Source organism: Danaus plexippus, chromosome 5 (genome assembly GCF_018135715.1).
Source record: "Danaus plexippus chromosome 5, MEX_DaPlex, whole genome shotgun sequence".
NCBI lineage: Eukaryota > Metazoa > Arthropoda > Insecta > Lepidoptera > Nymphalidae > Danaus > Danaus plexippus.
In genome coordinates this window covers 4637810-4781988 of record NC_083539.1, presented here as the reverse complement: position 1 = coordinate 4781988, position 144179 = coordinate 4637810, and the positions used below count along the sequence as shown (strand labels likewise).

The window sequence follows — 144179 nt, the reverse complement described above, 5'->3', positions numbered from 1 at the left end:
AGATCTGCAAGGATTACGTAGCAGACACTATTTTGCAATGGGATGTTTCATTACCAACACTGTGAACTGCATTGGCAGTAAATCGCAGCCCTGGTTTTCTTAATCCCGAGCAGGAGCGTAATGATTAAGAAAACATATATATTAAGGTTGAGTTGCGGTACTAGCTACGAAGAATCCAGAGGCATCGAACTTTTAAGCAATATAACGTCACCTCTAAGCCATATAAGAAGCAAATAATAAAAGCAAAAACTAGTCCGTCCACAAAAACAGACAGAGATTGGGTACTAAAATAAAAGTTTGTAATTTCATATGTAATAATATTAACGATTACACGCCTTGAAAAAATAAGTTTCTTACTTAAATAAAACCATGGTTTCCGATTGTTGTCTAAGATATCTTTTAATCTAGTATTTTGCTTGCATTTCTCTCAGAAATTGTTTTCACTGCACTTTGTGCAAAACGATCAGGTCTTTAATTAACAAGACAAACAGGCTATTTATAATAATTGTAAACATTAAGGTAAAGTAATAATGAATTACAGAACCTTACCTTACTAATAATAATATGTAACTATATGAACAAATTGACTAATATTATACAACGCTATTTAATTATTATTCTTAACTGGTTCTTTTCGCAACCTGACAGTGAAATTCGTATAGAAATGAAAAAATAAAAGAATCTCAAGAATTCGTTGCACTAAAGTCGTATAAGAGTCGAACAATAGCGGGACATTTCAATGAGATTTACATCAAAATGCAGGAAAAATAGTGGAATGGATTTTTGAAGCAGGTCTGAATGCACACTGTTCAAAAATCCTTTTTAACATCTATTGTTTCTGAAATAAAGTTATTTCTTCTATTAAAGGCATTAATATCACAAAGAATATAAAATGTAATATTTTTAATTGACTAGCTTTGTTATATAAATAAAAATAATATTCAACTACTAACTGTGACTATAATTTAACGCTATTGCAAATACTGTAAACAAGTATTGAATTTTAAAATCTTTAAACGGGTACACCAGAAGGAAACAAAAATAAACATTGTCGTGTCTTAAAAAGTTTCAACGTTACCCAGCAAAACCATATCAGGTAGATTGTAATTATATTATTAAAAACAAGTTTAATATAAAATAACAAATTGAAGTTAATAGGAAATTCATATCATTGCACAAGAATTCTTGTGAGTTATTTAATTTAATTATGTCGGATGAATGCAGGGTTGAATAGCCAATATTTTCTAACCATTACATTAGAATGTACGTATATTTTAAGAAAATCTTTAAGATTTCTCAATGAAAGAAGTTATGATATGATTCTTAATTATTTTATTGGACTGATGAAAATTGTAATGGTAAGGGTATAATTTTTTTTTAACTATGTTATAACTCCAATTTTGCCTTGAAATCGGTCAAATTGAAGTCGGAAATGCTTATTTCTTAACATAATATTTTGTAAAAGAGCTTCGGGAATCAAATCCGGATACATAGAATGATAAGGCTAATAACTATAAAATATAAATCAAAGTTCGTTTTTACATGCTTCAAATGTGCCACTAAAAATACTATCATATCTTTATTCCTGATAGTTTTTTTTTCGGAAATTAAAGTCGTAAGACAAATGTGCTATTTACCAATTTTACAATACCAAATTTTGCATCAATGATAATTGCGTCAAAATGTTAATTTGATGTCTATCGATCGACATAAACAGTATTTGCAAACCTCAAAATGTATGCGACTGCCGAAGGACAATTATTTCAGGTGAATTTTGACGGTTAATGAAAACCACCAAAAGTTTGCGCGTAAATAGACGACTGGCAAATGTAACCACTAATTGTGATTTTCAGTGATGTCATTTTGATTCTATTTTGCATGTAAAATTTTGAGAAGTATACTAGTAATTGTTTGCGCCGACGAACTTTGGAATTAGGATGAGAGATAAATTTATACAATGTTTTTAAACAATAGATATGTTAAACAGCCGACAGCGACACCAACAGTCTGCATCTCGTGAATTTATATACATTTCAGCTACTATGCCTTAACTCTGCGACATGAACATGGAATTTAAGTATTAATTATAGCTTATGTTTATAATATTGATAACTTGTATCGAAATTTTTTTTTTGGTGTCGGTTGTGAAAATCCTCATGGAGCCCCACCACTCTCGGGGAAGAGCGAAGGGGACTGTCAGACTCTTACTGACTAAAAACTAACCCGTGTTCCTCATGTATCCATGCGTTAGAGGGGTGGGTATCGCCGAAGCATTCGTCGCCGAGGGCCTTCAGCGCATGATGGCATCCACAGTAGAGGGCCCCTGGCGAAAACCATATTGGTTGTCCGCCAAATCCAGTACCACAACTTATACCGAAATCAGTTAAATAGTTTTAACGTGAATGAGCAATAAAGAGCCAAATATCGGTACATTCTCACAAACTTTCGCATATAAGTATTTTTGTAAGATTTTAATGGAACAATATAGACAAATATATTCTTTTTATAAAAAAACTGAATTTCTTTGGGTTGCGGGATAACTTTCTAGGGTAGGTAACAATGGCTTATTAAATTATGGACATTGCTAATAACTGTACGATTAATAGCATTACTTCTTATAAGTACTACAATCCTTTGATTTCGCATTCTTGCAAAACCTAGAAAGTCATAAAAAATAATAATTTTATAAGATCTTTATATGTATTATAGCGATAAAGATCATATACAAAAAGGTATGTATTGTTCTATAACAATATTGTTTTTAGGCAACCATAACAGCTAAGTAGGTAAAGAAAAAAATACTAGCTAAAAAAAGGTTTTAAAAAACAAGTTTTATGCAAACGCGTTAAGGCTATATATGTATATAGGTTTTATTATCTTTAATACTTTAAATATCATAATTAGATCTCAAGACAATCTTTTATATGTAACAAATTACGTTAAAAGTGTACCGTAAACATATTTAAACAAAAACATTCCTTTCTTCTTTTATTGCCTTGTAATGAAACATTACTTTTCAAAAAGATTTTTTATTATAATCTATTTCAGGTTTTTTATGTTCATTTATCACGTTTTTCGAAATATTTTTAACATTATCTTTCTTAAGACTAACTGCCATCTAAGATATGGCGTCACGTTTGATTAAGAATCACGTCACAAAATACCAATTCATTGTTATCAGAACTGAATGTTCTTACATAATTTCATCTCGACCGCTTTCATACGTCAAAATTGAGTTTCAAGCTTCAAATGTCCGATTGGATTCAGATTGACGTCGCGTTATCATTCGATTAACTCTTGGTAAGCCCTTTCATTTAAATCCCATATTGAAGGAGAACATTAAAAATAACTAGTCTTCTTATAATAATATTGGATTACTTGTACGGATGGTCTAAGAATTAAGTTAAAAAGTTAACTATCCATTGTCATCCAAACTGAACTTTAATGCAAAATGTCAGTTCAATCGATTATAAGAGACATCTGCTTCGAAATAGGGTTGCAAGATTTCACAGGAACAAATTATATATATTTTTAATTAATGAAAAGATTGTAAAATTAAAACTTGCTTCTTGTTAACAGTTTTTGCCGTATGGTGTATGTATAATGTATAATTCCGTATGTATAATTTCAAAAGAAAGTATAATTGTATATATTTTTTATATCACGTTTAAATTATCCTTATATTTATAGTTTCATTATAACAAAAAATGTTGTTTATTAATTAAATAACTAACATTAATCAAAATATTTTTACCAAACCTATTTGTATTCTAAAAAAGACACTTCAAACCTTTTAACAAAATAAAATCGATATTTCACTGCAATATCAATTACATAATTGGATATTTTATCATCCAAACTCTCAATACACGTCAACCGCGAATATCTACAAGCCAACAATGCCCATCAAAGTCTATCAAATGCTACGTTTAATAACTTTCTAAATTTCTGTTATATTTTACCAACTATGTTTTCACAAGAATAGAAGACGGGCATATTATTAATGACATTCATGAAATTTTAAGTATTCACTGAGTATATTAAAATCTACAAAACGTATTTCTTTTCCCCTTAATTAAAATTTGATATTAAAAATCTAACTTTTTTTTATTCTTACTAAAGGATATAAGCTTTTCTGTAAAGCGGCGTCAATATTAAATGAAGTTACTTGATGAAAATTTACTGAAACCGGACGTGCCAAGCCAAAGGAAAGGAAGAGATGAATCGATTTCAACCTTCCGATTTAAAACAGCTTTATAGACTTCACATCTTTTTTATAAGAAAATACTTCTTTCCTATGCTAAATTATTTATTTTATAAAAGTTTGTAGCTATAATATTTGATAGTGAAATACAGAGTCTAAAATACGTATTGTATTTTTCGAATTTGAAAAAAAAAAAACTTAACTTTAGATTTGATAAAAGTGTAAATAAATCGTTATTAAATCTGTAAAGATTTTTTTTATCGTATATTCTGTAGTTTACTATTTATCGTCATAGCTTCATTTATGACAGTACTTTCATAAAAATGAGTATCAATTGTTACAATCTTATACAACTAAAATATAAAGAAATGAAATACTTGAACAAACAGAATTACGTTTAAGTAAAAGTTCACAAAAAAGCGACCTAATAAAGAGCAGCCATATTCTTTAAAAAAATATTATTTTAACATACCATAATTGTAGTTTTTTTCTAGGTCTTATTTGCCCTGATAATATGTTGCTTTTAAGAAATTTATTTATCTATACTGAATATAAAGTGACACATAAAAAAGATATCAACTAAAAGGAGAATTTTGTCACAACATCTTGAAGTTTTGGCATTTAATACAGCTTAATCTCAACACTATTTAACGGTATAAGTTGCACTTTGTTTGTCTTGTTACTTTACTGTCCAAGTTGTCTAAGACAAATGGCAAACTGCACAACTTGGACAAGCATAAAGGGAAACTTCTATGACTACCTTAATTAAGGAGCCATAGGCTTTTAACTGTGTGTATGCTTTTATCTTTTACCATAACAATTTTTTTATCAAATTAAATCAAATTAATTTCTTTACATTTTTTAAATTTAGTTATTTTTAAAAACTTCAACTTGGAAATTTTTACTTTATTACAGAATTGGCAAGAAATTATGATAATTTATATTGGAAGTTTGGAAATTAGTGTTTTACAATTAAATGCTGTATCTTAAAATACTTTTATATATCGAATACAAAATTCTTTATATTTTGTTAAATAATATTGTTAATTTTTGAAGGTTACTGAATGAAAAGTTTTTGTTTGAAACGATAAATATATTTTTTAATAATAAAGTTAACTAAATTCCCTCAAAACCATTCACATTATGATTATTTTCAAGCCGACATGTGACGCCACAACTTTACTTATTTACAATATTTATATTCTCAACATTAGCACGAAAAAATTTACCGCATTATAAAGTAATTACGAATTTAAAATCATATAAAAAAGTATATGAGCATCCGTTTCATTTATATATACATACAAGTGTGTCTGAGTTTCTATCAGTCAATATAACTTCCTCCATTGACCTGTTCGTAAAACATTGTAAAAGCCATAGGGTCATTGACTAAGAGACCCTCATTACCACTATCAAATAAACTTAATCTATGAGGAGTTCCTAAGTTAACCTGTTATTCTTATACACATATTAAAACAGAAGAAATATATATGAGCTTAGAAACAACTTTTTTATTGTTGAAAATAGCACATTAAAGTATTTTTTAAACACATAAAGTGTATACCTAAAAAGCGACGACCGCAAACAATTACAAAATCATTTCCACGTCATTGAGTTATAATAACGAAATATATTTTAGTTAAATTTAGTGAAAATTAAAAGCCTGGCGACAAAACTGTTGATTGAAATATCATATATTTTTAAAAACTCTGAATGTATTTTATAAGTATAATAAGCTAATTTCGAGTATAACATAAGTTTTAGTTATAAATAAATACCGAAACGTTAAATGACGCCTTATTAACTGCCGAGAAACGATGAGACTCGTTCTTTTTAAAAATACCTTTTATTTAATACTTTCTTTTCTAGATTCTTTACTCAATAGCTTTATTTAAAATCATAATAATCATAATTATATCAGTTATTAAAGCTTTTAACATGAAGATTGAAGTTTAAAACTACTCTTTAAACTGGAAATTTTTGCTTCTTATGAACAAAAAACCAAAGATCACTATAAAGTTTACAATATTTTTGTAAGATTTTACTAATAATAGTGCCTCTTGCTTTGTGAGTCTCCTCTTAATTGCATGCTTGGACGACGAGTAAAGGATCAAATGAATTATTTATACAGAAGTGGTATTATATTGCATCTTGGGTTTATATAAAAACATTTCTAGTGACAATAAAGTCACGAATTACTATATTATGATTATCTATATACTATACCTATATACAAAGTATATTAACAATGCAAGTTTTGCACTTATCTCACATTAAGCGAGTCTTTGTTACACTAGCGTAACAAAAAAAATAGTGACTTGAGGCAGTACCTTTTCTGATATACAGTTTGAGTTTTTTTGCATTATAAACACCTACGTTTTAGTATCTAAAAATAATGTACAATAATGCTTCTCTATTTACGGAAACGGGTTGTCGAAGCATACAGGCTGCTACGATTGCTAACAAGGGTCTCAACCAAATAAAGATTTTTTTCTCACATATCTTCAATGTACAGACAGCGATCCATTACATTTTTATTGTACGTATAGATTAAATAAATGAAATATATTTAAGTATGATTTTCTTAAAATTTATTCTATCTATCATATTCGCTTGATTTAAATAATATTCCTGATACCACAAATACTTAAGTTAAATAGATTTTCATTGCGGTTGCACGGCAATACATGTTCAAGCACTTGTTATCAACAAAACTCCTCTTGCTATTTAGTTGGAAGCTCAAGTTAGGCAAGTTACTTTACTATCTCGGTTTTCCAAGATAAAAATAGCAACTTAGAGTCATACATGTTAATTCAATGTTTCCTAGGTGTTGACAAAGTATATCTCTAACCATACAATTTAAGGTTTAAAATTCATAGCCATGAATCTTATAGATAGAATTCTAAAGAATAAAAATTTGTAATATGATTTATCCGAAGTTTCTATGAAGTTCTTATATAGCTAATATTTTATTTCACGGATATTATTTATATCTATACAAAGGAGGATTTAAAAAAAAAAACATTTTTCGAGAATTTTTTTTTTATCAAAAGGTCATTAAATACTTGTTTTATATATTAATATTTATTATTATTTATATAACATTTGAATTACAAAATATTTCTAATGCAAACATACAATGGACATACAATATACAAACAACTACTACTACTTCTTCGTTCGATCTTGTAACGGAAAGTTGTAATTAGAATTAATTTTATTAGTAATAAATTAATTTTGAGTATTTTTTTTTTTTTGGAACCTCCAGTTATAGTCGACATAATAATCTAATATTGTCTTAGTAAATAACGATAAGATAAATTTATGATCCATTTTTAAAACTTTGTACCTTTCCATAAAGGCGATAAGACTATTCGTAGTGAGAGACTGGTATGACGTAAACATCTATTTTTGTTGTTGTCATTTATTGTTAGGGAGGATATATTTATGTGGTCACGGGCAAAATGTTAGGAATCATATATATCAAAAACTATCCAAGTAAACAAGTTTTGAAAAAAAGATGGCGTTGTTACTTCTATTACCAAGATAATCATTGAGTATTTTCTATACATAGGACATTATTTTGATCATATAAATTAAAATTGGTATTGTATTAAGTTTTGCTTTCATCTTATCAAGGTCTCTCGGGATGAGAGTCAGTGTGTAAAGTTAAGTATTTATTAGTATTTAATAGTAGAAATTTTTTGGGACTCAGACTACATGACACAAGATTTCAGATTTTTTTTGTTATTTTTGAAGTTTATGAATTAAGTGCAACATTAACGAGTGCTTCCTCATTTATGAAACTAATAAAATTTAATACTGTTTATCCTGGTTTAGAATTTTCTTGTACCGTATTATGGGCTCCAAGGTATGCCAATAATGCTGTGATCTACAACTTTTCTGTACATTGTTGTAGCTCCTATGACTTTTTAAGCACTGATTGTGTTAAGTAATAAGTAGGCACAAACTGTGAGAAACATTATTGTTCTAAATTTAAAATAAAAACTTCAAAGTTTAGAGCTAGGGAACATCTTCAATATAAATGTTAAAATGATCCTAGTAATTTTTTTTCAAGGTTTATCTAATGTTAATATTTTCCCGAAAATAGAAAATAATGATGATTCAACATACTATAAAATAAAGGGTTTATATTTCAAATGTAAGTAATGATTTTTACAGTACATATATTGATTTTTTTATTCTTTGCTCACACCTAATAATACTCACTTATCCCAAAAATCCTTATTGTGCATAAGTACTTCGCTAGTTAGCAAGTCACAAATTAAATTTACTCTTATACCCCGTAAAAGTTTCGTTGATCCGTACAATAGGTCAGTGCACTCAGGGGCGACTCCAAACTACATTTTAATAAGAACGAAGCAGGCTTTTGAAGCTTACTATATTACATTGTCTGTACATTTTGCTATCGTGAACATTAAATATAATACTTTGAGGCAGATGGCTGACAAAAGCTTTTGACCGTGGGTAACATTTATTATATTGTAAAAATATACAGTTACAACAAAAATCTGGCATACGTTTTCTATTATATAATATTTCAAAAATGATTTCATAAGCTATTTCTATTTATCAGGCTTTTTATACCTTGTAATTTCATTCACCACATTAAAATTACGGCTAATGATTTCTGTCACAATTATGAATCATTGACTAACACATCCTACTGTTTTTAGTCGTTTTAAGCCGAGATCCGGCCCTTTAATGACTCCTTTGAATCGGGCATTTCCCTAAGCTCTTTTAGACTTTATATAAAGGTTGATTATTCATCTAAAGCCAGATCACTACTCTCACTAGTGGTGCTATAAAAACCAATACGGCTAACAGGAGCGTTATATAAAGAAGTAAAATAAAATAATCTTGTATGAAGTTGCAGAAATTATTCAAACACAAACAAACTAATTACCCACTTAAGATTATACAAACCAAGCAACGTCCTTTATTTCACTATAACGGAGTCAGTTTGATAAAGAATCGCTGACTAGAGTAGTGTATATGATTAAACTGAGTACCACGGACATCATTGCAATAACTTCATAACTTTTCGTTACAGAACCATATTTGATAAGTTTGGAATTCAGTTTTTGATGTATTTTAAGTTTAATCCCATATTATCGATTTCATTAAACTTCTTTGCAATAATGAAGACAAGCTTTACCTTAACCGATAAAACCATTTTACACAGATGCCATATTTGGTTATGGGAAACACTGAAATACCCTTTTAATTTCTATCATGAGACTCATATTTAATTAGTATACCAGTACTTACTGTTTTGGATGCAACATTATAAGAAAGTTGTCCTTGTCGCTAAATTGAATAATACTCGCACATACCTACAAAATGGTTTCAATTTAATTAACCACAATGCGGGCTGGCACTGCAGCGGTTAATTATAAATTGTTCTAGCTTACAATTCATATAATATATTGATCTCTTCGATATTATATGAACTGAGGTTAGTTATTGAATTTGTTAAATAAACGTTTAGTTGAAAGTAAAATAAGTGAGTAGTGAAGAATTCCGGGGGAATCAAGGTGCTCCTCTCACTAGGCTTGAGAATTTATTTTGCATGCATAAGATTTGCTTCAATTGATCTGAAAATGGGAAAAGGGCTCGACATCAGTTTTTTTACTTTGAGAATCGAAAATGAGATTCAAACATTTTATTTATGCAAAAAAAAATTTTTTTCTTGTCTCCAAATGCAGTCGTTTGTCTTTAATCATAATCAATTACCTGTATACTTTATATATATATTATATACATAACATTAAATTGTTTTAGGTAACCAATGTCACGATTTGAATTCGAAATGATTATGCTCTGTGAACTGACCATTATTATGAAAGCTATTTTTATATCTATTATTTATATGAATTATAAACTAAATTGTTATATGGAAGATAGTTTTTTAAAAAAAGAAATGATAAATTCAACAATTTTGAAGCACTCGTAAGTATATTTTTGCGAAAGTACTTTTCTATATGCGTATTATCTACATATTAAATTAACATACAAGTCTTGCAATACATATTATAAAGTTTTAAAAAGATTTGAAAGAAATATTAAGTCTTACAAGTTACATTTACGTATTGTGCATTAAAAACTTTAATTTTAAAATAATAGTAACTCAGGTACACAAAAACAACTCACATTTTAACTCCGTGCGTTATGTAAATGTTATTTTACTTGTTAAATTATTAGATAAAATAAAATATTACGTATTTATTATCAATTTAACAATTATAATTATTCAAGTAATTCGAGATATTTTGCACAGAATTTTGATTATAAAAGTCATTTTTGTATAATATAGAACGTTTAAGCACGAACCCTCTTAATTTATATTTACTTCACTTCGTAAAAGAATGTTCGAAGGAAATGAGAAATAAATGTTGGCTTATCATCATACACTTCTCTTAACCTTATTATGTTTCTCATATGAAAAGCTTCTGGGTATTTTGTTACGCTTCCTTTGCAATTGGTTTATGCTATTCGTCGTCTTCTTCTTTTATTTTTAATGAATTGTGTATTTACTGATGTTTCATGAGTATGATACAATTTAAAATAGAAGGAATTTTGTTATTAATATCTATTTCTGAGTGCTAAAACATCGGAAAACACTAAATAACTCTTCAATAGTATAAGCTAGCTAACAAATTATATTTTTTGTACATGAGATAGCAACATACGTACATAATTACATTCTTATATAGAATAGTTTTGCCTAGTAATAATTGGGAAAGCATAAATACCGATACTGATTTAAATAAATAAAAATAAATACTAGAGCAGTGCCACACTTGCCTAAAAATTGCAAAAGTTACAAAATAAATAACTAATACGAGTAGTCATTTAAATGAAACTAATATTATTCGGATTATTTTCTTTTAAATCCTACACGTATTTTATTATTTTAAAGAATACATACTCCCGACGTTTAGGTTACTTTGCAATCTGGTTAGTACAATCCGAAAAATATTAGTTTCATTTAAACAAATTTATATCTTAAATAATATTGAACATAGATTTTTGCATTTTTTCTTAATTTTTTGGATTAAATATTAATTCCAAAACTAAAATATGTCAAAAACTAAATATTGACGGCCAAAATCGTACATATATATTTACAAAAAGTTATTTAGGTTTGGAATTTGAATTTAAAAAAAAAAAATCAATTTTTTTTTTTTTAGTTTATAATAATTTTATTTCGTATGTTTATGTTTTATTACCTGGTCATGACGTATGCATCTTACCCTTATGCCGGATTATCAAATGAATCTGCGCCGCAATATGCTCTCCTGCCGTGACAGTTCCACTGACTATGTTGTGTTTGGAAATTATCACCTGCTAAATATCAGGCCACCTATTATACAGTAGTTAGAACTTAAGTTTTTATACGTTTTATTTAACGTATTAAATGAATTTTAAAAAGTGACGATCACCATTAAATCACGTAAACAAATTATTCTAGACAGACATGTAATTGACATACAAGACATTGTAATTTAACAATAAACCGTCCTTACTATTGGATTTCCAAAACAATAAGCATTTGGAAATAGTTTGAAATTTATTTCATATTATTTAAATATTTTTGCTAAAAGAAATGGACTCAACACAACCACGGTAATATCTACATTTCACACTTAAATTATACAGTGAAACTTAAAATCCCATCGAGTTTCTAAGACGTGTCCAAGCATTAACGATACCAGTAAATCTGCACCCTTGCTGTTCGCCGAAATCCGCACTTTGTTTGATTAGATTGTTTGACAACTTTACCGTCCAAGTTGACTAAAATAATCATTAAACTGCCTTACTTGAAGTTACATTGCCAACTAGTGCTTTCTTAATTAATATTAAATGTTTTGTATGAGATATACCATTCCATTAGCTAATAAAAATTTAGTCTCCCATGTATGATAATAATAACACTGTGTTATTATTTTTATAGCGTACTTTTAATCAACATTGAAGGATTTATTTAGAAAAATAATTACGTATCTAAGAAGAAACAATATCTGCATCACTAGAAAGCTTTTCTACATTGCAGCTGAATGAGTGTTAATTGAAATGTTTGTAAGAAGTCTAATCGGTGTCACTGCAAGGCAATTAAGTCTTCAAAAATATTATTTACTAAGAAGTTTAAATGAATAATTTATAAGATCTTATTTCATAAAATTAAACTTATTATACTCGTTTAAAGACAAGAATTAAAAAAATGGTAAGGTTAGGTTAGATACATACATACATATTTATATATATTAGTATGGACAATCTTTTTTTTAAGTTTTATTATTGATATATTATTTTAAACAAATATTTTACACTTTTAACTTAGAACCATTGTTTTTTCTTTAACATCACTTAATTTACTCAAGCAACAGGAAAATATTGATAATTTAATTTTTATCATTGCAAAAATCATTTGATAAATTGTTATTTTGTTATATATATTTTCTCTGTAATACATTTCTGGCACAACAAAAGATGTCGAGTAAAAGCCACACATTGAATTAATAAATAAGAATCCTGAGATGGTCTTCGCAATATCCGTCCGATATGGGAAGCAAGGACACGTGAAATTAAGAATTAACTGGTTTTCTCTATGTAAGAGACGCTTTGATTTAGGTTTATCGGTCCGAGAGTTATTCCGGTTCATGTACGATTACTATCAGTATTGGCTATTGGATTGACGTAAAATTTCATCTTGCGAAACTTATTTAAAAGAATTATAGTTTCATGAAAAAGATACATCTGAGCTGAGTAACCTCCTTAATTATTTATTTCAGATGAACAAATGGCAGACTCATAGCTTAGAGCTTTATCTAATAGTTAACCTTAAACGGCATTGCACTGGTACATTATTAAATTAGCTAAACTAAATATTTAGCTTAATTAAAATATAACTCTAACCAGAAACCGAAAGCCTTCTACTCACATATATACCTACTAATAAATTTAAATATACACTGGTGTAAACATACATAATACCTAAGCATTTAATAATACTTAACTTCTGTTTAGCATGTATAAAAGTTTAAGCAACTGTTGAAGTTCTCTTGAAGGTGTTTGTTCGGATAACATCTGAATGTTCTGGTAAGCCATTCCAGAGCTGTAATGCGTGAATTGTGGAAAATTTGGGAGGCAATCAGTTCAATGCAAAGAAGTGAAAAGTGTGTCTTGCTGAAAAACGAAGAAGTAAATCTAGATTATTAACAAGAAAGAGAAATTCCACTGTCAAATACAGACGGGACAATGGATCGATAGAGAATAATGGGCACAAATACCTAGAAGATCTTTTTTCACGAATATTAAGTAATTTTAGCTGAGAATGATCTCTTGATTCATATATGCTCATATTTCTCAAGGCCAAAAATAAGACAAATATTATATTTAGAACAACAGAGGTGATGTCTTACTTAATGTTTAAAAAATTTCGCGCTGCCGGTGTCCCCAATCTATTCTGGTGTATTGTTTGGGTTTGTATCTGGAACCCTCTCCATACATGCCTCCAGTGCTGACTCCTCAACAGCTCCGTAGGGAACTGGACATCAATATACCACCTGTCACCGAAGCATAGGCAAATGATAATGCAACGGATCGCCTACAAGCTCCCAAAATACCTCCGGTAGTCCAGGTATTCCACAATATTCCAGAAAGGATGATTGGGATAAAACCGAGATACCGCAGTCAGTTGATAGAAATAGGGTCTAGGACCTGTTTGATTTCTGCCTGACTGCTATCTACCGGATGGTCCTGGCTCTTTGATACTTGATCAGCAATGCCTGGTGCAGAAGAACGCAATTAATATATTTCATAAAAAAATAAAAGTACATATAGAATAGGTCTACAAGGCTATAGTGATTGTTATATTTCCACGAAACAGAACTTAAGAACAGTACAGTGATTTTCTCGAATAATACTAATGATTTCTATATTTGTATTCAATTTTAAATTTGATTGTAACTAATTCTTCTATAACCACAAATACACTTCAATCCCAAGATTTCTATATTCGATGGTTATTTACCATGCCTTAGACCGTCTTTTTCTAAGGATTTATGAATTTTCTAAAATGTTATGAAATCCTTGTTTGCCTCAGCATTCATGAATGAATTAATAATTCATTAATTATATATATCTACAAATTTGCTTCCGAATACATTGTTTGTCTAATATTTTATAATCTAGTTTTTGTTTACCACATTTTCTTTGTTTTGGATATTATACCAGTATAAAAAACATTGGTTTTTATTTTGTCAACAAATATTCAAACGAAACGCAATCGCTATTACTTTCCCATATTTTTTTTTATGAATGTTTATTTAATGTTCAAATCAATCGTAATAAATATTAATTTATTATATAACAGCTTTATTGTTTTAGTTTGCAATAAATGGCAGTTTCTATTTAAGATTTTTAAAAAATCAGACTACGAATTAAATAATTATAACACTATAATACTATATTACTCATAGCTTTTTATCATATGAAAACCTGATAAATATATAATATATATATAGGATTTAATACAAATTCGTTGTTTTTAAAGAGAGACACGTGTGAATCGCTGACGTCACTAATGTCACTTCTTTCAGTAAGTTCCATGATATTTAGAAATGCAACTTCAATTCTTTTAAATGTTTTTGTATTTCTCGAAGGTTCTTCATAATCACATTCCTCAATAGTCCGCACTCACTGAACTCCCCTGTCGTGCGTCCAAGCATCGTATTTATACCAAAATTCAAACATAGTTCTATTGACCACCGCACGGTGCAGACGTGCGGCAAAGTGCTCCGATGCGAATATCGCACAATAGTGTTAAAGTGTCAGAAGAGGGTTCCAGAACAACGTGTCCGGCGTCGATCAGAAGATTCAGAAGTTGGTAGCAGCCACCGTCGCTTAAGTCGCCGTTGTCCTGCCATCAGGTACCACACAGTCGATAGGGAAGTTAGGTACACCCCTGCTACCTAAAAGCAGGGACATAGTATAGTTTACCAAAAATTCACCCACCTCCCTGTCAAGGCAGGAAGGACACCCGATTTTCCGTCGCCCACCATGGGCACTAAAATAGAAAAAATAATAGAGAGATTCGAGGTACTCATCAAGTACCTCTCTGAAACCGCCCCGTCAGTATTCAGGGACTTCAACGAGAAGTTCCCGATACAGCCTGTAACATTCGACACGGACAGCCCGGCTTCACCGGGATGCCCGCAGGATAGCAATCCATCCGATATGGATTGCTCGCCAATCGGCTCGGAGGCCGAGCAATCGTCAGAAGAGACGACGCCGCCGACTTCGGACGCCGAGGAGGATAGCGACGGGTTCAGGCCCGTCATATCCAAATCGGGAAAGAGGAAGGCGGCTAAGTCGCTGAAGGCGCCGCCGCCGAACAAAAAAGTTATTACGACAGCCGCAGCTGCCGGCGCAGCTGCGCGCGCACCTGTGTCAACACCTGCGGGCACATCTGTGTCCGTACCTGCGGGCACATCTGTGTCCGCACCTGCGGGCACATCTGTGTCCGCACCTGCGGGCGCAGCTGTGTCCGCGCCAGCGGGCGCGGCTGTGTCGGTACCTGCGGGGGTACCTGGGTCCGCACCCACAAAAACAAATAGCCCGCCGCCCCTATACGTCAGGACGAACAGGGACTGGAACGACATTTCCAGTCTCCTTAATAATAAAAATATCCGGTACATTTCAGCCCGCAACACGGCGGTAGGTATAAAAATATCTACTGCCTCCCCGTCCGACCACCGTGCTCTGTCATCGATATTGCGTAAAAACAATATCGAATACCATACCTACGCCCTCCCGGAGGAACGTAGGCTAACCGTAATTATCAAGGGTCTCCCCGCGGAGATACCTGTTAATATTATTAAAGAGGACCTTCAGTCCCAAAACCTGCCAGTGTTGGAAGTGCATCGCATGCACAGGCCAAATAAACGGCCGTTCGACATGGTGCTAGTGCACTTGTCCCTTACCCCGGAAGGTAAGGCGATTTATAATTTAAAATCCGTCTGCCGGTTATCCGGTCTACGTATCGAGCCGCCTCGAAACCGCGGAGCCCCGGGGCAATGTCACCGTTGCCAATTATACGGCCACTCCCAGAGGTTCTGTTACGCACGCCCGCGCTGCGTAAAGTGCCTAGGGGACCACGCAACGACCGACTGCAGCAGAGTATCGGCTACGGAGGAGCCGCCTAGCTGCGTCCTGTGCGGTCAGCGGGGTCATCCCGCGAGTTATCGCGGATGCCCCAAAGCCCCGCACTGGGCGAAAGTTGGGCGGCACCCCGGCAAAGCCAGGGAGCCGGCTCTCATCCCCGCTGCACCTCCGACAACAAACGCTTGGGTACGCCCAAGCGCCATAATAGGCCCGAAAGCCCCTCAGGCACCCCAGGCCCCTCTGGCACCTCAGGCCCCTCAGGCACCACAGGCCCCTCAGGCACCAAAAGCCCCTCAGGCACCAAAAGCCCCTCAGGCACCGAAGGCCCCTCAGGCACCGAAGGCCCCTAAGGCACCCCAGGCCCCCAAGGCACCGGCAGTAGGCCTAGCGGCTGACCTACAACTCGTCTGCGACTTCGCGAGTCTAATAGACCCCGCGGAGGTGCAGACCTTAGCAGCCAAGCTGAGGGCCTCCAACGGCAATCCTCAGGCGCGCATGCTGGCAATGTGCCAGCACGCGGGCATGTTGAGTGCCGTCGGGGCGTACCAAGCCAATGGCTGTTAACCGGACAAAACCACGCTCACTGACTGTCGCTACATACAACGCGAACGGCCTCTCTCCTCAGATAGAACTGGTGCGAGACTTCGTAGTTAAGCACCAGATAGATATACTTTTAGTGCAAGAGTCCTTCTTGAAACCGTGTAAAAGAAACCCACAGATTGGGAACTATAACATCATTAGGAACGACCGCCTCTCCGCCGGAGGAGGTACAGTTATATATTACAGAAGGGCTCTTCACTGCATACCCCTTGACCCTCCCCAGCTACAAAACATAGAAACATCAATCTGTCAGGTGAGTATGACGGGCCATCAGCCCATCATACTAGCATCCGTTTATCTTTCCCCATCAAAAACAATAGAGGATAACGACCTTCAGTCACTTCTCTCGTTAGGGAACTCGGTCATTCTGGCCGGGGACCTAAATAGTAAGCATCCTCGCTGGAACTCCCGACAATCAAATATTAGAGGACGGGACCTAGACAAGTTAGTAGACAAACTCAACATAGAGGTCACCGCTCCTCTACACCCGACGCGATACCCCTTCCATGACGGCTCACATGACAGACCTGACGTGCTCGACATAGCCCTCTTGAAGAACGTAACACTCCAGTTGCATTCGATAGAGGCGCTATCCGAGCTTGATTCAGACCACAGACCAGTACTAATCCAGCTAGGACCCCCCCAAACCGCGGCAATCCAAACAAAAAATATTACCGATTGGAAGCTGTTGGAACAGCGACTAAAATCAGACTCTTCGCAGCTATCCCAAATCCCTGACACCATAGACTCAGCAGAAGCTGCGAAGACCGCCATGTCCCTATTTACTAAACATATAACTCAAGCGTTAGACAATTCGACGAGACAGATCACGGTGTCCCACAGGGATCGTCGTGAACTGCCTCCCGAGATTAGGGATTTAATTAGAAGAAAAAATGCCGCCACTAGAGCCCATGACACAGCACCGACAGACGATAACCGTAGAACGCTACGTAATCTCCAAAGGCAAGTGAGAGAAGCACTCGCTTCCTTTCGAGAGGACGGCTGGGACAGGAAACTCTCGTCGCTCTCTCCAACGCACCAGGCATTCTGCTCGTTGCAGAGAGCAATGAAGAGCGACACTGTCTCGGTAATGCCTCCTTTGGTTAGACCAAACCGACCACCCGCTTTCGACGACAGAGAGAAGGCCGAATGTCTAGCAGACAGTTTTGAGAGTCAATGCTCCCCTAGCGACCAACCGAGTGACCCGAGTCACATAGATAAAGTCGAAGAGTACGTAGCTCAAAGACTTACGCAACCACCGGTAGACGCCGCGCTAAAAGAAACGTCACTTCCGGAAGTGACCGACATCATCCGCGCATTCCACGCTAAAAAAGCATCGGGGCCTGATCGCATCACGAATAAGGCCCTGAAAATCCTTCCGCCGCGACTAATTTACCTATTGGTCCTCATCTTCAACGCACTACTGAACGGATGCGCGTTCCCCGACCAATGGAAAGAGGCCATAGTAATAGGTATTCCGAAACCAGGGAAACCGAAAAACCTACCGAGCAGCTACCGGCCGATTAGTCTGCTCAACACTCTCGGAAAAGTCTCCGAAAGGATCGTCTTGAATCGGCTCAAACAGGAAGTGGAGAAATTAAAAATCCTCCCCAACGAACAGTTCGGCTTCAGAGCCAAGCACTCCAGCGTCCACCCGGTGCACCGCCTCACGGAGCACATCACCAAGGGTATTATAAGCAGACGTCCCCATAAAACGGGTGCAATCTTCTTCGATGTGGCGAAAGCATTCGACAAAGTCTGGCACAACGGCTTGATTTACAAGCTGTTCAAACTAAAGCTGTCAGACAGGCTCGTTCACATTATTCGAGCCTACTTGTCGAACCGCTCCTTCCGCTATCGAGTGGAGGGGACCCTATCCTCCCCCCGCCCAATAAGAGCAGGAGTCCCTCAGGGCTCCATCCTATCTCCAATTCTTTACTCGTTATACACGAGCGATATCCCGGTTCCAAAAGGACCAACACATCTCGCCCTCTTCGCGGATGACACCGCAGTTTATACCTCATCAAGGTCTCTAGATTACATCATCTCTCGACTCCAGAAAGCAGCCAAAACCTTAGGGAAATGGTTTCGCCAATGGAGAATCGAGATTAATCCAGACAAAAGCACTGCAATTATTTTTTCCAGAAATAATCGAGTAGGTATCCCCTCCCGAAAAATTTCCTTGTACGACAGCCCCATTCCTTGGCAGAAAAGGGCCAAATATCTAGGGGTCACTCTGGATAGTTATTTCACTTTCAGACCCCACATTCAGTCAGTTAGAAATAGGGCAGCCTACATCCTAGGTCGCCTATATCCCCTGATCTGCAGTAAAAGTAAACTGTCCCTTAGAAATAAGGTCACACTTTACAAGACCTGCATACTTCCAATCATGTCGTACGCGAGCGCGTGCTTCGCCCACGCCCGTCCCTCAGCCATCAACAAACTGCAAGTGCTGCAAAATAGATTCATGCGCAAAGCCACAGGCGCACCCTGGTACATCAGGAATTCCGACCTCCATAGGGACCTCCGACTTCCTACGGTAGCTGCACACTTCAAGACGATCTCAAAGAGATTTTTCGAGACCGCGACGGTTCATCCCAACCCACTAGTAGTCAAAGCGTGTGACTACTCCCCGTCACCCAACTCCCCGTTAGGCAAGAGGCGTCCAAAAGACGTTCTCCTAGACCCTGACGACATAACGACAACAGACAACACAGACGCAACGAGCCCCACGACACAAAATCACATTCACACACACCGTCTTCGCCGGCGAAGACGAGGTCCCGTTTCATACACGTCGCTCCGGCGTTCTGCCGTCGGGGGACGTCACGCAATCCAAAATCCAACTCCATCCTCCACAACAACGACGTCCTAAGCCGAGGTCCGGCCTCTTAGAGGCACCCTTGGGACGGGCGTATCCATCATTCGGGCCCTTCGGGCCCGAAGTAAACGGGTAGGTCGCATCGGGCCGCCCACCCCTCCCGGTGACGCTGTAAAAGCCAATAGGGCTAACAGCTTTTGTCAATTCGAAACTAGAGATAGTTCTATTCTCCTTTTAAACAGTCTTTTATTTCAATTCACTTTTAACAATAACTATGAATACCGATAAGTTTTTAAAATAATTGATGACATCCACAAGTTATTGTTATGTTGCATTCGTCATTGATGCTAATGGCGCCGATATGTATACAATGTATTTTATTCAATTGGCATAGATATTCATCCTTGTAAAAATATATTTTGAATCAGTAGCCTACTTGTTGGTATGTGAAACAATAGAATAGTTAATAGTTATTCTTAAGTAAAACACATAATGAATTTTCCACTCATGTTTCTTGCTAATATTAATATTTAGCTTAGTAATGTTAAGTTATGATACATTTATCTTTCTCGTTGTTTATTAAAAAAAACTACCCTTAATTGAATTTGAATATTTGATGGAAAACTCAATGGTACAGCGTTTTTCGTAATACAAATACTCATTTCATTTCATGCTTTATTTATAATGTAAATAATTACGAGTTTCTAAATATAAATATATGAATAATATTAGCTTTCGATTTCATTTTCCTACATAAAGTTTAATTGAAGTGAACAAATTGAACCTTAACAAAAGGGAGTGCCTTTTGTTAAAGTTTTGTTAATAAATGTGCAAATTAAACGTTTATTCATCAATCAATGAATGACCTTAGAATTAGTTTTCACCATTTACTTTAAAAACTGAAACTGTCTGTGCTATAAGTTATCTATATGAAGTTTTTAGGATACAGTAAATTTATTATTCTTAATCTTCTCATTGTAAATGAAATGAAATAATAATTTGAAAAAATATTGTTATTTTGGTTTAAAAAGAGAATGTTATATTTTCCTTTAATTATCTTCTTATTACGATGAATTTTACTTAAATGAAAAAATACTAATATCTTTTATTGTACATTATAGTTTAAAGTCATTTTATATATATTTTTTTTACAAAATAGCCTTTATTATTGTTTTAGAAATATGTTTTTCGCTAAAAGGAAAAAATTGTTTCAATCCATGAATCCCTTTGCACAATACACACAATATACATATATATTATATTTATACGATTTTATGATCTAAGAATTAAAAAATGGAAGAAGAAAACAAAAAACTTCAACTTTATTCTATATTTTTAATTTAGTTAAAAAATAAGCTTATAGAATACTAATAAAATAAAAATTAGAATACTAATACTTGAACTGACGTACTAAATATTTTATGCACGATTTTCTACTAAAAAAAAAAGAAAATTAAATATTTTAAATTTCGTGATTAAAACAAATCAATTCGTTTATAAAGTTAGAATTTAGTTAAAAATTAGCTTTTGCTCCCGACTTTGTTATCGCGGACTACGAAATCAGGTTCGAATGCCTGTCACGTGACTTAAAAAATTTGCTACTGTTAAGCCGTGATCCGCCGGGAACTTCAAGGATGATTTATCAATTGAATTTATGAAGGCCAGATAGCCTGTTCGTTATTCTTTTTAAAAACTATATCATATAAACATAATACATGAACGATATAAATATAAGTATATATGATTTAAGTTTTGTCATTTATTGAAACAAAAAAAGTAACATATTTTTTATTTATTTGTTTTTAATACTTGTACATTTAATATTCATTTGTTGATTTCACTTTTTAAATGAAAAGGTCTTTTATACAGATAAAAATGATATATCTTTGTTAAATTCTCTAATAAAAATAATATATATCGACTTTCCAATACCTACTGCAGATTCAAAATGTAGTTAATCCAATACAAAAGTAGAAAAATCTTGATTATTATTCTTTCATGGAAACAATATCCATGATCCATATATAAACGTAGAATATAAAACTCTTGTTTTCTTGTTTTATCTTTGGTAATAAACTTACATGTCACAATTAAAAAAAAACAAATAGCATTGGAATTAATAATTCCGTTTCATCTATTAATACCAAAACATGTTTACATCTCAATGTATGAATACAAATTGAAACGGCTTTAGGATGTGCTTTAATCACCGCCCGCATTCAAAACATACTGCAACCCAGATGGATATAGTTCTTTATTTGTCTCCTTTAGAAATTACTTTCAGAAATTGTACATTTTTATATGTACTTAGTGTACACTGGGAATAAAAACTAGTTAAATTTTTACATACATCCAAGCCCAATGCTAACTTGTTTTCTGGTTCGCAGCTCATAATACATTCCTCGTTCTATTTTAACAAAATAGAGACATTACCGAATTATATACCGTATTATTGCCTTATATAACTAGTCTACAGGCTATATATAGGGTTCTCCAATAAGAATTTATGAGCCCTTTTTATTTTCCATGTTATATTTACCCTTTTTTATGACATGTATAATGTCATAAAAAAGCGTAAATGTAACATACATATACGAGACAACACTAAATATTTTTGGCAATAGGGTTTTATGAAAATGTAAATGAAATAATGAATCAATGCAAAGTGCTGACCAAAAAACATTGTAGCTGTATATTTCATATACTCGTATGTAGGATATACGCTGTCGTTACTAACCCTTTTAAATCGCAAGAAGGCTGTGTAGGCTATATTATTTCTTAAATAAACAAAAAATAATTATTTACCTTCTGTATTAATAGCCTCGACTGCATACCAAGAAACTAAAGGTCTACCATATAGAAAAAAAATATATGAAAATCAAAAATGTTTATGTTCTAATGTTAACAAATGTTCATTCACAACTTTTCAAACATTTCAGGGAATTTTCGGATATTAAAAATACCTTATATAATATGATTCATGTAAAAAACTAAAAGATTGCTAATAGCGACATGAATCAAAAGTATAACGACCCTAAGTTTCATCAGAAAGACGGAAAAAACAACCTCATCATTATTTTAAGGGACCTGCTAGTCACGGTTACTTATTCTGCCAAAAAGAGATCAATCATCCTCAAAAAATATATTAAATATTGGTCTTCTTAAATTGATTTCGAAAATAATGGGTTAACAGGACAAAAAAAAATGTGTTATATTATAATATACTATAATTTTGTATATTGTATTTATTTTTCATCTCGGATTTTACATTTTTGGAAGTAAAATACCTAAATGGTACAGTGAAATTAATATAATTTTAATATCGGTAAATCTGGTTTTAATTATCGTCAGGATAAGCCGCACTTTGTTTGACAAGGTGGTTTGCCGTCCAAGTTATCTAAAACCAAAACCAATATATACAACTCTGACTTGCCTGCGTAGAACTCTCTCCTTCACTTAATTGAGGCGTCTGCTTGCTATTTACTTATTGTTGTATTGGAAAAGATACTACTAAACTGATTTTATGATTGGTATATTTTAACAATACAGAATTATTGAGAAATTATAGCTTTAAATAAGGATTTTATTACCTTTATATCATATTGGATACAATTTCTATAAGTTAAAATACTACGCACCATAATATTTCGGACGTTAAAGTTCTAGATTCTTTCTAGAAGATAAACTGTGAACTAGAATTTAAAAATGATATATACGAATGAATTTCTATGTATTATTTATATTTACATTGTCCCTATCGATTCTATTATTTTATGATCTTCACTTATCACAATAAACAAATTTCATATTAACTATTCTTGTGTTGATAGAAAACAAGACTCAATAAAGTATATTGCCTTAAGATTAATTGAACATCGTCATAATTATATTTTATGAAAGTTAGAAAAAAAATTTAAAAGTAATTTGGGTCGAGGAAGGGTAAACAGCGTTGTGAACGGAAATGTTAGCAGCGTACCGGTCGTTAGCTCATACGGTAACGCGAACGGAAGGGTATAGGATAGTGTAGGTAACATCACGAGCGATGCTATGAACGTATCCGGAGAAACAAGCAACAAAAAATACGAGTATAAATTCCCATCTAGTTTGTAATTATTAAGTATTTTAGTTAAAATATGTAATACAAAATATTTGACCTTAAAATTCAATAGAAAATATAAAATTAGAATATGTCATTAATTAAAACTCGTTCGGGTATATATAAATAGAGTTCTTTTGTTTTTCAAGGCAAAATATAAATGATTTCTTATTTTATTTTTACTTTTAAATCGATATATTTTAAAAGGTAAATAATAATCAGACAAAACAATTTGATTCCGCTTAAGTCGCATTGCAGTGTTGTGGCAAGACATTGCAATATCGACGCTTGTCGCAAGCCTTCCATTGAAATTCAATCGATATTACACTGCAATATCAATATCCCGAATGAAAGTTCTATCAGCTGAAGTTTCATTTGATCGGAAGTTCAAAGCACCATTATAACTTTCAGACTCCATTATTTAAATAAAAGTTAATATTAGAAAAAAAAACCTACTTATTGCAGCCTAAATTATATTTATTAAAAAGGTTTGTGAAATGTAAAAAAAAATAATATTATTCGAACAAAAATTATGTTTCTATAATTAATTTATAATACCACCTATAATACCAAAACTATTGTACACATGTAACAACTATTGTACATTAAACTTGGATAATATTCATCATCGTATGATCATATATTTGGGACCCCAAGCCACGTATATTTTTACTATTTTTTAGACTCCCACTTATTATTATTGCTCTGAAAATGAAAACAATATATTTTAAATTTTGCTTTAAACATTAATTAATACTTAAAATAAATTTTTTATTGCAATATTATACTACAATATCATATTATAAAAAACACCTACATAGGCAGGATTCGAATCGGTAACTTAACGAATATCGATTTATAGTTGCTTCACAAATGCTGCATTTACTGTATAAATAATAAATTGATCATCAATAATATATACCAAAGCCTTAACAACCTCTTACATGAAAAGTGCAATGTACAATTTATTTCTTACTGTTCATCAGTCATTGATTTTTGAAGTTATGGTTATCCAATACCTAGTTTAAGTTTATAGAAATTATTATAAGACTTAATTGAAAAGAGAATTTACATTACCTCTAGTCAATATTTCTGGTTAATACGATTGTTTGATACATTTATTGACATAAGTTTTGACACAGTCCAGAACTTTCAAAAAATACAAGAATATCTCCAAGAATTAAAGTTTTATCACCAAGAACTATGGACCGTACTAAAGTTAGTGACTTCAGCAATGCTGACGTTACACTGTTTAGAAACAATAAAATGGTCTCCACTCCGTTTTAACAAGTAGAATTGATATACAATAAGCTCCAATACAATACACTTTCTCGACTACCTTTGAACCTGAAAACCAGTTTTATTTGTGAGAATAGTATTGTATTTGGATTAATTCTTAAAAACCCTGAAAAATACGTCAAACCAATCCCTTACTCCCTCAGTTCAGTCAAAAGAGAAAAAGTGAGCTGTCTTGTTATGAAACTACTAGAATACGAATTCATACGATATAGTTGGTAAGCCACCACATCCAAGCCCTGTAATCCCCGTGAAAAAAAAGACAAACAATTCAAAACAAAATTCAAAATGAAATACAACTACTAACAAGCAATCAAATCAAAAAATCAAAACGGAATAGAACTTCTATTTATAATGTCTACGTCTGTCGTTTTAGAAACAGAAAACAATTGTTTGGCGTAGATATAAATTTTTAGGATTCCAGCGCATGTTACTTGGTAATTTTGTTATGTTTATTTTATTTAGTACCGTCAAATCAACTTACTGTTTGATTTTTATACTAACTTTAGTCTTTAATAAATCTTGACTATCAACCAAAACCATAAAATTTAGGAAACCTAAACTCCTTTTTAAAAAATCATGAAATGAAATTAATAAAATCTTAGTCGGTTTACACACTCATTAGGTTCTAGATTGTTTAAGGTCCTTAAGGTAAAATATCAAGACTGATTTAGTATCTTATGCTTTATAAGATAAGATTCATATTCGAACAATATACGTTGTAAATAGTTGGCATGTGTCTTCAGGTATTATTTATAACGCCACAAGTTCTAACTGCGCTCGTTAGGGACAATATGCTTACGGTACAGACCATGCAGTCCTTTATTCGCCTTAATTGCTGGCTTTATAATAAATAATATTAGAATAGAGAATCCAGAATACCGTATAATTTAATATGACTTACCTGTGACTATAAAACAATATCTTCGTATCACCTTTGTGGATCATAGTCATTATAAATTCATTAAGATCGTAATTTATTATTTATTTCAGAACAAATGTAATTCAGCGCTGAAGTATCAATAAAATAGATTCAACAGCACATATATAATCTGATTTCCGCAAAAAAAAATTCAAGGTAGTCTTTAAAAAATATAAAAATCTAAAGATCCATCATCATCATGGGCCATTAAATGTAAGATATACATCTACCAAAATTATTCGAAGACTTGTGAGGAAACCTTTAATAATAATAAAACGAAAATTTGTTTAAGTAATAAAAATAGTACTAGGTGTATGACAATAAGTATTTTAGTAAAATAACCGATAAATAATGCAAGAATTAAACATTAATCAAAAAGCTAACCAATCAGAGAGAAGAACTCAACTAGGCCGTTAGAAACTGTAATTCGCATATCGATGCAGGACACTGTTTTACTTAATTTTCTAAACAAAAATATATTTTTGTTTACTTTCCTACCTATGAATTTCCTTTCCTTTTGATTTTCCTTTCTGTAAAATTTATTGATACTTATTTAAAGCGACAAACATGAAATTAACAGAGTATTGATCGAATGACTTAGAAGTCTTATCATATTACTGCACCAAACGGTAGCGTATTAATATATGTACTCGTATATTTATTAATAATATTAGCTTCTTTTACTTAAGGGGTAAGAAACCTTAAAAAGTAATTAATGTTTTTAAAATTTTTAAACATCTTACATAAAAATAATTAAACTTTTTTATGAATAACTATTTTAACATACAATAAAGTAGGTCAATATTTTTTTTTTAAATTACTCACTTTATAAAACTATGAACTGTCCCATAAACATATTTGGTCAAAAAGTTTTTGTAATATTAATGGATGTTGATGAAGTTACCTGTGGCTATAATTAATTTACAGCCACATTAATGAGAAGTAAATATTGGCTTATGATATAGTCCTGTAAACACTATTATCATACCTGAGCAAAATGCTTCTGGTGATTCCACTTCGCATAATTTACAATTTCTTTGTCATTACGCTACCTTTTGAAACACAAATTTAAATTACGCTTATTTTACACTTCAAAAGTTTCGTTGATTGTATAGGGTAAATAATTAATCTTAAATATTGTTGTTAAGTCGCGATTAAAAACTCATTAATTTATATGGAATGAATGATTTGAATAAACAAATAATTTATAATATTCCTTGTCATTCGTTAACAAGCTGCGACTTTTTGTATCAACAAGATTTAATATTTCACAAAGATAAAAATATATAAAATGTAATATAAAATCATGCAATGTGTTTATTACTATTTTAAGCTTTAACTTAAAAAAAAAATTAAGAAGAAATAAAAATCTATCAAAATATACTCCTAACACTCGTAAAGTAAACTTTTATCATATTATTTAAATTACATAAATCCTGTTTAAATGAGAAATCAAACTCGTTGTAGGTTAGAAAATAGGCCGACTTTTTTTATAAAGTCCATAACTTTAAACTAGTTCCCTTAAAAACACAGCTGTGTTATTTATTAGGCAAAATAAAATGTGAAATTATGAGACGATATAAAACTGTTTTACGAAGGCTAGTTGGACAATATTAAATATAGTAATCGATTACAAACAAGCAATCTTATTAATATATATTTTTTTACTTTGATAATATACTTTTCAACCGAATCTTTTCATGTACTTTAAGAATTGAATTAATTTTTATATGTTGGCGACCTAGATTGTTTAGATTCATAAATAAGACCAGCAGAAGGCGCTGAGTCGGTATCTAGATTATTTAAAATAAAAAGGTTGCAACGTAGGTTCTTCTTCTTCTTCCTGGCAATTATCCCAGCATTAGCCAGGGTCTGCCTTCCTGCTCAAACTCCTCCACTTTGCACGGTCTTTAGCAAACGTAGGTTATGTGTATTCTTTAAACACACTTTATAAATGTCTGAATAAAGATTTTTGCGGGGATGGAGCCGAATGAAATCTAAATTAAATATAAATACTTAAATTTAACAATGCTAGATAGTTGAAAATGAATGTGAAAATCAATACTAAATAAAGTAAGGGTCACTTAAATCGAAAAGTAAAACAGTGCTATTTAATACTGTTTTATCTTCATACATTGACTAATGATGTTTTCACACTAGTTCCATTTTACGTTTTGCAAAGAATCGTCAAAAAATACTTTTAAACCTTAACATAATTAATCCTAACAATCAGTAGCTCATTATAATTAAGTACATATAATTTAAATAATACTTGTTTAAAATAAAGGAAGGTAAATTGCCAGTCATCAAGATAATATTTTTTAAGAACACTTGAAACAATTTTCGAAGAAAAACAAGAGACTTTGAACGGCTTCTTTTTACTTGACCCTTGCAACGTTTTAAAGAATAAGATAAAGAGGTAACTTAGTGTTTGAAGCTTCGACCCTTTTTTCTTTTATCTTGTTAGAAGATCTTAAGACCAGTCCTTAGAATGATATAATGACGGATAAAGGTGTCTATGAAAGATAATAGATACTAACTGTAAGGTGACCGTTTGCTCTTTACTACGCTCACAACCTATATTGCATACTCATGCATACATACATACAACAAATTACCACATTAGAACTACCATAAAATCAAATATTTTGTTCATCTTTTGGCAATGTGTTCTTCTATACAAATGTCTTATTTATGATTTAAGCTTGTTGTATTTTTAATCGAAACAACAAATTTGGCAATGAAACTGTGTTTCTATTTTGAATTAACCAAACCTTTTTATTTCAACCTTGTCTTGATAAACTTATTAAAAAAACTATACTAGTGTTCTGAATCCACTATTTTCTTAGGGGACATGTATGATTTGTATTTTTTTTAATTTTATTCTACTTGTTATGCAGTTTTATATGATAAGTATATTGTTTTATATGATAAGTATATTGAGAAAGGGATAAAAAATACGTAATGTACCAATTCGCAGCCATCTTACATTTGCAGTGTTACAAAATTTATTAACACATCATAATAAATCTTAGCAAAATGAACTATGTTACTTATTTCTTAGTAATTGTGATGTTTAAATTGAAAGACATGGTGATTTGTGCTGCGGAAACCGAGTTCCCGGTATATGTCAGACCAACTGAATTACTAGCATTTGATTCTAAACAAGCTCTAAGGAATGTTAATTAGCAGTCGTGTAAGTGATAACGTACTAGGTAAGTAATATCTGTATCTTGAGACATAAAATTTAACAATAAATGCGATTTTTCTTAAATATTTACAACAGAATTGTATTCTTGTTTACGTTGCACTTTTTTAATATGAACTGTTTAACTGTTTTATTAAAAATTAAACGTCACTTAAAAAATTCACTTAAAATTTAAATGGCATAAGTTTCCGTTTATAAAGGCCAGCAAAGAACAGTTCCATTATGAATGGCTACCGGAAAATTGAAAAAGCAGTCTTCATCTGTGTAATATTAACTTCGCTATTTAAATTAATCACTCTTATTTTCCTCCTTGCAATTTATCTTAGTATGAAATAAGAATTACTTGAATAAATTAATTTATAATAAATGTCTAAAAATAAAATGTTTACAACATATCTTATATATTACAGTTACAAATATTACAGCAGTATTTTTATAGAATTATTTTCTTATATCCATAATTAAATTTTCGATTAATCTTTTAAATATTCAGATAATCTTAAGGAAAATATGTAAATAAATACCATCTTCCTTATCGAAATTGGTTATTGGTATCCTTTGTTCTTAACAACGGAAGAGATAAAAACGCTCTACTGAAGAAATTTAAGTTTTAATTACGTTAAATCTCTTAATTTTTTTCCTTTTAATTGAATGAAAGTATTGCAAAAGCGTATTTTTATAATTTAGAGTAAAAAATCCAGTAGGTTGTCCTAGGCTTAATTGACAGGTTTAACAATTTGGTGGGAATCCAACACGTAATCATTCTGTCCAGTGTTTAAATATTTACGTGGATTTGTGTTTTTGTTCCGTAAAAACTTTTTATCCTCGTTTTTTTATTTATTATTTAACCGTTTCCCACACATCGATGTATTTTTAGCTCACTATATGAATTTTATTCATATACATTTGTATGTTGTAACTATGCAGTTATTTGCACATTCGTTTCTTATTATTAATAAAACTATGAAATCCATGTTACTTAACACATGTCTTATTCAATCTCATTTTAGTATAAACTTAAATGTTTTTGAAGGGTTTCTACTGCTGTTAGTAAAGTTTTAGTTGATTTTTTATTTTAATGTCGGAGACTGCACCTAGGAATATAAAATAGTGCTCTTAAAATGATGAGAACACTTAGCACCCTACTTCCAGTTTTTCTAACCGAAAATTTAAAACCTTTTCAGAAATATAAAATCATTTAGTGTTGTATTATGATAGTGACGGAATTTAATATTTAAATATGTTATACCTCGAGTTATGTAATCAAAATATATTTTAAAATAAATTAGTTTACTGAAAAAACAATCGACAACTCTGAAAGTAAATTTAAAGAGACTATGTCAAATTCTGTCCCAATTAGTTAAATAAATCGTGAAAGACGGTATTTGTTAACATCGAAAACTAAGGACGTATGATAAAAAATAAAAACTTAAAGTTTAATTTACTTTTTTGGAGTATAAATATCATTTATTAAAATTTACAATGTTTGGACTAAAATGTAAGTATGGACCATGATTTATATTTAAATCTCATTTGTTATATTCTGTATTTTACATGTAACAAAAATTGTTATAGTTTTGGCATTGATATTTAGTTATATTTTAAGATATATTAAGTTTTTAAGGTAAATTCGGTTTTATCTCTATTTAATTTTTAATTTATTATTCTCTTATTTTTATTTAATTTATTATTCTCTTAAAAAAATATAGATTTATAAAACGTTTTCTGTTTGAAATGATGCTTAACTTGGTCCATTGTATCTTACGACTGTTTGCTTTTAATAATGACAATAAAATAGAACCTGATGTATACCGTTCTACTATTATTACTATTATATTAGCCCCAACTTTGTATAGCGAAAGTTATATTACATACACCATTCAGAATGTTATTCAAGAATTTTCTATCTAAAGCTCCCTTCAAAGTGAAGTTTTTAATTAAAAGAAGTATTCATATAGCATTCAATCGTTTGTATGATCTCGATGTTCTATAGAAAAACTAAACGTGGTATTTCATATTTATACCCTACTTGGATATAAAAATAAAATTCTATAATCAAGAAGCCTTTATAACAAGGTAGGAAGAATTGTCTTAAAATATAAGCGAGATCGCTTAACTGGCATAACAAAAACAATTATTATTCACATATAAATATAAAAAGATATTGTTTAAGGATATTATTAATATTATTTTAAATATAGTCACATTATAAAATGTTTCACTAAGTATACGACAAAGGGTATTGTAATAATTGAAATAAATTTTAGAGACTTTGTTCAACAAAAGCGGAACAGTTTTCTAATAGTGTTGTTTTACGGAGGAGACAAGTCGAACTACACGGCTTCACGTTCCTAAGGGACAACCTGCTGCGTACTTAATTGAAACATACGATACACTTTAAAACTACTTAAGGAAGTTAAGAAAAACGGTAAAAAAGTTATGTGAGGATGTTCTCAGTAAGTAAAACAATTTTATTGATCTTTGTTGCAGGCAAGATATCAGCAGCCTCTGTTGGCGAAGTTTACTTCACCGGGATTCTTTTAAACGATTAGCTATAATATATTTGTATAGACCTCTGTTACGGTAATATAGTTTGAGAAGTTGTTGATATTTTTTTACTGTGTTTATGGAACATTTTTTAAAGTAAAATATTTTAATTTTTAATCATTTAAGATTCCTTATGTATGGCTCATTTTCAAACGAAAACAAATAAACAGAAAAATTATTTAAGTGCAAAACGTTGTCAGAAGCTGCAGGCTATATGGCATAGAGATTTTTATGCGACGAGTAACTTGAACAGCAGACTCCAGATCAATGCTATAATTTACATAATTCAATTGATTCAAACCTGCCCAAATATTTTATATCCGCTAAATGATATTCAATATCCTAAATACAAGATCAGCTAAGCACAATACCAGCAAGTAGTTTACATGCTTTTTATATAGACATAAACAATGTTTTTAATGTACACCAAAATCACAAACTTGCTGCATAATTTCCGAATTCACAAGGAATAAAATGTAATTCCAATTAAAATTATACATAACTTGATTCAACAATGATACGGTCAGGGATATTTCGGTTTTATTAATTCATAAATTTCATATTTCATAAGGTCGTTCTAGCCTTTGATAATATATAAGATATAATGCCAAAAAAGTCGAACCCTTTTTAACTTGGACCGGCGCCTTGATTGTAAGTCAGTTAAATTGTATAAGCAACAAAAAAATAAACAAGCTCTCATCCTAAACTTCCTAAACATAAAAATCCTAATTCTCAAAATTAAGTACCTAAACCTTGAACAGATATTTAATAATGTGAAATAAAAAAGATAAAATTTTTAAAAGGCAAACTTAATAATATAAAATTCGACTCTTGCGATTTCTATGCAACAGCAAGATGAAATTTGTGTAGCTATTCTGTTAAACCAATAAAGGCTACGTCAGAAAGAGAAACCTTGTTTAGATTGGAATTTACTTTTATTTTGAATATCATCACATTCATCCATCCACATACATCGTTACACAATCCAGTTTTTGAACAAAGGCTCCTAAACAAAGCCGTTAGAATCCTACATTTATACAAAATATTAGGTTTATCAGTTGATATTTTTTACCTTTTTTGAGAATTTTTTTTTAAACGTTAGTTATAATAAATTATTGTTTAAAAGATGCTGGTTGGGTAAATCAAGTTAATAAAATTTTTTTAAATTTAAATCTTATTCAGATAAATTAAGAGTTAAAGCAGTCAATCAGTAATTTAGTAAACTGGAAAAACTCAATATAAAATATTACAATTTAATTACATAAGATAAAATTTTCCATCCTTTCAATCAAAGGGTGTAAGGAAGAGTTTGTTGAAACTTTTATCACGTTACTTAACAAACAATACATATGACCTATACTAATAATTCCTATTCAAATTATCATAATTAAATTATAGGAAACCCTGGTATTTTGACCTAGTAATATATTTAAATGGAATATGACAGGCGAGACTTTCCTCTTCGCAATATATGCGGCTTGAAGAATTGAAACGTAAAATTGAATTTGAATATTTGATGGCGAAGCTCTGTGGGGAAAGTGTTTTTTATTCGGTGGCAATCCGCTTGCATTAGTTCTTTTTAATAAATTTCGTCTTATATATTACATTAACCCTAAGGCTGACAACAATTAAATTTATTAATAATAGCACAATAATAATTAATCCGATAAAGAAATTATATTTTCTTAAATAGTCCTGAATGAAAATAAAATACGGACTATATCTATTACTAGAATAAAATTTATAAAAATAATATACATTTAACCTTTGAAATTTAAATATTGCTTAATAAATTTCTCAAAAATTATCACGGTAAAACCGTATCATGAATTTAAGCCATATACGACATATTTTAAAAATTAATAGGTTAAACCAATTTACAAGAACTTAATACTGTAAAAGTTCATACTTTATATTCTACAAATACTGTTAATGCTCATTTTTGTGCATTGCTAAGATGTGTCTGTGTTGATAAATAGATTTCTGATATGTTTACTCAAAAACTTTGTATTTTTATAATAACTTACAGTTTAAAAAAAGCCAAAACACATATAAATATAAAATCACTTTATCATACATATACTTTGTATGGATTATATTAAAATAGCAAATATGGAATTAAAAATTATCGCCAAAAGCAGGATCCAAATCAGGAACCTCCGGACTATCGTCATCTAGTTGCCTTCGACGAAATTTTCATTCTTCATTTTTTATTTGAATTTCTCTTAATGTGTTATATTGTTTTAATGTTAAACACATTATTAATCTAACATAAGAGTTTCAGAACTGTGTGACAGATCAATAAGTGACCTGTGTCAATGTTTGCATAAAAAGTCTCGTTTATTTAAATTTGTTGTTTTAAACCAAAATTATTGAAACAAAACTTATGTACATTTTGCATAAACTCTACAGCTACAAGTTCTCAAATTACAAGAATCTTTAGCAAATATTAATTGGAGAGGTAGTACTACCAGCTCTGCCCCCATTCGAAGACAAATACTTAAGACTTAGTTTGCAAGTGGTGTTATGGAAACTATACAATGAATGTTTAAGTTTCTTCATACTTAGGAAAGTGTTACCTGTTACTCAGAGTACATACGTGCAAGATATTGCAATATGATAATAGCGAGACAATAATGTAGCACCAGTTTTCATTTTAAAGCAATATATAATTACTACTTTGTAAAGTAACTTTGTTATGTTTAAAAAGTTATAAAAAGTTGTCAATATTTAATGTAATTCTCATAATTGGTATCTTATTTTATCGTAACTTCTAATAATAAATAATAATTTGAGCTCTAATATATGTATAAAAGAAAATTTTAATAATAATTTGTACTATAATTAACACCTTTCCTTTTTATAATTTCAAGTTGATTTATGACCTAAACATTTTATTTTCTATCAAAAGTAGAAATAGTTGAAATATTTTGTCAGTCATTAATGATCCACAGTTTAATTTGACAAGAAAATATTTTTTAATTTATAAATACTCGTAATAATTCATTCTAAGCGAAATCGAATTCGAATAATTAATAATAAGCGAATCGAAAGCGAGTTGACTTCTCATGACGTATGACAGTACAAAATAATAGATATCAATGTGGCTAATTGATAAATAAACGAATATCGCTCACGCGTTCGCTAATATTTACACGAATTAATCATTTGCTAACTTATAATATACATAAATGTTATTAGCAATTGAAAAACCAAGAAGTAGCAATCCATTTTCAATTTTCAGTGACGAACTTTTCTTAGAGCAATAAAAGTATTTACTGGAAATTTTCAAGCGGGTGTGCAATCAAGAAGTCTTGGATGGTAGAGGTTCAAGTTTTCTTCGAGTCAATCCCTTTTTCTGTGAAGAGTCCTTTTTCATTTATTCGCTGTTCGGACGCTAGAGAAATTTCTAAACTTTCAAAATTGATTTTACATTTTAATAAATATTTTCATAAACTTCGATTTTCAATTACAACAAGCCTGTCTCCATTTTCCACTATGGATCCGTTTGTTATGGTCAAATCAAAATTTTTAAATATTTTAGTAACTACTATTAAAATTATAACTTAAGGTACTTTTATGTAATGTTTTTGAAAATTTTGTAATCATTTCTCTCTACTCTAGGCTTATACAACATTTTTAAGCTTCATAATAGTACACCGTTTAATAATGTTATATAAGTAAAAAATCCTTTACGTTTTCATTAATCTAAATTGGTTATGATATACATATGATAACTTTCAAAAATAAAAAGATTCAATACAAGTCCATTATGCATGATGGTGGTTTCTAGACAATTCACAGGTGCATTGAGTAACACAATTGGGTTCGTTATCCAGACATATTGTTCACTAGTCTTACTGCCGATCCCAATCACACCTGATTTATAGTCTCGAGAATATTCGATTGCTTTAAAGATTTTCAATTTGTACATGTCTGAACGAAAGGCATTTAGAGTTTCACGAATATGCTTTGAATAAAAAATATACTATTACGTTTTGTGATCTTAATTATATTGCCGTTATGTGGAATTATTTTATTTTATTAACTTAAGTACCCGAATTCATGATTTAGGACACGCAAACATACTGTTTTATTTCTAGGACGCTAAAATCATGTTTGTTCTTATACTTGGTTTAATGTGAGGCAATTCCATAAATTTTAAAATCGCTGCTCAGACAGGAAGCCAGATCGCAATCGCAGCAGTCTGGAGGAAATTGCTCATTCTCACGCGAACGACCTCTCCAGGGAATGCGGTCTAATGGAAAAAGTTAAAAAAATATACAAAACTTTTTTATTACAATCCCGACGGTTTCGTCGTGGATATAGTGTAACTATTCTGTTCCAACGAGTTTCCATTTTTTTGAACCTAATAACTTCTGTATTTTTCTCTTCCTGTTTTATTCTGGAACATCACAAAGCACTTTTTGTGATATACAGAATGCGAAAATACTACCTGAATGTATAAAAAAACAAGTTCCGTAACGAATAGCATCAGAAATGACCACAGTTTGAGTAGGAAATAATATTTAATTGTACTTAATATATAATATAATAAATAAATATAATATAATAAATGAATAGTTTCTTTACATTAAATTAGGATAATCGTCTGAAAAAAAATATTTATTGTAATTTAACATTAATGTTCCATTCTACTAAAAACACAATATTTTACAGGCATTAGATATTTCTGACCTCGTTCGCATATAAAGACAATTCCAGTAAATTTTATAGCATTCATACTTTTGCATAGCACTTTAAACTTCAGTAAGACAAATATTACAAAAGTTGGATACGATATTACTGGAGGATATTCATGTGTTATAGTTTATAAAGTTAAATGAGAAACTATTTAGAAATTGCCCCATTTTTAATTTAATTCATCTTATCATTCTCATTCCGTTCTAGTTCCTAATTCTAATCAAAGCATTATCACGATAATACGAATCAATATGCTTGATTACTTAAATGCAGCACTAAGAAATAATTATATTTGTAATAAACGGATATTTTAAGGTACTTTTAAGTGAGTAATAATGACGTGATTTTGTTTATACATATTTTAAAAGCATTTGTGCGTTTTATAAAAATCGATAACATCTTATCTTATCTACCTGAATCTATTATTTTAAAAAGCGCGCCAAACCTTTTAGTCACTCTCAGTTGTTATAAGTCGGTGCACGTGACATAGCAGTAATAATGTGGTGAGTTTGTGGAATTATTTACTGTTTTGTTCTATTCTTAAATCATGATGAAGAAATAAGGGGCGTGTATGTTGAATAATGTTATGCATAGTTAATATCAAAGCCATGTACTTTATGTGTTGCATTTATTTACAATATGTTGTAACACAATGATGGAAAAACAAAATGGTTGAAGGAGAAATCTGGTACAAGCCAGACGATCTTGCATCTCTTTCGTTTTGTGGTAATAGTTGTATAGCTGTTAGTTTGGTACGTGCCCCTTCCGTGTGGCAGAGCGTTTTGTGTTCTCGTTGTTTATTATTGTGTTCACTATTAAGACAATTTAATTAAGTATCCGAAATACATCTCAATGTATATTTTGTTACACAAAGTTATTTTCTAATAAGGATGAGATTATTATTTCCTATCTAGTAACCATTTTGGCTTAGAACAATAAATATTGATTTATAAAATCAGTAATATTTTGCCTTTTTTTGTTAACTCTATCTTTAAAAGTTTTTTTTTGTGTGATAGTATGAGAGGAAGAGTAAAAAATGTTGTTCAATCTATACTAATACATAACAAGTCTTTGGTTTATTTTTGGTAAAATAGTACTTTTGAGCTAAAAGATAAAAATTCGCTATCGAAAATTTCAAAGAAAATAAAAACTACGTTTATCTGGTACACATCAATCAATATTCTACTATCAGATAAAGTGTCCTTAGCATACCGACCTACCCACCAACATTATTTGCAACAAATCTGTTTGTCAATTTGATCGTTCGGTTATTTTTAAATATCAAAACTCATCATATTTTTACTCAGCTTATAAAGCAAACGTTAAAATTCTTTTCAAACGATTAAGGTTCTATTGAAATATGTTCTTTGTGTCTTATCTGAACAAGGTTGGAAATATCATTCAGTTCAATGATATTCTCATTGTACAAAATTGTAATAAAAATCTTCTGATCTTATATCACTTTTTTCCTATGTTTAAGATTTATTTAAATTAGAAATAATATGTACTAATAAGCTGCAGAGTTTGTTTGTTTGTTTAAACGCTCTCATCTCAAGAACAATTTGTCTGATTTGAATATTTTTTTCAGTGTTAGACAGAAAATTTATCGAGAAGGGCAATAGCCCTTCAATAATAGCCCTCAAATTTTTGAAAATTAAATATAGCTAATAAGCTATATTTAATTTTCAAAAATTTAGCTAATAAGCTATATTTAATTTTCAAAAATTTGAGATCCGTAAGTAAGTTGCTACTTAGTGACCCAAGCTGTAAAATCGAAAACCTATTTATGCGTGCACTGCAAAAACTATTGACAATATAACAAAATAATGTACTACGGGTTTGTAGGTCCTATTAAGATATAGAAAAATGTCGTGGAAAGTTAATATCTAACTATCATAGTGTTGTCATATCCAATTTTACTGTTCAAAAAAATTTATTAAATTGTCTGAAGCAAGACACTACGTTAAATTTTTATCAAAATATTAATCCTTACCCTAATGAAACATTATGTTTTTAAGGGCATTTATGTAGAAGTACAATTCTTGTTGTTTCATCCCAATCAGGCATTTCATTTAGAAGTTAACAGGAGTATAAGACGCTTGGAATTGATACATCATAATGTACCTAATATTAATCTTAAGGTCTTAGAATAGTACCTCTTCTTATATTATAATAGCGAAAGTAACTCTGTCTGTCTGTCTATTACGTGTTCACGGCTAAACCGCTGAACTGATTTGTGAATTTTAGTATATAGATAGATGGAGCTCTGGAGAAAAACGTATCTTACCATTTAACCCTATCCCAAATCTCGAATCAAAATCCCTATCCTGAAACCACAAGGGAAGAACCATGAATTGCAGTTTGGATTCAGTGGCCGTAGTGGCCGAAAACAAGTCTGATTTTCACGCGGACGGAGTCACGGGCAAAAGCTAGTTTATTATATTTTATTTTAATGTCCAAATGATTGTTAATTTTTATCATAATCAGACATATTAATTATACAAGTAAATTTTAATTAAATTTATTTCATAATAGGTCTTATTGTATCGTAGTAATACCTAGATAAGTAATTTAGCAATTAAACAAATGAAGTGCTTGAACTTAGTGTTACTTTTGAATCAGAGAAAATCTGAGGACAGCTGCCAAAATAAAATTTCTCAAGCTATGTGGGTCACAGATTGCAACTAAAGAATTTCCATACATAGATACAATACACTCGAAAAATTGATATCTCTTTGGTAATCATACCAAAAACGACGATACATAAAACAGATTTACTTCATAAAATATACTGATAAGGCTCATGACATTGAAGTAAATTAAATTATATTAATTATTGATTCACAGAAATCAGAACAGGAAATATTTCCACAGCGTTTTCTTTATTATATTTAAAGTTGTAAACTTATTAAAGATCTATTCTATCCAACTAGGTCATATAAAACAAATTCTGACATATTCAAGCGAAGCAATTATATTTTTAAAATGTTTGTATATAATATGTACGCGTACAGTATAAAGTAGCTTAAATATTTCCCGAAGTTTATTCCCAAGTCTTTTAAATTTGTATTTATGGAATGAAAGATACAAGATAAGGTACCTACATTGAAAATCAAAAAAATCAATTATTACCTTCGAGATTACATTTGCTTTGGTCACGTTTTGAATCATTCCATGTTAAAAGATAATAAATATTGATAAGATAAATTAAAATCAGTGTGATAATGCGAGCGAGTCATAAAATTCGACTGCTTAGTTCTTATAACCCAGCCCAAATTTTAAAGATTACACTTTTTTTTTACAATTTATAGGCAATTTACAAACAGCTTTTTCGAGACACAATGCAAAAGATATCTTTATATTTAAACTAATACAGGTTAATAATTTATATACATGAATATTTGTATTAGAATAAAAATTCAGATTTTAAGCAATTTATTTTTATAACTTTAAAGTATAGTTCACATATTATTAGTATATATTGTAGTATATTTTGTCTGTTAAAGAATGACAACCAAAACAGTGCTTAACTATTTTTTTTCGACGTAACTTATATGCATATTAACATTTAAAAACGCCTTCCTTATTAAATCTGTTTTTTTATATTTTTATTCCAGTTTGAGTTGTGTGTGCAGTTTGCTGTGTAAGCTTATTAGCTTCTTCCTATCCCTGATTATCATCGTGGGAATCATCTTGATAATTTTGTGGCAAACTGGCGTTATCTTCAAAGAGGTAATGAATAATGGTTTTATGTTCAATGTTCCTCCATTGCAGATGATATAGAATTGAAGCCATTTTTAAAACATATTTTATGCAATTTTATAATAATAAAATATATATGTTTTGTATATATTTAATTAAAATTAGATATCTTTTAACTTGTCCAGTTTTTGTAAATATAACAAATTTATTAAATTAGGAAGATTTTATATATAATACTACTATTTCTAAATCTGACTACTACTATTTCTACTATTACTACTATTTCTAGATTTTGACTGTAAAATAGTCATCTAGATAATCACTGTTATTTATGTTATACATTTAGAGTAAAGAAGATGTAGAGATTAGTTTAATCAATTACTACATTATCATTTTTAATGAACTATTTTATTTTATAGGACGGTGGCAATAACAATACGCTGAATAGTTTGTTGTCGGGGACGGCGGGTCACTGACACCTGAATCACGATTTAATAATAATTAAGTTAGATTAATTGTGCCTTTGCATTATATACAGTCCATTAAACCAGGTGAAGTCGCCGTTATGTCAACACCAAAAAACATCTTTATAAGAGAGTTAATTTATTAAAGAAGATGTGGGTATGACGAGTTAATAATGGTTTTTTCAAATTAAAAATTATTAAACTCGTTAAACATGCTTTACATACATAGATTTATGCATTACATGTATAGCTTTAAGGTGATCAAATGCATTTTCTTATAAAAAACCTATTCAACAAAATTATCTCTGATAATAATTAGTACCTTACCAGGAGGAAGTATGCATATAATACTACTTATGAACTATTTATTTAAATGTAGCTAATAATAGATATATTTATGATATCTATTTTTATTATATTTATATGAATAGTAGGCTCTTTATATTCAAATATGATTTGTTATGTTCTACTTAATTCTCAAGTAATCTTACTATTTTTTCTTAATTTATCTTTGCTACCAATGTATTAGTCCTCTTTAGATTTTTCTTTTTATGATGTAAAGAAAGCACCGTAATTTTGGTTATATCTAAAATTTTATGGTCGCATTTTAACGATAAGTATTGTTGAAGGCATAACAAAAATGCAAGATGTATAATTGAGCATTAACTGAGAGCATTTTTATTATAAAGGGATGGTACTAGCACAAGGTTGTTATGAGTTCTTGCGCTGTGTTAACCTGTGATACATTATGAAGTGACGTCATTCATAGTCTATTGTTTGTATTTTCTCATGCCTAAATTATATTTTAAGTTTATAAATATGTATATTATTGCGTAAAAAAAATGCAAGATTATGTGCATTACACTTCAATCTTTTTACGAACATTCCTGAAATACCCATTACAAGAATTTTTGTATAACAAGTTTAGCAATGTATAAAACGAGATATAAGACAAAATATTCATTGTAAACCGATATTCTGAATGGTTCACATAATCTTAATGAAAAAGTTATTGTGTGAACTAAATTATTTTTTTTAATCTTTTGCAGCATTTTATCGTTATTAAATAGTCTATATATCATTGAGCTTCATTTTAATCACACTATAATATACCAGAAAGATTTTAAACAACCTTATTATTTTCTTCTTTTCTTGATGGTAACAATTGATTTTATTTTATAAAATTAAGTATTATTAATTTGTAACTTCTCAAAAGTAAACCACATAAAACCTTTACAAATATACATAATAAATCTTTAAAGGTGTCACTATTTTCATTCTGACATTTGGAGAAAGCTAATATTTATTAAACTATTCCGTAAATTAACTTGCAAGTTTTTGTTTCTTTGGATTCGATTTAAAACTGAGACTCAAATCAGAGGGTGAGTATTACAATATATCTTCATTTTCTTCGAGATTAAAGTACCTTTGTCTCGCCTGCCTGTAAACACGGTTGCTGCAAAGAAACCAAATTGTTGGGATTATTTAATAAAAACGAGTAGGTAGTATTATCCGAAAAACTTAGTTTCATTTAAATGACTACTCACGAAAATCTTAGCACTTTACCAGCTTTGAGCACAAATATTGTATTATTAGCCACTCGGTATTTTATTAGATCCACTTTGGAGATCAGATCGAAGAACGAGAACCACGGATTGCCTCCCCACTTTATTTGTAGGCCTGCCTCGCAACTGGACTAAGCGTTATTCTACTACCTTCTTTATGTATACAGTAAAGGATTGAAACAGATTGTCTGCGTCTATGTTTCATTCCACTTACAATTTGGGTTCCTTCAAGATAAAAATGAAAAGAAGCAACTTCATAACTGGAGTAGTGCGTTTACTACCCAAGGCTTCATGTCCGCCTACTATCAGGACGATTGCTAGTCACGTGCTATCCAGTTAGTGTAATAAATGAACACTGAGATGCCAGAGGGAAATTGACTAATGAAAGAATCAAAACATTTTTATCCCTCGTAAATATTTAGAATTGTTTCCTACCTGTCCTGTAAACTATGAACTACCAGGCTATAAAATATTAATAGCAAATTTAAAGCAATAAAAGTTATTCAGGGTCCAAATGAATTAGATCCAAAGATATGAATTCGTTATGGTGACTTTGTTTTCTTTTGTACGCGGATTACTATATTATATTATTATATTAGATTACAAATAAACTCTGTATAATAACGAACAAACTAAGGCATGGCATGGCAATGAATTAACTGAAACTTTCCCTTCTAACCTAGTAGCACTTGTGTAATTTCAATTTCAAGACTCAATTTATATTTTTATTTATTTACAGTTGGATATCTTGGGAATATAAAAGATATTCAACGTCAGAACTAAATAGTTGAAAAATATGTGGTAAGTGTACAGTCCCACAAATCGGAAACTGTTTTTTGGCAAGTGTTAATCTCTTTTACCAGTTTAAATACGATAATCCTTTGTAAATACACAGTCCTCTTTGGACTTTTAAAATTCATCATTTTAACTTTCAATGTAATATAGATAATAATAGCTTGTAACAGACCTCTATATTTTCAGTTGCATTTTTAATTTTTGTTTCCAAACTGTTCAAGCTGCGATATATGTCGCTATTTTAGCCGGAGCTGGATATTTTGTTTATAAATACACTAATGATTTGATGGGTAAGCAAAATTTATACATATTTCTTATTCCACACAATTTAATACTATTTATACCTAACAGAGAGCAACTTAGAGATCACATGGTGATAATTATAAAATTAATTGAATTTATTTTAGCTGTTTACAAGGTGATGTAGGACCCAATAAATGCGACATTCTGATATTCATAAATGACTTACGAAGTAAACGAAAGAAGAAACTTTTATTACAATGTCTTGCAGATAGAATACGATACCTACTGCGAGCAAAATATGGAACGTAAAGAATGTAAGAGAAATTCATTTTCTTTGTTTCATAAATGGCTTATTTGAAATTTAGCGATCTCGGGAATTTTTATTAAGTAGCTTGGTATAAAGGTTTCTTTAAGTATTTTGGTGACTGAAATTATTTCTCTTTGATTTTTTTCATTAATTCTATGATATCATTGACAAAAAAGTATTCCAAATTTCAAAGGGATTATTAAAGAATTATTTATTTCAACTTTTTGTAGTGTTGAAATGTTGTTTACGTTTTATTATTTCAAACTACTAAACTAAATTGAAATGACCTTCCAGTCCATGACAACCTTATAAATGAAATTACAAAAAATTCTCCTTATTCTAACCATGCTGTCTTCAATAGTATTTAGCTAAAAAAATAATTCTATCACAAATTTCATAACAATTACATGAAGATCTTTGTTGTCCTCTTTATTTATGTCCTATTATGACACTGAAAAGACATAACTTAAATTTGCATGTAAAATGATGCAACGAATAAATATTAAGAATCCTTAATTCATCCTCTTAACTTAGGTCATATTATATTCATTATCTTAATAATGTGAAACTTTTATACTATATACATAATATATTGTGGTTTTAATTCAAATATTAAGCTCAATATTATTATTGAAAGCTAATTGATACATTATTTAATTTCAATAATAACAAAAATAATGTGCAAGTGCAACACCTGCAAATGTTTAATGTACAAGAAAACCGGGCTTCTATTCATATTTTTATTCGAGTTAATATTACCAATAACGAATCCAAAACATACCATAAATTTGATTTCATATTTAATTATTCATTATTTATTATGAAAAAAAGACTAAATATTTATTATTAATATAAATTTAACCAAAAGCTGTAAAACTTATATTCATTCACTTCATGGCGTAAATAAAAAAATTACAACGAAATTGTCTGAGCAATTCTAAAACAAATATTTTGGTGTATGGTAAGAATAATAATAGGGGAAGCATTAGTATTTAATTTAAAAATAAGTTTCAATACATTTTGTTGTCAAATTCTATCATCTTGATTATGACATTAAAGGACATCGTTTTTACATATATACTTCAAATTTCATTTTGAAAGCATAAATTGTTTTATATCTTTGATAATATAGTCGTAACTAATAGTTGTGAATTATTGATATCGAATTGTGTTATGCTAAAAAAGCCATTTCTATATTCAAGTACCTATTGAACACCGTCAATGATCTCTTAATTTTGTGAGACCTTGGTATCGTCTACTCGGGAATACCTGAGAAATGTGGTTCGTATTTTATATGTATGCACATTGAATGAAAATAACAATATAATTACACCTTAAAATCATACAAATGTCTTTACGTTTGTTTTTAAATATAAATATATAGTAGACGTATGGAATCCCATGAGCAATTTTTTTATATCCAGCTTGTGTTATTTCAGTTGCATTTGTAACTTGCTTTGTCAATTTATAAGCATTCTGATAGCAGCCGGTCTTCTCTTGATATTATTAATAATAATAATGGGTAGTTTCCATTTCGTAAGCGGTAAGTATAGCACTGTTTCATTTTAAACCTTAAGAGGTTTTCTGTGCCTATTTGAAACTAATATAAATAGTATAAATTGTTATGGCTATTTGGCATGTATTTTTATTGTAGTAATAATACATTAATTAACATATAAGTAAAATTAAAAACATGTGCTTAATAATGAATCAGCCTATCTGTATTTTTATCAAATTGCTGATATGTTGATATTTATTTAACTTACTGTTGTTTTTGTTGTTGGTATTGTTCCAATTAAATAGAAACCAATTTAATTTGCCCTCGGACTTCGGTTAATTAACGCGAATTTTGTATTTATTCTCCAATGACCGCCTATTGCAGCATTTTTATATGTAAACTAACAGTTTATAAAAATATTACTATCATCTAGTGGTCAATTGTAGAATCCAATTTAATTTACCCAGAGTTCCTTAATGTCTCATAGAAACATAATATCCTAGTTGAGATACTGATCTCGTAGACTAGGTAATGAATGACGTTATGTATTTTATGACAGTTAAATAAATTATTAAAAAACTATAATACACACATCTTCAATAGACGATTTAAAAAATATATATATATTTTAATCTGAGAAAATCCGGAATTTTCGACATAATTTGAAGATGAAAAGTATTGCGAGGTTGCACCACACTAAATTATAAATAATGCACAATCGTAATTGTTACGGAACAATGAAAACATATTTAAAGATAAAATGAATAACTCACACCGCAAGATTTTGACTTTATCTGATAATAATTTAATATTTAAAATTCATCTTTTTTTAACGTAAACAAATGTATCACCGCATACCATATATGAATACCACCCAGACAGGCGCGATGACTGGGATAGTTTAGGTGGATTCCTGACAACCATGCAAGTGGGTATGTGCTTTCCCCCCTTTGTGCCGATTTACCCACTACAACAACTAACGATTACCCTACGGTTACGAAATGTGGCAACTGCGACCCAACACTACTCACTGCTAGTCTGCACTCTGTACGTTAGCAGGCCCATGAAGGGTTTTCCTCCAGGGTATGACGCGAAATGTCCATCGGTTTGTCACAGTGGTAGCAGGCGGGGGTCACCTCCTTTCTAGTGATCTTGTGCAGATACCAGCTGAAGTATCTATGCCCTATTAGTGCCTGCACAAGACGGAACATGAGTGCTCAGTGGTGTTGGATGATTTACCGATCGAAGTGGGGGTGAATCGCCCCTATCAGCCCGTTTTCCGGGAAACGCAGTTTCCTCTACTGCTGGCCCGAACATCCGCCTGATATCGGTATACCCCGGCGAATATCTCCTCCTGTAGAGGGTCTTCAGCCTATACACGAATGATCACTTTTATATACAATTTTTATGACATGAATGCCAACTACGCACTTAAGCACTACCCTTACTGGATTCAATGATGGAAAAATTTTTCAAATAAAAAAAACGATGTATTATAAAAATCTACACAAATAAACGACTATTACCCACCTATCAATTCGTTACCAGCATGGGTACAACCTAATAAATTAGCTAAAATTAAGCGGATTGCTTTTTCAGTGTTACCTTGTGTTATTATTATAATTACCAAGGTATCTGACGGCACAGTGTTCAAATGCATAACATAAGAAAGTCAACTAATTTATTATAATTAATTTATATTCATTATTTAATATTCGTAGAAAAATTTAAGACCTGTCAAGAAATCAATTTTTAAAACTTTTTTTAGTGGACTTAGTGAAGACATTCAAGATTAAAGACAAAAATTTTCTATCGGTGTACTGGAAGTTAACTAATATAACCAGTACAAGATTGAATTTACTACACAAAAAGCCATAAGGTATTCCATTATTTTCTAATATTCTATTGATGTATTCTTTTTTATCTATATTTACTTGTTAAGTAATTAACACACAGTATTAATAATAGTCATCAAATAACACATATAATCATACTTGAATAAAAAAATCATCACCACTTTTTTTTTAATCAATTAAAAAAAAATACCAATCCTCAGCTATGGCTTATTCTATTCCAAGACTTCAAAGAAAATACAATAAAAAAATGTTGTACGAAAGAGACTTTATTATAAAATCGGATAATCATTTACCTAATTTAAATAGTAGTAGCATTTTTACCGTTACACTTAACAAAACTGATAGGAAGATACCAAAATATCCCTCTTTGTCAAAAGCTTTTAAGCCTCTTTCTTATTTTTCATCATTAGTAGCAATGAATGCTATTAGATATACGAAAAGTGGCATAAGTAAGGTCAATATTTGGAGCAGGTTATATTGTATATTGATTATAACCATTTTTCTAACAGCCATTATTATTATAAGACAAAGAGTAACTTGGAGAGAGACAAAAACTGATCTTCCTTTGACAATTATAGCTAAAACTTTTACTGCTCTACAATGTACAGAACTGATATACGATATTTTCGTTACATCCTTTTGCAACAGCGGGGACTTTATAAAAATTTTCAAAAAGATGGATGAAGTTGATGGCCATTTCAATCAATCCAAGAAACTGTTTATCAAGCGGAGGATCCTTTCAATTTGTCTTGTTGTAATCGTTATAATTGTTGTATGTTGCACGTGGCTCATAAGTTTCAATTTAATAAGTACAATAACTTACTTCACGTTTTTAATCGTTCTCTTACAAGGCGTCAACTGTGTGTCGTATGCAATTATTATTTATGTACAATTCTTAAATTTCAACAAGGTTCTTTTGAGAAAAGTCGGGAGAATGTCACCTTCAAAAGAAATCGTCTTCAGCGATGATCTCACAACATGTATAATAAAGGTAAGCAGAATTTTTCCACTTATTAATAGAATTTTAATACAAATATTCATTCTCAATGCTTTCAAAATATTCGATATTTAATGTTGTTCCAGAAATTGTTCAGCGATTCGTGCTACGCAAAATTTAACAACGGCTATTGTTGGTTTCAACTCATGCAAATATATGATAAAATTTGCGATTGTATCCATCTATTCAACAATATCTATGCAAAGCAGGTATTATTATAAGAACAATTTGATTTTAATATTTTCTATGTATGAAAAACTTTACATTTATTTCTTTCATAGATATTATTTATGTTCAACTGTTGGCTTTTATCGACTCTCCTTGCAATATGTAGATTGATAAGTCCATCATTAAAGGTATGTTGTGATTGCAAATATTTTTAAAGGAAAAAATTATCAATTGTATGATAAACTTTTATTTTTTTAGAACAATGATACGAAAAATACTGACATATATTATTACATTTTTATAAACCTTCGACCATTGTTCATAGCCACATTCAGCGATTTGTTTATTGAAGGAAGGCGAAAAACATTACATATTCTAATGCACTGTTTGGTTCATCATGAATTGGGTAAAAATAATTAATCGGATCTTTTTCCTAACTTTCAACTAATGTTTCAATTTAAATGAGTTGTGCCATTTTTTTTAACGATATCTATTAACAGTAATATTTCTAAAAAAAATTAAAAATATTGTCGAGTTTATTTTGTTTTTGACATCTGTAAGTTTATAAATAGGTAATTAATTCTGAAAATCTAATTCTACTTTATAACTTACACTCTCGTACGTTACGCAACCTAAATAAATAATATATTAAATTTTAGTATACGTATCGTACCTTTTTTTACTAATTATAATTAATTTTTGAATACAACAAAAATTATAATAAAAAGTATACTTGGTAAATCAGAAGTAAGGTTGATTGACGTAATAATAATTAATGCGCTTATAGATCCAGAACAAAGGAGTCAAATATCAATTATGTTGGCGCTGGTTAAAGCGAGGCGTCTCGAATTATCCGCGCAAGTGTGTCCTGTCACATTAAAAATTATGATCGACTTTGCAGGACGAGTCATCTCCTACACAATCCTAATTATACAACATTTTTATAATAACTTATGAATACATTTATACATATATTTATTTCGTTATATTGGACTATTATTAGTATAGTTTTATTGAAATAAATATTTATTTTAGTGTGTTCAATTTTTTTTCTAACTGGAAGTGAGATGACTTCAATATTTTACCCCAAATTTTGTCTACAGCTCTGCCAATACTGAGACCGGTTATCGAGTTATTAATAACATTGACAAATGTACCAAACTTTTTTCTATTATAATCTGTGTTACTCTAATTATACACTTATATTCATATGAAGTTTATTAAAAACTTTATGTATTAAAGTATAACAAACATCCATGGATCCTCAAAAACCTTTTTACGTTATAATACTTATTTCTAGGTAGTTTTTTTTATCTAGATCTGATAAAAGTTTACAGCGCCCAAATTCTCTCATTTCAATAGTAAATAAAATGTACATATATATATATATACATATATATATATATATATATATATATATATATATATATATATATATATATATATATATATACATATAATGAATCAAATAGAATAAGTTTTTGTAACCCAGAATATATGTTCAAATAGAGAAATTTTATTTGACTCTACTTCATTAACAATTTAAATAAAGTCATCAAGGACAAAGATAAAAGGAATATCCTTAAATTTACAATTTAACATCCGTTTGCTTGTCGGGCTTGCAAATAGAGCTCCCGCGAAACCGCTCCATCCCGGGGCAATGCCACCGATATCAGTTATATGGCCATTCGCAAAGGCTCCCATCCCTGCTGCCCCCTCCCCTGCAACTAACGCCTGGCAAAAGCCTAGCGTTACAAGCGAACCGACAGCCCCTCAGGCAACCCAGGCCCCTAAGGCACCTCAGGCCCCTGAGGCCACACAGGACCCACAGGCACCCATGCAAACACCGGCAATCGGCCTTGCCTGCAGGTAGTCTGCGACATCGCGAGTCTCATAGACCCCGCGGAGGTGCAGAGATTCGCTGCCAAGCTGAGGGCCTCCGACGGCAATGTGCCAGCACGCGGACATGTTGAGTGCCGTGGGAGCGATTAAAGCTAATGGCTACTAGTAGTTTATATTAGGCGTCCCAGACACCCCTCCTGGACCCTGACAATAAACATATGACCGACAGTACAGACATAAATGTCCTCAAGACACACCAAGACAACATTTACACTAACACACCGCCTTCGCCAGCGAAAACGAGGTCCCGTTTCTTACACGTCGTTCGGGCCATCTGCCGTCGAGGGGCGTCACGCAATTCCATCTTCCGATGCCATCCTCCACTTCAACGACGTTCTAAGCCGAGGTCCGGCCTCTTAGAGGCACCCTTGGCACAGGCGCACACCTGTCGGGTACTTCGGGCCCGAATTAAACGGGTTGGTCACATCGGGCCACCCACCTCTCCCGGTGACGCTGTAACAGCCAATAGAGCTAACAGCAATAGACAAAACGAAACTAAAAAAAAGATTACAGAGAGTCTCGCACAAGCCGTAGCAGGCTACGGACCTCTTCGAAGTAAGGGATTCATCAAACCTTCTATGGGGTTACCTTAAATACCTCGGAGCCTGATGACTGTCAAGAATAAAGTCATCGATGACGTCAGTTATACGTCACTCTTTTAAGAAACGACAAAGTGCTTCCTACTTCGACATATATCTTTGTCAAGTATTATTAAGAGATATATTACCTAACCAAATTTATAAGCTGGAAAACAACTTTGTATGTACCTCGAAAACAAATAAAAAGCTGTAGATAATATATAAAATAGGGGTTTGTTGCTGTTAATGAACTTTTTATTAGTAAATTTAATGACTGCAGTTCCTGGAAATCAACATAATCTTAACACACTATAGTTATGAGAAACGCTGTCACTCCTTTCAGATCGTAAAGACCACTGACAGCAAAACCTGCATAAGTACAATTACTTTACTTTAAAAATTGATGAGTACTTTATATTATTCCATTTTCGCTTATAAAGTGGTTCTTAAGTATCTATTTCGTCGTCACGTCGCACGTTCATAATGTAAAAATCAATATGCTTTAAGACCCTTTCATGTTTTATGTAGGTTAGCTGAAAAGAAAGTATATTAATGGAATATACATTTTTAAGAAATATAATAATAATATTAAACCTAAGTATGTGTAAAGTTTTAGAATAGAAATAATTTATGTAATATTGAAGTTCGAAACTATGTAAACCGTATTTAAGCACCCTTCATTTGTTATTTCTCACCTGCCTTAAAATTATTTTTTAAAGATCGTCGGACGGCAACGATCTTTAAACAGTGTAACAGCTTGCGTTTTTCGTTAATTAAATTGTGCCAGACGTTTTAAGCAACGTTAGAATTTTGCATTTCACTTGTTCGGGAGAAAAGAGGGCATTATAAAAGTATTGGTACTGATATAATATTAATCTAATAACTTTTTATATAATTATTTATCGGCAGAATATTTCTTGACTATTATTGCACCTAATAAGCAGTGGAAATGAAGCCGTAGATTTTAGAACACACACGCAGACTAACTGTTCCAATCCTTATCTGTGGAGGAGAAATGAACATTGCTTCGCTTGGATACAAAAAAGATGTACAAAGAAAGCATGGAGGTTCGAAATGCGTTTAATTGTCTGTTGCGCGGAGAAATTTTATCAGAGAAATATTGCGTGCACTTTTCATAGTGTATAAAACAACGAGACTAGAATTTTTTAGAAGACTGACCAGTTTGCTTTTAAACAATTCTTAGTTACCAATAAGTTGAAAACCGAGAGAAAGAGGAGCCAAGGAATCAAATCAATGCATATTCCATACAAAAAAGATGTACAAAGAAAGCATGGACGTTCGAAATGCGTTTAATTGTCTGTTGCGCGGAGAAATTCTATCAGAGAAATATTGCGTGCACTTTTCATAGTGTATAAAACAACGAGACTAGAATTTTTTAGAAGACTGACCAGTTTGCTTTTATACAATTCTTAGTTACCAATAAGTTGAAAACCGAGAGAAAGAGGAGCCAAGAAATCAAATCAATGCATATTCCATACAAAAAAGATGTACAAAGAAAGCATGGAGGTTCGAAATGCGTTTAATTGTCTGTTGCGCGGAGAAATTATATCAGAGAAATATTGCGTGCACTTTTCATAGTGTATAAAACAACGAGACTAGAATTTTTTAAAAGACTGACCAGTTTGCTTTTAAACAATTCTTAGTTACCAATAAGTTGAAAACCGAGAGAAAGAAGAGCCAAGGAATCAAATCAATGTATATTCCATACCAAGAAATCTTATTGTTCTGAAACTTGAGTTCCAAGTCCTATCTTAGGCTTTCAAGATCTTGATGTTTTTGATGTCATAAGTTATCAAGTATAAGGTAAATTCTACATAAAATACAATAATATAACAGTTATTTTGAAATATATACAAACACGATATGAAAAAGGAAAAACTATCATAATCAAAGTAATTTGATAGTAACTATTTAAATAAAAAAAAATTTTTTTCTGATCAAATATTATTTCCGTCTTATAGTTCTTATAGTCACAAGTATCACATAAAAAAAATATATTTTTATGTAAATTATTACTCGAATTTTCTTAAATATCCCATAAAAAGCTAAAAACATAACGCGACCGTATATTATAGAATGTTGTGTACCTACTATATGAATATATATGTTCGCAGTAAAAATGTGAAAGCGCCAGTTATATTAGTAGGTACGCTTACCATAAATTTGCTTAGTCTCACTGCTTAGACAGCTTCGTATGTAATGTGACGATTCTTAATTGTGTAAGTGTGTAAGTACCATTTTAAAACGTTTTTCCTGGTCTTGATTTAGTTAAGATTCTATAAATTAATGAGAACATAGTGATACATTAATGATTTATAATAATTAAATAAATTAACAGTGATTTGACATAATTTACCAATTGTCTAATTCAAGGCTTTATTCTCAACATATTTGTCTACATACATAATATGGGCACTTAAACAACACCGAAAAAGAGTTAACGAACTCCAAAAATTCAGTTTAATTTTAACAAATATCTTAATAAGAATAAAAATACTTGGAAATTGTCCATTTCCTTAAGTCTATGGGAACGAAGTCCCTAAAAAGTTATCATAATATTGCCAGTTAGTTATTAGGAAATTAAAAATAATATTTCGGGAACTAAGTATAAATATGACTTTACATAAATATCCATTAGATCTAAAAATAATATAGCTGTGCACGGTCACATTCTTATACAAGAGAATAGTAACAGTAGTGGTAAGTCAATTTTCCTTCATTTCTTATTATAGAACTTGTTTATTGCTAGGAACCAGAAACCATCTCGCTATATCTAAATTTAGAAAAGTTTGTAAGAAGGTTTGGAGCCGATGATATAAACCCCAAGAAAATTTTATGAACAAGATTTTATGGAAAAAGTGGGGTCAATAAAAAAAATACATAATAAATTCAAATATGCTAGTTCACTTGTACGAATGATTTAGAAAATAAATTTTACACGAGCTGTTGAAACAAATTATTGTCACTATCGTATTGGCCTTGGCTATTAAGCCGGGCGGCTTTCCTTTTAGTCTTACTCTGCGGCGGGAGGTAACGAGACATTTAATATAGTGATAAAAAAAAATTAAATTACTACCATATACTTTTATAAATTGTTTTCTAAAGTCCTAGACAAGTACCAGTAGTAATTTAAAGATCACCTTATTATGCTTCATAATATTTGCATTTTAATAGCGAAGTTTTCTTACTATCGATCTTTATAAATTTGAAAACATCGGATTAGTAAATAGTAAATTCTATTTTTCAGTTCTAGTTTGCTTTTCTATCAATTTTTTTTTTTTTATTTCGTTAATAACTATTTCAATCCAATCGTAACTTAAATTATCTGTGAAACATTTAAAATAGTTTAATATAGGAAAGTGTGCAATATGCATGAAAACAAAAAGAAAAGGATATCACACTAAAATTATATTCATGTTATGATTGTTTTGATATCATTGATTATGCAACAAAATATAAAGTGCAATAACAAATATCTTTTTTTTATTTTTAGCCTGTCCCAACTTTGACGTATGAATGACGGAGAAATATTTTTGACGGAAAAGAACATTGTTGAAATATATACCGTTCAGTGTTGTGTTTGTACTTTCTTCCATTATATTGGTAGAATTGACTGCATAAAAGTTTAGTAGCTGTCTCTCTTATACTGACAATATTAAGAGCAACGTCCACGAAAGTGGAGAAAGAGTAGTGAATTAACTACGTTTAACCTATATAAGCATTAAAAGTTAGATTTTCTTATTAGCTCTTTCGTAACTTCGGTTTTCAACTTTCAACTATGTCTGGATGTAAGTAAACCTTTTCAATAATGTGTGCTACATAAATGTTTCGATTTACTCATTAATCTCAGATAGTGAATCAGTTAACTGTATAGTCACCACATTATCCGACACAAGGCATTACTTTGTTACACCATATTTGTATTGGATTTCACTTATTTAATAATTTTAATCACTATAGATAAATGCATTCCATATTACTTATCTAATTAAGAATAACATGTCATTATTATAATTTCATCTATTAGTAGGCTCAAAATGTTATTAATTTTTCAGTTAATACTAGATTATATTATAAACATATAGGCAACTGAAGTTATATATTTCTCAAACAATATTAAGTATAAATTTAGAACTACTGTTTCTTAAGTTTCACTGATAAAATGTTTTTGACATAATTATTCAAGTCAATTTGTTTTTATGTATCAAATTTTATATTTGAAACTGTTTTCATTACAAATAGTCAATAAAGATGGCTTAATAAACACTGTAATCAATGTTTTAGATATTCCTAATTAATATACTTAACTCTTATAAGTTTATTATTCTCAAAAAATCAGTAAATTCTTAAATTTATTTAAAGATTATCACCTTCCTTATCATACAATTTCAGATCCATATGGGGGTAACCCACCTCAATATCCTCCACCTCAAAATCAAATCTACCCTCAAATTTACAACCCAACAAATGCCTCACCTGTCCAGGCGATCCCTGGATATCCAAGTGGGCAAAATCCCCAATTTCCATACCAGCCTGGCTTTGTAGTCTATCCTACACAACCTCTGCCAGGCCAGTTGCCGCCTGCAGCGATGTCCTATCCAGGAGCACCAGCAGCACCTCCAAATTATGGTTACCAAGGATTCCCTAATGTTGCTCCTCAACCATCATATGAGCGTAAGTTATTCTCACTGTAAAGTGATATATGTATCCTTTTAATAAACAGATTACCTTACATGATATAGTCCAGAACTATTAAATAAACATTCCTATAATTTCAATAGACAAACAATAATTTTAAATAAGGTGTTTTCAAGTTTTATATGTGAATTTACAATTTTTGTTTCAATTAATTCTCTATTATGGTAGATAATGAGTTTGGTATGTAATGATTATTTGATGATGTCCACAATTAGTAGTTGATAAGCAGGGTTCCAATACTCAAGATATTATTCCAATAAAACAAAACAAGTTACATTTTTATCATTTAAAATACATAATTACTTATCTTGATGACATCACTCATTTATTGAGTATTTATTTGTATTGATAATATTTATATGGACAAAAGCATTTTACCTCTTCAAGGGTTTATAGTCGGTCATATATTTTATTATCTTGAAAAAAATGTATCAATATCCGCAATATAATGATTATAACAATTTTTACTATCCAGCTGTAGTGGAATGGATTCCAACAACTCCAAATGAGGCCCATATGTTTGGTAACCGAGCAGTTGTTGCTGGCTATGAAGGATATGACCATAGTCCTTTATGGGTCATAAGGGCCAGATTTGAAGGTGATCTTATACCTGGTAAACTTGCCATTCAGCACAAGGCCGCTTATGTGCCCTGGGGTGGTGCTGAAAATGCAGTTCATAATATTGAGGTATTTAATCAATAAAATATACTTTAGTTTTGTCCAATTTTGTTGTTGTTTTTGATGTTAGAACCAAGACTTTAAAATCAGAAGATGAAATCGTGTTAAATACAATCAAAATCAAACACAAACGCTCTTTATTTTATTTTTATATATTGAATTGTAAAATAAAATTCTGAGAGTTTACAATTATTAATAAAAAAATTCTACATATGTCAATATTAGAATAACATTTTTGTGCTTTTTAATCACCAGTGTGAACACAAGCAACAAATTATTAATGATTTCCTACATTCTTTTCTTTGAAATCTGTATTGAATATTCCAAAACTACTTTATTGATATTTAATTCTACTGTTATTTATGTATGTTTGTTGGTATTTGCAGGTGTTATGTGCTCGTCCAGAATGTATCCGTTGGGTTGATTGCTGTGAAAGTTCAATACCCCCAAATGCTATAGTTGCTGGTAATACTTCTGAAGGTGAACCCTTGTATGTGGGAAGAGCCAGAGAACAGGGATCACTCACACCAGGAAAGGTAAGACAATTTATACTATATTTAATAAAATAAATTTTACTAATATTATATTCTTGCACCCTTACAATTTGTTTATGTATGTACAAATTTAACATTAAATACATTATTATTCAATATGGCAACATTAACATTAGTAATAAACAAATGGGTAGGAATGCATGTATATGACTTGGTCTATGTAGTTTATTGTACTAAAAAGTTGTCATATGTTCAAGAAAATAAGTCTTTTTTTTTAAGTTTATAATAAACAAAAATATCATAATATGAATATACTTCACTAGTATCTAGTAATTTTTTCAGATATGTGCATGACTGCAGATCTCTATAATTTTATTTAGACAGAAATAAACTTTATTATTTTACTTTACTTATACAAATTTATTATTAACATATACTTATTTTTTATTTATTTATTTACAAACTATTGAATATCTAACAATTTACTACAGTTATCATTTTATTTTATAAGGCAGTAATGTTAAAATTATGTATACAGTGCTGCACTCGTCTTATAATAAAGACAAAGAGAAGTAGTGATAAAGGAGTGTTGGCATTTAATTGAATCACAAGAGCGAGTCATTTTGAAGTGACAGATGACTAAATTTCATATATTTCATATCATTAATTCCATAATCAATTTCAAAATTATTTTTTTTTCATATTTCTGATACACATTAAGTTGTATTAACTGATTTGGATTTTAATATTCATATTTCACAGGTCCACCCGAGCCACAGAGCTATGTATGTTTCATTCGCCGGAAAAGAGATTTCTCATAAGACATACGAAATACTATGCACCGTTTAGTTATTTAAAAAGAATTTATTATTTATCTGAATTTTGCTATTGTTTTAAAGTATTATTTCTTTTAATATGCGGTTTGTAAAGTACTGAGACACTGTAATAGTCTCGTTTATTCCTATTGTTAATCTTAGGATAAGCAAAAGATGTTATTTTGTAATTTTTCTACGATTTAAAACATTGTTGCATTTTAAATAAACTGTTTATTTTGTATTAAAGTGTTTTTATGGAGAATTGTGTTTTGATTGCAAGATTGATAATTGAAAGATATGTTCATGAAAAATGAACAAGCATACAAGTTTACACTTAGTTGTAGTCACTGTTTAGACAAGTAAATGCAGCTATACTTAACTTTATTGTATATATGTCTTTTAAACTTATTTATTTTGACTCTATTCACTTTATGTAAGAAAACCTTGAGGGTAATAATGAAATTAGAAAAACTGAACCCAAATATCCCAAAATGAAGTGTGAATGAAGATTCCATCAGTCCACACTAGAAGAGGACTCGCATAGCAGTCCAAATGTAACAACGAAATCAAGTAAAAAAAACATATTAAAAAAACATTAGCATGTAAGAAAAAACAACAGAAAAATGAAACTAGATATGTGATTAATTAAAAAGGCAATTATCATGGCTAAACAATACGTTAATGTATAAGACAAACCACAACAAAAAAATTGTAGGTACCTACCTGGTAATTACGTAAATAATAAATGAATGTGTTTTTTTTTGTTTTTCTCTTATGAAGGTCACAAATAAAGAAGTGAACTTTTTCTAAGCACTAAGTAAATACCGTAGTCATTAGAAATAAGAACCTCCACACTTTGAAATGTTAAATTTTATTCGTTCGCCGCCAATTCCATCATTTACAGTTGAACCAATCATAGCGCAAGACGTAAAAATTAACCGAACGTTTTTTTTTAAACTGACGTTTTTTTTTTGAATGACTCGTGTCGATCATTTTGATGACATAGTGTTAATTTAAAAGTAAATTTTCCAATAAAAACATTGTTTTCAATCGAAAAATGTGTTCGGTTTAGGTTGCTTTAAATATGGTCTTCATACATGCACGGCAGAGACGTGCACAGTATATTCTGCTAGTGTCGTGTAAAATGGAGGAGACACGATCCAGGATTACTGATGTCACAATTAGGAACTTTGTTAGTAGACCTAACAACCACAACATAAAATTTTGTTGGGCGTTAATAAATGGGCACCTCCGTAATTCTTTGAAATAATCATAATTTGTTATTAATATTCTTTAAAAAATAAAATAATTACATTTAGGTCAATTAATGATTGTAGGGTCCTAATTATTTAACAATACCAAATAACTGAAAGTTCTGCCGTATTTTTTTTCTATGAATTTGGCGTGCTGGGGCCATGTGAGAGATCAAAAATGCAATGTAACAAGGAAACATTATTTTATTTTTCACTTAAGTTCATACGCCTAACTATAAATAAGTACATATATTGTCAGTTGTATATATAATATAGAATTACAATTTTTGCCGAAAACACATTTTTGATTGCTCATTATAAATTATTAAATTAGTATAAATTATTGTTATTAAAACTATGTATGATAAAAAAGTAGCCTATTAACATAACTAAACAAAATTTAAATATTAATCCAATTATTTTAAGGACAAATGTTAAATAATATGAAATTTTAAGTACCAAGAAATATCAAAGAATTTTATGTATATGTATAGTTATAATATAATTTATTTATACAAAATCACAGTGGAATAGCCTTAAAACTGCTGAAATGACACAATGGAATTTGAAAACAAATATGACAATAATATTCAATATACATATATCACAAATATCACAGCATACCATTACAATAGACTTTTTTTTCTAGAAAAATTCTTTATTTTTTTTTAAGTAGATGATAAATATAATTAAAATTGTAAATATAAATTATTTAATGATATATTTTAAATTCGTTTTAATGTCATATTACAAATTAATTTACTTACGTCAGAATTGACAGTTTACATGAGCCGTCAACAAATGAAAGGCCGTAATTTATCCTATTTCAACTAAATACATCACAGTTTACTTGTACACAGCATGCTTTCTGTAAATCCCATTTCTATTTGCGATTGATTTATGCTTTCCATGCCTTGATTAGTTTCCGTTTTTGTTTTATTTTTTTCTTCCTCAAAAGCTTTATTATCTATACCATTTTTCTCTTCCTCTTTACCTGTTTCGTTTTCCTTTGTAGGTTGTTGAGGACCACGCTTTTTATAATCCAAGTACAGCCATCTTTAAAATTTTAAATAATTTTAGATCAAATTAAATAAATTGGTTGCTATTTCACAATACCAATTAAATAGTTTGTTAAGTTCAAGAAGAAACTTAGTTAAATAAGAAATAAAGCAAACTAAACAACATTTGCCTTCAAAAGGATTACGATATAAATGGTAAATGATGACATTCTAAAATATACTTACAAAAATATAAGTACAGCGGGTACAGTAAGACCTCCTCCTAACAAGAAGAAGGCACCTGGGAAGGTTTTTATAGTAGCTGTATATACAGTTGTATACATAGGTGCGTACACCAAAGGCATCATCGCTTCAGCTACACCGAAGAATGAATTCGTTTTGCCTATAAAAAACATATAAAATTTTGCACGAACGTGTTAATTGTTAAATAAAAATGAATTCGTTTTCCTATATTATTAGATTAGCGTGTTCATATTTATTAGAAACTTACCCAGCTCGTCTTTTTCGACAAGCTTAGAAACCATCGACCTCATAGCGATGAACGATGTACCGTTGAATATCTCAATTAACGGTGCTGAAACAATTTAAATAAATAATAACCACGTTCTTTCTTTACATCGTGCATAAAAAAGTATATGACATAGGAACTTTACTTTTCTTGATATTCAAACATTTCAAGTAACTAAATCAACTTTCAGTTTACTTTTTAAATTTGAATAAGACATTATGTAAAGTTTCTATTTATTGTTTTTATTATTCGTCCAATATTGTAAGCGTCTATTTAGTTTTTAGTGAAATATAATATGTTTTTGTCTGAAGCTTCCATTACATATTTGTAAACTTAATGATTTATTACTTTGGATGTGGGTATGAAAAACTATTTAAAAGTCAAGATCGCGACCCGTTTTCTTCGGGTTGTGAAGTGATTGTATTTTTTTTTGTTTATATGCATAAGAAGCAAAGGAAGTCATAGATGATGACTACATGCTTTGCATTCATTTAATTGTCTGGACAAAGCAAATACAAAATTCCCGTTACTAAAATGTAAAATGTTGGATTACCAACCGATATAAATTTGCCATGTCGTCGTAGAGAAAGCATACATGAAACCAGACAAAATTTTGCTAGTGCATGATATTATTCCAATGACTGCATCATCAAATTTCAACAAGTGACTGAACACGCCCACGGAGAAAAGTGTACCTGAATGAGAAATCTAAAGTTAACAGACAATATAACAAAATAATAAATATAAATGACGAGTACATACGACTACTTGAGAAAAACATTGTTTTTGCGGTTTGAGTTACAAAAGTTTTGCCAATTTACTCGTACTATAATTAAATTATTTGTATTAGTAAAACTATAAAATGTTAAAGGACGAGCAACAACACAGATTGTTATAAATAAGCACAAGGAAAAATCTTTGTAAAATATCAGAATGTCAATTTAGATCTTAATTCTAAATCACTACTTTGAAAACCTACAAACCAAATCTGTTTAAACCTTATTATCAAGTGGTAGTAATGAATTGTAAAGAAAATAGTATTTGTGCGGGTAATGACATTCATACATACCAACTAGAGAAGTGCACATTGCATAAGTAGAAAACATACTAAAATCCACTTCATTCCAGTTGAACCGGTATCTCGTAAACAAGTACATGACAGACATCTCGCCTAAAAATAATAATAACACATAATTATACATTACCATAGTAATAATTAGTATCGCTGTCTTCAAACGTTGACGATATAACGACTCCAGTTTAAAGAGGACTATCCGAATGTAAAATTAAAAAAATAAACACAATTATAATTCATAAAATAGTTCTTTTCGGAATCCTAAAATTATGTTAAAAAATATTACTTCAGACGACCTTACAATTCGTATTGTTGGAGACAATCTCGCCCGAGAATTAGGTGTTTGATTTTAGCAATTGGCATTTTAATATAATCTTGAAATTATTTGAACTAAACAATATTCGAAACAAAATACATTTTATTCGAATAGGGACGAATAAAATTAAACCGTCGAAATACACACGAATGTAACAGCAAATATTTAGTTTAGAAGAGGTTAGGGACCTGTTTCAGTTAATAAAATATCCAATATTGAAGATATTCCACATATAAATAAATAAAACTATTTCTCTTTTGAATTGTGCTGACCTACAAAATGCCTATTTTATGAAACCATTCTATCCTATTTGTTTCTATATAAAAGTATAACGATTTTGATCACTTTGTAAAGACGAAAATATAGATTTCTATCCATGTTTATCAAGTTTATATACATATATATCTGACTGATATAAAGTTGCCATAAGCACATAAATCATGTATAAACAGCTTAAGAACATTGACTTCTTTAAAAACTACTCTTAACAAGTATCATTTAATATATATAAACCTGTATTTTTTTTCCGCTCATTCAACGACACTTTCCTAAGAGCATATCTGTCGATATAATATTAAGGCCCTTACAATATTCTTATGTTAAACATTTTTTTTCTAAATTATTTTTAAATTTTATAATTCTTAAATGTATCTGCAATTGTGTAGCTGAAGATAATTGACTGAAAATCTTTGAAACGTGGCCAAAACGAACTTGATGTATTTATGACATAAAATACAAATCGATCGATGGCAATCTTTAGTGCAATGAGGACAAATGTCACTCATCATTAGCCAATAGAAAGCGTGTTGTGTGTTTTAGATAAGGTTTAATAGCTAGATGACTATAAATTTTCCTCCGAAAAAAGAATAAAAAGGCAAATTTTGTAATCACGTGGCCATTAGCGTAAACCAATTACAACGTGATTATGAAGAAAAAATTCAATCAAATATTTTATAAAGTACACTGGATGATTAATTAGTGTATTTCTATATATACACTAAACCATAAGCAATTGTTTTTAAAAATTACGTAAACTTCCACCGGCATAGGTAAATATCGTAACTCTATTAAACTCATATTTTGTTCTAGCTGGGAGTTTTTTGTTTCTATTTTTCTGACTTCGTTTGAATCATATATTTTATATGGGACATGAATATTAAGTGTCAATAAAAAGAACAATTATACTCACCATAAATAGGACCAATAACAACACAAAGAACAATGACCAACATGATAACTCTCAATCGACGGTTGTTTGGTCCGCGTTTAAACGCTACCATCATTGTATCTTTGACGTAACGCATGTCAAAGAAATCACGAAGCCATTCACAACAGTTATTGCTTGGTTTCTGTAAATATACAAATTATTTAAGCATTCAAAATTAAACCTACAATTTCAAGGAACATAAAAATCAGCCAAACTTTTATAATTTTAATCAACATGCGAGTCATAAACATATACAAAACGAATTATTATAAAAGTTATAAAATTAAAATTAAGCAACATAATAAGTGAGGATATAATCTCATTGTAATAATCAAATAAACATATGAAAGAAAATCAATAACGTGGCTCTTCTACCTTATGTGGTAAATATATATGGAGTACCTAATATTTTAAATACGAACCGTTAATTTTCACTGCTTCATTTAAATTGTTAAAAAGTTCTCTTTACTAATTTTCGAAGTTTTTCCAATTTTTATGAAAAAACTATAATTATTTATAAAATAAATAAATCATTTATATTAAATCTAAGAAAAAAACTATTGCTGATTTATTAAAGTTATGTCCTTGTAATAATAATTAATTTTAATGTGTGTTAAATGGTTAAAAAATTCATCACATTATATTTGTTTCGGTATTTAATTTAATTCTATTCCATATAATTTAATTATAAAATTTTTAATATTTTAATCTTTAACCCTGGTATAAATGTAACAACCTATTAAAACAGCGTAAAATTAGATAAAACTATTTTAATTTGCAAGCACTTTTTTGTTTAATTGTCAGTAGCAGTTTTTTTTTGTATCATCATTAATAAAATATGTTTTTTTTTCAAAGCTATATTACATAACTTGAACGAGAGAAACTAACGCTCACTTCATATTATTCCTAAACGTTTTCAAAGATTGCGATATAATTTAATCACTGTTATTTTAGCATTGATTTCAAACCCTGCATATACGACGTCGAATTGTAGTGATGTAAAATATTATCATAAAAAAATTGCGAAATAATTTGAAACTTTTATGTTATGGGCTATTTAAACTTTTTGTAATATCTGAATATATTAATAACATTGTCTTAATAATACTAGATATCGAACGCATGAATTTTAATATGATATTAAATAAAACGCTACCTTATTATTTACATAAACATTTCTGAAATGAGACAAAAATGAATTTCTTAATACATAACCTACCTACCTACATAAACCTATAAATTCTAAGTAATTACTATAAACTTCATCTGAAACATTTGTTTTAATAATTATGTAAGAGAGATGCAAACGTCATAAACTAACTAGAAGACAATGAGTTAGCAAAAATAAAAAAGGCATATTGATGAAATGAATAGTCTTAACTCAAATTACTATTAGGCATTTCTTTAATTGATAAGCCACTGATCATGTGGGCTGCTATTAATCAATAAAATAAGACATAAGGTGATCGGAACTAATGATCTCGGATTATTCATTTGTTAAATATTTTATTACGATAATATAAATTCTAAGCATATAACGTTCTGCCTTTGTAGCGAGAAGAACAATACTTCTAGGTTTTTTAATAACATTTAAAAATGAAACATCCATGAAATATGAGGATTTTTCTTAGTTTTACAAAAATTTAAAATAAGTTATATAAGTATTCTTATCGACATTGCCTGAAGTAGATAATCACACAGATCGCTGATAAGCTCGATAATATTAAATGTTAATAGTTCATTAATTCATTGCAATATATTGACTTGTAGAGCGTAACGTAACGCGACCTTCCTTTCAAGCGATAGTGACATCTTAGTAGGCCAAGTTGGTGGTCATTTTTTATTGTTACGCTTGAATTGAGTTAGTCATTGAACTTGTAACCTGTTACGTAAACTGAAGAGGCGTCAATGGCAAATTATTTTCCTTATTTAGCAGTAATGAATTTACTTGTTTTAAATTTTTGTGCTGTGAGCAATCACGTTATTTGAGTGTTAAAAGAATTTGAATTATTTTATATCATCATATTCTTTTCGATGGCCATAACGCAAATGGAGTGATATTAATCTTTGCAGTACGTCCCATACATAAGCGCAAACTGTTAAAAAATATTAGGCCTTTTACCGTTACCGAACCGTTACCGTTAGCGAACTCTATTCTAATTTAGTTGTTTTAATAAAAACCTATTTGATTATGATATGATTGAACGATACTTTTATGTATCTGTATTTAAAATTAAAATAGCTTTTGTAAAAAGGAAATAAAATTGACTAATCTAGAACAATTTATTCTGATCACATTAAGTGGTTAATTATGATTGTATAATTGTGTTGCTGGAATCATTGTTTACATCTCTCGTATTCCTTTATACGATGCAATTTTGCAAAGAAAATTCAGAATTAACGTTAAAATTTATTACAATAAAACATTGTATGAATTAGAGACAAATAAACATTGAATATTATCGTACTGGCATAATTTTTTAGTGTAATCGAATCGATCAGAAACACTCCCATTCGTAAAGTAAATAAGTTATTTGAAAAAATTCATAATTTTATAATTATTATTGTAGGTTTCAGAAAAATAGGTTCAACTTACCACTATTAGATCGGTCCTTTTAACTTCTTTTATCCTATAATATCCGTATAAGAAGCTCAAGACATATAACGAGGCACTTATAGAAAATACACCATATAAACCTATTTTTCGCACTAAAATTCCACTAAGCGCTGCACCAACTGGTACTCCCAAAGAGTAAAATAGATTCACTATTCCAATACGTAGTGTTCTTTGCTCCTCTGTTGTAACATCAGCTATGTAACTAAAAACTCCCATGAACATAGTAAACCAGCCTCCAGTTAGAGCAGGAAATATGGCTTCTGTGACAGCAGCCACCTCAACGGGCAATTCATAAAAGAAATGCGTGTTTATTATCAGCCCTATACTGGTCAAAAATTCACCGACAATTGGCAAAAGCATACAAAACTTTCTTTGTCCAACTCTATCGCTGTAGGCTCCTAGAAATATTAATACGCCGCATGGTAAAAATGATTGCAGTACGGTTTTCCATCCTGCCACAGATGCTACTAACGTCTGCACAGCTTCTTCTTCCAATGTGTAATTCACTGTTTCTCTTTTTGTTAAAGCATCGCATACATGATGATCAAACTTTAAGTTTACTCTACAGGCCTTTTCTAAATATAGATTTTGTGTTGCTAGTGCTGCTAGTACAGATGGCATAACATAACAGGCTAATATTGGTTCAACCGTTATTAATGATATCATGCGTTTGAATTTTTGAAAAACGTTCAGTCCATCGAAACTGTTGACATCTTCTTGCTCTTTCTTCACGTTTGTACCCTTTGAATCTTTGCATGAAGTATTCTTGTACAAATCATCTTTAGCGATAACTACATTACCTCCATTTATGACGTAAAAATTTTCCTGAGAATGATTGTTATCTTTACCATTCTTTGTACTTTCAATAGCCATAATTACGCTTGCAATTGTAATCTGAAACAAGAAACACATATTTCAGCCAATTATATCATATATTTTATTAAGATAAGGTATCTCAGCGTTGATGGGTATGATTAATTACAAAATATTATATACATACAAATATCCCTACTAAATAATATTATAAATGCGAAAGTAACTCTGTCTGTCTGTCTGTCTGTCTGTTACTCAATCACGCCTAAACTACTGAAACAATTTGCACGAAATTTGGTATGGAGATATTTTGATACCCGAGAAAGGACATAGGCTACTTTTTACCCCGGGAAAATGACGCATTTCCATGAGAAAATACAGGTGGGCCGAAATTGGGTAACGAGATAGTTTGAGACTTAAAAAAGAATATGAGTTACTTTTGACCGCAGGAAAACAACGCATTCCCATGGGAAAAATTACTTTTCTGGCCAAGGAAGGAAAAACAAAAAACATCGTATATAAAAATGTATTGCAGTAACCTATCTTCTTCTCAAAATGTATTAACCAAACCTAACCTATGACAATCACACTTAGTATGGCCTCACCCCATCTCGGCACGATTCAAACATACGCACAAAAAAGTACAGCTCAGGTTTTGTTCATACTACTATACAAAAAAACTATCCAATGCGGACGAAGTCACGGGTAAAAGCTATTTAGTACTAATTCTGAAATTTACGCGGACGAAGTCGCGGGCAAAAACTAGTTTACAAATACAATAAAGTTTAGAATTTTTAAAGTTGATTCCGACTTTAGTTTGGATATATCAATGTGTAATAAGCAGACAGAAATCGGCCCATGCATCGGTTTAAGATCTCGTTTGCTAAATTTCATCTTCTACTGTAAACTTTGGTACCTCTGATTGGTAAATGCGTTAATGTTCCTAATACCGGACGTGGTAATCATCTCATGTTTACTGCGTACTTATTGTAATCGTCTGAATGCTAGACAGAATTAACTTTACACGGACGCAATGGTTTTTATCGTCCTGCATTATCATTGTTTCCAGCAGAGTCACGGAATAAAAGAATTTCGTGTATTTACCTATATTTTTAAACACATTTATGACAATGTATGTATGTACTTAATAACACACAAACTAGATAAGACACGAATTTTTAAAATGTTTACTTAAACTTATGTGAACGTATAATATTTAATGAACTCATCAATTGATTTTACAATAATTAGGTTTACATAAAAGTTAGAAATAAAATTATTAAAATTTTAGAATTAAAATTTTAGAATTAAAATTTTAGAATGGAAATATTATGTAGCGGTAAAACTTGAATATCTATATATATATAGCGCTAATACAGATTTGCAGTTGATTACGTTGCGTATATGATCTTTGTCAATGAAAAATATAAGAAACCTGACGATTGAGTTGTTAATTTAAGGGTGTACAATAAAGAGCATTCTTATTATTATTAAGATGAGTAAGATCTCCATAAGAAACTATTCCAACCTCGCAATTTGTTTATCATTGAGATAGCTATTAACTATAAATTTTAAAAAGATTATGTATCAAAGCGGATATAAACATTAAACGGCGAACCTTGAGGACATCTCTACAATGCGAGCTAACAAAAACTTGTATAGGTACAGCGGCATCATCAGATCGACCTCGTCTAGCCGATTCCGTGTTCCTTATCAAGGATTATTAAAGGAAATACATAACATATATTTGTTTTATTTAATTGTAAGCAAAATACATTTTAATGTAACATTCATGGCTAAAATCGAGCATGACAGAAATAATTAATTGGCAATATAATAGTCTTGAAATAGTATAGTAAATCATTACTTTCATTTATAATTAAGATACCTTATTAAAAATAGCATTTGTTAATAACATAACATTATAATAATGAGAATAATATAATTGTTAATATTTATTAAGTTTACCGGATTTTATTTTTACATAGAAACTACATTTACGTAAGAGGTTTATTATTTTATTTGAATTATATTGAAATTATATTCCAAATTTACAATAAATAATGGATTAGGTATATCAGTATGTTTCTTAAATTCAAAGTATTAAGAATATTATATAGCAAACATAAGCAAGACCTTATTTGGTATAATTCAAGAGCATTATATCAGATGTTAAGTTCAGAACAAGAAAAGACTTTGACCCATAAACATAGATAATAGAAAAATATATAAATCTAACATTTATTGAGAATAACGGTTATATAAAATGTCAGCAATTGTAATAAGAATTAATGTACTTTTATTAATTATGAATTCCATATTTCTATTGAGAGTTTTCTTACAATTTGTAAAAACAAAATAATGTTCAACTATTATATAGTTTTTAAGGCCAGTGAATTAAAGATGACAACTAAGAGCAGGCAGTCGACAGTCTTCGCCGTGAATGCCGTTTTTTTACATGTTGATCATCTGTCAATCGCCTAATCGATTAATTCAAAATTAATCACTTATATGAATCCACCAGGGTGATATATGATATTGGTCTCAATATTTATAAATTCTGTCATTTGACATCTCATTATATTTTATTTTTGTTTATTAAGCTGTTATGAATTTGATTTTCAAACTGTTATAGACATCAAAGGTACCTTTGCCTTCCATACCTGCTTTCCAACGTCAAAAGTAAAGTATTTTACGTTAAAAATTTCTTGTTGATTGATCGTATTAGAAGGATGTGAGTACTTAATGATAAACATAGTTCATTCGAAAATAATATTAGTAAAAAGTTTAAGGCATTTATTCTTATAAATAGAATATTGTATAACTGTTGAAGTATTTTATAAGTATTTCTTTTAATATGATAAGGCACTTTTAACGTATCGATTTGAATTAAGCGAATACTAAGAATAGCTCAAGAACATGATTTTTAAGATTTGACGCAGCGAATAAGATGTCTAGTGGATGTGTTTTGATGTAAAACAGTTAATACCCTTAAAAAACTTAAAATCATTCATCATAGCTTAGTTTTAAAAAACGTTTTGACTAAATGTTTATTGACAAAAACAAAAATGACAATGGAAGCAAAAAATATTCTCACAATTAAAAGAACAAAAAGTTCTTTCATTAAATTGTAACAAGAATGATTTCCTGTTTATGTGATTTTTTTTATATTTCTATTAATTTTTACTATATACATATATATATGTACTTATGTATATATGATATACATGTACATTCCAGATTTGATGCAAGTGTAATGAGATTGTTGTATGAATTAAAGAGGAATAAGATGTTTTATCTCTGCCTCCTAAAACTATTTGATTCAGTAGCTGTCATTTTATTTCACTTTACGTATGTTTCATAAATATATATAATATATATAAATAAGATAAGAAGTTTATTTCCTTGGTATATATATTATGTAATTTGCTTTTAATTTTTGTACATTTTTTATTATGTAGCTAGCTGGAAGATTAAAGACATCCCAAAGTGTTTACTTTCAACAATATTTTTCTGAATTAATCTATGGTATTAATTATATATCTGCAGCTAATTTTAGATATATGTTAATAAATATATATAAAAAAAACTTGAAATAAAAATAAGCTCTATAACATAATTCCATATACCATGCAGATTTGGCACTGTGTTATCTTTTATCGTGTTGCAAATTCAGCTTGCAAAAAATAAGATGTATTCATTCCCTTCACTCGGTGTCTGAAGTCGCTAACCTTGCGGCCTTGTCACACATATTTGATTACAGTAATAAATAATAATATATCAATAAATATGTTTTTATATTTATTTGTGATACATGTATTTAATACAATTTGAATATTCGTTTCTTTAACGTTCTGATTTTAGTAAAGTTAACAGTTATAGTGGTATAGTTACCAGCTTACTAGCTGTGATCTTGTTTTTCCTCACTGTCATCATTATCTTATACTAGACTATAATGTATATATTTTATTTCTTTTTTATTCATATTTGTTTTTATTAACTAAATTATTTTTTTTTACAAATATACAAATTATTTTCCTAAACGTCTTATTATTTAAAAGTAGCGAAAGTATTAACATAATAAAGACTTGTAAATTATAATTAATTTACCTCAATATAAGTAAAAATTTATTTTACAATTGATAATTTAGTAACTCTTTGTTTTAACTACACATTAAATATTAAACCGACTTCATGCTACACTAAATGTTTAATTTTTCTTTCTACGACGTTATCCAGGTCAAATCGTTTTAATATAATCTGTTTAAGCATTAAATTGTTGATACTTTTCAAAACGGATGCAGACTTATGCGAATATTTAGTGAAACCATTAACATCCTTTTTAAAATATTTTGAGTCAACAACGTACACAATATGACAAACGTAGGTACTCCAATAAACACAATACAAAGACAAATCTAAGAAATGTTATTTTATTTTATATTGAAATGTCATACAAATAACAATTAAAGAATTGCTGTTTGTTTTTAATCATCCAAACGCTGATCCGAAAAATGTAAACATTGAATTACTAACAGACTCGAACCGTGTAGTCTTATTGATTCAAACAAAGATATTTTCAAAACAACCAGCATTGTTCTATTACAAAATAGAAGTATAAGAATTCTTTGTATATTGTATTAAACGATACAAATTATAAATACCTTAACCCCATAAAGATAACCTTAATTTAATATACACAAAGCTATTTATTGTAACTTCGACATGTATAAAGGCATAGTTAGGATTAGGATGAAAATAAATGTTCTTTATTTCCAAAAAGTGGTAAAATTTTTATGTAATAATTCTATGTATATAATATATAAGCACAACATTTTCCACGTGTGTAGGTTAAGAATCCCGATTTCACCAGTGAAACCTGTACGTATGTATGTACATATAGAGAAATATAGATTAGTAGTTCGGTTCAATACCAACAGGTAGTGCTTCTTTTAAATTCCTTATAAGATCCCTATTCCAATAACATAAATAGAAAAACATTCTTCTTTCACTTTAGTAAATGCGTTAATTATATCAAAATAAGTCTAACGCATTTAATTTATACTTATGGTAAAAAAAAGTCGGGGAAAAATTTCACAGATTCCCTTTAAAATTTTAAGTGGTATGTGAAGTACATCATATTATAGTAGTATTAAAGATAATATAAGAAAATATTATATGACAAGTTCCAAAATGGCCGAATATTATAAAGTATTATTTACTTCGATAAAATTTTTCACATGTAAGAATAACAAAAAAAAATGTAATATAACAATTAGTTAACCGTTGGAGTGTGAACCAAAACAGTACAAGGAAAATCCCTTTCAAAAAAATCATAATTAAATGTAGAGATTTTTTATTTAAATCAACTGAAACAAAAGCCATTTGGATGACAGTCAAATATATAAAAATACATACATACATAATTATGACTGTTACAACATAACTCGAAAAGTAAACTATGTATAAAAATTTTGTTGAATTTTGTTCAGTTAGTCACAAGCTACGGAAACTTACGCGATAACAACACATACGGTCATGTTTCATATAAAAATTTTCTTAACAATCTTATAGAAAAATCGCAAATCTTGGGTTATTTTACACTGAATCGGTGCTTAAAAACTAAACCTTTGAAAATAATATAGATTTTTTTTACTTTATTTAAGGACATTTTATCTCTATATTTTTGTTACAATACGAGTATATAATATAAAAATATTTTGTTTAACAGCACACGACGGAGGATAATAAAGTTTTAAGGACAATAAAACATATTTCATGAATCTCATTATTGGTTTAGCGGTAGTTAAAATTTGTTTCAATACCTCTGTAGTAGAATGTGATAACACAATTTAACACCCGGCATACGTATTAGTAATAGTGATTGGAATTTTTAAAGCTCATGTTATGAACGAATGATTGAAGGCTAAAATTTATTTGTATGCCAATATTACATCTTGAACTAGTTAAAGTTCATTGACGGATTTAGCAAATTTAGGCTACCATTAAATATGAACCTTCCTTTCACTTAGGATGATATAGCTTTTTAAAGTTCTCTCATTACGTTATAGTTTCAAAACAAATCATCATCGTGTATAAAATAATTACAAAAAATTACACACGATAGAAAATTAGCGACTTGATATTAATCTGTTTAAAATATATGTAAAGAACATATATTCTGATACATACATACATTCACAAAAACAGCATTTTTGAAATTGGAATTGTACTCGATAAATAGAATAGTAATGTAAAGAGGAAGCTGTTTAAACAAAATCCTTTAAAAGATATATAAGAAACATTAATACCTTGACTTTAAGGACTGAAAGTTGTCATTTAATTTATTTAAAGATCAAATCATATATGCCTTTGTTACACGTCAAGGAAAGGACCAGCAGGAACTGGTTTCAATTATTTCGTCGCTTTAAAATTAAAAGAAACAACATTGTTTATTTTTTTACAAACCCTTTTTAACTGAGAAAATTATTAATTTTTCGTCTTAATTTCTCGATGATTATAGCAAAGGATACTTTCTATTGATTTTGAGAAAGATATTAGCTCTAATTATGTAGTAATTTTTGTCAGCTTTCTACGAATTCGAGAATAAAAACAAAATCCTTATGATAGGCGTTCAATTTTACTTGTTTTAGTTTTATTGGTTGGAATGTTCTACTTTTTTATGTGTTAAGATACCTTGCTAACGTTATATAATAATTTATTTATGTAACACGTGTTATTAAAATTACATATTATGTTTTATAGCGTTATGATTGTGTGTATTAAGAAATCAATAACCAAAGAATGACACTCGGTGTCGCATTTTTAATATTAACGAAATCCAAAAATAACTTTTTGTTTTTAAAGATTTTTTTAACAAGAAACTTGCGACATTCGAAATAAAATATACCCTTGTTTTTGGACCAATTTTTGTTTTTGGAGTAAATGGTGTATAAGATATGAGTACATTTTATTCTCGAACATAAAAATGTGTCCAGTTGTTTATTTAATAATAAGCATACAATTAAAATATATAATAATTATTTTTTGCTATCATTACACAATTATAATAACCTAAGTAAATGAAAAGCCGTTCAAAAATTTTAGCAAAAATGTATTAAAGTTCGTAGCGAGCAAATACTGTATAAATATAAATTATATGATTTTTTTTATATCATTTTGAGTAATATTAAACAAATTTAAGAAATTATGCTAAAATTATCTGTTGTATGACCGTGTCATTTGATGTGTATTTACAAAATAATACGTTGTTTCCTTTGATACATATTTTCGTTGTTGAATTGCCCTTACTTCACAATTATCTTTTATAAAGTATAGGATAATTACTTTATACATACGTAGAGTTGGGCAACAATGGAATGACAGGGTTTCCAAGGTCATGAAAATACCATTACAGAATGATAACATCGCCTTATGGTTCTTAATATTTTCCGTTAAAGCATGTCGTTAAAATTACACAACCTTTGCACTTAATATACTTTGTACATTATAATTTAACATTATAACAGTCATTTATGAAATTGCTACATACAATTCAGAAGTAAGTAAATTTCATATTAATCATAAAAATGTATGTAAAATATCTAACAATCCGTGTAATAATCAGTAAGAATAATGTTTTAATAATAATTTAAGTAAATTTAGTTATCATCGTATTTATATGTAGGAGTTTCTTTTATTTTATACAAAATATCCAAAACAACTTTAACTGACTTAAATAATTCATTTAAATAACTAAAAACAAGCGTACTATAAGGACAAATAGCAATATTTCAAATTAAGAACTTTTTTAAAATTGTAGTTATAAACAGTTGGAGAAAAATTTGATCCTTTGCTTAATATTTAAACTAATTTTTCTTCCATGCTCATTAGATTAATATACATCTTATCTAAATTTTAAATATAATAATCAGCACTATTATTTATTTATTAGCCATCATTAGATAAAAAAATTATTGAGTTATTAAGTCTATTGTAAAGTGTGTTATAAAAGTCACAACAGTAATCGTACGAAATCAGATCTGCTCATATTGTAAATGATGTAGGTGTTTATTAATTTGCTTGATTAATTTGGCAGCTGTACATTACTTTCAACAGGATGTTATCTAAATTCGATTAAACCGGTGTACTGTAATATTGTTCAATTTAATTTCCGTATTCTGGTAGGATGACAAAAACGTTGCTACAAATAAAAAGCAACACCCATGACGTCGTTCGCGGTTGGCTGAATGCAATTAATTTCTGATTAAACTTAACAATATGGATTCAGCGTAACGAGATGCTATAACAAAAATAATGATAATTAATTATCCGTAGGTCGTCCGCAAAATGTGATAATTTCATTGTTGTCATCTTTGTTATAATTTTCAAAATAGTCATAAATCAGGTTTAATTTTTTTTTTAAATTATACATTTCAGTTTCTAACATTTTTTACATTGTAGAATACAACTAGTTTCATGCCTGATCAACATCAATCGAATGGGGATCGTGAAATGTTTATAACTATATGCAGTAATATTTAATTTATCTATTTATAGATTTGAAAGGTTCTCGATTGAAAACGATCGCTTATTTCAGACGAAGGTTGATTTGTCTTCGTCCTTTATTTATTATGCAAAATATTTCAGTTATCAAGGCTTCAAAATAATTTTGTTTACCTTTTATTTGAATTTTAATGTTATGATTATAAATCACTTTTCATGTTAAGTGTTTTTAAAAAGAATATTTAATTTCAAATTAAAATGGGTACGATACGCAAATGTACGTAAAAATAATTTCAATTTCTTTTTTTGCTATGCGTTATTGGTTCTTTAATTAATTTTGCTTTCATTTCGATAATGCTTAAGTAAATATTATTTCTAAATTTTTCTATCACAAAAAAATAAGGTTGTATAAAGAGAGGAAGTCGCTCAACAACCGTTGTGCCACTTTTCTATTATTTTTATTGTATTGCTTAACACTCTACGCAAAATAAATAATAAAAGAAAATGAGTTATAACTTTTTGTATTCCAAAATTTCTCACTTGACATTTTCATTTTAAATTTAATTTAATAAACTAACTAAACTAAACTAACAAGACTACTTGGCTATAAACTATTATTCAATACACAAATTAAAATATTTTGCACTTACATAAATTATTCACGACCAAGTTTTCATCACTGTACACTTAATCAGGGACGTTTTATAATGTTCTTATAATTTATTTACTCCAAGCGCTTTATGAAACGGTCACAAAATATAAATTCGATTTTCGAATCCGCGCGAATCGCGAGTTACGTACGTTAGCCGCAGTTCGTAACTATCGGATGATTGCAAAGAGTTCGCACCGGCTTAACTATTTCTACAGATCGGTTTTTAGCGAATTTCCGCACTGTCGCCATATTATTTGCTTCACCATTTGCATGTTGTGTTTACCTTCAAATTTTTAGGTAAAGAACAACGATTGAGCACTATCCAAGCGGTCACGTAAATTTAATCCAAATCTTAAAAAAAAAATTTTAACAGTAATAATATATTTCATGGTAAAAACATCTTTTACATTAAAAAAATGTCAATCAGGTAAAAAAAACGTAAACAGTAATAGCGATCTCTATTTGTCAATTCCTAAACATATCTGGACACTAACTTTTTGTAAGCATACCCATAATTCATGGAAAAAACATTTTTTACATTTAAAAAATGTCAGTAAAGTGTTACAAAAACTTAAGAAAAATATCTTAGAATACAAAATACACAGTTTTCCTTTTTTAACCTGTCTTTATTTGTCTATCTTTTATCACATTTCATGGAGATTTCCATCACACTAAGATTCATTTTGAGCTATATTTACTATTTGTCACACTTTGTACTATTTTGTCGTTGTAGTTAAAATAAGTTGTAAAAAAAATATGGTGAATAAAGATTTATTCACCATAATTTTTTTCTGTCAATCATATATCAGTCAGTTATCAGTCTATCAAATATGTCTTTTTACATATTTACTACATAATAAAATAAAATAGTACGAATCTTTGTATATTATATCATGTACATTGAATATTTTTTGAAAAATAGGATGCGGGCGGTAAAAAATTTAAGCATATTTGTCTATTAATTATCAGATAAACATAACTATTGAACATATTTTCCTGCTTACTGAAATTTGCTGAAGCAATATTTTAAATATCAATTAATTGATAAAGTTTGGACAAGCAACGTGAAGGGTACAGAAGTGTAACAGCAACGGTCACTAATATTTAAAGTAATTTTTTTTTTTTCATGAAATCAACGACTCGTATAATACGTTAACCCATGTAAAACAAAATGAGCCTGCTATATTAATATTTTAATATATACAACTGAACCTATCAAAGTTGATAAAGATTAAATTTTCTATAGAAGATTTTCCCAAGCAGCAGTCATAATAAATACATACATATATGTATTGTAACTTGGTATGGTCTCATTTAATTTAATCAAAACATCCAGTTTCTCGAATACAGAAACTAAGTTTAGGTACGATAGAATAGAATGAAAACAGTCGGTGCAATTTCATATATATTTTTTATTTTCATGTAAAAATTAGTTTAAAAGAGATATTTTTATTTTATAATAAAAGCGTTATTGCTTGTTAAGATGTATTCAAAGATATCATAGAGAGAAATTGTGAGAAACTTAGTAAAACGTTGTTAGAAGTATGTTGATGGTTTTCTAAAGTGTAAAAGAATCACATATCATATAATCACATATTTATAATATCTGACCTCAAAAGATGCAAAACAGATACATAGAGGCCGACACGTAATAAACCGTTATTTTAAATATAAAGTACGCATTGTTTTGTTATAAATTTAGTTTGCATGACACTGACATACATGTTGTCTATGACGTGTATGAAGTTATTAATCCAAATCTATTGTTATAAAAAATATAAATTTAATTCAATAATTTATTCAACTAACTCAAAAGTATAAATTAGTTTTATTACATTTGACACATACATGATTTTATTTTACTTCTTTAAATATTTTAAATTTTCTTTCTTCTCACTTTTTATTGTACCTACACAACGCATTCTTATCTACTTTCCTCTATGAAAAGGGTTCCTGGTAGAGATCTCTTTTAAGAGATAAGTTATCCTTTGTTCATCACATTTCTTTTATAATGATATAACTATTTCTACTCTTGGTACATAAATAAATAAAATTAAATAAATAAATTGCCATAGTTTATATTTTATGTGAAGGTATGAGGTCGTATTAGAATTATCCCTTTGGGAAAACAGGTAGACTGATGTTGTTAAATTGTCCTCTATGCTTCGTCCTAGTGATGTTCAGATTCAATTATTATTTATTACATAACAATCCAAATTTAATTTAAGAATAATGATAATAAAATCACATTTTTTTGATTTTTTATTATCTTTTATTGAATTCTTGTCAAAATTAAGGTTTTTATAGACATATCTGAAGAATTTATAAAAACCTTAATATTGCAAAAAGGTAAGAATATTTCACTCTTCTGCAACTCTCATCTCTCTCGCTGCTAATTCGGTATTCTTTTTTATCTTCATGCATTGCTGTGACAACCATGAGGTCGGGTTTTATTATTTTATTACTGGATTTCCGCGTCAAATGGCAATTTTTTTTTATATTAATTTAATTAATATTTCCATTCTTTTTTGTGTTATAAACAATGAATGTAAACAATGAATAAACAATGTAGTTCAGATAAAAAAACAAACTAAACCTTCCGTAATGGTCTATGTTAATGTTGTAAATAAGGAAGTAAATCGTTTGGAATGTTTCTATGTCTAATCTTTTAATGAAATTTGATATCATCATCATTGTCGCAAGAGTTTTTGCAGACTCGTCGTTGTCATCACGTATCAGTGATCTGTATACCTGAAGACTTTCTTGGGAAGATAGTTGCAGTGGTTTCCCCTTGCCCTCATGTATGAGATGCGGGCCTTTTAGGCTCCAGGTCACCACGACTTGACCACACGACGACATTTGATATAAAATTGGATAGATAGCTGGACATCCACGCGGACAGATCCGCAGGCAAATGCCATTAGTCTATATTGTATATATTTATGTACTATTGCTCATTATGTATATATATATGATATAAGTTCAAATTGCATATCACTGAAAATATAAGTATGTATAATGTATATAGTTGTTTTCACATTTTTGGGGGAATAAAACAATCGAATAAAAAAAATATTATAATAATATTACCTACTTCTATCATTCAATTCCATAAATATTTTCTGATATGTTTATAGCCTATAAAATTGTATATTACGTTAACATCAATAAAAAGTTTGTAAAACCTTAAACTTTTTCTTCCCTTTCAACCACAGCGTCAGGTTTCCGTCTCGGTATTTCTTGTGTAGCTATATCTAAAGAACCATTTTTACTTAAACCGCATAGAGATAATAATTGTCTTACTTTATCTCTTTTTTTAAAACAATACAGCACGAACATAAATATAATCAAAATAACAACGATAATGCCAACTACAAAGGGAGCATTACTGTCTACCTCATGATTACGTCTTTCCAATTTTTTAATCTCCTCGTTTAAGAACTCCTTCAAAGGCATGAAGTAGTCTAAAATACCACTTGTAGATAATTCTGTTTCTCCTGTCATAGTCTTTAACACGATACTCCAATCCTTGCTTGCACCCAATGACATTCCGTCACTATAAAAAAGAAATGTGTCACCTTCATTAAAAATAAACTTGGAAGATAAAGTGAAGTCACGAAAACTATTGCTAAACATATATAATTTTTGTACCCATTTAAAAAATTTGGTTCCAAGAACCAAGTTTTTTTGAATTACTATAATGTCTTATAATAATTTAAACAAAAACGGAAGTGAATTACATTTTCCTTAATTAATTTCCTGATTTATGTCGTAAATATTAAACACTAGTAATATAAGCAGGATACCTCAAGAGTTTTCCCGCTTCCTTCACTCCATAAATGGAACACTCGTGCAGAGGTCCTGTGTGATTCGCTTTTTTACATAGAGATGATAATATTTGAAACTCTAGTATGTGCGATATCAGATACCTTTAAAAAAAAGAAACAAATGTACCAAAAAAAATTATTGCTGCTTTTCAAATATTATTTAAAAACTCTTAATAATTATTATTTTCTCGAATGTTCATCTTCGTTATGAAGACATACCTTATACGAATATGCTATATTATAGCATATATAAGGTATGTCTTTTTATATATATTATATATACGAATTTCAGCAATAATCAGAGCGCTTTCAGTACCTACTAAGAATATTAACATGGATAAGAATTAATTATTTTTTTTATTAATAGTGGTTCTATTTCTAAAATAATAAATCAAATCAAGACATGAGTTACATACCTTACGTGGAGCAATATTATAAAAGAAAGATACATTACAATAACAAAAAATGTTACACCTAGCGATGACAGCGTGGTTTTATAGAAAGATCATTTTATTTATCATAAATATAAAAGAATAATAGCAATCAAAAAATATATATCTGTACGCTTAGTTTAAGTTGGCATCGTCATGTTCGTCGTCATAATCAAATTGTCATACATACGGAGAGTTAACAATTTTTTATTCATAAATCTTCACACACACTATTAACATATATTATTAAATGAAGAACGGGCAACGGTTCGTTTGTATTATGATAATAAAAACATGGATTTACCATCCTGGTAGTATATGTATATGTAATCAAATGGACATTTTAATGCATTGCTGTGAAGAAGTGTAACTTTACACTCTTCTTCAAATATATCAACTAATTGTCAAACGTTACAACAGAAACAATTATAAAGAATGAATCATACAATTATTCAATTAATTGCTTGAGAAATTAAAGAATTAAAAATAATTGCTGCCTTAATTTCCATAACTAAAGAAACACATTTTCAATGTTTTGATTGAGAAATCAATTTTAACGAAAACATCTGAACCTAAAGTGAGAATTTGTTACAGCACGCTTGCACCGGCGATAATTCACCTCATTGTCGACTTAAGTAAGGCAAAACTTATTTGTATTGAGTATGAAAAATATTTAAAACCATCAAAAGAACACGTTATGTTCATAAAAATATGAAACGAAATATTATTATTTATTTTACTGGAAACGATTAACTCATTCATCTTCAAAAATAATGGCTAAACCTTGGTCCGCTTTAAATCGTTTTAACAGAAATTACCTTTTCTATATAATATTTTTTATAAAAAGTATTTAGATGTCTAACTACTAGTTATGTTAAACATCTTTTTTTTCTAAATATACGTATAAGATGGTCCAAGTTCGTTAAATCTTTCAATATAAGAATATACGCACGAAGATATGCTGTCTAATTATTACTTACAGGCTCTATCTTTTGTAACACAACTTATCAATTGAAAACAACCAAAAAAGAAGGTAGATTCACTCACGTTATATATTGGACATGAGAGACAACATGATATTTAGCAGCAGGATCCAAGTCACTCTCATTACGAAGAACTGGCGCTGAGATGCCAGTCTCTTTTACTCTGAAAATTTATAGGAACGTATATAAAGTAATTTATAATAACCCTTAAGAAAAATATTTCTGCTTGATAATCTTAAAATAAAGATCAATAATCATAAAATCTTATATTAAGGTTATGATATCGTAATTGCTTTACTTTTTTTGACATGTACCTTAAATCCCACCAATGTTGATTTAAATTTTCCATGCTACTGTTAGAAAACACATCCCATCTCCACTTATCAAGGACGTAAGCATATGCCATGAGTGGAAATTTTTCTAAGGCCAACCAAAGCAAGTGGTTTATAGTGGAATTGTCAGTGGTGTCCACCTTCACGAAGTTCAAGGTGCTCAAGTGATTTGGCGAGGCTATTTGCACAGCTACGATATCAGAAACTGCATCGTGAAAGGCTGCAAGTTTTAATACTTTTATAAAAAACACAAAGTTTTTTAACATCAAAATTTATTTAAATAATAATAAAATTGTATATAAAATTACATTCTGCCTTCATTGAGTTGTTTTCAGACAGTAACATATTATTTTAACCCGGAACCCACAAAGACGAAAGTCAAACAAAGACGTTGTAACCATTGTAGGAAGATAAGTTAACTTTATCAACATATTACAAACAATTAATATATTAATTAATAAATTGAATTTTCGGATTTATCTTGAGATAATATTTAAAGCTTTATATCATTGTATCGATGAAACAAAAATATGTTTATTGTAGGTCAAAAATTCTATATCTTTATAGTTTTTATAACGAAACTACATATATCGTACATCTAGATTTGTTATGACTTTAAATTCAAACGAGTATAGCTTAGATTTAATTATCAATTTATAGTTTATACTTCACGTGAATTGAAATTTTCTAGGTCTTATTTCCCACGGTTAGTTAAAAAAATATTTTTTACACTCATACCTTCTTAGAACAAAAAGTGCGCACAGACTACTTCCATTTCTACCTCCATCATTAAAAATATCTATTCTAAAGTAACAGCTCCCGAACACGATATTTATCAACGCAAAGAAATATTTTTTTTTTTATTCAATGTTTTATTAAAATTAAAGATATTTCTTTTCAAGATTATTTTGCATAAAGGCCTTCATTTTACAACAGTGTATACAGTTCATCGATTTTGTTACATTTAATCACTGGAACTAATTTTAAAGGTTTTCTTGACTAACAAGGGTACCATAACTATTTATATAAACATTATTATTTTGTCCATTTGTTTTATTAAAATGAAACTTTCTGGATTTTCCGTAAAAAACAAAAAACGATTATTACAAAAAAAGTCTAGGTTCACTACGAATAACCATGATTACTCTTAGAATATATAAAGATTCAAAATCTATAGAATTTTGTAAGTTGTGATAAAGACAAAGCATTTGAAACTCACTTTGTTTGATAATACCTACATTAACATTGTACTCACAAGTCGTTTATTGAGGACCTAATTTGTCCTAATTTAAAAGGACCTAATTTGTCTCAGTTGTTAAAAATGAAGCTCTAAGAATGTATATATATATATATATATATATATATATATATCGGCGCTATCAGCTTCAATGACGGATCCAACATGAAAATAACTTAAGGCTGTCATCAATTATTATAACAACTTATTGGTCGTCGTTACTATTGTTAAAAGTAAAACGAAATCAAAGACTGTTTAAAAGGAGAATAGAACTATGTTTGAATTCTGGTATAAATATGACGTCTGGACGCACGACAGCGAACTGCAGAGTTCAGCGAGTGCGGATCATAAAGAATGTGATGATGAAGAACCTTCGAGAAATACAAGAACATTTAGAAGAATTGGAGTTTCATTTTAAAATATCTGGAACGTTGAAACAAGTGACATTAGTGACGTCAGCGAGGCTGGCGTCCTCTCTTTGTATTAAATCCGATATATATATATATATATAAACCCCATTCTGAATATTTAGACACACATATATTAATACTTCTTATATAAATCGTGTTTTCATAAAGTTACATATGTAAAGCCAGTTTAAGTATAAATAGTTGAATTACTATTTCAAAAATACATAACTTATTACATAATAGCCAACCGATATTATTAAAAATTACGGATGTACGTATGTATCATTCTGATTAAAAATAAAGTTAAAACTAAATGTGTTGGTAATTTATCTATGTGGTGAAATTAAGTTAGTGATACGGGAAAACTATTTATTTGAGACCAAAATGACAAATAAAAAATATAGAAGCAATGTCCGTTTACATATTGTTCTTTCCTACTTGTTTTCAAACATTTGCATTAATTATTTATATTTCATTTAAAACTTAAATACATATAAAATATAAATTTACCTGGATTCGGCCCATCCCTATACAAAGGCTCTAGATTACGATAATGTTTAAAATATTGCACATGTCCCAATAATCTCGCTGCTCTTGATAAGCCTATAGTGACATCAGAAATTTTCTCACCACACCATTTTATTCTGAAAAATATGTCTAGCTGAATATGAATATTCGACAACGAAATATAGATTTTAAGAAACAAACAAAAGTATCTTACTTATAATGAATACCATCACACATGTCATGGCTAGATGGTAAACAATTGACTGTGGACATAGACTCCTTTATATCCTGAAAGGTATCCTGAGCTGATTCGAAACCAAGTGATTGGTGAAATTCGTCTACAGCATGAAAGAGGTCCCTTGCATTGACAGTTTCGTTGCTTACAACTGTTGGCCGTTCTATATTCGGATAGGGCGCTACTTTTGGATAAATTGCTTGCCATTCTTGAGCCCAAAGGTTACCTGTTTTGTAAATTTCATTATTATTATTTCCCTTATTACTTAAAACAATATGTATATTCATATGCTGATATAAGTGTCAACTTGAATTTTAATAGAAAATTTACGTTGAATAAATCTTAATAATAGTATTATACAAATTTTCGTCATTAACACCATTTGTGTTATTTAGAGCATTTGAAACTGCTTTTTAAAATGTTCGATTCTTTTTATAGAATATATATTTTTTTAGGAACATGCTTTATTGGTATTGGTATTTCCACCGAGTGTGTATTTGCTTATGATATTGTTGTTACTTTTTACTTAATTATCGGGACATTTTCAAGAATTCACAATTTTCAATATAATGTTACATCCTATCAAATGAAATAAAAAAAAAACTCACCTAAAATATGCGCAGGTATTAAGTTGTTGTCACCTTTTAATTCCTCGTAATAAATTTCCATTCGTTTTCTTACAAAACTATGTAAAAGATTATAGATAGGTTTTATTTCGTTCCAAAGTCTTTCAACGGTTTGTTTAAATTTTAAAGTTGAGTCATCAAAAGCATATCTCCACATGTCACCGGCGTCATTAAAATCTTCAGATATTGCGACTTTGTTCATCCTAAATACATAATCTTTAAAAATCGGTCTTATCTTTTTTCCAGTTGCATCTCTATAGGCTCTCCAATAGTATGACAATTCTTTAGTATCATTGCTTGTTTTGAATATTGTTATGATATCTAAAATTAAAAACAAGATTTATTACAGACGACAGATTGGCTGTTTGTTTTTAAAAAAAATAAAAAATATTCAAATAGCATATATGTAAAAGATAATATGATTGAACAGATAATAAAATGACGTCACCATTATTGAATACAAATAATGAAAAAACTTTGGTCGCTTTTTTATTTTCATTTTAATATTGCTCCTAAGATATTTTTTAACTTAAATTATGTCTTCCTGTACCATACTGAAGTTGAATCAAAATTCTTTGTAAAAATTTCAAATATCGAATTTCTTTTTTCTTTTTTTTTTGTTTCGATAAATACGACACCGAAAGCTTCATCCATCAACAAATATAAAACGTACACTGATTATGTTATTGTATACTATTGCGTGATGTTTCTATGTCGAACATAAACTAATGATATATACATACATATGTGCAAGTAACGGTGTAAGTGAAAGGTTCCGTAAGCTTTAAACGTTTATGATCAAACGTTTATGTTATAAAGAGAATGATGAAATATTTACAACGTAATAAATTATAGTTTTACTCCAATATGATTTATTCTAAATATATTCCAGTATGATTATTAACTTATATTATTCAGACTCTTTTCTAAAGACATAAATGAATATAACCATAATAGAAACCCATAAATATCAGTTTATAAAATGTATGGTGTCTTTCTAAAGTTTTTAATTAACTTATAGTAATTTGCACAAAAGCTATGAAGTTTACTTACTATACTAGGAATATAAAAACAAACATTATGGACTCCTTTCTTACTTATGTATCGGGCTAATTATTATCGCCACAATGCATGAGATTAGAAACCTGTTTATATGCGCTTATATGATTGATTTATCCCGGAACTGTTTACTGTAGCTTATTTTAGCGATAAGAAAAATAGTCTGATTTAATAGAAAATCCCTGCATAATAATTTCTGTTAAAGGAAGAATAAGGAATAGTATGATTTCGGGTATAAAAATTATTATAAAAAATATCTGACCGCTCATTGTACGCATCGAATCATCAGCATTGCAAATACTAATATTGTAGGCGCAGACGGCCACTCGGCTCCATGTTCGCTGCATTGTGTCAATTTCTTCACGTTGCTGTTAAAAGAAAATATATAATCTATCTTATACCATAAAATGAAAACCGTTTCTTAATCCAATAGTATAAAAGACTTGCAGCTTAACTGAGTTAATATATTTTTTCTAACCACTAACTTTTCCTGACCACATATGGACTCATGACTTTCATAGAAATCGAGTAACCAGAGAAACCTTTGTAATTACAGAGCTCATACGGTATGTAGGATAAAATTGCTATCAAAATTCCATTTCAATTTTCTACGCAAATAAAGATTTTATGGGCTATAATTTTTTATTTAATTCTTTACGATAAAATGTATCTGATTGATAGTGTCTACTGTTAAGATTTTCACTCATTTTCATTATAGTTGACTGACCGTGAACATACCAAATGATTACGAAAAATAGGTGTTCTATTAAATGTAAAGAGTATAGTTGAATGTATAGTTAAATAGGATTAAATGAGAATAATGTCATTATTTACAAACTTAACTTCACTTAACAAGTAAGATAAGAATATTCCAAAATTATATTGGGATGCAAAATCAACACTTAAAGTCCGCAATATACATATAATAGACTTTAGGGAAACAGTAATCTGAAGATATATTAGAGTGACGATGGAAAATTGTATAACATTTAGATATACTTAGACGGGAAACCAATTACCACCTTCGTAAATTATAATATAAACTGCTTTTATATGTTATAAATATAAATACCTCATTAAATAATTGTTTTTCTTATAAATAAAAATATTATAGGAACGTTCTTTTGTTTATAATCTTACCTTACTTTGGGGCATCAGGACATTAGTTCCACGATCTCGAATAATTCTAACTTTTCTTGCTAGCTGGGCGTCATCTGATGTGTGGGCTGAATTTAAATATTTTGTCTTCAATATTGTCCAGTATTGCTTTTTTATTTCATCTTCTTCAGCTGCGATTCTAACCTGAAATTTCAGATATTTATGTTTGATGCATAATAGAGGTTTCTATAAAACTATTATGTAACTTATATGCTATCGATATTATGTATTAAGCAATAATTTTTATCACCGAAACAAAATTTTTACTTCTTCGAATTTCTTTAATGCTACTTTTAGGATATTTACAAAGGAAACAGCTAACACATAAATTACCGTCAAGCGATACAGCAATAAAAAGGTATTAAGTGTTTATATGAATTACCATTCTAGTTTTCTTAGTTTCACTATTGATATCAGTAACATAATCCCATAACGATTCCTGTGATGTTTTGCAAATCTCTAAACTTAATTTATCCATTTCTGTCATAAAAGTTTCCATTGATGCATTTCCATGTTCTAAGTTATCAATTTGACTTTTAAAATTTTCAACAACCTCGTCACCTTTGAGTATTACTGTATTTGGATCTAGAACTGTTTTCATTGCCTCATCGAGATACTTTTTATCTTCAACGTCACCTTCCACTTCATAACCACTTTCATCTGATTGCTCTGTCTTATTGAACGCCAGTCCTTTTTCATCTGCAGACATTTCAGAGGTCGGATTGTTGGAAAACTGCATGCCCTTCCCAATGGACATGATTCCCAAGCAAATTAATGCCTGAAACGTGTTTTAAAGGATAGATAATAAAAACAATATCGAATAAATGGTTATTTATGCATGATATATCTTAATGCTCTACCTACAGACCAAACAATACGAACCATAGTCATAACAAGTTTTTAAAATAGGAGTACAATAGAATGAAATTATACTCATTGAATATGTTTCGCAGCAGTTAAGAACTGGGTATCAACCACTGCCTGACCTTTAGGTTATGACTATTCAGTATTTATTGTACTTACATCCATTCTACATTATTCTAGATTCATTCGAATAATAGTAGTGTGACACTGCAAGTAATGTTTGAATTAAGAGACCTAACATGTAATAGTACGATAATAATACAGTAGTTCCAGGCGCAATTATTAAATAATGATTACATCCTTTGTATCGTAACTCTCGTGTTTTATTTTAGAATTATCAACATTTATTATACATATTTTGCAAAAAATATATTCTTCTACTAATTTTCCTTTCATTTTGTATGTATGTCGGGTTTATTACAAATTACACCTACTGTAGGTATCTAATAAATTGTTATACGGACAAACCAGTAAATGTAACGAACGACATTCCATGCTCAATACGTAATGAAACTTATTTCTAAAGTAGATTAATAAATAGGTACTTAAATAATACATGCCAATCTAACAGGATTAATAATTTAAAAAAAAAAGTCGAAGATCTGTAGGTAACTAATGTCTTAATTCAAACCTAATAAAATCAATAAAATTAAAATGATATTTATCAGAACAAATAAAACGAAAACTATGTAACAAAAGCGTTAATTGATAAATTTTGTATGAAAAGCTCTTTTGGGTATTCATCTCTTAACATTTCTATAAAATGTTAGTAATCCATAATTTTTATATAAAACTTTATATAGGTATCTTTAGTGAGGTAGAAATTAACCAAGACAATGCAATCTTCATATAAATGTATAGAATACATACTTGTGTCAGCATCATGTTTCTCTAAATATTCACTGTAACTATAGGATCACCAAACCACAAGCTACATTTTCAATCATCAGTCCATATAAATTATAACGTCGTATAACAACCAACCAACAGAATCAAGCACCGTTCCTGACCTAATGTTTGTGAATAATGCCTGATGTTAGTAGTTTTGTGTATTTTTTTTAATCGAAACAATCGAACGTCGGGTTTGTTTTGAAAACGTAGAACGTACGGGGCGACCGGACCGCTTGCGCCGACGCATTGTTCTGTGATACAGAAGCGTTTCAATTCAAACTGCCAGGATGTTCACGTGCGACCGGAAGCTGTTCTAATGCTGACACCTTATTATCATTCAATGTACAATATTGATCAATATTAAAAACATGGATTATAATACTTTCTCAAACAATAATAATTGCATCCGTCCTCATTCCTTCAGCCCGCTGATAAGGGAAATAATAAACTGAATGTCGTTAACGTTTTATTGCATTTGTCGGTAATGAAGTGAACTGTAATATTTATTGCTTCTTTAATACTGATGCCAACATGCTCGCTCCTTTTTTATCGATTTCTTCGTATCCATAAGGTTCTAATATCTTCTTTGTTCTTTGAAACCATTTATCAACGTTCTCATGGTCACTAAAATCGTAGCCAAACGCCTGAAAAAAAATTCAGCGTATTAAAATACAGTATCACAAAGAGCACATAAGGTACACAATGTAATAAAGTAAAAATATGATAGTTAAATACATTAAAACTTGTTGGATTGTTTAAAATAGCGTAAATGACATTTCATTCCTTCAAATGGTCACTTTAAGCATCACGATTTAAATGCTTTATTTATGTAGAATTGGTGCCAGTCATAACATATTTTAAACACTACTATGAATACTACCATTATTAAATAAAAAACAACAAAATGCATAAGTTCACAATTTCTATTCCAAAAGGATGAAATTCCTGTTTTTGAGTTATGTGATAAGACGCTAGAACTTATGTCTACGTTTTCTATTAGGTATTTATTTCTTCCAATATTATTATAAAAAAATATTTAAACTATTTTGTTTCTAAATAACCACTAACCAATATTAATATCAAATATTTTAATTAATAGAATCAGTGTATCACGTTCTAGATGTATAAATGGGTTTTTGCGCTGATTTTTTTCATTCTATGATCATTATCATCAGTGTGAATATATGTAAGTATCTACTTGTGGATCTGTTTCCTTAAGGTAAATATGGATAAAAATTAACTGTTTGTTGTATTTTATTCTCGTGTCATATGATATTAACTTTATACATCATATATTATTTTTTGTTTAAGAAGTGATGTTGTTTTTATTCTATACTCTACTTATGCAGGCTCTAAAATACTTCATTTAAATGAAACTAATATTTTTCGAATATACTTCGCGGATTTTATTATTTTAATAAACTACATAATCCCGACGTTTCGATAACTTTTCTGCCACCGTGATCACGGGCAGATGAGATGTGATCACGTGATCACGGTTGCTGAAAAGTAACCGAAACGTCGGGATTATATAGTTTTTAAAATAATAAAATCCGCGTAATATATCCGAAAAATATTAGTTTCATTTAAATGAATAAAACTCGCGAAAATCTTAGATCTCATTATCTAAAATACTTCACAAAACCCTTTTGTAAAATATGGCTGCCCTCTTTTTGGTTATTCATAATACTGGCATACCAATAAGTTATTGGCTAAATTTAGTGGACTACCTGAAATCCCTATAGGAAATGAAACTTTTGCTAAGTGTTTTTTATTAATTTTATAAATTTTCCCTATGTTTATTAAATCAGTCCGGAGCCTAAAATCGGGCGTTTCCGTTATCAAATTTTCACTTTTCTGGGCAGTTATCATATATTCAACTACATTGGATTATTAAAGCCATCTAAATACTAATGAATAAAACTAATTTTTTGTTGTTACCATAAAACAAAAACAAATATTATGACCTATGAAAAAACGGAGTTTCTAAAATATTATTTACCTCCAAATTGCTGAAAGTAACAATAATTGATATATCTGCTAAGGTCATATTATCTCCTGCAACAAACGCCCGTCCATCCAACATAGTATTCATCCAGCCAATAGCTTCCTTCAGTTTCTTTGCTGCCTCGTCGTCATACTTTTCCCCTTGGAACAACATACGACCCTAAAAATATTGGTTAATCTTACTATCAACAATAAGAAAATAACATGATTAAAAAATAATTTTAAGTTACAGAAACAGATATTTCAGATTTATACATATTGAATGATATATTTGATTTTGTAGTCTTGTAGATGTTGAAAATTCGTATGGCTATAGATCTTTGAACCTAAAAACCCTTGGATAAAGCATCACATCCAAATCTGGAGGTATATTGATTGTCCAGCATTGTGTACTAAAAGTAAAGAGCGACATTATAACTTCCTATTATACAATTTATATCACTTACGTATAAATTAAAAAAGCGATTAAAAAGAGTCCCAAGATCAAAATTAAGTCTCTGATCGACGAGAGCTCTTGAGCGAGGATTTTTTGGATAAAGGGAATCATCACGTCCATACGCATTCGCCAAATAAGTCATGATAGCGCGGCTGGAACATAACAATATGAATGCTTAAAATAAGTCACACAATTTATTTTGAAGAAATTACTTATAAACGTGAGTAATCTTACCTTTCCCATAAAATAAAACCACTGTCGTCCATCGTTGGAATTGTATGTTGAGGATTCATCTGAAACAGGCAGTATAGGCAATACAAAAGGGGATTTATTTAAATGATTAGGAAACATTGAATGTCTTCAGTTCTTATTAAAGCTTATGAATTTTGATCTACTTATAAAACAAAAAAAAAACCTTGAGGAACTCCGGTGTCATATGTTGTCCTTCCATAATGTTGGTGAGAACCAGGTCTAAATCTAAGCCAAGAGCCCGAGCTGTCATCATAACAGCACGGCAAGGTGGTGACGGCGGTAAATAATACAGTTTGATAGGTTGACTCGGCATTTTGCTACCCTTGGATCTTGCAGCTGCGTTGCTAAAATACACAACAACCTAATGTCAGAAACTAGCGATCCTATTTTAATTTTTTATGTATTGCAATGACGTATTTATCTAAAGTTATAAGCTAAGTAACATCAGGAACAATAAAGGAGAGTTTACCTAAAATATACAGTAATAATAATTTAATAACACAAATTATTTAAAAAACAAATTTAAATCAGCTCTGCCTCAAAATGCTATATGAAATTTGAGTTACTCATTTAATAAAATCAAAAGATCGAATGATTTTATTTAACATTTTTAAGTTTCACTCTTACTGATAATAGCGTGATCTGCTTTAAACCATACCATGTATACTTATATAACAAAATATTTAAAAACAATACGCTAGCCAAGTTGGTGGCATCCACTAGTGCAATACAGTGCAGTCGATTCTGAAATGCTCATTTATTTGCAAAAACTATTAAAAGACTTAAATATGTATATAATCATAGGTTATTTTCATATTGTGTCAAAAAAAGGACGCAAATTTCTTTTCTCACTCTATATCGAAAATAATGTAGAGTGAGTATATTATACTTTAAATATGTAATGTTTTAGTGCATATGTTAATATGAAGACACATATCAATTAAAATAATAGTTATGTGATATTATTGATTAAAAATAAATGTTTTTATTTTATTCCTTTGTGATGTCTGCTATTTGCATAATATTAGTGGAACAGTAAATAAGCCGCCACCCAATCCAATTAAGTAATTAAAAAAACTTACCATTTCGCTACGATTAAAACCGTACATGTAATTATTAAGAGCAATTTTTTCATTGTTAGGGATGATGACAACTGATTAAAAGAGAAATACAGAATTTTTTATAAATTTTATTTTCTATCTACTCTCCCTACTGTGTAAAAGAAATAATTGAAAGTTTATCTAATATAAAAATGAACCAATACATGTAATTAAAAAAAAAATGCAAGATTCAATTGGTTCATCACTCACTCAGCTAATTGAATTTTTTCCACAACCGTTTTGTCCATACATTGCCCCAGATTGACGAAATCTCAACCAAATTATGCAAAAAATTTTAAACTTAAATACACATTAGTAAATAACATATACGTCAGAAAACAATGGACAAATCATAAATAATATACTTTAGTACTAAAATTGTTACACTGGGGAAATAAAACTTGCAAAAAATTATTGTTTATAACATAAATAGATTTACTTATTGCCTTATAAATTGACGTGGTTGTTACGATGACAATATTCTAGTAACTTTGACGATCAGGCAACTAGTGAGCGCTACCTGTTTTATACTATTTGTAATATGTTTGCTAGCGGGGGTCATGGTAACGGTGGGTGAAACTGAAAATTACCACTTACAATACATTTTCATGGTCACTCATGTTATAATATAATATTACGTCCAAACTATGTACGGTAAGCGACTTTGCCTGAATAGTATTTTTAAACAATTTGAGCAAGACAAATATATATATTATATAGATTATTTATTTTTATTACTTGTAATTCGTATTCATCGAAAGAGCAATATACCAATACCGAATACTTTTGTATTTTAATCGCGTCACGGTTGGGACCTTCTACAGTTTAAGTTTTTTACCTAATTATTTGGAACACACGTCTCTATAACCACAAAATTATTAAGCAAATAAAATAGAATTACGACCAAAGACAGTTGGATTAATTTAAACCGATTAACTGCTTTCGCACGTTTCCTAAATATCAATTCACTTTTCTTTCTATTCTTTGTATTTTTGACGTGCAACCAGTCCTACCAATTCCTCTCTCCTGTTTATTCATCTTGCTGTCATTTATTAACTTCAAATACTATTTGGTTCTCGAATAATCATTTGTAAGGTAAGATTACCGAAATCCTAGTTTTTATAAACTATGATTTTAATTTTAAAATGTTATATCTAAAAGGAGATGATTAATTCATAATTTTCTTTTAAAAATAAAAGGACCAAGAAAACAGAAATTTTGTCAGATTTGTATCACACAAATTCTTGACCACTTAAAGAAGATGTCTATTCAATTAGGGATGCGACAAAAAGGTATGAATCATGCAGGTAATAACTTTAATTAGTTAACATTTTCCAAGAACCTTTGTATAAGATTTAATGGAGTTAGCATTACGTCTTAATCGTTTCAATTGAAACCTAATTGGATTGAATTTGTGAAAAAAATTATGTTACAGTTAAGTCCTGAATCATCTTTGTGGAGTTTTAATAAGGTTAATTCGTAGTTGGGTAGATTTAAAAAAAATCTAAGGACCTGGTAACTGTTAGCTTTTACAAGTGACTAAGGCAACTATGAAAGGTTTAAAGAATATGTTGTCAAATCATTTGACTAACGTTATAGGTAAATAAAATTTTCGCTTTTAATCATAAGATCGAAGTAATGTTTATTTTTATATATTTTAACATAAATAAAACAAGATTATTTAAAAATAAATAAGATATAAAACATGTCAATTTCGTAAGATCAATAGTTGTATTTTTGTTTTAAAATAAACCTACCGAAATCCATTTATATGTTATGATTTCTAATGCTACTATCAGAAAATTAATTTTTAAGAAACCAAAGTAATTAAGACTAAAAAATATATATTTTTCATTAAAACTTTTTTATAAGCTTCGATGTTTACAAAGATAAAATAATTCGTAAATTTTTCTATTCATCTTTATTAAAGAATTTTTGTTTTTAAAGTTTATTTATTGAAAGACAAAATAAATAAAGCATTCGTATTTCAGATAAATACAAAATTCGCCTTGAAAAGTAAAGAGCCAAGGTTGAACTCATCTTTCCAATTAATATGCGACCGTTGAAGTTTTAAGGTGTTATGTAAAAAGTTTTGCTGATGTACAGTTAAAACAGTTTTGAGTTAATAAAGAATTCAATCACCCGAGATATAGGCTTGTTCAGACTGCAAGTAATTTATATAAATAAACTGCGAACGGATGGCATTATTATAGAGGTCGATAGAAAGTCAGTAAATACATTATCGTTTATATTTACTGGGTAACTTATCATTTCGTTCATATTTTATTGTTATTATTATGAATAGTAATTAACAACTTCAGACAAATACCTTATTACCTTAGATAATCACTATTATCTACAGCTTTATACTGATATTACTAATATGATGAAGTAACTAATTTATTAAAAACAATAATAATAAATTAAACCGTCATTTGCTTATTAACAAGACTAAATATTGATTTATAATAGACCAATAAGACATAAATGAAATTAAATAAGCATATTTCTTGAACTGAAATTTTAACTTTTTGGTGAAATAAAACGTAAAAAAGTACGTGAAGTAAAACAAAGTAGGAATATATATTTTTTTAATAATTGATTTTTATTTTACATTACAAAAACACATTGTTAAGAGATAGCCTTAAGGAGATTGCACTTGTAAAAATTACAAATAAATTTATTAATCATAATTTGGCACATTTTTCACTTATCATCTAAAACCTCCACTGTAGATGCACTACTGGCGTTGTCATTACTTTTTTCTTCTATTTGTTCGTTATTAGAATCTCCTTCAATATTTTTCTTAGTTAAATCCACATCATTTGTTTCGGTTTTGATGGTGTTAATGCGTTCTCGATTGTCATTCGTCTGTTGGCCGTCGCTTTGGGTGATTTTCATCTTCTTACTTTTAGAATTACCCATTTTTTGATCCCGATTCGTGTCCTGAACACAGCTAATCTCATGTAAGTCTGTTAGTACTTTGTGGTTTACTGTAACACACCAGATAAAGTCTTGATAACGGTTGAATGCAATAAACAATGCTTGGCAGATGACGTGGTGATAAGAGTACCATGCACATACAAAGCAAAATCGCAACTGCTATGAATACTTTGTTAAAACATATGGTATCACGCAGTTCTTAAGATAAGACGGCAATGACACAGCCCGCATACATATAACTTTGAACCGTTGTTTTTATTATTTACTTTGTCGGCACTAAAACAATTATTTGTCTGGAGATTCAAGTTCACTGTTATTTTTGTTATTGTTGCCTCCGTTTAAGGTTATTTGTTTTATAATGTAGATTTAAAATACATCATTTATTATTTATTATACATTTCGTTAATTTGTAACACGACATTAACCACACTTTAATTCGCAAACACTGTTCGTCTGTCATGGTTCATTCTCAGTATTATGTCTGAGTCATTAGGACGAAAATAATTTGCTACGGAGTGACATCATACACAAGGTTATCTTAACTTGTGGAACAACTTTAACGCTTACACTATATGTATATGCAGGTCAGAGTAAAACACCCTTTTAAACAGCCAAACCATAAAAGGAAATTTTCGTTTTAAAGTATATGAAAAATATTACCTATGTAATTCTACAAAATATTAAAAGTCCTCCTCGTTAGCTTACGACGGTCATCTATGATCTCAAATTTGTTTAGTTAATTATAACTTTAAAAACTTTTATTAATGCCTGCTCATAAGATACAATATGAATTGATCAAGATTAGATAGAAGTAGATACATAGAAAATGTATGAAGAGTTAATAGCATAATCTATTAGTCACGCTATTTGGAAGGCCCAGAAATTTATCATACTAAAAAAATCTAGACTTGCAACAAACAAATTGATTGCAAATAAAATAACATATAAAACTAATAAAACAAGATGTTAAGTAATCACTTTTATGACAATTTGGTAAGAATTAAATAAAACAAATTTCTTAAACTAAGCCTTATAATTTTGAACTGTATTATATTTATTGATTGCTGTTTCCACAAATTCTACTGCTCTTTTCAATTTGTCTGTGGTCATAAAGGAACCTAATTCTGTTTTGCTTAAAATGGTCTGGACGTTGAAATACTTGCAAAGCGAGGCAAAATTGTAAATACCGAATAAGGAAAAGATTAAGGTTGGTATGGTGGTAATGATATTCACAAATATTCTCTTCAGACATCCAATAGCACTCTGGAAGCAAACATAAAAGATAAAAAAAAAATCTATGCCCTTCTTACATAAAGCAAAAATATTGATCTATCTAAGAAAGCATCGTTGTTATAATATAAATATTTAAATAAATACATACCAACACCAAAGAACCAAGAACACTTAACGGAGATTCCACGACGGCTTCAGTTTCGACATTAGGTACCACCTGTCCTAAACTGACAGCAGTTTGGATTCCGGACTTAGATTGTTGTGAAGCATTTAAAGGATTAAGTTCCTGATACGGATAAGGTAGAGGAGTAGGCTGAAATACAAAAAAGAAGTATAAAATTTTGGTTCCAATTTTTAAAAGCAACTAATGAAAGTATAATAATTAACATTTGAAAGCAATAAGTTGTTTGAATAATCGTTAAATTAGCGTTTATGTTTGAATAAGCGGCTTTTATATGAAACGATAATCAGTCGCTCAATTTACTTGTCTAACCACCGGAAAAAGCACGTACATTTTGTGAGCACAAAAATTACCTTTAATAAAATATATGTTCAGTAATAACTAACATAAAATAAAACTAAAATGAACAACCTATTTACCCCTACTTATTATTAATGTTATCTTAATAAATTCTAAGTAATAAAATCAGTTTAAGAACCACTAACATCCGCAAATTCCACTAGATTATTGTCGATGTACGCATATTGTTTTGAGAAAGCAGTAGATACTATGGAAGCGATGATTATGATCTTCAACATCTAAAAAGTAAGTATTATATTAATTTTATACATAACATCTTAATTGAATCACATTTTATTATATAAATATATTCACTTACCTTTTTTTATTTACTTAATTAATTTTTAAATTCTATAATTTACGTGTAATATATTTTCAAGTTTAACACTTGAATTAACATAATTTTCCCCGAGGATCACCTTAAATATAGCACAAATATTTTTAATGGTATAATTTACTAATTACATACATTTATTTAAAGACTATGAGAAAGTGAATTGCGCATTAAGCGTTCATTAGTTTTAAACCAACTAACAAGTGATTAATATAATGTGTGAAGAGTGCTTAGACCAAGTTGGCATCCTCACGCTTTGTACGGAGTATTAAAAAATTTTCGTGTACGGTGTGAGGACGGAAACTTCGACAAAGCAAAAACCTACTAACAAATTTAAAGGCGTTTATAAAAAATTGTTTAAATTTTTTAGTAAACATTGATTTTTTATTTTGGACCAAACGAGAGAATATGTTTACTGATATTGGATGGTTTGCTTTAATTAAAATCTTTTAGATTTAGCTCATTTCTCTTCATTTTTAAAAAAATTACAAATAAAATATGTATTATAAGAATGTTAATGTAAGTTTCAAAAGATTCTCTTCTAAATTCAACAAGAGTAGCTTATTAATATGAAGCACTCTTTTACTTAATTACAGATATATAAGAAAATTACAATTATTTTAAAAGTGAATTAAAATACAAAATTGATATGAAATGTAAGCGAAAAACCCTCTTTATGAAGAAAAAAATTATATCTGTCAATTTGGCGCCGAAATAACTGATCTAAAGAAATAGAGTCAATATTGAATTAAAGCCAGCCGATTAATTAAAACATATAAGAAAGGCCCAATCAGGACCTTATATACATATAACAGAAATGTGTAAAATCATATTTTGCCTATGTATGTGTACGTGTGGTGTAAAAATTGAAAAGAAATAAATTGCCTTTTTTTTGTCGGATAAAGTTTAAAAGAAAAATATTTAAAAACCCAATTAATATATTATATTATCATCTTTAATTAATTGAGGTATTTAACGCAAAATAGCTTTGATATTAAAAACATACTTAATTTCATTTAAGCTAAATTAGACCGGTCATCGTTTTTATTTAAAGAACATTTTTGAAACTAAAAATCCATAATCATAAAATAGTACCCAATACTTTAAAGATACAAGTACATTTTAAAAGAGTCATCATTTGTATCTGAGTAATATGATGCTAATTTATTTCCAGTTGGTATGAGAAAAGAATTATGGGTTTCTGTACCGCTGTTATTTACAAGAAAATCATGAACGGTAATTCAAATGTAATTTTCATTGCTTTATTCTATTCATTACATGCATTTTCAAAAGGAAATAACTTGTCGAGACATTTCAAGATTTGTTGATTAAGTAAAACATAGAATTAGAAGTAATCTCCACCTATTACCGTCATATAGTAAATAAAGACAGGCACTTAAACTATTGTTAGTTACACCGGTATAGTTAAATCACTTTGTTATCTTAATAGAATTTATTTATTGAGAAATTTAAAATATATATACATTTATCTCAGTAGAAAGCAGCTCTCCGTTTTCTTGTGCCGGGTTCAACCATTTTAATTTTTTGATATTTGTCTATTGCGGTTTTCACAAAATCGGCAGCATGACTGATTTTTTCCAACCTCTCTGGTGTAATCAGAGAACGCATCTCTTCATGGATAGGACCAACTCCGTTAAAGGTAATCTTGCAGAAATTAGTGTAAGTACAAACGCTTATAGTCAAGAAAGATCCGATCATTAATACGAATATACTACTGAATATCCAACCAATGGTTCTTCCAGCGTAGCTAACTAGGGTCTGAAAAAAAGTTAAATTTTATTTAGAAAAATATGACGCGTTTTTATTAACAGCGGACAAATGTATTTGTATAATTAAACTAGAGAGAATAAGAATAGAAGATATCTAACCCTCGAATCAGGTACTTGACTCCAAAGTAATCCAAAAGATGACGTGTCTGGTTCCATGTAGTAATCGGATGGATTGTTGCCATATACGTCATAACTGAAATAAAGGAATGTGATTATAGCATATGACTGAAATTTTTTTAACAATGGTTAATTATAATTTGTAAAAGAAATAATACCCCTTCAAATAAAAGTACCTGTTTTGTGCAGAATATCCGTTATTTGGATATCCATAACCAGGGGCGTAAGGAATATCTGGATATGCTACTTCTACAGGAGCAGAGAATGGAAAACCTGAATCCTGAAAATTAATGAAGTTCTCAAAGAATATTATAAAATCCTCAAACTAATTTAACACGGGTATGGGTAAAACTAGCATCCCATAGATAAAAAGCATTGAACTCTTGTTAATATTATTGGTAATATACTTACGATTCTATTAACTTCTGTGGCTGGAGCTGGTTCATCAGCTAACATATCATGTTTCACATTACCTCCCTGAACTAGCACTTGTTCTATTCTTGCACGGCCAGTACTTCTAAGTTCTTCTGACCTGTATACTGGATGACGTTCCAAGTCAAGTTTGGAAGGTACATTATTAATAGCGTGGGTCTCAACATCAATATCAGGCTTGTAAGGATCCTTTTCTAAATGTGATGGTATTTCAGCTGATAAAGCTGAAGCTACAATTACTAATATTACTCCTATTTTGAACATCTGTAACAAAAACTTATTTTAACTCACACAGTTTTTATAGAGACTTTAATTTCAAAAGACTTACCGTTCTTACTTCTGTATACTGTTGAACACTGAATCCAGGACGGGAATGATGGTTTGCTATCCCATGTCACTATTTATATTCATAATTTTAAAGAGAGGAATGAGACATTTAGAAATTTGGTTATCTCCAGGACATTGTTTCCCAATAATAAAGAAGGAATGATAAGATATTAGTCAAATACTTGGAATGTTAAAAAATAAATAGTTTAACGCTAAAATTTGTACAGATATGAAATATAGATTATGATAGGAAATAATTTAAAATTAAATATGTTAACATAAAGGGGAAGACTTTCATCATCAGGATACAAAAGTGATTGAAGGAGAAAATTTTTTTAGTTTTGTAAGTAAGATTCTTATATGTTAGATTTTAGATCATTGTTTTCTAGAAATACATTATATTGTTACAGAAAATATAACAGATAGTAAGATGTATTTATATACAATTGACTATGTTTATTATAATATGCTAACAAAAAGAAGCACTCAATGACTCAACATTTAACAAAGCGTTGAGATTGCTAGCTTTTGTCACAACTGCTCACAAGAATTAAACGACTTATCTCGTTTTGAATTATCTTAGACAAACTATTCAGCAACGATTACAAAGACAAATTGTAATGCGGGATGTTAAAATTTATAAATTGGCACAAAAGTAAAGACACTTGTAAGACTTTCCTCATTTATAAAAACTAAGTTTTACTTCTAGTAAGATAAGTAAAAATAATAAAAAAACGTTTTTATAAAATACCTTCCCTCTATAAATACTTGCCGTAGCGCAAAATTATCAATTTTCTCTCCCAAGTTGTTAATATAATATTAAACCTTTTTGACATCTTCTATTTAAAAATAAATTCATTTTAGTTTAAATTAACTTTTAAATTATTTGAAACACAATACCTCACCCTCAAATCATAGTGGAAATAAATATCATCTTCACGCTTACTATTAGTGTCTCTAATTTACTTTTGATTGATGTTTATGTCACAATAAATTACTTTAGTGCAAGTGCAGTACGAGAATTATTATAATAAATACGTACACATTTGTTAGTTCCACATGAAAGAATTACCAAGGTAACAGTGATACCTGCTACTCATCGCATAGAAATCAATAAAATTGTAACTAAACCAGAAGCATAAATGTGCATTTCGGATTAACAAGTTCTCTTACCGCTTAACGTACTCCCAAAACAATTTTATTTCGTCTTCTAAACTAATGTTCATAGTAATTATCATGAATTTTTGCACTCACTATTCACTAAAATTATAATGTCTGACATTAAAACATTTAATATGTTTTAGTTTCTTAATTTTTTGGTATATCAATTTTATTATTATTATTTCCGTAGTTCACGTGATGTTCATACGATGTTTCATTGGCTTACTACCTTTTAGATAACAAAACGGCCACTTCAGTACCCAGCGAGTTCAGGGTTAAAACCAATCGATGTCCTTTGAAGTTATAATGTGTAGTATTTCTTATTCAGTACTTTATTGATTAGTTTTAGCAATATATAAACTTGTCAGTGTCCTAGTTCACAAGAACTATGTCAAGGATAAAGGATCGGTAAAGAAAAGTTAGACATATATGAACTTATATTCTTACAATAGAGAGGCTGGACCATCTTAACAAAGTTTTTCCATCGATGTAAAAAAATAACACCATACTCTTTATGGGAACTATTCTTCACATATTAGCAGTAACTTATCAATCATCATTAACAGTCCCAGAAAGATTTTTAAATTACATATATATTCAATGAAATATCGGTCGTAATGAGAGCTTTGAACTTAGTACTTTTAAGATATTGCGTTACAGTAGCTTTGCCAACATACTTATTTTGTCTTAATCACTTACTAGGCGTATCCATGGATCAATCTATTTCAATAAATTTTAAAGCTTAACGGTGCTACATCACATACATATTTGTGTTCAAATATAAGGAATAAAAGCAAAATCTTAATTCGGGGAACATAATGTTGTGTAAAATTACGCAGTTATTTTTAAATAGTAGTAGGTATTTTGTAATAAAGATTCAATGAACTAAAAAAAATTAAAATTATCTAACCGTTAGTTCGTCTGTATACATCATATATTTTATAACTGCTATTATATACTGAAAGATTTAAATATTTATTCAATATCAATCAAACAGCATATAGGGACTAAATAGTAATTATAAAATAAAAATATACTGATTTACGCCATAAATTAATAACAATTAAGGGGAGGAATACGAAAATATATTTTTATGACAAATCAACATTTCTTGTGGGTTTTTTTTATTGTTCATTAAAACGAATACTTTGACAAAAAACCTCTTTAGTTAAATATAAAACTGGGCATAATTTTTTAAATTCGGAATTAAATGTTGTATATACATTAAGACTTGTAATTCCTAAATTAAATTTTAAATGTCAGTTAACTAACGTCTATTGTCTTTTTACGAATGTTATAAACGCAAATTGTTGGAGCTTAGATATAAAATAATATTGTGATGAAAGGGTACATACATATAATTTAAAGAGTATTTCAGCATTTTCACAATGGTGGCAATATTAGATTAAATAGGTATGTAAATATGACTTTATTTTTAAATTGTATCTTTTTAATTTTTCTAAATACAATCATATTTGTTAAAAGAATGAAATGAAAAATGGATTTGAAAAAAATACCAAAAGACGTCCAACGTTTGATTTCTGCTTCCGCTTACATAAATACATTTACAAGAGCAATCGAAGAACTGGTAAAAAGAATTCAAATTTATCTTAATTTCTTTAACGAAAGTGTCATAGTTATGAATAAGTATGTAGTTCTAAAATCTTCTAGTATAATAGTATAGTTATTGTTTTTTTTTTAAATCAGTATTTAGAGAAAGTTATAATTTTCATTTTCTTATATGTAGATTTATAATTCACTTGATGGGGATAGTACATCAATTGCAATAAGAGTGTCTATAAAGGAAAACTTTATTCAAGTAATAGATAATGGATGTGGTATCAAATCTGAAAATTTTTGTCTTCTAGGACAAAAATATACATCAAGTAAATATATTGATATGTGTACATTGAAATCTGCCCCTAATAAATATGGTTATCGTGGTTTATCTTTAGCAAGTGTTATAGGAATTTCACAGACTGTTTTAATTACGTCAAGATATAATGATTCTGACTCAACATGGCTAAAAACGTTTTGCAATGGAACAGAGAAGAATATTTGTATTGTATCAACAAGACCATCAAAAGGCACAACGGTATAAATAGTAGTAAAAATCCATATTTTTAATATGAAATAATCAATTATTTTCTAACATGAAAGTTTCGAAATATTTTAGGTAGAAATCAGAGGATTCCTATACAATCTTAACATTCAAAGAAAAGCAATAAATCCTATAAATGAATTACAAAACATCAAATCATCTTTAGAGAAATTGTCATTAATTCACTGTGATGTATCTATTAGCTTAAGGGATGATTATAAGAATAAGATTATATTTAAAATGTACAAAAAAAGAGATATTTATCAAACTTTATGGTCTTTATTTGATATTAATAAAGAAGATGTTCAAGAATTGCAAGTTGAAAAAAATAATTATAAAGCAAAAGCATTTATTGCCAATGAAAATATAATGAAAACCAGAAATTTGAATCATCAATGGGTCTATTTAAATGGAAAATTTGTTACAAAATCTGAAATACATACAAAAATAAACAGAGTTTTTAAAAAAACTTTCCATAAAGTACAAAAAATTACAAAAATTAAGGTGAGGGTAGACTTTAATTATGAATGATTCTTAAATGAAACCTTATATAATATAATTTAGTTGTTTCAGAATAATATTGATGAAGACCATAACAGTGATATACCATTTTATTTTATATTTATATCATGTCCATTTTATGATTTTGACATAACATATAAGCACAAACAAACAATAGTTGAGTTTAAAGATTGGTCAGAAGTCAATAAACTTATTGAAAAACTGATACAATTTTACTGTGGTGACATAAAATTGAAGGAAACATTTAAAGAGAATAATTGTAGTGATATAGATAATACTAAAATGAAAGTTAAACAAATTATTGATAGAATTCTTCATAACAATGAGAAACAACCAGATATAAACTGCAAACATGGTGTTAAAGGTGGGTACACTGAAAATTAATTTCTTGGAGCTTTTATTATTTTCTACTGATCATTCGGTTTTAAGGCAAACACATAAAACGTAAGAGAAAGACAAAAATTCAAAATATTCTCAATAGTAGTCCACAGAAAATAAATAAACCAAAAACGGTTTCTAGAAATTATAACTTAAAAGAAAAATATAATACTAAAAATATTATAACAAAAAAATGTGACCAACTAATATTAACGAAAAGTAAATCTAAAAAAGATCTTAAAAAAGTACATGACAATGAAAGAAGTATTAAAAAGAAATCAAAATATATCGATCAGATTGCCCTTAAATTCAAAAATTTAACCGATAGCGTTAGAGATAGACGTAAAATATTATCATCGGAAGCACGAAATTTAATTAAAAAGAAAGAGTCTAATACTGAAACTATTAAAATAACTTACACAGCAGAGTATAACGAAACTTATTCGTATTATAAGGGGAAAGACGAATTAAATATTGATTATAGATTTGTTAGTAAAACCGATATCAGAGATAGTGTGATGAAAAACAATAGCGTTTTAATTAAACCTAAGACGTCGTATGATCTTATCAAACCGTTTAATCAGTTTGATTATCAGATAACAAGATTCCCGGACACACAGACTATGCAATGTCAACAATCTTGTAAGTATTTTAAGCAGTAGGTAATAGTATGCAGTGTCATATTACATATATATATATTATAAATATTTTATTTATGACATTTTATTCCATAGCTCATCATTTATTCGATCCTGAAACATTTAAATCATTACATCCGAAAATTACATTTGACAGTCACAACTGTCAAAATTATGCGAAGACAAGGAACATATTCACAAAAAATTTAAACTGTGCAAACACAACTGATAAAATACATTTGGATGAACACGATTCGAATATTTTCCATGAAAATTTAAAAAGATTTAGTGATAACGGATACTATGATGAAAATAGTTTAATAAATTATAATAATGAGCAAATGTCGTATACGATAAATAGTGATACCAGTAAAAGAATAATTATTAGTAATAATTCATATTTAAATAAATATATAGAGACAGAAACTAACGCAGATAAGATTAATTTATTCGATTTGATCGATAAACAATTATCGAATAAATCAAATTTAAAGACATCATACGATAAAGAAAATTTTCAAAATAAAAGAAACAGTAGTTTTAATAAACCATATCATGCATTGATAGCTGATAATATAAGACAAAACAATGGGATAGATTTAACGTACCTAAGTTACAAAAACTATCAAAAAAAATATACTAATACTGTACGAAATAACACAGAAAGGGTCAAGTCAATAGGCGACGCACACTATAAAGAATTATCCCAAAATTTTCATTCTGTAAACTATTGTGAAACGATTTACCATAGCAATGAAATTAGTTTCGTAGCCGGAGACCTCCAAAATCGTAATAATTGTGTCAAAATAAGTCCTGATGATTTCAAGTCGCCTGAAGAAACTCACAAAGAAAATTCAAATCTCTTTTTGATAAATAATGAAGATATTCATCACGATAATAATATATTTCAAGAAGCAAATACTAATACGGAATTACACCTTGTAGTAGAAAATCCGGTTCAACACTTAAATAGTTATCAATTTATAAAGAGCCATGGCTTCAAGAAATCAAATATCGCAATATATTTCGATGCAGAAGATTTTCCGAATAAAGACAAATTTAACCTCAATGAAACATATTCCGTAATAAAAACAAATAACTTAAGGGAAAACAATGACGTAGATTTGAATTTAATGAGTAATATAAATTATACACAAGATTATAATCAAAACGAAATGAATAAAAGTGAATTGAATGATAATAAGGAATTATCACAAAGTTTGGATCCTATGAATTATTGCGAAACGTTTTTCCGACGCAGCGAAATGAGTGACATTGCCAAAGAATTTATGAACAGCTTCAACATAAATACAAACGACCTGGGTTCTAACGAATGTGATCCTATTTCTAATGCTCACAATGAAAATTTCAAACTTAATTACTCCAATGATGAAAAAATACAAGACGAAGAAAAAATATCGGAAAATTCAAGCACTAATTCGGAACTGCACAGCGCAAAACAAATTGTGTTGAAGATTTAAAAACTTTTGAATTGAAAAAACGTCATGACTTGATGCCGAAAGGTACATTTGATTTGAGGGTAGTTTAGATTTGTTGACAAAAGTTTTGGATTTTAAGATATATTGTTTGAATTCTCCAGGTATGTCCCAAGTCTACAAGACTAGACTACAAAAACAAACTAATATAAGTATATCTCAAATCGACTATTACGAGAATGTAAGCTTTAATAGGAATAATTTCCACCAATATTGAAGGCACCTAATAAAAATAATGAAATAATCTTCTCCTCAGATAATGTATGACAAATTTGCAGACGATGTTTTCGTAAAATCTAAAATATTTGCACCATCGATACAGAATGCTGAAGTCAATTCAAGGAAATTAAAGAATTGTGATATTAGAAATGATGATCTAATATTTAATGCCACGTCTTTGAGACAAGCCAAAGTAAGCTGGGGTGTTAGTACCGAGGTATTAATATTAAAAGTAAGGAAATTGAATTATGGACTTACTTATATTCCAGATTCTAGGTCAAATAGATCGTAAATTTATTGCCACAAAAATGAACGGGAAGAAAACTGAGGTTAATGTAGATTTTTTGGTACTTTTCGATCAGCACGCGGTCGATGAAAGAGTTAAACTTGAAAGGAATTTAGCGGGTACATTGAAGTTCCTCATTATTTACGACACTAAATTCCAATGACAATACTTTTCCTAAAATTCTGTATACACCACAGAATACTTTGACGGAGAACTCTGGCGTAGCGTTAAAGTAGATTCAATACCACTCAAGCTGAATGAAAACGAACTCGTCTATTTGCATAACCACAGACATAAATTCTCGCAATTCGGTTTACAGTGGACATTTCAAGAGAACAAAATATCGATCAATTCTATACCTAAAGCAATTATAGGCAAAAATGCCAGACAGGTATAATATAAAACACTTAAAACGTCTCATAGCACAGACACTTACATATACATATAAATATATATCTATCTCCTAACACACACACACACACACACACTCGTACACGCTTAATACAGTCTTACAAATTTTAATATAGGAGCAAATAGTTCTTAAAGCTGTTCACCGTCTGATATTAGAACAAATTGATGTCATTGAAACGATTGGTGGTAATCTGAATGTATTTCCCAAAGCAATTATGGATCTTGTTTTCAGTGAGGTAAACATTTTATTTACACGGAGTTATTATATTATATATATATGTTCATGGAATACCAAATAATGTATTTTATACGTCTTTATACTTGTAACCTTGAAAACCCAAATGCTTATATATTTCTAGGCTTGTCGGAATGCAATTAAATTTGGCGATAACGTATCTCTAAGTGATTGTACAACTTTGCTTAAGTCACTTTCATCCTGCAAAATCCCATTTCAATGCGCACATGGACGTCCTGTGATGACAGTCGTAATGGAACTTCCTAAAAACATTCGTAATTACAGGGTATGATCCCATTTTTCGTTTACAACATCTCATAATAACACTTAACTTAAATATTACATTATTTCAGGTGGACAAGGAAAAAATTAAACAATTCAAATCACGTAAATCTAATTCGAATAAATATATTGCTAGACATTGACAATAATATTTTTATATAGTCACTGGCATCTATTTACTACATGAGCCACACGAAACTTTATCCATTATATTTTGTATCCATGGTATATAAGGCTGTATTCTGGTATGGACGTCTGGGAAACCGACCGCACATGGTATTCCCCAGGAAACTATTCCAACCAGTTTGTTATCTTTAACCAGTGGTCCACCAGAATCACCCTGGAATAGATATTATTTTAAAATGTTGAACTTTTCTTTTTTTGTTTGTAAGGAACTTATCTACTGTTTAAACTCATTACAACGTACACAGTAAGATAATTAATTTAATTAGACAGATAATAAGATAATTTTTCAGCTAGTTCCATCAAAGAATCGTCAACAGTTTTAAGGTTTTCATATATTATGTTATAAATTAATTTATGGGTAGGTGAGAAGACAAATATATTTGTTATTTCTAAACGCAATCATTGCTCTTAAGACCTTAGTATAAAATTTTTGTTTGTTTATATTTTGATTACATTATTGACGTTGAATTAAGAGAACATCAAAAATGTTGGACGCTCACACCTATAGGTAACAAAGCATGGAACGTTGTAATAAAATAAGTATGACTATTCACTACGCTTAGTGTTCTATTGAGTCATTGATAAATCGACGTTGTCATCCGGAAAATATCTCCGTATAATGAAATATAAGGTAAATGTGTTATATAGAAAAGGTCTCTGATGGAAACGATATTTAGAAAATTCAGAAAATCCCTTACGTGGCAAGTACCCTGTCCAATTCCTGTGAACGTACAGAACATGCTGTCATAAATCTTTCTCGTGTATCGCATTGCATACTGACAAGTTTCCTGGCTGAATACTGTCAGATTTAAAGCGTTCATTTTGCGGGCTGATTCTCCATTCGGCTACAAAATAAAATAATTTGATACGTTTATATTAAGATAAATTTCATTATTATTCCTTACAAGGCGAAAAGAGTTACTTGATTTTTTATCTGTTTTCATATGTACGGCTTTTTTTAAATTTTATTCTGCTAATTGTCGTTATAAAATTATATAATCTTTACCTTCTTCGCACCGAACCCAACGACAGTAACATTATCTCCTTCCTTTAATTTCTCGTTATCAAGTCGTAGCATTTTACCTTTGCATAAATTAAAAAGACCTCTAATTTTTAATATCGCTATATCATTTAATCTTAGAGTGCTGTTATAGTCATCATGAACGTATACTGATTCAACACTGTACATCAATCCACCGTTATCCAAATTAGCAGTTCCAATTACTACCTGTATATATTTTGGTTCAGCGCTAAAATAAAGTCCAAATACATATTTTAAATTACTTTGGATAATTATCTAATGAGAAAAAATAGGCAAATTAGTTATTCAATTAAAAAGAAATCAATTAGGCTCTTGTTAAAGCAAATATTGAGAACTAATACAGTAATCATTTTAATAAAGTATTAATACGATCACTTAAAATAGATACAGAGATCAATCTAACGGCACAGCAAGAAGATAATATTATTGATTTTTTTCCGGTCAGAGTTTTAAAATTCTGTGCAATTATTGTACAATATTAATTACTTACTTGAAAACGCAGTGAGCAGCTGTAACAACATGCTTTTGAGATATTATAGCGCCCCCACAGACATGATGTCGAGTGACATTTTGGAGTGATGCATGAAACTTTCCTAATTCAATAGGGATTCTATCTCCTCCTACTAATCGCGGTGTTCCTACAAAAGAAAGCATTAAAATACCTAAAGCCTTAACATAAAAAATACTTGTTTAAAAAGTTAATTAAGTAACAGATTTTGCTACATACTTACCCTCGACACCGAAGTAAATACAAAAAATGCAAAAAAATAGTAGTGTATTAGACATTACTTTACATATATGTTATTTAAAAGTATAGCAATTTAAACGCATTTAGTCGATCCGGCATTATAACAAAATAAATCACACAATCACTGATATCAAATTAATTTGATCAGTATCAAGTAAACGATAAAAATCAAAAGACCAGAAGTTATCAATTAGAAATATTACTAATGTTTTGCCCTTTTTATATACATAGACCGCTTAAACTTTATTTTCTTATAAACTTTTTTTTTAAGAAAATAGAATGGGAACAAATATGACTGCTACTTCATCTTTAAAATTTTCAATGATACACAATATCATATATTTATGTATTATAGTTATATTCAATTTAGAGGTAAACTAAAAATATGCGAAAATATAATTTGTTTTTTTTTTTTTTAGCATTGTATACTACTTTAATGTGTTAATCAAATTCTATAGATACGCTGTATGGGTATAGAATTTTTAGATAAGTTGTACAAGAGCATTGCTGAATCCTGTAAAGACGGTCTTATTGCTAATAACCATACCTGACTGACAACTTTCGGCAAAAGGAAATACACAGTGGTATTAATTTAATTAATAATAAATTAAAATAATTTAAAACATATTATATAACCCATAAGAAGTTTCAATTATGCACTTTATAAATATAAGTTACATTCAAATAAAGCAGTCGGAGAATAATACAAATTACTGGCAAATTTGAAATCATAAAAAAATATTTAGCGTTGTATGAAGTCAAATGTTGAAGATGATGTTCATAGCATATTTAGTAAAAATAATAATTTTATTGTTGTAAAATACGTGAATAAGATATTAGTATTAAAATAATATGTATAAATAATTATTTTCAGATGTCGGTGATCACTAAATAGAAAAGAACGTAGAAAGTAAAAATCAGTAATGTTAAAAACGACAGATATTCAATTTTCTCCCCAAACCTACCCCTATTTGTTTGATTTTCTTTACATTAGCTTGTAGTCTGTATGAGGAATCAATATACGTACATGATGACATTTGTGATTTATATTTAATCTATAATTCAGTCTGTCCAACTGTCAATCAATATCAAAAATAGTCCATACTCAATATTAAATATTAATAAAAATAAAAAGATCTGATTTTATTTGTAAGTTATATATTTCATCAGAATATTTATTATAAAAAATTAAACAGATATGGACGTTCTTAGGGCTGAAATAGATAAAAAAAGAAAGCAGTTAGAAGAGAAAGATATTTTGGTGCGTTTATTGGTTTCACCCTGATTGTTTTAGATTAATATTAATAATAAAAATGAAATAAGTGTTTTTTTACAGAAACCAGCAAAAAAATATTTTAAAAGAAGTGAACTCTTAGCTAAAGAGCATGAAGAATATTTGAAAAAATATGGTCCAAGTATTACCAATAATGAAGAGGACAATGAGACAGAAAATGCTGAGAAAGGTATTTAACTTCTTAAAGCAAATAATATTTTATAGAAACTCGGATATTCTTCTGAACTTAGCATTGTTTATAAAGTTATAGTGATACCAAATTTGTCTTTTTTATTTTATTTTATTTCTGAGATATCCTTTTAGCAAAAAAGCAAGAGAATGAAACTGATCAAACAGAAAGTATATCATTACCAAGAGCAGAAGTTGTCAAAAGGTTAAGGGATCGTGGACATCCTATAGTACTATTTGGTGAAAGCGAATTACAATCTTTTAAAAGATTGAGAAGAATAGAAATACAGGAACCAGAAGCTAACAGGGTAAGATGGAGAATTAAATTTATATAATAGAAATATATTGTTTTATATATTACATATGAACAGAAGAAATAAGGAGACTTATATTTTCACTTATGTTTCCCTATATAAAAGAATTTAAAACAATCATAATATATTACTATATGAGTGTGTTATGAATTATACATTTTAATTCCTCTATACCCTTTTGACTGTGAGATGGTCAGATGCATACATGCATTAAGACTTTCCCCACATATAGATAAAGCAATACATTTTCTTCTTCCTCATACACATAGCAAGGGATTAGAATAGTTCTAAATCTAAATCTGTTTTCAATTTTAAACCAAATAAGCTTTAACTGGGATTGTTAATTTACATCATTCTACTTCAAACATACCTACTATCAAGTGCAATTGTACTCGAGCATTATCCAGTGCTTAGAAAAAACAAATTTGTAATTTTTACAGTGAAAAAATGACAAATTTGTATTATGTACTATAAAATTGCATTAACATCTTCAAGATAATTTAAAATGTTTTCTTCATTCGATTCAGGGTTTTAGGAATGATTTCCAAGAAGCTATGGAACAGGTAGATCAGGCCTATCTAGATGAAATATTGGCATTGGGTACTCAGGTAATAATATTTCAATAATAAAATTATTAATATGATTCTGCTTAAGTGTTAATAATAATGTTTTAATCATAAAATAATCTGGTTTTGTAGAATGACAGTGAAAAACTTCAAAAAGAAGATGCCCTAGATGATTCGGTTACATATGAATACATTCAGGAAATGTCTGTAACTATGGGAAAAGGAGATAGAAACCATGATATGAATGTTATCATGACATTATTACAGGTAAATTTAAATTTATGGTGTATACATGAATATTACACAACTTACACTTCATTATTATACTTCCTATGATTTAAGTAGGCTTGTTGTAATCAGCAGACAGCTTGTTGGTCATTTTCAATTATAAAATTTCAAAATTAATTCTATTTGCTATCATATTTTTAGTTTATTATTTAATTATTTCTATATAGATATTTTACATTTGAGCATGGTTACAGTAAATATAATATTTATAGAAATTAATTAATTGATACAGTTCTTGACCTATGTTTAGATTATTTTTGTTTGTGTTATTATTTATAGTTTTAACAAAGATGAATTTCTAGTTTCTACTCAAGCTTTGGGGACAACAGTTAAATGCAGCCACTGGGGATCAGAAGACAGCAATTAAACACAAAATGACGAGGGCGACATATACACAAACACAAGTTTATCTTAAACCTTTAATGAGAAAACTCAAGAAGAAGAATCTTCCTGAAGATATATGCGACAGTCTTACAGAAATCACAAAACATTTGCTGGATAGAAATTATATTATGGTACATAGAATAAATATTATAACATTGTTATTAAATGGATTCAATTAACCTAATTGTAATTCTGCAACAAAATCAACATTTAGGTTATAAACCATTTCCGAAATTATGTTACATTTGTTTATAATTGAAAACTAAAGTCATATTCACAGTTTAATCCAAATGATTTTATTTTTACTTGTTTTGTGAACTATATATACATTGAGGGTAATTCATTTAAAAATTCACTTGTTTATTATTGTCATGTATTTTAATGATAAATTGAGAAAATTGAATATTTGATATATATGTACAATATAACTGGTTGTATTCTTTTTCAGGCGAGTGATGCTTATCTACAGATGGCTATTGGTAATGCACCATGGCCTATTGGTGTTACTATGGTTGGTATCCACGCTCGTACAGGTCGTGAAAAGATTTTCTCAAAAAATGTGGCTCATGTGATGAATGATGAAACACAGAGAAAATATATTCAGGCTTTGAAGAGATTAATGACCAAATGTCAAGAATACTTCCCAACGGATCCATCTAGATGTGTAGAATATAGTACAAATAAATGAATAATTTCATGATCATTAATGTTTCTAATAGAATTAAATAACAATTTTACTCTCCCTATATAGTTTTTCATTTATGCGCCTCATTTTTATATTTTGATGGAAAATGTTTAAGCTGTGACCAACATTTGAAGATAAACCAAAGTTACATAAATTTATTAAATTTCGATTAAGCTTTTATACATAATTTAAGCAATATTTTGAGTAGGAACAAAATTTCTGTAGGATTCATGAAAACATTTGGTTGTTACAAATAAAATATACCTAAATAATAACAATCCTCAAATTACATCACACCTTTGTGATCCCACGAATCCTTTAAAACCAATTCTCGCCAGCGATATTACTTCATCAATAATTTCTTTGCAATTGCGTTTTCAAGAATATTTAACTAAACTGAAGATCAGTTGAATATATTGATTTCTTAGAGAATTAACAATTTTGTAATACTGCAACGTCTTCAAAGCTATTGCTGATGCTAACTATTGCTTAGGGTAAAAATGTTATCAAAAGTTGAAAACGGTTTGATTCTTTTTTAATTAATATATTGAAGTATTCGTTTGCTAAATAGTAATTAGTTCATATTTGTCGTAAAGCTTGAATTTCAAAGGATAAATTAAATAATCAAACAGAAAAGAGCATTAAATATTTTTACAAAATATAATTCTTTGCCATTTTGTAGTGTTCTGCTATATTGCGTAACAAAATATTTAAAAAAAAAGGCACAATTTGAATCCCGTGCGGCTACAAGTTAAGAAATACTGATCTGTCAATTGTCATTCGTAGAAACTAGAAACATTCAAACTTCATAGTTTTTGAAATACCAAACAATACACGACTATTTTAATTAAGAATAAAATCTTTATATATATAATCATTCTTTGAGTGATGCAGACTAATTTTATTAAATTAAGTATTTTCTTAGGCAACTTATTAAAATGTTCTTAGAATATATAAAGTCCTTTCATTTACAAGATTGTTTAAATATTTTAAGTAATGAGGACTTATTGGGTTATTTCTCCATAAATATTGAGTAAGTTTAATTTCAGAATTTAAATTAATATAGATCGGGATATAAATACTTATTTTTGTAATTTAAATTAAATTTCTTTTTTAGTTTCTTAAAACTATTTGAAACATACCCCGACGTCGGTGATAAAGTGCTATGTAGCCCTGTGAAAACTTTACCGGCATGTAATTCAGATATAATAAAACTTCAGCAGAAATTCTAGAAGAGGACAAATTTAGTTCCCTAATTAGTAATTTGCAATTTAAATACCTAAAAGAAATGTACATGCACGATTTTTTGGATTACCTGTGTGTCCTGAATTGCATAGAACAATATTTCCCAAAAATGTTGATCTTGGATGCTTTTTAAAAGTTAGTGGTAGGTTATATTTACGTGTGGTTTGAATTTTATTAATATTTAGTATTTTTGATTAAGTTTTAGATTTTATTTTTGGCAGGTACTGTTGTCCGTGTTACACAGTCTAAAATGTTAGAATACCAGAGAAAGTATGTGTGTATGAAATGTAAGTTTGAAAACACCATTGAAGCAGATTTTGAAAACAGATACATCTTGAGAGCTCCCACTAAATGTGGAAACACTGAAATAAGATGTAAATGTTCTACTTTTACTCAAATTAATTTGGTTTCTAGAGAGCATTGTAGAGATTATCAAGAAATAAAAATCCAGGTAACTTTTAAAGCTTATTTTTAAATAAATTGTTAATATTAAAATAAAACAATTGCTTAAAAACAGATTGATATTATTTTTTATTTCTAGGAACAAGTTAATAAGCTTAGTATTGGGACAATTCCTGGGTCAATGTGGGTTGTTCTGGAAGATGGCCTTGTTGACTGTTGTAAACCTGGAGACGATGTTGTTATATGGTAAGAAGAATTGTTTTATGAGTTTTTAATGTTGTAATGTCTAAATGTATCTGTTATTATATATATTAATTTGGATTGAATCTTCTCAGATTGCCAGGGGTTTGTAATATGGCAATTTGGAGAGGTTTAATTTAACAATTTAATGTTTTAGTCTTTATTAAATTAAATTATTTTTGAGAAAAGATATATGAAATGAATGTTAGTCCAAATATTGTTCCAGTGGCATTGTACGTCGTCGTTGGCGTCCGCCAGTACATAATAAAAAATCTGAAGTAGAAATTGTATTACAAGCCAATTACATTGAAGTCAGTAACTCACAAAATCAGAAGCTATAGCGATGGCGCCTGATGTTAAAGACTGTTTTGATGAATTTTGGTCTAAATATGAGCAATGTCCTTTAAAGGGAAGAGATCAAATTTTATCTTCTGTATGTCCTCAGGTTTGTAAGGATTTTAAAATATTTTTATAGTATCAGTAAATCCAAATCTTTTATACTCATAATGAAAACTATTTTTTAAGGTTTATGGACTCTATCTGGTAAAACTAGCTGTTTTACTTACAGTTATCACTGGTTCTAACCATATCGTTGAAAGCAAAAATTGTATTGAAGACAAACACACAATGCATGTTCGTGGGCAGTGTCATTTGTTGCTTGTCGGAGATCCAGGTACTGATAGATACACTATCTACTAAAAGTATGTATAGAATGCTTAATGATGCATAACTTGTCATGGAGTTCACTTAACACCTGTGACTATAAAACTCCCTTTGTAATTATTGTGAATAACTTCATAATCATAATATCAATATTTCCTCCCAGGGACTGGTAAATCTCAGTTATTGAAGACGGGTGCGGAGTTGACTCCACGGTCTGTGTTTACATCTGGCGCCGGCAGTACAAGGGCTGGATTGACTTGTGCAGCTCTCAGAGTAACAAAATAATGCTATATTATTATTCCTAAAAAAAATATAAACCAAACAGAAAAGATATCTTTCGCGAAGATTACATATTATTTCTATTAGTTAAACTGTGTTAGTAAGAAGTCTAAAAAGTTCTTTAAAGAAATCAAGCAGACATTTAACTTTACTACCTACTCCATGGTCCTGTAGGCTCCTAAAACCATGAACCATGTAAGGGACAGTCTCATGTAATGCACAATGACGTGTTCGTTTATTTGCTTTTAATCCCATGAAAAAAAAATACGTATTCTATATGTATAGATTTCATACTCTATATGGTATGGAAACAGATTTAACTGTTTCTTGAATGTGCATGTGTAAGTGAACTTCCAAGGCTTGGGTCCATTATTTACTCAAGGAAACTCGTTTATCTCTCAAATATTGATGTCTTTTATACACAAAAACATACTTGTTTTAGTTTCAGTTACTTATTTTTGAGAGAACAGAACTATACTTAAAGGACATTAACTGAATTAGGCATCATATCTGTGACCATCAAAACATTCAAGGATTATTTCCAGGAAGATGGTGAATGGCAGTTAGAGGCTGGTGCATTAGTGTTGTCAGATGGAGGTGTTTGCTGTATTGACGAGATTTCACATCTGAGGGACCATGATCGCACTGCTATACACGAAGCTATGGAGCAACAGACTATATCAGTTGCTAAGGTCGGTCTGGCAAAATTTACATATAACTATGGGAGATTTAATATGTGGGGTTTAAAACGTATCAATATTATTATGGTCACAACAAATTTGCATTGATAGGATTTAATAATTTAAAGTACATATCTTTTGCCAGTCATTACCTAGATGGGATCGGTTAAATGCCTTTATTTCTGATTAAGGGCTTTATTTTTTATCAAGAGCTTGGTAAAATCAATATGCCGAAAGCTAAGACATAATTTGAAATCATTTAATAGTGAACAAAGCAAGGTTTCTTACTACAGCTCGAACTTGGGCTTTCTCGAGTGGGGAAATATCACCCTCTCACAGAAGATCGGCGTGCATTAGTCTTCAATAGCTGCGTTTCGTCCGATGAGGGAGAGTTTGTCGCTCTTTACTTTTTCCCATTCTTTCCTCAACCGGCATATTGATATGTACAATGATCTTCTGTCTTACATCACTCTAAGACAGTTTTGAGGTGTTGAGCGTGTTTCATTGGCTAGGGGGCCGGGGAAACCCAGCAACTGCGGGTTGTATCGGCGGCAATTCTGTACTCGTGCCAGCGACACACAAAACTCGACGTTCAGTTCGGAACAAGGGCCATGCTCTTTGACAGGATGGTTATTGGACCATTAGTATCGTTCCATCCTTCCCATCACTTCAAAGGCGGCAAAGCATTAGCAACACCATATTGCAGATGTCCATAGGCAAGGGTAACTACCTGCCATTAAGTAGGCCATCTGCTCTTTTGCCACCTTTAACATAAAACAAAGAATAGGTAATAGCTGAAAATATTTAGTATAGCAAGATGAAAACATTACTACGTGAATTCCTTACTAGCTCTTATTATTTTTACTGAGTCCCATGTTATTCGTTTCTATGGATTCCTGTTATGTATATTTTTTTCGAAACGAAGTACTACCCCTATGTCAATCTAAACATTGAATTTTATTGTTTCAATACGTATTTGTTCCAGGCTGGTATTGTATGTAAATTGAACACAAGGTGTGCTGTAATAGCAGCCTGCAATCCCAAAGGACACTATCAAAGGGATGAACCATTGAGTGTTAATGTATCCTTGGGCACTCCGCTTTTAAGTAGGTAAAAAATGATTATTATCCTTAATTATTATATTGATTTTATCTTTTATAAACCAGATTTTACATATTTAAGACTTCATAAAGTAAGAAGAGCATAGCTTTTAGCATTTAACATTGTAAAAATGACATATAATGCAGTTAGTTGTACCTTGTTTTCAAAATGAAATATTATTGACATACTTTACATTTCTATAATGAAATAATATTCAAATATTGTCATATGTACCTGTTTCTAAATATGTCCCTAATAGAATGACACCAAGCTATGAATCGTAATCAATAATTTATAATCCTTATTTCTGTTTTAGATTTGACTTGATATTTATTTTACTTGATTCCAAAAACAGTGAATGGGATAAATTAGTTTCAACGTACATATTGTTTGGCGATTCAGGTGTTTCGGCTAAGAAGAAATGGGATATCGAAAAATTACAAGTGAGTTTAAAATTAAATCTTGTAATGAAAAATATATCTGTAGGTATGTAGTTATAAAAATGCACACACTAAGTTATAGATTCTAATCAAAAAAATATTTTATATTATGTCAGATGTATATAAGCCTTATTGGTCCAAGGCCTACTGAAATCACAAAATCAGCAAATATAATACTCCAAACCTATTATATGATGCAAAGGAAGTCTGAGTATAGGGATCCTTCAAGGACAACTGTTAGAATGCTTGACAGTTTAATTAGGTAAGTTCATGTCAAAATAATATACATATACCTTAAACTTGCTATGTTACTGATTTTACTGTGTTTAGGTTGTCTCAAGCCCACTGTCGTCTAATGTACCGAACAACTATATTACCAGTTGATGCGATTACAGCAGTATCTTTAATAGATCTATCGATGCAGGACTGCACATTGGACAAAACAGTAGATGCCTTACATTCGACATTTCAAAAATATCCTGACTTTCAGTATCTGTGTACAGCAAAACAACTTTTGACAAGATTAAGTTTATATGAGATATGGAAAGAAGAGCTATTATATTATGGTAAAATACTCCAGGTTGATCATAAAACTTTAGAACATCATATAGATACTAAATGCGAAAGTCTCTTCGCAAGGTATGATAATATCACAGATAATAATATTCCACTCTCAACATCTATTGTCACTAGTTCATACTTTAAGAAGAATACAGATGAATGTGATAAAAATATAACAAAAGGAGACATGGGTGAAGGTGATAGCAAAAAGGATAAAGTTATTAACGATAAACTAGCAGCAACTTTGAAAAAACATGCAACACTTAATAAGATAGAGAAAAAACCACCTGTACATCAGAAAAAGAAACAAGTGAGGCGTAAACGAAAACAAGTAACTATTGGTGTAAGCGATTTAATAAAATCTAATACAAAAAGGATTAAAGAATGTACATCGAATAGTGATGATGAAGCACATATAGTTTCTGATAGTACAAATCATCAGGCAGATAAAATTCTTAAAAATTTAAAGATTTGGAGAGTTCAGAAATTGAAGATTTAACAAATGGTGTTAAAATAGATGAACAAAAAATCATATTGAAAGAAATTGTTACAAATACAGAGGATACAGGATTTATAAGAATAATGATAAAGTTTCAAATATAGGTGAGAAGACAGTGGATAAGAAACCAAAACCGACCGTTGATGCCAAGGAGTTCAAAAACTTAACAACAAAAATCGATTTTAGCTTATCTACTGAAAGTGATGATGAGGTAGTGACTGATAAAAATAGTAATGACGAAGCAGAAGTTAGTAAGAAGATATCAAATAAAACTCTTAGCAAATTAAATCAATTCATATTCATAGAAAGTTCTGATTTAAATAGATTCTACAATGAAAATCCTAATAATCGATCCACAAAAAGTGTAACAGAAAAAAATATTTTAACTAAATCAATAAAATCAGGATCAAGTTCACAAATTTCAATGTTTGAGAGTTCCGACTGTGAAATTGACTTGGATATATGAAATCATGAATTTAAAGAAATATTATTAATAGGTATTTTAACCAATCATTGTAAATAACACTATATACATATATACATGTTTTATTTGTCTTCATCAGCTGTGGAAGGCTTGTAAGGATCTGTTTCATAATTTTCTATGAGTAGTGTTTTAAATCTCCTCGCTGTGACTACGATTGCATCTTCTTTTGCTGCTAGATTTATTATTTCAATCCTTGACACATATAAGTGCTCCGGATTCTTTGGGCTAACACTTTTTATAACATCTATTTCATAGTCTATCCTCACCTGAAAATAATAATATTAAAGTATGATTTCATTTTAATGACAAAAAAAATATATATACTTCTTTCTCAAAAGATTACTTTAAAATGTTTAATACATATGGTTTTAATATTAACAATAGTGGATATTTTTCAACAATTGTTTCCAGTATTGGCAGAATTTAAAAATTATGCATGAATTTGTTGCTGATATGCAACTTAAGCAGTCTTATACCTTACTCCCGTTACTGAATTTTTGAGTTACAAATAATATTAATGTGATGTGATAACAAATAATCATCATTTAAAGTAGTAATCCATAATAACAAATAATAGTTTCATAAAATTTTTAATAATAAATTAAATGTAAATATTAAGACTAATGTGCAAAGTTTTTCAATGTGTAAGTTTACTGCAGTTTACTGTTGTCATAAATATGAAGAACTATAAAATGTTTCAAATTTTAATTCTTTTTATATATATATATATTAGGAAAAAAGAACAAATTTTGAAATTAAAAATACTTACAGGAGCACTTTTCTTTAGGATCTTTTTGCCATTTACCCTTATTTTACTGTCATAAAATATGGTTTCTATTTTACTGAAACAAAATATATAAGTTTAAGTAATGACATTTTTACAAAATACTTACTATATTAAATATTGCATTTACATGGTTTGTCATCTTTCCTTATTTATACTTTGTATAAATTTGTAAATTCATGCCACTAAATTATGTGTTTGCAGAGTAAAAATTGTGTTTTTATGTATTGTAAGTATATATAAGTTATTAATATGTAAATGACATACATAAAATGAGAAACATTTCTTACTTCCTAGCAACACCCAGAGCTGCCTTAAGTATTGCATCAGTCCTCAAAGAAGTTGTGTTAAATTTTATAACTTTAGAATCTCTTGAGAGTGACACATCATTATTGTCTAAGATTTCAGATTCATCGTCAGAATCAGGATCAGCTTGCTGTTAATTATTAATTAATTACAATTTAAACTGTATAGTTTGTGATAATTTGTCTTGAACTATAAAAACATTCAATATAGTAATTTAAGTTTAGTATAAGTTTATACCTTTTTGGACTTACAACGACATAGGCTATAATTATTTAAGGGGCAGGTTGGTGATAATTTGGCGGTTTGTAGATTTTTTTCTAAAACATTTTTGGAACTTATTATTAATGATCTTGGCCTGGCTTCCAATGATACGAATCGGAGTAAGTTTTGTCTTAAATAGCTTCTTCTCCTTAAAACGTTCATTATTTTCTTCTGGGATAGGTTGTTTTTACGAAATCAGAATATTAAGGAAACAACTTTTACCAACACACATGAAACTACAAATAATCTAAATGAAGCAAGAATAAAAATTGTATTCTTTCATTTATTGTCAAGAATTAATAAAGGTTAATACTTAATTCACAAGTCAATGTCATTGAGATTATGACATTGACAAGTCTGTTTTAAAATTTTAGAGGAATGTTTTTTTTGTCTGATATTTTTACTAATAATTAAATTAATTAAAACAGAATAATAAACATTTAAGTAGCATATTTTTGTCATATTATTTGTTCATATGCGTTAGACAAATAATGCAGAGCCATCTATAAATTTTACTCGAAATAATTTTGTTCGCAACCTCATCGAAGACTAAAACCGCCAAAACTGTTACTATTTAAAATGATTTGAATTAGCTCGTATTAGTGGAATCAAACTGAGAGGCTAATATAATAGTTTATAAATAGTAATTTTGAAATAGAAGTTTTCTATCCGTCACGATATACAGCAACCCTTCCATTTGTTTACGTTATGTAACATTTGTTACATGTTACAGTTACTTTATTGGAACTGATAGCACTATTTGATCATAATATTTAGAAATGTATCTTTATGTAGCATTGTTTGCTTTATGATATGAATTGTTCATTGTCCCATAAGTATGAAACCGCTATAATAGTATTTCATATGACACGATTATATATTTTTTACTAAAAAACATTTCTTTATAATTGTAGGTAAACTTATTTAAATTATCCGATGTGATGATTGGAAACCTTTGGGAACTACAAAAATGTTCAGTGAACATAACTAGATTACGTGTACGGTGTAATATTCTGTTACTTGACGAATATTTTTATAACCTACATCTGTGCCTTACATCTACATGCTAAGGGTGCATATGTCGAGGTCGTGGGATTCTACTTGACTTCATGTCAGTGTGTATATTATACTCAAGTCAGAGCGTCCGAATAGTGTGACGTTACGGCATATTGGTTACAAGCGCATTGGGTATAAGGGCTTGTTTAAATTGGTAGTATATAGTTCATAAGAGCTGGTTGTTGGTGTCTCAGTTATCTTGACTCGGCGACGGCGAGGCGCACCAATGTAAACAACTAGACATTTCTGAAAGCAGACATTTTTGATTGCGTTTGCTAATAGTTTTGCATTTCTAGTTTATCTGGACAATAATCAGAGTAGAAAATGTATATTAAAACGATTTCCAATTTTGAGATAGTGTTTTAATTTAAATAGACAGAAATATCATATTTTATTATACGGTTTTGACTAAGGTAATAGTCGAATAAGAATGTTGAATTTAGTTGAATGGAGCTGTCTTAGCTTTCCATTTTCAATAATAATATGGCTTTTACGTTGATATTGAAAAAATACTTGTTGGTTCGTTGTTTTCACTGTGGCCTTTGTCCGGGCAAAAATGGGCACAATAGATTCTGCCACTGTCGTGTAGAATAGAAGAAATTGGAAAAGTATTTCACAATTTTCATAGAAATAGATTCATAGTATACCTACATTGAAAAAAAAGGATTTTATTGATAGGTACTTCCAAGATACCCGTAACATATTCAACTACCTATATTCATAGCTGGCGTCTATAAATACTTGTATTGTTCGATCTTCTACGGCGTGTTACACATTATCGTATATTGATGGTATACATCGTATCAGACGCTGCTCTCATTATTTTTTATTATGTTGTTTAGTGTAAAGAGGAGATAACGAACAAGATATTAGAAAAACAATCACGACCACCGTATTTCAAGCACCCCTTGCTCAAGTCATCGCTATGCGGTGTAAAAATAAAAATGAGCGTCTTAAAAGATTGTAATTAAAAGCCGCCTAACGCTATACTTTATCACATTATACACGGTTTGTCTCTTAGCAACATGTGGACACATGTCTCGAATTTAAAACGATCTTTTTATTTTCGTATACGATTATGTTCACGGCGCGTTCAAAGGGTTTTTAATTTGACACAGTTTATGGCTTTGTCTCGTTTGATGGTGGAATAGACGTCCGAGTATAAGGAATTAATTAAATAACAAAGAGCTCTTAACAAAGTATTCTTATGCTACTTTTTTACAAATAAAATATAATCATTCCACTTAAACATTGTTCAGTTTTAAATTATTATTTTTAGTTTGTTATCCGCAATATAATTCTTAAATTCGTACATTAGATTTCCAAGCAATAGCAAATATTAAAGATATGTCGTTTTCTTTCCATATACGCTTAGAAACTTTTACAATCCGAATATGATCGTATGTTAAAGTAATACGTAAAAGAAAAAAATAAATAATGTGTTATTTAATTCTAAATTTATTTTTCACGGTTTTTATTTATGAATGCAAGGACGGCTTTCAGACTAACCACTTGTACGAGGTCACTGACGTCTATTCCTTTTGCACTTCGCAAAGTAACGACTCGCGGTTCAGAGTAAAAATTTTAAAAGGTATTTTTTCTGGGTAACTATTTTTTATAAAAGATTCTCCAACGAAAAGCTAAATCAAATAATACCAGACTAAAATATAATAATCATATTTACTAAAGATACCTAACAAGAAATGTCTATAGGTAATTATATTTGTTACCTTATCCTACTATCAAACTCTAAAGAAAAATGCCATTGTACTCAGATATATATGGGTTTTACTTAATTTTTATCACGTGACGGTACATTACGATCATATGGACGGATGTATAGATCACTTTGAAAAAGAATGCCAGCACTACAAAACAATAAACAGATTACATAATACAGCAACCTTATCAAATGTAATTGATTCCACAGCTCCTATTCTTCTCATCCACACAATAAAGCTTCTATATTATAATCGCATTCTTGAACAATGGTTTACGATGCTTTATGCCCGTCGACGACGGAAGTTATGAATACATCGGTACTTGGTTGTAATGTTAACATACAAACATAAACATGGCCGCTATTATAAATAATGTTCTAGGAATATTAAAATCGGGAAACACAATGTGTTATCTTGTGAGCTGCAAGATTCATTGTAGGTAGTATGAGGAAACATGTTTCTATATTTAGATCAAAATTTATATACACCAAGATTGCATTTTCTCTAATATTATTCCATTTTCTTATACCTAATATTCCATATTCATGTCCGAAATCTCTTACGAGAAAGGAATTTCCGGTAGTCAAGAATTAGATTTTTCATTTGCCGCGCGGGATACCGTATCATTTATCATTTCAAGATGACACCTCATCATGTCACGCTGCTCCTTTGTAAAGTCATCGGACTGTAAAACGGTTGACAGTATGGAAGCCGAAACGTGACGGTTTGAAAAATAACCAGCCAATTATGTCGGCTATCTGTAGAAATGTTTTTGGTCCGATTTCAATAGATTAAATTTAAAGAGAGATTTTTTAATATTAATCAAAGTTTTATAAAAGTGCATTTAGTGTAAGACTATGATGTCTTAAATTGAATTTTAGGTAAAGTCTCCAAACTTTGGCCAAATTCTTATGAAGAAGTTATTTAAATACTTATAGTTTCATTTAAAGTGCTGTTTCTCGTCTGGACTGTTGCAAGTAAAAATCCTGGCTTACATTTTAACTTTTTACGGTGTTTCGTTTAACATATATTAGCATCCTTAAGTGAAGCATTGGTTATCTTGGGTGCAACGAGGTGATGTAGCAATCGTAATATTAATGACAATAATAAACATTTACATTTATTAATAACACCAATTAAGTTTTTATGATACCGAGAAGATCGTGTATCTTAATGATGTTTTAGGGTTCAGTCAAGTAGGTAATCATAAAATTTTGAAAAACTGTAATTTCAATTTGGTAAAATGATCTATTCGTAAGTATTAACACATGTTAATATAGTTGAGTTACTGACAGTCTTTTTTTTATTAGTTATGGTGGGTCTGGTTTACGATTGAACCACATGGACCACGGCTATCACAAAACTGCCTCACTAATGTAAGTTTTACGAGTAATTTCATGGTTATTCATTCACTTCGCAGGGGGCGACCTTAGGGCGCTAACAGAATTCGTCGCACCCTGTGTTTTCGCTTTCAGTCATCTTAACTCTATATTTAGAAGTGATCTCATATCGACCCCTTTTTATGTCAATGCACCCGTTAAAGTGCTCTTAATCATCTGGCATAATAGTCACTATAATAAAAAGGTTTTATGTAAGTAAATAAATGTTCTCCTCTGAAGCGATAATAAAATAGTATCACGGTATTTCTCGGAGCTATTTAATGGAATAACTTTGATCTTTGAACTATATAAAAATAAAATAACTTAACCATTTTCAATTACTTTGCAAACTATTTGATAGTTAGGTGCTGATATTTATGAGGAATAAAGCCTCGTTTGCGTTGATAACATCCGTATATGATGTAGCCATTATAAGCTCATTTTGTCTGCTAACAGGGTGATGTGAGCTTAATTAAAATTCTGCTCCATCCATCACTGGATTATTGATTTTGTGTCATGTACATTTGGCGCGTTGCCTGTCCGTTATCAATTAGTTATAAATCGTCGATGATGGTATTCTTGGTAAATGTCGCTTTAAATAATTGATGTGACTTTCGATTTTAATTGCCCTTTAGTTTTTAATAATTAAATAATATATTGTATGAAAAACGTAAATATAATTACGCATTATGCGTCGACAAGTTTTCTATTCCATTGACTAATAAAAATATTGGGTTTGCTTATATAAAGGTTTATAGATTTATCGAAACCGAAATAACTTCCACGCATAAGAGTAAGAACCAATGATTGCGAGATTTTAAAGGACGTCAAAAATATCTTGTCATTTTACTAGAAAAGAATTTTTTGTTGATGTCGTTGACATTTTTAATATTTTGTACATTTTTTCGTACGTTACTGCAATTAAAAAATATTTATGGTATAATTTGGACCTATGGCATAATTGCATCATAATAGCTTTTACCTTAAATCAAAAATTCATCGGAATCCACTTTTAGATATTTGCGCACTCGTTTGAAGGATACATAAAATTTCATTAATGATTTCATAAGATTACACCCTAAAGAAAGAAGATAACGTAACGAACGGAGTGACTTAACACGATAAACGGTTGAGGCCAATAAAACTAAACAAGTTAAACGACTCGGGACCAATAAAACACCGCCTCCATAATAATGTTTGAGTTACCTCCTTCATAACTTAAAGACAAATTGGGCAAATTACACGAATGATATCCGAACACATCCGTAATTATTATGTTATATGGAACAAATTACTGCTAACAATCCTCTGATTCATACAAAATACAATTGCATTTTCAAAGTAAGGAATTGTATGTGCTCATTTGAAATTTCAAACAGCACTGCGACGGTTTCTTTTATAAATTTAATCGGTATTCCTAGACAACTTAAAGAAATTCATGTATAAATTCTTGTATAATTTTCCATACAATCTCATTTCTGGAGAGGGGCCAGGGAGCAACTGCATTGCGACCGTGGCTCTTAAAATTGACTTGAATGCACATCAAATTTGCTTAATCATCGGTGAAATTCTACAATCTTTACTTGAATCTACATAGTTTAGACTGCAACTTTGTACCGTTATTTGTTTTAAAATATACAAAATTTTAACATTGACTATAACATAACGTATAAAACAACGTTTTAATTAAATTACTCCTACTTCATTCATAAAGTCGGTATATAATAAGTGCACAGTCTATAAAATCTATGAAGGTTTAATTAAGGATATCATAGATATAAAAGAACTAGTCATAAAAAAATACTATTTCATCTACATATACGTGTAGGTAATTGAAATTCAACATAAAAATTTTAGTGCTTCAGTCGAGGGTAAAACCAAGTACGGCATTGTTAGCTTCTATTGATCAAAGACTTTCTTGTTTAAAGTTTATAAGCAGGTAAATGTTTGTAAATATGATATTGAAACAGTATCATACTTTAACCATATGCATTGAAAGTCACATTATATGTAGGACACTGTATCTTATGTTTTGATTTTATTGTGTTTATACGATAAAATTTTTTAAATGATATCTACTAGAAGCATAAAAAGTCTTCTGTATTTTTTCCTTATAATTTACTACCATTGAAACTAAATGTTTATTGTACGGCACGGTGTCAATAAAATTGAGATGGAGGGCGGAGGTCAGAATATCATGAGTGTTATGTTGTAGGCGGATTTCTACTAAAATAAACTGCCAGTGTCCTTATAGTAATTGTTAAGATCGTCTGCTTTATAGAACGTTCACAGAAACTTAACGGTTATGTTTATAGTGTTGTTATGTTCGTTAAGAAATGTTTAGAGACAGGTATATTAAAGATATATTTATTTGGATATAATTGTAATATTATTGTTTCGTGATTTCTACTATATTTATTATACTTGTTACAATCTTAAAATAGTTATAATATTTAATGTTTATATAACTTAAACAATGAATATTAATATTAATTTAATTTATAACAATTTAACACCCCTATCGCTGTTCTAATTCCGAGTGACTTGTTGCGTTTGATAATTCAATAAGAGGTGTCATTCGTAAAACTCATCATGACGTTTCTCGCTTCTCGTTTGAAGATTAGCTTAATTCAATTTTTGATTCTGAGTGGCGTTTATTTTGCTATTGTCAGCTTTCTGTGGGGACAAATCTGCGGGTACAGATGTTTATCATCAGCTTTAATTTATTCCTTGGGGATTATTTTGTACCAAAATATATCAATTGGGTAATGCCATTACACGCCTTAGATAGAGGATTGCCTGTATCGATGTCGTAAAAGCGACACATGTCGTTTCAATTTCATTATTCTTGTGAAGATGGATGTTTTTGTCATATTTTTTGTATCACTATTGTGTCTCTACTCATGTTTTACCGATAAATTTGGTGCCTTATGCAGGTAGGTGTGTTGCCTTTTTGTTAAAAGGTGTTTAACATAACACGTTATTCATGTCATATATTTTTGTTTAGTTACAAAAGAAATTAAGAATATTATTTCTTGTTAATAATTATAGTATTAAGAACACACCTAAATCAAGCCCTAAAGCTCATTATCATGTCACGGGGATTAGTTCTTCATATCATTATTGGGCCCAGACAAAATGAGAACAATAGTGACGTGGGTGTATAATGCTGATAATTACTACATTACCCGCATGCTGGATATTATAATGCAACAAATTATAATTTGTTTCTCTTTGGTTTCCATTTTTATTGTAAAGTTATGTGGGTAGCGTCGTTAAGTTAATGTCGGGGATAATACTTGTTATATGCAGGTACTTAAGGTAATATTTTCGTGTTATGGAAAATAGCTCAAACGATGCTCCTAATTATAGCAAATTCATTCATGTTAATATACTATAATTTGAAGCTTAATTTGTACTTTACTGTATATTATTCAGAGGGTATTATTCTAACCTGAAAAGAATTTAACAGCAACCATACACAAAGCCCATCGATTAATTTTACGCCGTCAATCAATACGATTTGTTCCTACTTAATTGTATTTCGTGACGTAGATTTTTTTACGATAAGAAATCTAATCTTTTACGCCCCTCGGTACGGAGTCCATTAAAAGAGTCCCTTAGTTTTCGCTAAATAATACACCGACGTGGTTACCGAGGGGCTAAACAAAAAGTACCGGAACTAAGCATAGTAATGTACCAAGGGAGTTAAATCTGCCAGATGGTAAGTAGTTGTCGGAATAGGACTCAAAATTTTGTTCGAAATACATATACAAGTTCGAAATACATATACAAGTAATATCGTAAATACTGCTATAATTGCTAACTGACTTAATCAAGTTTATTTGATTTAGCTTGTAACATTTAAAGGTAAATTTGTATCTGCTTTATTAATTTTTTTCAGATAATCTGAAAGTAACACTGCAAAACCAAAATTTCCTTACTTTATTTAGTAAATACTGTAGGGATTATTTCACTTGTCGAAATAATATCAAGAGCCTATTTTTTTTTAATTATTCAATATTAGATCTATTATTTCATAATCCTACTTAACGAAACTGTTATTTAAAATTAATTATTTCGTTTTGATATAGGAAAAACGTTTTGATTTTTTTTGCCAAGTTAACAATATCTTACCATGATGCTTTCGCTGCATTACGCAGCAGATGTGCGCCCAAATGACTCACGACGACTCAATTACACATTCGATAGTTTTGTAGTGCCCTTGTCGATTCGAAAACTATTACACTTTAGGAGGACATTGAACTACGGTATCGTCTTTTGAAAGTCTTTACAACAAATGTTCATGAACGGTATCTTTAGAGAAAATAAATAAACAAGACAGCAAACCTTAATAATGTAGCATGCTTCAGGCTATAAATAATTTTACAACATAATTTTATACGTATAATATTTTCCTACAAAACATTTCTTAAACATTTTTGCTTTAAAAATTGTTACTATTTTCATAAACTGAAAAATAATTTTAAAGATAATGGAGTTTGCTAGAACAATATAAAGTAACAACTTCATTCTACAAAATGCGACGACGTTGGTAGAGTATATTCTAATTCAATCCATCTACTTCTTAGCTGTTGGCTTTTCTTAAATTATTACCATATTATAGCACTTCTTGCTCCAGACGTACCACTTATCTAAAAGTTACTTGTTTTGTTTTACACGGCGTCGTCGCTAAAAGGAAATACTTGTATATATAAATAAGTTTGCCTCTAAACGCTTGTCATTGTCAATCCTGGCGATGCTCTTTTTTTAGATTGCACGATCTCGAAAATGACCCTTATCTCTGTCATTTTTTTGTCGCATATGTTTTGGATTAGTTATTCAGAGAACGTACCGATTTGTACGACCTACCGCAGTACTATGTTATAACTTTCAGTGTAATCCTCAGTAATTCATTGTCGGTATGGTGCGGAGTTTCACAGAATTCGAAGCTATTTTCAAACTTTAGAGATTAGGTGATCCTAGTGAAAATTTACTCGGGTCATTGGATTTTATGTGACAGTGAACTTAGGAAGCTTATAAATCAATAGCTTCAATATTACAATTAGACTTAATTGTGTTAAAGATAATTTAAACACGTATCTATATTTAGATACATTTAAGCACCACATACCAATACCCGAGTACCAAATTAGTTGTTTCGGTAACAGTGAGGATGTTTTTCAAAAATATTATCAGTGAATGATATTAGCGCCTTGTCAGCCTGTCGGACAGGTGTCAAATGTTAGCACCGTCAACATTGTTTTTAGAATTCTTGTCAAGTTAAAACAAAAAACAAATAGACAACCTCTCTCCATTATGTATGGGAACAATTCTAAACTATTCAGTAGGACTCTTTTTAGTGTGTAGTTCGTAAATCATAACATTCATTAATTTTGTCGTATAGTTATATCAATTTGTCATTTATTTTTTGTTCCTGAAAGGAGTGGTCTAAACATGTTTTATTTATAACCTAACAAGCATTGTATTAAAATTATTCTCCACAGCTGTGTTTGTAAGTTCATAAGAAATATTATGATTTAGTGGGGTCTTTTAAAAAAATAACTAAAACTCAATAAATACACACAGCCAAGCCGCAACTTTTGAGAGCGAACTAATATTTTTTTGGTCCAAACCAAACACGGTATTGCAGACATTTGTTTGCACAATGATCGTGTATATTTCTTTTTAATCTGTGACGACTCGCAGCTGTAGGCTGCAACAGCTGTGTCGAAGGGCTCTCGAGACTCTCAAGTCAAGCACTACATTATTGAAGCAATGCCTCGCTCTTATGCAAACTTGAAGTTTCTCAGCATTTAGGGCTTTGACACACAAATTGTTGCCGTGCTTTACATCTCATAATTGAAGTCGTTCACAGTATTTGAAAAGAATATAATTTAAATAAACGTACTGGTATTTCTTTTGTCTCTGTTTTAATTATTTTATAGAAAAAGTTCTTACATTTGTAAGTTGTTATGTTTTAACTACTACGGCTTTTGTTGTCACATTATAGTTTTGTTATGGTACAATTATTGTATATAAATGGATGAGACAGACAAAAAGTAGAAGTTAATTATAATCTGCGTTTCTAAGTTGGATACAACTTTATTAAAGTAAAACGGGTTGTCCACAGAAACACAGACAGGTCGATTGACTAACATACGTGGCATACGCTATATAGATAAACCTTACGTAGTTCCTGCGTACCCTAATCAAAATATTATAATGAAATATAAATTCTCCTGTTATGGTTTTAAAGCATACAATCGTTTAAAATTTTAACACTCGCTTTGTATGTAGAACCTAATTATGTTTCCCAATAATACGAAATTGTTTGAACATTACCATCGGCGGGGTTCGATGAATATTTTAATTATTTGCTGTTGTTTCAATGTGGTTTACTTTGGTATTTTCTGAATAAGCGAAAGAAATTATATTCTAAATTATCTATAAATCTATATAAACCAATTATGAGAAGGTACTTTAAAATTTTTGACTGATTGGATAAATTATTCGTTTGGTAATCTTAAAACTTTAAAAATAAACGGATAAAATAAAACAAAAATTATTAGTAGTATAATGTTTTATCATCTAAATCCAATGGATTTAATTTGCTAGGAAATTTGGTCTGTTGTGTTGAATGTCATTGGTAATGACATATCAATGACAATTGAGTTGATGCACTCTCGTAACCCGATCGTACCATGCAGTCGTTAGAGTGCCTCTCGTGCTACGCTTGTGGACGGACTGGGAGGGACCTGTACTAACGAAATTATCATAATTAATACAAACTTAAGTTTACATATACATAAAACACGCATACATTAAAAGGAATAGCTTTAAAATAGATGCTACCACCACCTTGATGTTGAAAACAATAAAACAGAAAAATTTGTATACGATTAAAGATTATCATTTATGTACTTTTTTATTTTTAATTATCATCACCTCTTATAGCTATCAAATCTAATCTGTTTGAATTTTCTCTGAATACGGACCAGCCCTAAATTGTGGCTACACGGTCCATAGGGCTTAACGAGCAATTACCAACCCTACATCCTACTCCACGTTAGTGTTACTGGTGTCCTAATGATAGCTAGACTAATCATGAATTAAAACGTAAAACACTGATGATAATATAATTTTTAGGTTCTTAACAACGATATTAAGAAATGTAAACTTTCATAATACCTTCGAAAAAAATACTCTATGTGTAAAGCAGTCTGTGAACGATCATCGCATATGAATGGAAACCAAATCGAAAATACCACTTCATAAGCTTGTCATACAGAACATTGTAAAAGTGTTTATTGGAATGATCAATATAAGAAATTATCATACATGCGTATGCTAAGCTCGTCGTACATAACACACCACGCGTTCATAAAAATATTTTCACGCGATACGTTGAGCACAAAAAAACAATTGTGCCATATAACATGGAAAATATTTTAACGACACCCATAAACGGGACTCAGAACAACTTGTATAGAGTTATTTTATTGTTTTAATTCGGATTAAACACCGGGTTCGGGAAAATTTTCGAACAATCCCCAGGACGGGTGAGCCGCAGGGGCGTTGCTATGACAACGGATTCTGATATCCAGAGGTAGACACTAAAGCACTCGATACAAGACAATAGAAATTTAAATTTTGTATTTTACTTGATACACGATATTACTTTGATCTTTAAACGATACAAAAAAGTATTTACGCTATCGATTAAGTCGTTACAAAATGAACCAGAATCCATCCCCTATCTACCATTTTTTTGACTGGACCGTTAATTTGTATACACATGTATGTAGATAAACTATAAATGAACATAATATAGATTGTTTTTTACTAAATTTAAAGCTAAAGATAATCAGTGGAGGCGAAGATACATTGTTGTTAAATCCCTATGATACATTTTGTTTTTGTTATTCTTGACCTTTAAGCCGAGCCTGCGTGTATAATTAAGCCATCTTTTATAAACGGACGTAACTGACATGTTGTACTTTTTTATCACATTAGCATGCTGTTGTTGCAAATAAATTATTGTGAAATATATAAATATATTGTTGAGAACATTTATGCTTATTCATTTAACAAATAAGAGAAAACATTATGTTATGTTGTGAGTGATCAAAATTGTATTGCAATTTCTGCGTTGAAGAGATTAACGGTGCAATTCAAGTTATCTTAACCTCAATGCTTGCGTGTTAATTCTAGTGCCCTCAATGAATCGTTGAAACTAAATTGCCGTTCGATCAACAACGTTTGAGATTTTCCACGATTTACTAAGCTCGGTTAAAGCTTTGGTTAAATTGCTTTTTCTCTTACATTCGCTTTTTATTACCTTGTTTGAGACCAGTACTAGGTTTTATGTTGTCATACAACACTGATTAAATTTTCTAAAACTATCTTCAAATAAAGAAATTATTGAGAACTATTTAATGAATCTCCTGATACTAAACTTTAAACTGTTTAATTTCACTACGGAAGGTGAATTGAATGAAAATGTTCTTTGAAAACGTTTCTTACTTATATTTTTACCGCAACCTTATAATCGTATTTTTATCACGAAACTGAAACTTGTACGTACAAGTATAAAGCGACTTAAGAACGAAAAAGTTTAAATAGGAAAAAGTGAGTGCAGTGGGAAGATAGTGAAAAAGAAGCAATTTAAACTTTGGCTCAAGTTGATGGGGAATACTTTATGTTATAAGTTGGCCTACAAAAAATTATATAACAAAGCCTCTAAACCGTTATTAATAACACTATAATACATATGTTACTATTTTGTCATTATAATAAACATATAATAGAAATAAAATTTGTATGTTTCAAGATGTTACACCATAGCATTATAATTTTCTTTGTTCAACTTTAAAGATACTTTGTTTCAATAAAGCCAAATTTATAGTTACATTAATAAATTCATAGATCGCCGCAAATTGAGAAAATTTACAGCAACCACGTGCAAAGTTCGAAATTCGAAGTTGTTCAGTAATCATAGCGTGCCCGCAAACAATGCTGCATTTTAATTTTCTACTTCAACAATGGTACGTAATAGTCTATAGATGAGACCCTCGTTCTGGCAACATTAAACAATACCTGCTCCACGAACTTGCATTATCACCCAACTAATGGCCTTTGTCTGTAACTAAAATGAAAAGTTGTACTGCATGATGTATGTTTATGTTTTCCCACGTTTAATAGGGTGTTTATGGTAATCATGTATTGTATTGGTAACATTTTGTTGTAAATGTTCCGTCGCCGACGAACTTCTAACTTGGAGGAATATACATATTAATTAATGTATGCTAACAGGCTTTGGTCATATTCGTATGTAATTAGTTAGAAAATAGTAATAAAATAGTTTAAAAATATCAAGCTATATTTTTTGTGTAACGCTTCCAGTTTGAATTGAAGGTTTGTATTTTACATTATTTATTAAAACTTTAGACTTTACATTCTTGTCTAAATCTATGCAATCACGAGGTCAACACTTTACGATTTAAGTTAATGGATAAGCAATTTATCAAGTTGCTTTTAAGCTAAGTGACATTGCCAGGTTTTCTCGGCTTAGATTAGGTTCAACTTTCACATGCTAATGCTCAAACGATTTTTTTTTCTATTTATATAAGCCTCTTATTATCATCGTTTTGAGAGGGATTCATTTTAATATTTGTTTTACAATATATATATGTATAACTAACAAATCTAGCTTATTTTTATGTCACGTTAGACCCCAATTTTTACTATCAAAAATATTCGATTACTCTATTTAATATAGATCCAAAAGTTTTATTAGTCTTTGAATAGAAACAGATGAATCATTCATTCTCTGCTCTGAATATGGGACATATCACTATTCTCGAAAGGCAGCCTTATTTTAGTACCTATTTTTGGTTTAGTTTTTGAAATGCTACTTAAAAATTTGTAATACCTGAAAGTTATTATTTGAGACAATTGTTTAAGTGTTTACCATAATTTATAACACAGATACCTAAGGATCTTTAAGTCATACACAAAGAACTATGATTAAAATAAAAAAAAATATATATTATGAAATAATAAATTTTAATTTAAAACGAACATAAAGCTGTCGGTAGGTTATCAAACATGTCTCGAAAGTTTTACAGTGAGAGCTCAGCGTGTTTATTACTCATTCAGTTCACAGTGCTCAGAGCGCTTGGTAACAGTAACGTTTCCTTTCCAGGGCATAGATTTTAATAGATCAACGCGCATTCAAAATAAAATAAAATATTCTTATGACTAGTCCTTGTAAAAAAATATTATATTTAAGACATTATTTCTGGTTGGAAATTTATATGGCAATGACATTAATATAATGTACTGTACATTTATTTTCACCACAGAATTTCACTTTTAATGAACTGGAGTCATGTCTAATATGGCAACATTTAGACAGATTTCTAAGTGTATAGCTAGTTTTATATACATTTATAGCCAATAACCAATACCCTTGTACTCTTTTTAATTACCAATCATTACAAAAATTTCACAACCAAGTACTAAGTAACATTCTAAAGTGAGACAGTTAAGAAAACTTTTTCATCTATCACAATGATAAATTACTCATTAACGTCAGTTTAATAAAAATATGTAACTGATAATGACCTTTCATATTAGTTAGTAACAAATAGGTTCATTGAAAAATATCTAACCGACAATAAATTACATTGCTTCCTATTACGCTTATCATTATTAAAAAACTGGGCAACGGCCAGCGATAACACTAATAAATCACTTTAATAATCTTTTTTTTATTTCCATTAACCTAGAAGTATTATTAATTATGTAACGGAGTTACAAAATGTTTTAATAAGCACAGTAAAGTAAACAACGATTATCCGACTATTAATTACTTTAAAAATAACATTTTTTTGACGATATTAATATTGATATTGTACTAGTTTGAACTGCTTTTATCAATAACTTTTAGTCCCATAGTAAAACCTTATGAAGTGAAGTTACTTGAAAGATTTCTCAGAAATTGTACGGAGAGTAGCATGGCGTCATATAATTTATTAACAAAGTGTCTTTCAAAAAATTGTAAGCATGGACGTGGTTTAATCTCTTCACATGGATCAAAATCAAAAGCATAAAATTAACTCCGCTTTTTCTCTTAAAACCCAAATGAATCCAGAAAATTCAGCCACTTCGTTTGTTTTAGTTCCATTTTAGAAGGATAACTTTTATGCATTTTTGTATCATGATGCCCTTTAACGGAGTTGATTATCGCAAAAAGTAAAATGATTTATTCATAAAATGTAAGTAATTCCACGTCATAAATTAAGGAATTTCATATAATCTTCTCAACAAGATTATAAAAATAATTTTTATATATGATTAAAGCCGTCATTATCCACCGTAAGCCACACTCTTCTAGCTATATATTTAGGTAATGAGGTTTTCACCAACGATTTCTGAGCTTTCGTGTGGCTAACCCTCAGTTTCGTATAATTGGATTAAGATTGGATCGAATTACGATTTTTCTTCGTGGTTTTTGTTCCCAAACGACTTTTTGATGGGGGTATCAAATACGAGTTTTCGATACTTTATTCTCATTTCCTTAGAGAAGAAATTGGAAGGTGAAATACGAAAACTTTTTAGCACTTTTTATTTTCTTTATAATTTCCTCTTTGAAAAAATCTAAAAACTTTTAAGGTAAATTTTCATGTTTCATCTAAAGGATGGAAGGATTTAAGATATTACAACAAAATATAATGGAGGCTTATCTTTCAAAAGGGGTTGTTAGAAAGTTTTAAAGGTTAACGCTGTTACTTTACGAACCAAATTAAATTTAATTGTTATCTGAAATCTCGCTTTCAGGCTTCGTTAAAATTGAAATTTATTTTAAATTATTAAAAACCTCTTAACTAAAGTTAAATTACATCATTATTTTTTGATTATCAGCATGTTACCTCTGCTGACATTATTAAATGTCAAAAGTATTTTATATTAATAAACGAATAATAATTCTACTAATAAGAGTTAGCTTGAGTTTTGATTCGTTGAAAGAACTTGGCAGACACAATGCCAAGCTTAACCAACGTGGTACAGATTGAATTTCTAGATAAAATAGTTCCCTGAAGTAAGTTTACCTTATCTGGACTTTGAATATTGAGTTTTAACCCTAGCTTTCTCGCAAGCTTTTTGCTTTTACGTTATTACGTACCTTATGAAGTCATGCCAATATGAAAAGTGCACCACGTAGCGTGCAATTGTACCGTAGAGGTTGCATTTCATTTATTATGTCTGCCAGTAAACTCTTATGTATTATTTATTCACATTTCGTATGTACAAACCGCAAGAAAGCTTTGTAATATATTTTCTGAAAACATCATAATTTAGTGGTTTTAAAAACATGCAAGCCACTATGAAACTGGCGAGGCTATAAATTTTTCCCCTGTTTGAACATGAATTGCATGAATTTTTTATGTCAATTTTTACAACCAAACTAATTGATCTATTAGAGTATTCATATAAATAACAATATTTTTATTCTATAATTAACTACAGCTTTATATTATTAGACAAAGGCATAGATAGATGGAAAATATCACACATGTAAAAAGAATAGGATTATAAACAAAAATGTACTCACAAAATGTACATAGATGTATATTCTGTAGCATATATATTTTTATTCAAATGTCTGACAGGTAAGGGAACGAATCAAACAATTTTCGAACATAAATCTTGAACATGGGCAGCTGAGCTTTTAGCGCTCTTTCAGATGCGGTCTGCCGTGTATAGTATTGATATTCGCATGAGTATTCACAAAATGAAATATTGTATTGAATTCGTTGAATATTTCACTACAACACTCGTATTATACAAATGGTTGCTAAAAGCTGCTTTTGAATTTTGTAAATATGAATATTATGGTTCTGGATTCAAGGATTTCTTAAATACAAATACAAAAATGTTGACTATAATTTCACTATAGTTAATAATATATTTTCTTTTGGTATCATTTGATATTAGCTGAATAAATGTGATCCCAAACCAGCCATTACAATCTTGTCCATACTCGTATTTTATTTGTTTATTTGAAGCTAATAAATAGTATATTTTCTAGTTGAAATTTCACCTAAACAGCGCTTTTAAATATTGAGTTACCTTTATAAAATGTCATCAATACAACTTGTGTTATATTATTGTTTGAACACCTACTCTTTCCAATTACACCCACGTGATTGAGCAGCTATATCATATTTTATTTCCTTACACCCAAATAATCTTTCAATATTGGAAATCAATATTCGATAAATTAAAGCCATACAAATCTTGAAAGTGTTCTACATGAATATTATTTAAATATATGTACATTAATTTTCATTCTGTTTTGACAAAACTGAAATGTCAAAACAATTTACGGTGATGTTAGTAGAAAGGACATTCTATTATAATCCACGCATAATTGTTAAATAATGCTAAGAAATTTATGAGCAAAACTTCTAAAAAATAAAACTAGGCTCCGTTTTGATAATCTTTTTTTATAACACATTTTCATTTAAATGTGTACTAGCAAAAATCAATGATAAAATATGTCCATTAAATTATTACGAGTATCTAAGATAAAATTTGATGTTTGGTTAAATTTATAAACATTCCATTTAAATAGATAATTAATTAAATTCGATCCCGGATAGAATAAAATTTGTTTTAACGATATACCAATGGACCCATCAAAGCTCAAAACATGCTGTTTTCATAATAAAATACCAAACAAAAATTTAATTACACTGGATGCGGTATCGGTTACATAAAAATAATAGCATGCGGCGGCAAATTAATTACACTATCAATTAGCATAATAAATTGGATGTGTAAAGTAACCACCAACGAATAGGAATTAAATTAGTGGTATAACGTAACTCGATGAAATTATAATAAGCGCGTGTTTTTTTGATCCTCGCTTAAATTGTGGAAGGTATGGCGCCCCACGGATGACGCCAGATGTTATGTTTACTGGATGTGATTGTTTATTTTTATTTTTTCGTTCTCCCGTATTATTACAGATTTAAGGTTCATGTAGGCTCAAAGTTATATTCTGACACAAAAACTTGCAGGCAATTTCATCGATTAAGCGTTTGTAGTTTTAAAACGACCTAATCTATATCTATAAGTGAGAAGTCCAATCTGATATGCCGTTAATGTATGAATAATTTCTAGAAGATTTATATCCCTTCACTATCTCCGGGGTACTGGCCACGGGCTAAACTAATTAGGCCCCCTGCTCTCTGTCAATGTTGTGCACGCGGCTCAGTTTAATACGTGTGTCTCCATTAGCCACCCTCAGTTTAAACACCCTGTGTACACTGTCACTGACAATTCGCTAAAATTGATTTAGAGATGACGTGTGCTGTTTATGTATTGTTTGGTTTTATTTCTCTTTTTCAGCTATCATATTGGTATACTGTTGGCAATTTATTTACGTCTACACTTATTACAATGAAAATGTATGGAATAAATTTTAAAAAATCACTTTATTAAAATCATAAAGTTGCAAATAAATATTTCTTCTTTCAACTTAACAGACGCAATCAAGAGATTGATGATTATTATTGATTAGAGTATTTGATATTACTATGCAATGGAGTAAATTATGCAAGGTTCTCGTCATTTTTATACAATGGAAATTTATATAAAAGGACAGACAGCTTGTACTACGTAAACATCTAACCAATAAGATAACAATAGCACAATTATAGTAACATTTTTTTCTTATATTTTCTATTGCCTTATGTAAAAAAAACCTTGACCTTATATTTGAACTGGCGCATATATTTTTTGGTTTATTTAGTTTTTACATAATTCTCTACTATACTGAAGCTATTTTTAATTAGGCGAATATAGCATTCATTCATCATATTATACATTGTTTATTTTGTCAAGTAATAGTGTACGTTTATTTGTTATCGCTAAATATAAGTATGAGATAGTTTATCCCAGCTCCGCGTTCGCTTTTGAAGTGTAGTGTGACGTGACTGTCACCGACGCCGCCGGCCGTCACTGTCACCTCGGCCTCTGTGCGGGATAAATCACGTGCGATTATACCCTGGAATTTAAGAATTATTTTTAAATTCAAATATAAAATTCACGTATGGAATGAAAAATTCATAGTCACGAGCCGGATTCGAATCGAATGGTACACAGATTTATCGTTTTACATTTTAAGCTATTATGACATTAAAGTGGAGAATGTATTAACATAATACGTTCGTGTATTTTAGCGATATATTATTTAGTTTATTAAATATCGCAGTATATCACCAGTGGTATAATTGAATGCTACTTTATTAAGTTTTCACCATGAAGGTTGAATTTGTTTTCTTGTAAAACAATGATGTAATTGTGACTTCTTTTTGACAAGTTATTATTTAATTTATTAATAATACAACGGTGATATGGGCTTCAACTAAAAAGTAATGTGCAATCAATGTAAAAGAATCGAGAATCAAGATTATTTAAGCTGTAATAAAGTATTAGATATTACGCTTAAGTAAGATTAGTACTGATTAAGTGTGATTATGAGTAATTATTTGTAAAGTAGGCATCTATTAATACATACCTTAATAATGCGTTTCTTTGGATCAGTGTACGTATAATCCTTATCCCTTCTTATAAGCGGAATCCCTTTGTATAAAACTTTTCTGTCGATATTAATAAGTTGTTGATTCTCGTACCGACAACTAAGTCTTCAGCTTCCAACAAATGTACACACAACACCAAAAATAGTACAAATAATAAACTCTTCTCATTTTAGAGTGTTTACATTACAATAGATTACTTTTTGAAATTGAAATGTTATTTTACGCTTATTTTTCACTATCGGACACCGAACTCGTTGAACGAAGTACGAGTTGTTCAATGAATGCACTTAATATATGATGATTTTATAATCGAGTTTACTGTAACTATGAATAATTTTAATGTGATCACATAGCAATGTTTAAGATAATAAGAATCTTATTAAATGTGAGCAATCCACGAGAAGAGATACTGAACTGATGTAAGTATTCGCAAAGTAAAGGAAACATGATAAATAAACACGTTTGGCCTTGGTTCACGTTCATGTTTTTGTATGGATGACCTACAAGCATGTAGTCATCTAAATGACGCAATGATATGAATCGCTTTAATCCAGTTTTTTAGTTTAGCTCTTTTTCTATATCATAAAATAGGTTCATGTTATCTGGTCAAGTTTATTTGATGTACACTACTCATAGAGACAAGCAATTATAATAACTATACGGCAATATTATTGTGAAACTTTGAAGAAGATTATAATTAAAAATAAGTAGGAAGGGTGGTGTTTGGTAGATAAAAATACGGAAACAAATAGTTGATATCAATACACAGTAATATTGTAAAATGTTCCGTATTCGTATTTATAGATCATTAGTTTTACTTGTTAAATCACATCACGTCACAAAGATTAACTGCACTTATCTATTAGCTTCGTCGCATTGAATTTTAAACAGCTTACACTGGCCACATGCAAAGTAGAACATTTCATTAGAATATGGTTTATTATTATTTTATTATATAATAAGGTTTTGTTCACGAACGATTTACACACTAAATGTATTCAATCTAAAATTTGAATGTGGAACAATTTAGGTATTTTAAACATGCTTTTGTGGTGTTTACTAATAGGGATTTAATCGTTCTACTTTCCAGCACACCACGTTATGGTCAGACCCTCGTCACCTTGGGTGATATATTGGATTGGGCAAAACAGGAAATGTGGAATGAAGGGTTTAACTGGAAGCCGTTAAACAGATCCATTATCTATTTCATTAAATTAATGATAAACATAATCTTATTGCACGCAAAATTCCATGTGATAGCTTCGGTTTTTTGCTTTATGGTCTGTTACAAAGTTGAGTTTTGTTTTTCTTTGGTCACAACATGTTTAAATATTTTTTAATGCCCGAAGCTAATAAACTTGTATTTACAGGAACAAGAATAAATCTTTTGAAATTCAATGCTGAGAAGTTTTAAAATATGTAGGGAGCCTTAAGTGTCAGAACTGAAAGTGCATTAATATAAGCGCCGGCGGCGACATGCGACCACTACCGGAATGGATGGTACTTGTAAAATGCATATTATTCATGTTTATTTGAATGAAAACATTTGACACGAAAAGAATTCATTCCAGTAAATATATTTTTATAAATAAATTAATGCTGATATTATTTCATTTTTGTTATTGTGGTTTATTATATAAGAGCAATAAAAAAATCAAACAGGTAGCTGAATGTATAGAAAATATTTTAGGATATGTGTGGGTATATCATGTAGGTAGGGAGTCCGAAATCGCTGTAGATATTATTCCATTTAAAAATATTGGTCGTTCTCATTGATCAAAACGTTAGATCGCCATTCACCATAGTGATTTATATCTCGATCAATGGGATCTCATCATTTATACCTACAATACCTGGGAACTTGTGCTCGCAGCGAAAAGAAATGGATGGCTTGAGAAACTATTGAATAGAAATGCACCATGTCTGAGAAATACCATTAAAGGTACTGATATTTATGAACCACTGAATGTGCAAGAGATTTAGTATTATATGAGTTAGATTATATAACAAACTATTACTTGCACACAATTTTTTTCATAGGAATTGATATCCTATTTGATATTTTTATGATAAAAATATATTTAATACTTATTAGTAACGGATATTATATATTTTCCTTTTATATTTCTACGAAGTAAATAAATGTTGAAATTGCTCAAAAAAGGCGTAAATATATTGTCACGACATCTTAACATATGTTATTATGAATGTGAGCAAATAGTATAACATGAATTTGATAGTGTGGATTGTTTTGACGCTAAATAATGTTATTTTAAGATATTAACATTTATAAGTGTCGCTAATAAGTGCTGCCATTAATTTTATTATCTGCAGAAGTGTTAATTTAAGAGTCATAGTCTTAAAACATTCCATTGAATAATGAGCTAAAGGAATGAAGACATAAATTTCAACAACAAAACGGTGCGAGAATTTAAAGTGAGTGGACTTTCATGACGACTAGTGTTTAACTACCGTATTGTCTGTTTTTATGCTAACCCTATGAATGTCTTTACTAAGAAATTCACTGGCCTTTGTATTGTAATAATGATGATTCAAAATAGTTATCGTGTTTATAGTACAAAGAATGTTATCGTTTTAGTTTCAATTTAAGAGTGATGCGTACTAAGCATTGTATTTGAAACAGATCAGGGAGTGTAAATGTCATAATAAATTCCGAGTTTCGCATATCTCTGGTGCTTTTAGCTTGATGTTATTCCAGACTTCGCCACGTCATTCTCTTTGATCTTCAGACTTTTTGCTGAACACTTGTTTAATGTGACGACAAATAACTCAAGCGCAAATGGCTTTTTTGATTTTATCACTATTGCGACGTGTTTTAGGGCTTTGTATTTCATCATTAGTGAGATCATGTGATTGCAGGATGTTTAAAAGAGATATGAAGTACTTTTGTCAAGCTGTAGCACTTTCATTTTTATTTTCGTTTTTTTTAATTCCTTTTTCATTCTGTAATTATAATTTCTAACATACATATATGTACATGTGCTTGTTGTAAAAATAGTAGATTGTGTACTTTAAACATTTTTCAAATTGAGGGTTTTTCCATAATTTTTCTTGTCATGTAAGCCATTCCCGTTTTATAAAAAAAAAATATTAAATTAAATTTATGGCTGACAACTTAAGTTCGCTTAAGTCGATAATGTTTTTTGTTTTTAAATTTATGTGATGAACGACACTTTATAATATCATTCAAATGTTGGGAATATGTTCATGATTTTATATAATACACATAATACTTTTTACCTCAATCTTGTATAGTAACTTTACATCTGTCTTCAGAAATTACTCTGATTATAGCTATCTTATATCTTAAAGTATAATATTTTATCACCTTAAAAGGGTAACAAAGGTTACAACAATGAAAAGATAGTTTCATATAGAAACTTGTACTTTAAACAAATGTGATCTACATCAAAAATCTTACCAAATACTGTATAAGTTTGACACGATTTTGTATCAAATACATATTTTAAAATGGCACGGTTTATGTGTCTTTACTAGTATTAAAGTGTAATAAAAACTAAATTCCATATCCGAGCGTTCTCCATCAATTAAACTACTAACTAGGCCTAATAAAAATTAAAGTTCTTCATGTATCACTGCACTTATAATTGACTCAAGCGGGTCTGTCAGCTAAACCAAACGAATCATATCAATT

The 144179-nt window shown here is 29.7% G+C and overlaps 11 protein-coding genes and 1 long non-coding RNA gene across 17 annotated transcripts; 6 read left to right on the top strand and 6 right to left on the bottom strand.

Moving 5' to 3' along the window:
* The first annotated feature begins 36892 nt into the window (after nucleotides 1–36892).
* Nucleotides 36893–49221, top strand: LOC116769262 (uncharacterized). 2 transcript variants are annotated; one of them, XM_032660303.2, is made up of 8 exons: nucleotides 44740–44944; nucleotides 45103–45206; nucleotides 46930–47040; nucleotides 47928–48008; nucleotides 48101–48223; nucleotides 48296–48370; nucleotides 48441–48588; nucleotides 48970–49221. In XM_032660303.2, the coding sequence occupies exons 4-8, from the start codon at nucleotides 47952–47954 to the stop codon at nucleotides 49137–49139; spliced, it is 573 nt and encodes a 190-aa protein (XP_032516194.1). In that variant the 5' UTR covers nucleotides 44740–44944; nucleotides 45103–45206; nucleotides 46930–47040; nucleotides 47928–47951; the 3' UTR covers nucleotides 49140–49221. The 2 variants fall into 2 exon arrangements, 1 of the variants encoding a protein (XP_032516194.1); XR_009753923.1 differs by lacking the exons at nucleotides 44740–44944; nucleotides 45103–45206; nucleotides 47928–48008; ... (2 more) ...; nucleotides 48441–48588; nucleotides 48970–49221 and adding exons at nucleotides 36893–37090; nucleotides 40205–40319; nucleotides 40709–42135; ... (1 more) ...; nucleotides 43300–43403; nucleotides 43521–43670 and having other exon boundaries at nucleotides 46930–47036.
* A 5003-nt stretch (nucleotides 49222–54224) lies between these two features.
* LOC116769133 (uncharacterized) lies at nucleotides 54225–57630 on the top strand. Its single transcript, XM_032660160.2, has 5 exons — nucleotides 54225–54471; nucleotides 55076–55357; nucleotides 55857–56068; nucleotides 56446–56595; nucleotides 57316–57630. The coding sequence occupies exons 1-5, from the start codon at nucleotides 54462–54464 to the stop codon at nucleotides 57400–57402; spliced, it is 741 nt and encodes a 246-aa protein (XP_032516051.1). The 5' UTR covers nucleotides 54225–54461; the 3' UTR covers nucleotides 57403–57630.
* Nucleotides 57631–58807: 1177 nt separating this feature from the next.
* Nucleotides 58808–75589, bottom strand: LOC116768889 (lysosomal proton-coupled steroid conjugate and bile acid symporter SLC46A3-like). The gene is made up of 8 exons (XM_032659761.2): nucleotides 75332–75589; nucleotides 65343–66257; nucleotides 62729–62888; nucleotides 61218–61319; nucleotides 60706–60843; nucleotides 60131–60214; nucleotides 59866–60022; nucleotides 58808–59677 (listed from the first exon to the last, which is right to left on the bottom strand). The coding sequence occupies exons 2-8, from the start codon at nucleotides 66234–66236 to the stop codon at nucleotides 59461–59463; spliced, it is 1752 nt and encodes a 583-aa protein (XP_032515652.2). The 5' UTR covers nucleotides 66237–66257; nucleotides 75332–75589; the 3' UTR covers nucleotides 58808–59460.
* Nucleotides 75590–78397: 2808 nt separating this feature from the next.
* Nucleotides 78398–88153, bottom strand: LOC116768888 (angiotensin-converting enzyme-like). Of its 2 annotated transcripts, none has more exons than XM_032659759.2 (11): nucleotides 87873–88153; nucleotides 86521–86916; nucleotides 86121–86282; nucleotides 85243–85348; nucleotides 83904–84242; nucleotides 83275–83521; nucleotides 83064–83197; nucleotides 80889–81126; nucleotides 80639–80737; nucleotides 79140–79262; nucleotides 78398–78889 (listed from the first exon to the last, which is right to left on the bottom strand). In XM_032659759.2, exons 1-11 carry the CDS (start codon nucleotides 87885–87887, stop codon nucleotides 78520–78522), a joined length of 2229 nt encoding a protein of 742 aa, XP_032515650.2. In that variant the 5' UTR covers nucleotides 87888–88153; the 3' UTR covers nucleotides 78398–78519. The 2 variants fall into 2 exon arrangements, with proteins under 2 accessions (XP_032515650.2, XP_032515651.2); XM_032659760.2 differs by lacking the exon at nucleotides 87873–88153 and adding an exon at nucleotides 87021–87130.
* A 193-nt stretch (nucleotides 88154–88346) lies between these two features.
* LOC116768890 (glutathione S-transferase 1-like) lies at nucleotides 88347–92246 on the bottom strand. Of its 2 annotated transcripts, none has more exons than XM_032659762.2 (7): nucleotides 92128–92246; nucleotides 91671–91741; nucleotides 90752–90932; nucleotides 90571–90629; nucleotides 90347–90488; nucleotides 89896–90060; nucleotides 88347–88537 (listed from the first exon to the last, which is right to left on the bottom strand). In XM_032659762.2, exons 2-7 carry the CDS (start codon nucleotides 91721–91723, stop codon nucleotides 88397–88399), a joined length of 741 nt encoding a protein of 246 aa, XP_032515653.1. In that variant the 5' UTR covers nucleotides 91724–91741; nucleotides 92128–92246; the 3' UTR covers nucleotides 88347–88396. The 2 variants fall into 2 exon arrangements, with proteins under 2 accessions (XP_032515653.1, XP_032515654.1); XM_032659763.2 differs by lacking the exon at nucleotides 92128–92246 and adding an exon at nucleotides 91899–92026.
* A 2028-nt stretch (nucleotides 92247–94274) lies between these two features.
* LOC116769335 (uncharacterized) lies at nucleotides 94275–100754 on the bottom strand. 3 transcript variants are annotated; one of them, XR_009753726.1, is made up of 10 exons: nucleotides 100558–100754; nucleotides 99386–99454; nucleotides 99037–99321; nucleotides 98802–98905; nucleotides 98608–98701; nucleotides 98203–98497; nucleotides 96704–96803; nucleotides 96531–96623; nucleotides 96013–96177; nucleotides 94275–95894 (listed from the first exon to the last, which is right to left on the bottom strand). XR_009753726.1 is itself a non-coding variant. In XM_061528440.1 (5 exons), exons 2-5 carry the CDS (start codon nucleotides 99319–99321, stop codon nucleotides 98210–98212), a joined length of 771 nt encoding a protein of 256 aa, XP_061384424.1. In that variant the 5' UTR covers nucleotides 99386–99533; the 3' UTR covers nucleotides 98141–98209. The 3 variants fall into 3 exon arrangements, 1 of the variants encoding a protein (XP_061384424.1); XR_009753728.1 differs by lacking the exon at nucleotides 99386–99454; XM_061528440.1 differs by lacking the exons at nucleotides 94275–95894; nucleotides 96013–96177; nucleotides 96531–96623; nucleotides 96704–96803; nucleotides 100558–100754 and having other exon boundaries at nucleotides 98141–98497; nucleotides 99386–99533.
* An 89-nt stretch (nucleotides 100755–100843) lies between these two features.
* LOC116769322 (uncharacterized) lies at nucleotides 100844–108173 on the top strand. Its single transcript, XM_061528461.1, is given in 15 exon segments — nucleotides 100844–101958; nucleotides 102031–102133; nucleotides 102293–102640; nucleotides 102722–103150; nucleotides 103220–103532; nucleotides 103598–104188; nucleotides 104281–105653; nucleotides 105656–105707; nucleotides 105785–105861; nucleotides 105937–106092; nucleotides 106169–106304; nucleotides 106383–106576; nucleotides 106713–106832; nucleotides 106956–107117; nucleotides 107185–108173. Coding segments are annotated over 14 exon segments (4113 nt in total). The 5' UTR covers nucleotides 100844–101958; nucleotides 102031–102043; the 3' UTR covers nucleotides 107257–108173.
* On the bottom strand, nucleotides 107209–109225 carry LOC116769323 (chymotrypsin-2-like). Its single transcript, XM_032660389.2, has 5 exons — nucleotides 109073–109225; nucleotides 108832–108979; nucleotides 108306–108549; nucleotides 107998–108144; nucleotides 107209–107453 (listed from the first exon to the last, which is right to left on the bottom strand). The coding sequence occupies exons 1-5, from the start codon at nucleotides 109125–109127 to the stop codon at nucleotides 107286–107288; spliced, it is 762 nt and encodes a 253-aa protein (XP_032516280.2). The 5' UTR covers nucleotides 109128–109225; the 3' UTR covers nucleotides 107209–107285.
* Nucleotides 109226–110160: 935 nt separating this feature from the next.
* LOC116768951 (pre-mRNA-splicing factor 18) lies at nucleotides 110161–112849 on the top strand. The gene is made up of 7 exons (XM_032659883.2): nucleotides 110161–110350; nucleotides 110426–110552; nucleotides 110687–110859; nucleotides 111393–111473; nucleotides 111564–111698; nucleotides 112022–112234; nucleotides 112552–112849. The coding sequence occupies exons 1-7, from the start codon at nucleotides 110288–110290 to the stop codon at nucleotides 112789–112791; spliced, it is 1032 nt and encodes a 343-aa protein (XP_032515774.2). The 5' UTR covers nucleotides 110161–110287; the 3' UTR covers nucleotides 112792–112849.
* A 724-nt stretch (nucleotides 112850–113573) lies between these two features.
* On the top strand, nucleotides 113574–119434 carry LOC116768950 (DNA helicase MCM9-like). Its single transcript, XM_061529199.1, is given in 15 exon segments — nucleotides 113574–113821; nucleotides 113906–114009; nucleotides 114012–114065; nucleotides 114068–114175; nucleotides 114255–114484; nucleotides 114575–114681; nucleotides 114902–114996; nucleotides 114999–115120; nucleotides 115201–115348; nucleotides 115502–115611; nucleotides 116163–116309; nucleotides 117283–117407; nucleotides 117715–117841; nucleotides 117955–118100; nucleotides 118169–119434. Coding segments are annotated over 15 exon segments (2448 nt in total). The 5' UTR covers nucleotides 113574–113726; the 3' UTR covers nucleotides 118899–119434.
* On the bottom strand, nucleotides 119178–121044 carry LOC116768952 (mitochondrial transcription rescue factor 1). The gene is made up of 4 exons (XM_061529206.1): nucleotides 120710–121044; nucleotides 120457–120602; nucleotides 120152–120224; nucleotides 119178–119648 (listed from the first exon to the last, which is right to left on the bottom strand). Exons 1-4 carry the CDS (start codon nucleotides 120893–120895, stop codon nucleotides 119445–119447), a joined length of 609 nt encoding a protein of 202 aa, XP_061385190.1. The 5' UTR covers nucleotides 120896–121044; the 3' UTR covers nucleotides 119178–119444.
* Nucleotides 121045–139910: 18866 nt separating this feature from the next.
* LOC133320388 (uncharacterized) lies at nucleotides 139911–142463 on the top strand. The gene is made up of 3 exons (XR_009753763.1): nucleotides 139911–140058; nucleotides 141594–141795; nucleotides 141874–142463. It is a non-coding gene; the product is annotated as an uncharacterized LOC133320388 (long non-coding RNA).
* Nucleotides 142464–144179: the final 1716 nt, after the last annotated feature.

Coding starts and splice junctions, on each gene's coding strand:
- LOC116769262 (XM_032660303.2), top strand. CDS start 47,952: ATGTCACCTTCAAAAGAAATCGTCTTCAGCGATGATCTCACAACATGT. Junction 48,224..48,295: donor ACAATATCTATGCAAAGCAG/GTATTATTATAA, acceptor TTTCTTTCATAG/ATATTATTTATGTTCAACTG. Junction 48,371..48,440: donor TGATAAGTCCATCATTAAAG/GTATGTTGTGAT, acceptor TTATTTTTTTAG/AACAATGATACGAAAAATAC.
- LOC116769133 (XM_032660160.2), top strand. Junction 55,358..55,856: donor TCCTCAACCATCATATGAGC/GTAAGTTATTCT, acceptor TTTACTATCCAG/CTGTAGTGGAATGGATTCCA. Junction 56,069..56,445: donor ATGCAGTTCATAATATTGAG/GTATTTAATCAA, acceptor TGGTATTTGCAG/GTGTTATGTGCTCGTCCAGA.
- LOC116768889 (XM_032659761.2), bottom strand. CDS start 66,236: ATGGCTATTGAAAGTACAAAGAATGGTAAAGATAACAATCATTCTCAG. Junction 61,320..62,728: donor TGTTATTGGTCCTATTTATG/GTGAGTATAATT, acceptor TATTATTTTTAG/GCGAGATGTCTGTCATGTAC. Junction 60,023..60,130: donor TGTCGAAAAAGACGAGCTGG/GTAAGTTTCTAA, acceptor TGTTTTTTATAG/GCAAAACGAATTCATTCTTC.
- LOC116768888 (XM_032659759.2), bottom strand. Junction 83,522..83,903: donor AATACCTGCGCATATTTTAG/GTGAGTTTTTTT, acceptor TTTACAAAACAG/GTAACCTTTGGGCTCAAGAA. Junction 81,127..83,063: donor TAGGGATGGGCCGAATCCAG/GTAAATTTATAT, acceptor TAAAACTTGCAG/CCTTTCACGATGCAGTTTCT.
- LOC116768890 (XM_032659762.2), bottom strand. CDS start 91,723: ATGAAAAAATTGCTCTTAATAATTACATGTACGGTTTTAATCGTAGCG. Junction 90,933..91,670: donor GTTTTAATCGTAGCGAAATG/GTAAGTTTTTTT, acceptor TGTGTATTTTAG/CAACGCAGCTGCAAGATCCA. Junction 88,538..89,895: donor TTACTTTCAGCAATTTGGAG/GTAAATAATATT, acceptor ATTTTTTTTCAG/GCGTTTGGCTACGATTTTAG.
- LOC116769335 (XM_061528440.1), bottom strand. CDS start 99,321: ATGTTCAAAATAGGAGTAATATTAGTAATTGTAGCTTCAGCTTTATCA. Junction 98,906..99,036: donor CCACAGAAGTTAATAGAATC/GTAAGTATATTA, acceptor ATTAATTTTCAG/GATTCAGGTTTTCCATTCTC. Junction 98,702..98,801: donor GGATATTCTGCACAAAACAG/GTACTTTTATTT, acceptor CCTTTATTTCAG/TTATGACGTATATGGCAACA.
- LOC116769323 (XM_032660389.2), bottom strand. CDS start 109,127: ATGTCTAATACACTACTATTTTTTTGCATTTTTTGTATTTACTTCGGT. Junction 108,145..108,305: donor TTGGGTTCGGTGCGAAGAAG/GTAAAGATTATA, acceptor TTTATTTTGTAG/CCGAATGGAGAATCAGCCCG. Junction 107,454..107,997: donor TTGGACAGGGTACTTGCCAC/GTAAGGGATTTT, acceptor TATCTATTCCAG/GGTGATTCTGGTGGACCACT.
- LOC116768951 (XM_032659883.2), top strand. CDS start 110,288: ATGGACGTTCTTAGGGCTGAAATAGATAAAAAAAGAAAGCAGTTAGAA. Junction 110,351..110,425: donor TAGAAGAGAAAGATATTTTG/GTGCGTTTATTG, acceptor GTTTTTTTACAG/AAACCAGCAAAAAAATATTT. Junction 110,553..110,686: donor GACAGAAAATGCTGAGAAAG/GTATTTAACTTC, acceptor ATATCCTTTTAG/CAAAAAAGCAAGAGAATGAA.
- LOC116768952 (XM_061529206.1), bottom strand. CDS start 120,895: ATGAACGTTTTAAGGAGAAGAAGCTATTTAAGACAAAACTTACTCCGA. Junction 120,225..120,456: donor GCTCTGGGTGTTGCTAGGAA/GTAAGAAATGTT, acceptor ATTTTGTTTCAG/TAAAATAGAAACCATATTTT. Junction 119,649..120,151: donor TCCTAAAGAAAAGTGCTCCT/GTAAGTATTTTT, acceptor TATTATTTTCAG/GTGAGGATAGACTATGAAAT.